This window comes from Meles meles, chromosome 12 (genome assembly GCF_922984935.1).
Source record: "Meles meles chromosome 12, mMelMel3.1 paternal haplotype, whole genome shotgun sequence".
NCBI lineage: Eukaryota > Metazoa > Chordata > Mammalia > Carnivora > Mustelidae > Meles > Meles meles.
In genome coordinates, this window is record NC_060077.1 from 68720281 (window position 1) to 68842176 (window position 121896).

Sequence of the window (121896 nt, forward strand, 5' to 3'; positions counted from 1 at the left end):
TTAAGAAAAATGCTAATTGAGGCGACACTGAGATACCATTTCTCACTCATCTGATGGGGAGACTCGAGTCAGTGGTTCCACGATCCAGGCCGTTAGCGTGGCTGTGGGGCGATGGGCCGCGTCTTACTCAGTGCTGGTGAGGAGGCAACTGGCCACATCCACGGAGAAGATTCTGGCAAGACCTAAGGAACGTAAACCTGTGTACGTTTGCCCTTCACCCCTGTGACCTCCGCGGTGCAGAGAGAGCTCAGTACACGCACGCACCTCAGAGCGGCGGGATTGGTGAGTTTAAGACAGAGGCAGCTGTCTAAGTATCACAGCAGGGAGGCAGGTTGAGTAGAATAGATCAGGGCCCTCCACCGGGCGGGGTGGGGAGGGAACGGGCTGGGGGAGGACGCTGCTCGCAGCAGCTCGGGCGCGAGAGAGGACATGCGCACGCCAGGCAGAAGCCTTTAACCTGAACTTCGTGGTCAGACCTCCTGGAACCCAAAAACCTCCTGCCAGATCATGTAAGACTTGCATCCGTGTGTATTTTTTGTTTTTGTTTTTGTTTTTTTGAGACAGGCACGTGGCTTCCAACTGAGAGATCGTGGCTCTCAGACAGTTAAACATCACTGCCCCAGACGCTTCCAGCACGAAAGGTCTCTCACTGATGTTGTTATGTTGGCTGGAAAGAGCCTTCTGGACTTTAGGGGTGGGGGATAAACACAGAAAAATTAGGGTTTTAGTACCTGAAAAAAAAATTTAATGTTTTGAAAAGTGAAAAAAGCACGTGGACGCGTGCCCGCGCACACACACACACACACACACCTCAAAAATCAAACTCCCCCATAATTATTCCCCCTGATTAGCATTATGGAAGCTTCTTATTTTTAGGTACAGATAATGGTGAGCCCGCTTTTAGACAACGATTCAGTGATGGAAGCTTGACCAAGGCGCAACGGCCCAAAGCCACCCTCCCCCCACCGCTGCAGGCTGAATTCACAGGGGCGTCAGGAGACCCACCTCGAAATAGCCACAGGCCCTAACCGACCAATGGGCTACTTCTAACCAGGCACAGTTACCAAGAAAGGGAAAATTCTATACTTCCCCACACCTCCTCACCTTCTCCCTTTAAATACAGCCCCTACCCTCTGCCTCCTTGCAGCCAGCCTCTCCTCCGTGGCTCCCTTGCGGGCATTCGATGAACTTCTATCTCCCGTGTTCTGCCTCAGCCAAATCTTTTAACCCCCCACCCCCGCCAATGTCTCGGGCTTCCACCCCATCGTCACCGCACATCTGGGGGGCCCCTTCTGATCCCACAGACACCACGGGTAGGATATGAAGTGTTTCTGTCTGACGTTCATTTTCATGGCTGCACAATGTCACACATGTGGATTTCTTTTATTTTTTCTTTTCTTTTCTTTCTTTCTTTCCTTCTTTCTTTCTTTCTTTCTTTCTCTCTTTCTTTCTTTCTTTCTTTCTTTCTTTCTTTTTTTGCTAGAGAAGCAAATCCTTTTAAGGGTGGGTATGATGATGAGGGCACCAGGTTAGTAAGGATCTGACACCATGTGAAGCCCCAGGAGGCCTTGACGGGGATAGTAAACCCATTCACTGGATGAGGAAACCAAGCCCCCCAATGGCGGGGGGCTCTTTTCCAGTAACTGACAGAGGAGACTGGAACCCCAGGGTTTCCAGACTTCACCACGTGTGTGAGGGGTCATCTCTGGGAGGCAGCTTCCCCGGGGTGGGGGGGTTCTTCCATCATAGGGAGGTGGGAACTAGGCTCCCGGTCCTGGCCTCCCAGCCCTGGCCTCCCAGTGGGTGGGGGTGTGGGGGTAGTGGGGTAAGGGTGGAGGGACCGTGGCAGGAGGGGAAGGAGAATCCTGGTGGGGCGGGGGGTGGCCCATGGGCTCTGGGAGGGAATGTCTCCCTGCAGCAAGCCTGAGCTAGAGATTTGCTGCTCACCCAGCAGAAAGGCCCACGGGGAGTCTTGGGCCTAGCCAGCCTCTCCTCCCCCGCCTGGGGCCTCTTCACCATGAGGGGTGGGCGCTGGCCTCCAGGGCACAGCTGCTCTGCCCCCAGATGACAGGTGGCCCACTGGGGCATCCTGGGAGGGGCTGGGAGGACCCCTCCTAGCCTCTAGCCTGGAGTTTTCATGCTCCCCCACCTCTCCTCCATACCCTGAGCAGAAGGGAGCTGGGACTGCTTTCTGAAGAAGGCCGAAAGCCTGGGGGCCGCCTGCACTGTCCGAGCTGGGAGCAGGGTCCTGCAGTTTCTCGAAGCTGGCTCCGCAGCCCAAGTCTGGCCTTGGAGCTCAGCTTCACCCCATTCTGGTTCTGTGGCCTTGGGTGAGGGACGCCTGGGTGCCTCCATGTGCCCGTCTGTAATCTACAGCAGAATAAAAGACCTCAGTCAGAGCCCGAAAGAAGGTGGAGTCAACGGTGTCAGGTTCTCAGAACAATGCTGGCATGTCCTCAGTGCCCAGTAAATGTGAGCGCTAATTAGAGCTTGCCTCTTTCCTGCGCAGTGCCCGAGGCCTCAGCCGCGCGGTCCCCACGGCGACAGTTCCCGCAGGCAACACGGCGGGCATCTGCCCACAGGCAACGAACGCTTCGCCTCTCTTAAGCTTGTCCAGGAGCAGGTAGGTCATGCCCCAGTCAGAAAGGCTTCTGTTCCCATTAGGTCTCCAGCGGGAGGAAGGGTGGCCTGGCGCATTCCTTTTCAACCCCCTTGGTGTCCTGTGACCCCAGAGACACATGAGTGAGTGTGGGGCAGGGAGACCGGTCTGGTCTTCTGCCTCAGTGAGATGGAGTTCAGTGTGTTGCCGAGCATAGGCAGCTGGCTGGGAATTGTGTATCAGCTGAGAGCAGGCCTGGAGTGAGTGTGTGTGTGTGTGTGTGTGTGTGTGTGTGTGTGTGACAGATATAGATGTCCATCTTTGTACTTCTGCTTCCTTGGTCTATAGCTGTCACTAGAAACACCTGTCCACCTATGGGTGATGTCTCCAGACCTCTGCTCTGTCTTCATCTGGGTGGGGCCATGGCCTTGTTCTTGCCAGGAGCACTGAGCAGAGGGATGGCTGTTAAAGAGCAGGTATGCCTTCTCGCCACCCTCCTTTCTAGCTGCCGATGGGACCCTAAATCACCAGGTGGGAAACGCTTGCCACCCAGGAGAGCCCATTGTTGTGACTGAATGTTTGGCCACCCTCCCCCACTGCCCACAAATTCATGTATTGAAGCCCTAATCTGCGACGTGATGGTATTTGGAGGTGGGTCTTTGGGGAGGTAAGTAGGTCATGAGGGTGGGGCTCTCACGAATGGGATTAGTGCCCTTATAAGAGGAGCCCGAGAAAGGCCGTCTCTGCCTGCCCTGAGAGCACACAGCGAGAAGATGGCTATCGGTGAACCAGAAAGCGGGTCCTCACCAGACGCCAAATCTGCCGGCACCTGTAGATCATGGGACTTAACTGCCCCAGGACTGGGAGAAATACGTTCGTTGCTTAAGTTGCCCAGCCTATGGTCTTTTGTTTCAGCAGCCCGACCTGTTAAGACACTCACTATTTGACAAGGAGTGATATAGTCTGAAATGTTCGAGGTTTATTTGTTACAACAGCTAGGATGACTCTAACTAGTGTGTAGGAAGATGGGGGGGTTAGGGAAGGCTTCCCGGAGGCGTCCAAGCCTGAGCAAGCTTTGAAGGATGAGCAGAAATTGCAGTGGTAGAATCGGGATGGGAGGGCAGATTTCAGCTCAGTAGAAGAAAAATTTGTTGGCCAGTGGCAGTCGGCCCTAGAAAATCTCTGTGACGCGGGGAGCGTACCAGCAGAGCCTGTCAGGAATGTTATACTGGGTAGCAGGTGGGACCAGAAGCCCCTTGATGCCCTTCTAGCTTCGTAAGGACGGGGCCAGGTACCCCTCAGGTTGCAGAGAGTATCCCACACGTCACCCAGGGCTCTCCGAGCCTGGAGCAAGGACCCCACTACTAACTGCCCGCAAGGACCATGCTAACTGGGTATGCTGAGAAGCCACCTACAGTTCCCAATGCGGTGAGCAGGCTGTGTTCCAGAAATCTCCGTGTGAGCCAGTCGTTTGAAGCCCAGAATGCGCTTTCCCATAGAAACCAAGTTATAAATGGTGGTTGGTTTTTCAGGCCAGTCCACAAATCTCTACTTAACTCATCATGTTCCTAAAGTTTATCATTAACAGTATAAGGTGCCCCGTTCACCTTTTACAGTATGGTTTGTTTGGGAAAATGCATTTCAGCTTCCATTGGGAGAATGCAGGCATAACGTCTCACTTCTAAGTGATATCCAGGGGCCGGCGGCTCCTCCGGGAGACGGAGGGATGGGGCAAGTATTTCGGGCACCAGGAACTCCTTAGTTCTGCCCCACTGTAGACAGAGGGCTCCATGAACCCGAGGTCCCGAACTGAGGAATAATGGGCCATGTCCCAGCTGTGGGATGGGGCAGCAGCAGGAATTCAGACCCCAGTGGCTGTCCCCACCTTGTTGGAGCAGATCAGTCATATCTGCATATACCCTCCAGCTTTGCTCAGGAAAGGAGCTGAACCCTGACTGGCCCGAGCAGGCCCCCGATTACAGGCCGCCCAAGTGTGGATCCAATCCATGCAGCTGCCTCTGGACTATGGATTAGAGACAGACCAGGTCAGCAGGTAGGCAGGAAGGACTGGAGCAGAGACACACGTTCATCAGTCAGGGTTCCAGGAGGCAAGCCCCAGGCACAGACTCTCACCGATTAAACCGAAAAGAAGTTTCTGAAAACCACACTGGGATACACACTCTAGCAGGCCCTGTCAGTGCCCTATGCAGAGCCCCCCACATTCGTGGCCACGGGGCCAGTCTGCTTATGGTGACAGTGTAGGGATCTCTGACCACAGGGAGTGCGCTGGGCCGGTGGCAGGGTGAACGGGAAGTGCTGGCGAGTTCATGCCCCTTGAAGCAGCTCCGAGCCCATGATGGATGGGGAGGTCAAAAAAGACCCCCTCCTTCAACGGAACCAACTCTAAGGCCTGTGCCACCCTCTCCTCCAGAGCTCCCCCGCAGGACTGAGCTCCAGGTGCCCGGAGCGGTAACCAGCCCGATCTAACAGTTCTCTCTTGCCGTGGAGCAAGCCATCCAAAAACTGTGTGCTGTAAAACAATAGCGATGAATTATTTCTTGGGATTCTGGGGTTGGATGGCGACTCTTACTGCTAGTGTCCTCTTGTGCAGCTGCGTTCCGTAGGAAAGCCTTGTCTGTCTGGCGGTTGGCTGGGTGCCTCAGTTTCCCTCCACGTGACCCCTCATCCTCCACAAGGACTAGACCGGCTTCCTGGTGAGGTGGTCTCAGGGCAGTGTTCGGAAAGGGCCCAGGCAGAAGATTCAGGGCTCCGTTAAGCTCCCGGACTCACTTAGTGCCTCTTCTGCCTCTATTCTATGGGTCGAAACAAAGCCCAAGGCAGGCCAGATCCGCGGGGTGAAGAAATACACTTCCCCCCGATGCGGAGCATGCTGGATACTGAATGGGACGAAGGGGGTGGGGCATGAAACAACCCAGCACATACCCACTAACACGTACTTTATTGACTTCCTTCTCTAGCTCTCTTCCTCTCTTCTACCATTATTTCCGGGGAGAAACCGTTCCTAGCTGCGTGTGAATATCTGAATCACTGTCTGCTCTGGGGGAACCTAACCCAGGATCCATGCAGAATCATCTGGAGAGCTGGCAATCAGGCTTGAGGCTCTGCTCCCAGGAAAGGTGGCCCCTGCCTAGAGGCAGCTAGTGCCACTGTCCCCAAGCTAGATGCCTGTGCCCTCTGGTGCTTCTTTCTTCAGGTGCTCACGTCTGGTCAGAGCCTGGTGTGAGCGATACTAAATGATGGAGTCTATGTCACTTGCCCGAAGACTTACTGGTAAGGAGGTAGCAGAGGCTGGGGTTCGGGGCTTGGCAGTGGGGAGGAGGGCTCGCAAGGATGGAAATGGTCCCAAACCTAACAAGGACATGCACCAATGTCCACTTCCCAGAGAATCAGAGGCACCTGGAGAGAAGAAGGTAGGGGAAGGAATGGCACCAGAGAAGAGCAAGCAGGTGCCCAGAGCTGCCCCTAGGGGTTTCCCCCGTTTGCCCTGCCCTGTTCCATTTCAGTCCTCACACTTTCTGACCACTATATCTTCCTTCCTTTCTTTTTCTTTTTTTTTTTTTTAAAGATTTTATTTATTTATTTGACAGAGAGATCACAAGTAGGCAGAGAGGCAGGCAGAGAGAAGGGGTGGGGAAGCAGGCTCCCTGCTGAGCAGAGAGCCCTATGCAGGGCTCAATCCCAGGACCCTGAGATCATGACCTGAGCCGAAGATAGAGGCTTTAACCCACTGAGCCACCCAGGTGCCCCTATGTCTTCCTTTCTTAAGGTGATGTAGGTGAGTCTTGATTTCTTTCTACCAAAGTAGTCCTACTAACAAAGCCCAAGCTCCTGTGGACACAGGCACCCAGGCCATGGGCTTAGTTGTCCCATGTGGATCTGGGATTGGGATGGCCAGACTCTTATGGAGATTTGGGGTTTCCAGGAAACCTCTCTCACCGAGAGGCCACCTGGTCACATGCAATTGTCTGCCATGATTCCCCAAAGTTTTCTACGTGACATCAGCATCTTATGAGTATGAGTTCTTTTTTAAAAAAAAGATTAATTAATTAATTTATTTGAGAGAAAGAGAGAGGGAGGGCTGCTCATGTGTGCAGGGGAGGAGCAGAGGAGGAGGGAGAGATGGAATCTCTAGCAGAATGCCCGCTGAGTGCGGAGCCCATATGGGGCTCCATGTCACGACCCCAAGGTCACAACCTGAGCCAAAAATCAACAGTCAGACACTCAACCGACTGAGCCACCCAGCCACTCCCATGAGTACGAATTCTTGTGACTATGTTATGCTTTACTTCTGGAGGCTGTCTGGCTTGTTGGTTCCTCTGTGGGTCCTTTTGTTCACCCCACAAATGCTTATTGTAGATCTTAGAAATATTCACCCTCTTGGGAAGAAGCTCAGATGCAAAGCTATTAAGGAAGAACGAATGCATGAGTCTTTGTACAGTGTTTACAGATCAGACATTGGAACGATATCCGAGTCATAGCCTTCCAATATTGCTGTACTTTTATTTGTTTAGTTAATTTTGAAAGCCAATGTGGTGCATACACACACAGTTGGAAAGTCACACAGTGCTGGAAGTCTTATGACGGTGTGGTGGTTCCCTGTTCCACCTTTCCCCACGTTTCCAGTTCTCCTCTTAAAGGCAACCACCAAACTCTGCTACTTGTTGCTTCTGGAGTTTACCCAGTTCTCTATGTCTGAAGAATATGCCTATGCTACTTAATTACAGGCTTTACCTTGATTACTTAATTACAGGCATTATCGATTGATTTCTTCTTATGATAGATGAAGTTTAATCCTCTTGCACTAATGTCCTCTCTCCTTCCCCTCCCCATCCTTCCAGTATGTTTTTTGGGGTTTGCTTTTCGTTTGTTTGTTTTTTAGAAAGGGGGGGGAGGGGAGGAGCCAAAGGAGAGGAGGAGAGAGAATCCTAGGTTGACGCAGGACTGGATCTTACAACTCTGAAATCATGACCTGAGCGGAAATCAAGAGTCAAACGCTTAACTGACTGAGCCACCCAGGCGCCCCTCCTATATGGTTATGTTACAATTTTTGCTGAAGTCAACATGCAGAGTCCACAGTGTCATGCCTTTGTAAAAATAATTCTCAGCTGAACTTTGTAACTCGTGCTATTGTTTCCTTTCTGGGTTTTTTGGGCTTTTGTTTTCCCCAGAGTTAATAATTGCTTTGTTATTTTCATTTGTTTAAATTTTTCTTTCTTTCTTTTTTTTTCAAAAGATTTATTTATTTATTTGAGAGAGAGTGCATGCACAAGTGGGGGGAGGGGCAAAGGGAGGGGCAGAGGAAGAAACTGACTCTCCTCTCTGCCTTGCCGGAAGCATGCTGTGGGACTCAATCCCAGGACTGTGAGCTCATAACCTGAGCTGAAGACAGATGTTTTAACCTACTGAGAGACCCAGGCGTCCCTGCTTAACCTTCTTTACAGCCATTGCATATCCTTTCCACAGTACACTTTTCCGTAGGGTCAATCATAGGAGGTAATCCAGCATTTCCAATTTTCGCCCTGGAGCTGTCCTTCCTGGAGAACTTTGTTTTCCTTCAGCCTGGACTTGATGTTCTCTTGGCCAACCACCCAGTTGTTGTCTCGGAATTTCCTTTTGCTGTCATCCTTAAAATTCCCTTCACCTTTCTCTGGAGTTGGGAGTCTGTGTGTCCTGATCTCATGGCTTTCTCTTCTTTGGTTTTTCCTGCCTTGCTCTGGTAACACATCTTGTCAGCAAACAATGTATAGCAGCAGAGGAATGATGACGACTGCTCCAGTCTGGTCTGTCTGCCCTCCAGAGTATCCCTCCACTGCCCTCCAGAAAATGCCTTTGACTTTTCTTTTGGTTGGATCTCTTGTTTCCTGCATCCATCCTTCTTGGTTTAGTGAACAACTTCTAGTAGCTGAGAAGGGGTTTGCACTAGTGACTTCTGGAGACTTTGCATAGCTGAAAAGTACACTTCCCCTACCTGACTAAAAATTAGTCTGAACATAGAATTCTCGGACAGAAATCATGTTCCTTTAGAATATTGAGGGCCTTGCTTCATAGTCTTCTTTGCCAGTAGGACTGCTGAGAGGCTCTATTCCATTAAAAGCACTGACCCCACTTTTCTCCCTGGAAGTTTACAAGATTTTTCTCCTGTCCTCAGTATTCTGGAAACTGCCAGTGATATGCATTGGGATGGAACTGTTTTCAGCCACTGTGCTGGAAGCTTAGTGGGCTGTTCAGTCTTTATGGTGCAGAATTATAATTTTTTAAAGTTTTTATTTATTTAAATAATCCCTACACCCAACGTGGGGCCTGAACTCAAAACCCTGAGCTCAAGAGTCACATGTTCCTCTGAGTAAGCCAGCCAGATGCCCCCGTGATGCAGAATTATCATTATTACTTTTTAAAGATTTTGTTTATGTATGTATGTATGTATTTAGAGCAGGAGCAGGGGAAGGGACAGACAAAGAGGGAGAGAGAGGATATCAGGCAGACTCCGTGCTGAGTGCCCAGACTTGGGGCTTGATCTCGTGACCCTCAGATCATGACCTGAGCTGAAATCAAGAGTCGGATCCTTAACCCACAGAATAACCCAGGTGTCCCCATGGGGCAGAATTATTAAGAAGATCCTGGCAACCTACTGTGAGTTGCCTAGACCTGAGCCAGGGCCCCCATCTCCTAGTAAGAGGAGCCACACCTGAATTTAGCTTCTTACTGGACCCACAACAGCTTTATCTCCAGTTTGACCCCAGTGGGGGTCTGGGAGTAGACCTACAAATCCCCAGGGACCCAAGGTCTCCAGATGCCAAGTAGCTGGCATTCCCCAGCAACGGCAAACATCAGGTACCCAGAATCCAGGCTGTCTGGCACCCAGTAACCCATGATTACCCCTTGATGAAGCTGCTTTCCCACAGTTGCCTATGAGAGGGAGACTCCCCACGAGGAGGAGGTCCCTCCCCTGGAACCAGACGCACACCGCATCCCAGCTGCGCCCGGCCCCAGCACGCGTCTCTGTGGAGTCATGGGAGAGTCAGGTGCTCCCGCTGAGTTTCCCAGGCTTGCTCACATGTCTAGGAATTCCAATCATTCTTTTTTTGTTGTTCTCTAAATGCTCTTTTTAAAAAACAACCTTCCAGTCTCAGTACGCAATGCCTCTTACTTCTCTGGGGATATTAATGATCTTTTAAAAATCTTTTTTATCTTTCCTGCTGCCTCAGCTCATTTGGTCTCTAGATTCCTTATTAGAGGTCTTTCTAAGAAGTCTGGGAACCCTTGGTTATCTGCTTGTAATTAAGTATAGTGGTGAATGGAGAGGAAACCAAGGGCTCATTGGAAAATGAGTAGTGACTGGGGCACTTTGAGCCTCACTGTAGGGTGATCTTGGTGGATCTTTTGGTGCTGATCCTCTGGGTCAATGTCTTTACTTAGGTTTTCCTTTGGGTGGTCAAATGCCCAGAGAGTTGTCTTCTGATCTCCTGCCTGGAGGGCAAAGCCTGGTGCCAGTGCTGTGGGGGCTGGGTTGGGAGTGAAACTGGAGGGTGGGGGGGCCAAGACGGAATCCCTCCCAAAGTCTGTCTTCTCTGCTTTATCTTCTGCAGAGAATAAAGCTCCAGCGCTTGCCCTGAGGGAGAAGGAAAGGAGCCCAGCGCTGTGGAGTCCGGGAGGGGTGTGGAGGACCCATGGCCTCCCAAGTCTCCCCCTCTCCACCAGCCCCCTTACTTCCTGCTCCTCCCAGGGCTGCAATCAGCACTTGAGCGCACCGAGAACTCTGCCTTGGAATTGGAGCCGGTCTGAGTTTCTCTCCCACTGGTTTAGGATTTCGCTCCCCGGGGGATGCCCATGTCCAGTTACCACTTGTCCATTTCCAGTCACCGCCCCCACCCCCCCACCCCCCGCCTAAATTTATCACTGCAAGCGTCTGCCTTGTCTCCTCTGTCCTTGTACATTTATATCTTAAAGAAAACTATTTTCATTAGTTGTAGGAATTTGGGAAGGGGGCAGGCCTAGGTGCCCATGTTCAGTCAGCCAATTTGCTGCCCCCTTGCGATGCTCCAACTAGTCTACCATGTGATGAGCAGCTTGCGGAGGCTTGGTCCTGCTGATGTCGTCTCTCTGCCACAAGGCAGTTCAACCCGGTCCTCAGGGGCTCAAATGGCTGCAGCTGGGAGGCGGAGACAGGTTCCCTCCGGAAGGACCCCCACAGCCCCAACGTCTCAGGGTCTCTTAAAGTCCCCACACCTATAGTCCCTTCACAGGGAGCTCGGAAGGAGGGAGGCATGGGCAAGCGGCTACTACTTGGGTGAGAAGGAATGATGCCCAGCCAGGCGTGTCCAAGGACAACCCAACCCACTGGCCTTGGGGAGGGGGGCAGTGCCCTCTGCATCCATGTGTCTGGGGGCTGTGGAGAGCAGGGAGGTTGGACCACACACTGGAAAGATGCTGACTTTATTCCTTCTGGGCTTCATTCAAATGCTGCCTCTGAAGCCTGATCATCCTGGGGGCTTAAGGCCCTTCTTTTCAGAACTGGGGCTGATTCTTTGTCAGGTTGACTACTCTCTGGTGATGATGTCCTCCCATATGTTGGTGGATTCTTCTGGTTCCTGGAAAAAAAAAAGGCTGTCTTAGTTTGGTTCTTTGGTAAAACAAAGTGCCACAGACTGGGTGGCTTATCAACAACAGAAATTTATTTCTCTCAGGCCTGAAGGCTGGAAGTCTGAAATCAGGGTGCCAGCATGGTCCAGTTCTGGTGGGGACCCTCTTCTGCGTTGTAGAGAGGCCAGTTTCTTACTGTGTCCCCACAGGACAGAGAGCAGAGGGGAAGCAAGCTCTCTTAGGACTCTTCTTCTTCTTTTCTTAATTTAAATTTTGTTAGTTAACATGTAGAACAATATTGATTTTTGGAGTAGAATTCAGTGATTCAACCCTTTCGTACAACACCCAGTGCTCATCCCAACAAGTCCTCTCCTTAATACCAATCACCCAGCTAGCCCGCTGCCCCACCCACCTCCCTCCATCAACTTTCAGTTTGTTCTCTGTTGTTAAGAATCATTTGTGGCTTGTTTTTCTCTCTCTCTTTTTTCTTTTACCCCTTCCTTACGTTCATCTATTTTCTTTCTTATATTCCACATATGAGTGAGATCATATGGTATTTGTTTTTCTCTGACTGATTTATTTTGCTTAGCATAATACTCTCTAGTTCCGTCCACATCATTCATTGCAAAAGGCAAGATTTCATTATTTTTGATGGCTGAGTAATATTCCATGGTGTATATATACCACATCTTTTTTATCCCTCATCAGTTGATGGACATTTGGGCTCGCTCCATAGTTTGGTTACTGTTGATAAGGCTGCTATAAACATTGGAGTGCATGTACCCTTTCAAATCCGTATTTTTGTATCCTTTGGGTAAATAGCTAGTAGTGTTGGGAATTAATTCTATGTTCCACTTTTTAAGAAACCGCCATGCTGTTTTCCTGCACTGTTTTGTGCACGAAATGCACTAAATGTGCCCTCCACTGTGAGGCTTCTGTCCTCAGCTCTCTGCCCATCTCCTAGTTCAAGATCTCCTCTGTGATCACAGGCACACAGCCCTCGTCAGGTTGTCTTCCAGTCATCTGTTCTAAGTGCCCTGAGGACAGGGACGGGGTCTTCCCCCCAGTCTCACATCCCAGAGCATCGTGTACTCTTGACTCAGGGTGAGCCAAGGACGACATGAATCTAGTTGTTTGACTGACTGGGTGACCAGCTGCTCACCCACCCACTGACCAGCTGTCCGTTGACTGACAAATCAGTGTAGCATTCTCCCTCTTCTCTCTGCCTAATCACATCCTTTTATTTTGGGCTGGAAAAGAAATAGTCGTCACCTCTCTACTGTGAGGTGATTAAGTGTGGGCTCAGAGATCCGAGGCTTACTAGTTACTATGGAAAAAAATTTGAAGCTCTCAAGCCTCAGGTCCTTTGTCTGTGTAATGGGGTAATACCGCTACCTACCACAAGTGGCCGCTGTGCAGCTCGAACACACGTTGCTTAGCACAGCGTGGGGCCCCAGCCTGCCTCCGCTGCCCTGTGGGTCTTGGGGCTACCACGTCCTGGCTGCCACGAAATGCTGCTGTCCCTGTACTCCCATCTCTGCTAGTTTCCACGTGTCTCACGGTCCCCTGTCCTCCTGAGCCATGCAGGAACCTGGGACTCACTCTTGCAGCCTTGGAGGAAGGTACCTAGGGTCAACCTGCTGCAGGCCCCTGGTGACACACTTGAGGCTCTCGTCAGCCGTTACTGCTGTGACCTCAGGCACAAGTCTTCTGGGTCAGATGTCCAAAAGGGTTTAAGGGTCCAAGGGTCAGGGAGCATCAACTCAGTCAGGGACCCTGAAGAGCACCCGGATGAACCCCTTGATGTGCATACATGGAAGGATGGGCCCCAGAAGGACAGACACGTGAGGTAGGAGCCCCTGGTCCCAGGAAGTATTCCTGCTGAGTGACACTCGTCGGTGATCCCCTTCCTGATTTGGGGGATGGACTGGATTTTGTAAACTCTCCCTTCTGGGTCTGAGACTTCCTGAACCGAGGCCTCCCGTGTAGCCCTTGTCCCTGTGGATGGCAGCTCATTTCCTTTTTCATTCAATTTGAACACTCTCCATCTGGCATTGCTTTGGAGCAGTTATTATTTGTAATCAACGTCAATTCAACCCTAATGATGTAACCTGAACACATTGTGGGGTGAAGCCTGGACTGCAGCTGCCTCGTAGGGGGACGTCCCCAGGTCTGGCTGGCCTCTGACCTCTTCCTACCTCCCTCTGGGCTCATTAGAGGGTAGGGGCTGGTCCTCTGCCCTAAGCCCCTCCCCATCTTGAGGACCAGCCTGTCAGATCCACCCTTCTGCTGGGCCCAAACGTGCAACTCTTATCTTTGGAGCCCGACCTGGGGCACCCATGCTATCCAGAGAAGCAGGGACAGGGGACTCAGGAGAAGGGAGAGGGAGACAAAAGGCTCTGTTGGTCGATTCAGAAGTTGTGGTAAATGCGCCCTGGGCAAGCACTTCCTGAGCCGTGGGAAGACTCAGCTACTGGAGGGCTGACAGGTTAGAGAGCAGCTCTTACATGAATTTACTAGAACATTTACAGCTTTTCCCCAAGGTCACATGTTGAAGCCATTTAACCCAAAGGAGTGAGGGGCGGGGTGTTTTAAGGCACTGTGACTGATTTGGGGACAAATGCAGAGGGGATGGGCTTGGAAGTCTGGGTCCCTCAAGTTCCACTGGAAATGCCTCCAAAGGGTGAGGGGCGAGCCTGGCCTCTGGGGGTTGGGATGTAGAGTGACTGATGCCAGCCACGTGCGGTGTCCTGTAGTGGGGTGACCAGGCCTAGGTGGCACACCTGGGTAGAAATTTTGTGCCCTGACTTGGACGAAGTGATCTAATTTCTTGGAGCCTCGCTTTCCCCTCTGTGCTTGTTGCAGGGAGAGATGAGGAGCACCGTGAGGGGAAGGTGTGATGATGCCCCTGGGAGGCTCTGCCCATGGGAGGCTCCAGGCCCCAAAATGCCTCATGGCCACACCCTGTCTCTTCCCTCAGCACCATCCCCAGGCCCCATCTCTCAAAGTATGGATCACGTAATACTAACACAGGGTTCACTGTGGGCCAGTCAGACACGGGCTGCAAAGTCAGGAAGTAGGTTGAGGATCAAAATATTGGCCTGAGAATCTGATATTTGTAAAAAGAAAAGCCTCGGTTCCTGTTGGATTAGAAATTCTTTTGTTCTCCCTCAGCAGGTCTAGAGCAGCAGAGCCAGAAGTGGGAGTGTTTTTAAAGTCACTTTGTGGCTCAAGATGGCCCAGCAGCTCCCCATTGGCAAGAGGTAGACACTGAAGACTGAGCTGCGGTCTGCTGTGGGCTGTGCCAAGCAGACACAGCAGAAGCTGCCCTTGGGGCTGACCGTCTAGCCATCACAGCTGGGCTTTTCCCGGCTGGCCCCTCCCCATCCGCATGAGATTCACCAGGGAAGAGGTAAGGCTTGCTAAAATGCAGACTCCTGGGTCCTGTTCTGGAGGACCTGGTCAGACTCTTGGAGGCTGAGACCTTTTAAGCACGTTCTCCATAGGATTCTTATGCACACCAAAGTGTGAGAACTGGTCCCTCGGGCTGGCCAATCTAGGACTGCCCTTCTGCTTGCAACATGGATTTCCACCCCTCATGCAACCCCACCGATCAAGAAGGAAGAATGAGGGAACTGAGGAATGAGATAAAGTCGTCATGTCCCACTTGCCTGCAAGGGCAGGCTAAGCCATTCATCTTGTCACACCCAGTTTGTTCCAGCGGCCCTTAACATTTGCTGATTACATTTGGGTACATTCCCTCCTGTTCTTCTCTTCCTTGTGGCCTCCTGATGGGCATGAAAGTAGAGTCTCTCTTTAGGAACTCAGAACTTACACATTTTCAGAAGCCTGAACAAAGCCTTGCATGCCACCTCTGTCTACTACCCTCATAGGCAGGAATCAGTGGCAATTTTATACCTACCTGCACGTGGAAGGAAGTGAGAGAAGGCTACAAAGTAACAATGGCTTCAATGAGATAGACATTGAATTCTTTTCTATTTTAAAGAAGTCACTGAGAGGCCATCTGGGGCTTGCAGAGTGGCTTAATGCAATCATCCTGTGTTCAGACTCTTTCAGACTTGCTTCTCTACCAGCTGCATGAGATTCATTATGTACTGTTGGTTTCATGGTCCTAAATAGCTGCTCTAGCTCCAGCCCTTACAGCCATCTTCCAGTTAGTACAAATGATAAAGAGGAGAAGAAAGGCATATCTCTTTGCCTTAAAGAATACTTCCTGGGAGTAGCACACAGACTCTTGCTTTCAGTCCATCAGTCAGAACTTAGTTACACAGCTAAAAAGGAATCTGGGAAATGTAGTCCTTATTCCAGGTGGCCATATGTCCAATGAGAAGTCAGATGTTGTATGATCAAGGAAAAAGGGGAAAACATAAAATGGGGGCTGCTAGCCCTCTGCAACACCATTGTAGTCTTCCTTAGCCTGGGGCGTGTTTGCTATGGTGACCCTTACATTTGAATCGATTTATGAATGCATATAATTGCCTCATGTCTAATAAGAATACAATTGGAGAAAATGTGGAAAAGATAGTAAAAGAATGAGATAATTACAAAGGGAATGAGATTAAAGCATAACTTTTCAGAGACAGGTATATGTAATCGCCTTGGATTTGGGAATAATGGGGCTTGGGAACCACCTTTAGAATCCAACATCCTCATAAGGGGAGGAGTACTCATAAAACAATCTTTCCCTGGTTAAAAATGTCAGGGGTGTCCTCTATTCCTTCTTTACACTCCTGCACTTTGGATCAATGTGCTATTCCTAAGTCTGAGTTTCATCCTCACCTCATTATTTATCCCCTTGATTTCCTAGACCCTAGAATCTGCCCCCACGCCCATTTGTTCTGTGCCTAGATGGATTTCTCTTCCCGATCAGCTCAGCCCTCTGCTCTGAAACCTCTAGGGTTCCCCATAGCTTACCAAATATATTCTTACTTTCTTCACCGGGCACACACACACACACACTCTATTCTCATCAAATGAAACCACTCGCTGTTTCCCTGATTCACCTTGCGTCTTGGCTTCTTTAGGCTTCTGCCTAAGCCAGTCACCACTGGCCTTCCATATGAGGCTTTGCCTGGTTCCACTGGCTTCTGCCAGAGAAAAACGTGTCTGAGCTTGCTAAGGGAGGATGAGAGACATGTGGAGCAGGGCCACCTCGCAACTCAGAGACTGGCTGTTGTGAGAAGCAGAGCCAGCCCGGATGCCTCATAGCAGAGCGCGGCCCGCCTGCCCGCAGATCTGTGAGAATCAGTGCTTACACGCTTCTTGAGTGCCTCTGCGATTTTACGACTGTTTCTTATGTAATATTTTTGCAGCAGTTCCTAACTCATCCACCGGACGGTAGACATTCAGTTTGAATACCCGCAGTATTGTCGGTGCGTCTTTCAGAGTACTGGTCCCTTCTCCAGTTAGGATCAGGTGTGGCTATGAACACAGAGACCCAAAGAAACAGTGGCTTAAATAAGTTCAGAGCTGATTTCTCTCCCATATGAAGACCGAGAAGCAGGGAACCCATGGTGGTGAACCGCCTGGCGAGCCGGAGAAGTCCGTGTTGCCAGGAGCTGGATGGTCTGAGCTCACCCAGATGGTCTGAGGCCATGCCTGGGGACTGACAATTGGCTGAGCTTCTGGCCTAGGCCGTTTCCAGTATGAGGAACAAGCACCATTTCCTAACTTGCCCAGCCCGAAGAAACATCTTTTCGTGTGCCGGCAGAGTATAAGGATGTGTGTTTTATTTTTGTTTTTTATTATTTTTGTTTTTTATTATTGTGTTTCATGTGTGTTTTATTTTTAACTTTTATTTTTGAAAAATTTCAAATATACACTGTATTGGTCAGGGTTCTCTAGAGAAACCGAACCAACAGGATAGATAGAGAGCAGGAGATTTATTATAAGGGTTGAGCTCATGTGGTTATGGAGACTCAGATGTCCCACAGTCTGCCCTCTGGAAGCTGGAGACCCAGGAAAGTCGCTGGTGAAGTTCCGGTCTAAACTGGAAGTCCTGAGAACCAGGGGAGCCAATGACACAGGTTCCAAGAACTAGCAGCCCTGATGTCTGAGGATGGGAGAAGCTGGATGTCCCAGCTCAAGCAGGAGAGCAAATTTGCCCTTCCTCCACCTCTGTCTTCTACTGGGGCCCTCTGGGGATTGGAGGATGCCCAACCACACTGCGGAGAGTATCACCTTTACTCTGTGTACCAGATCAAATACTGACCTCTTCCAGAATCACCCTCACAGCCATGCCCAGAAATAGTGTTTCACCAGCTCATGTTGACACACGAAAGTAGAGAGAATAATATAACGAATCCCCATGTTGTCTGTCATTCAATTTCAACAATTATCATCTAAGTGTCCACTTGATTTCAGGTATGCTCCTCGCCCCAGGAGATGTAAAGAACCTTCCAGACTTTGTAATTTTTAAGTAATCCCATACCCAACGTGGAGCTCGAACTCACAACCCCAAGATCGAGAGTTGCACACTCCACCAGCTAAGCCCCAGTCAAGTGCCCTCCCAAACGTCATTTAATATTTTCTGCAAAACATCTAACTACAAGGATGCTTTGTGTAAATAAAACCACAATACCATTATCCCATCTGAAAAAGCCCCATTCCTTAATATCCTAATATCCAATGCCTGCATCAGCCCAACTACTTTTTTTTTTCCAAAGATTTTATTTATTCATTTGACAGACAGAGATCACAAGTAGGCAGAGAAGCAGGCAGAGACAGAGGAGGAAGCAGGTTCCCTGCTGAGCAGAGAGCCCAATGCGGGGCTCGATCCCAGAACCCCAGGATCATGATCTGAGCCGAAGGCAGAGGCTTTAACCCACTGAGCCACCCAGGCGCCCCTCGGCCCAATTACTTTTATAGCTTATTTGTTTTAATCATGTTGCACAGAAGTCTAAATGCTGCACTGGTTGATGTATCCCCTTTGTTTCTATAGGTCACCCCTCTGTCTCCTTTTTTCTGCCTTGTAATTCATTTTTTGAAGAAAATGGTTGGTTTGTCCTGTAGCATTTCTGTGATTTAGATTCTGCTCATTGCATCCAATGGTATCTTTTATTTTTTATTTTTATTTATTTATTAGAGAGAGAGAGCAAATATGAATGAGGGGCAGGGTAGAGGGAAAGGGAGAAGCAGACTCCCCACTGAGCAGGGAGCCAGGACCCTGAGTTCATGACCTGAGCCGAAGGCAGACACTTAACCCAGCTGAGCCACCTGGTCACCCCCAATGGTATCTTTTAATGTGCTTCTTATTTTCTTGTGCTTCCTATCAATTGGGAATTAAGATCTAGAAGTCTGATTAGGTTCAAGTTCCATTTTCTGGAAAGACAACTTTATAGGGGGTGGACTGTTCTTCTATTAGGAGACATGTCACTTCCCACTGTCTCTCTTTTGGTGACATTAACAGCTGTCAATGGCCATTGCCTAGAACTATTATTTCATTATGATGATATTCTCATTATATCATTTCTTCTTCACTTATTAGCCAAAACTTCTTTAGAGTAACTTCCTCTCATCAAATATTTCATTAACCTGAAATAGAGCCCATAGAGGAAAGGCAGATGCATGCTTGATTCTATTTACCAGTTGTTTATCTGTTTGCCTGTTTTAAATGATTTCCCGGCATCCTTCGAAACTGTTCTATTTTCTAAGAAAGCCATCCCATAAAATTCTTGCTTCCATCTCTTATGTAGTCATAAGATTCCCCTCACTGCCAGGAGTTCTGGGACGTTCAGCCTTTAACCTGGGAAGCCAGAGGGCTCAGATAATTTCCCTATTGCAGTGGAGAAGGGGATCATGGTCCCCAGGTCCTGGTCCGTTTCTTGTTGGCTCATCCAACAAGGGCTGAGGGAAGCTCCTGGCACACCAGTCTGGGCAGCGCATGCTTCTGCAACACATGTGTCCCCAGTCCTGTCCCACCTGCTCGCTCCACCCCATGTCACAGCACAGTGCAGAGCACAGAGCTTTTTCCTGTGGCCTCACTCTTCCTGGGCTGCTGCTATGGCTCCCTTCCTTTCCCTTCCCTCTTCTCCTCCTCCTTCCTCCCTCTATCTCCTCACTTCTCCCCCACTTCCTTCTCTTCCCCCCCATCCCAGCGCCTTCTCCTCCTTCTCCTATGTTTACCTCTGGGTTCATGTTTTGTGTCTCTCATCTTCTCAGCCTGTTGCAAATGGACCCACCCTTTTGGGGCCTCTCCATTCTGCTCTGTCCTGAAGGATTTCTCAAGGACCCAAGCCCACCTTGGCTTCCGCCCAACTCACGGTCATCCCTGGTTATGGTGAGCTTGTCTGGGATCCCTCTTTATTTTCTCACGGGTATGCCCTGACTCCCCAGTGCTCATCAGTGCCCCGCTGTGCCTCTTTCCATGGGAGGGCGCTGCATCTAGAACTCCTGCCCTGTTTAGCCCAGAAGATGTTGTGACTCCCATCACGGAGGGGTATCTACCGAAGTCCAGCTATTTTGCACAGATTTCCAAAGCTGGGTCTACCTGATGCCAGCCCAAGCTGGAGAGGAGCAGAGTTTCTGTTGTCTGCCTTGGACAACTGTTCAGGTCTACGAGGCTGATGTGCTGGGTTTGCTTCCATTTGTCGAGTAAAGGCCAACGGTGGTCATCACCTAGATCTAATGTTGGGCTCCAGAGGAGTAGTTCTCGAAACAGATGCATCTGGGCCCCAGAAACATGAAGGTCTGTAGACCCCCCCTCTGCGGGTGGCCCAGGTGGAGGCAAAAGAGAGTGAGGAATCCCAGTGTGGGTCAAGGTCCAAGGCGACCGTGCTCTCTCTATCTTAGTGGGCCATGTTTCTCTAGTTTGGATCAGGAATTACAGATTGACCTTCACCTTCCAGTTTTTAAATATATTTTCCCACTAAGCCTGCAGACTTGCTCTTGGTCTTGACTTGGCAGGGGCGGAAGCACACATAAAGAAAAAGCCACAATGAATGAAATATTTCTACAAATCTACTTATTCTCAGGAATCTGCGTCATTGTACTTCTGTGGACATTAACTAATGGGAAGGAGAGTGGAAAACAGTCATCCTGGCGTGATGGAGAACCAGTGGGAAGTAGCAGCAATGCCAGGCTATGTGACAGGAAACAGGGATTCCCGTTCTAACTCAGCCAGGAATGGCAGCACCCGTGTTCATGACCCCAATTCTGAGCTTCAGTTTCCTTATCCATAAGATAAGGAGAAGGGCAAAACAATAGTCATATTTCATTCTTGGAGATGCCACTAAATTTATGTTTCTAGAATTTTCCATACTCTTTACAGACTCCACAGCTGTCTTCTCATTGGATCCTCACAATACACCTTTGAGGTAGTCTGACAGGGATCATTATTACTCCCATTACACAGCTGGGTGCATCGAGGCTGAGGAATGGTAAATACCCAAGTTTTCGTTGGTAATGAAACCCCTCCTCCTAATCCAGAATAGTTCCTTCTCAGCAGGAGGCTCATGCTATGTGTGAATACTGGTGAATGTGGGCATTTGTCTGTTATGTTTCTCTGATGTGTAAGAAGGATGCAGTTAGTAGCCGGACTCATGATTTCCCTGGGTTTACAGGGAACTTTATATTTGCTTTTGTCGGATGGATGGTCCATATTATGGTACAATTTACACTAAATGCTTTAACTAGGCAATCATAAATAGTAGGAGGAGGGCGAGTGTTAGTGGGCAAGGAGAGATGGACCAGTAAAGGGGCAAGAACTTAAGAGCGGAATTGCTGGCACTATTGTATGTACCCTGTAAGTACTTACTTCACTTGGTCTTCACATTAATCCTGTGAGGGAGGTTGCTATCATCACACCCATTCTACAGATATTGAAACCAAAGCCTGGTAGTACAGAGAGTAAGTTTAAACGTTTCATGAGCGATATGTAGCAAGATCCATACAGTTTCTCCATATTTGTTAATTTAAGAGTGCCACTCCTAAGGGCTCCTGGGGGGTTCAGTTTGTTAAGCAGCCTATTCTTGATTTCTGTTCAGGTCATGATTTCGGGGTCCTGGGATTGAGCCCCGCCTGCTGGGTTCAACAGAGAGTCTACCTCAAGATTCTCTCTTTTCCTCTCCTTGTGCCCCTTTCTTTGAGAGAGAGAGCGTGATACTCTCTCTCTCTTTCAAATAAATAAATAAATAAATCTTAAAAAAAAAACAAAAACAAAAAAAAACCAGAAAGAGTGCTAACCCTAGAAGTTTGTTCTAAGCTTACAGTTCAACCAAAGCAGCAAGCTATAGGCATGAAGCTTATTGTGTGGTATCTAGTAATGCAGCAAGTGTAATGCCCAAGAATAGAGCATGATTAAGTGATTTCATGGAAACTTCACTAGCTGGAATACTATGAAAACATTTAAAATGAAAATTATGAATATAATTGTGTAGAAGGATGGGGAAATGTCTCTGATAAAATGTTCAGATTAAAACACAGAATAAAAAAAATATGTAGATTTCAATGACAAATCTGGTCTGTATGCATGTTGGCAAAGCCTGAGATAGACCAGGAAAAACTTCTAGTAGTTAGGTGTTTGTTAAGGTCTTCTCATTTTAAAGATTTTTATTAGTGATGACATTATGTTTATTTAACAGATCATGAAAGCAGGAAAGAGATGGTGGCAGAAGCTTGTTGAAATGGCCCTCAAGAACAGGGCTTAGGTCTGGTGGGAGGTTCCCCCCCCCCAACTTCATCTCTGAGTTCTCTGGGGGCAGCCACAGGTGTTTGGGGGCAAGAGGTCTGAGGCTTATGTGTGCTTGGGAGGGAGCGAATGATGGTCTGCCTCATCTCACGTCTGCCGTTCTTCATTCTTTGTCTCAGCTTAGAAGTCACTTTTCCAAAGTCAACCCAATTGTCACCCCCACCCCCAAATGGGCTAGCTGCCCCTCCTAGGTGTCCCCTTTCCCAGTGCCCTATGCTAAGCTCCACGTCTGCACCTAGCAGGCTTTCTGGTGATGGCATTTACAGTGCTGAGGCCCCTCTGTGCTAAAAGGGTTGGGATGTCAGGGGGCCCTGCATGGCTCCCCAATGCCTTGACACAAATACATCACGTATTCAATGAATGATCCTCTTTTGTCTTATCTCTAAAATGGGTGGAGTCTGGGTTGTATTGGGTTCCTTTTAGCTCCACATACTGTGATTTTACCATCTAATTTTTTACCATTTACCGATTTTTACCGTTAAATAAAGGAGCCATTGGGTTTTGGAGACAAGTCCCAACGTTGGAAGTGTCCTCCATCTTTCCCTCTGTGGATGGGCTCCCTAGGTGGACTCTGGCCTGGGTGTGGACTGTGAGCCTGGTCTGGGGTTGTGCTGGGAATTTTCATAGCACGTGGGTTAAGTGTGCATGGACACAGTCTCAGCAGTCCCCCTGACAATGCCGCTGTGAGGGGGAAGCCTCTTCACTTTTTTCGTGCCTGTACCTGGCAGGCCAGCCACAAGACTGTGCCTCCACTGTGAATGCCAGGGAGCCTGCTAGCCCTGATGTCACGCGTGCCCTCGGGCTGAGGAAATGGGCGTGTCAGAGCAGGGCGGAGGGTGACCAAGTGGTCCGGGTTTTCTGGGTGAGTGTGTCTCAGTATGGAATCCACGCACATACTTCTGTGTATGAGTGGATTTCAATTCAGCGAATAATTATTGTGAGCTTTGTGCTCTGCAAAAGCAACAAAGCGTTGCCACGGGCAGGGAGCCTGGGACTGTACATATCTGCATTGTGTGTCCCCTCTGTGTGTCTTTGGGAATGTGTTCTTGGCACGTGTCCTGCCTTAACAAGGCTTTTGGTGTGTGCATGTCTGTGTGACAGTGCCTGGGTCCTGTGTGCGGCTGCTTGCTCGCTTTCCACCTTCACTTGTGCCCGCAGTCAGGCTCTGCACGTGCGCCAGCCCCCATGCGCACGTCCCCGAGTGACCTGTGCGCGGTGTGCAAGGACCTCCGGGTCGTGTGCACTTGGTGCGCTCGTGCCAGTCTCTCTGCACGCACGAACGCACCTCCACATGGCTGGGTGCACGTTCCCCTCGGTGTGTGCACGTTCCGTGCGCATGCCGCCCGGGTGTGTGTGCGGGGCGCTGCACGCGCGCGCTCCGGCCTGCGGGCGGCCAGGGACCCGCGCCAGTATCCACGCGCCCTGCGGGGCTGACCTCCCCCCCACCCCCTCCCCGCGCCCGGCCGCGGGCCTCCGCGATTGGCCGCCCGCGCCCTCGCAGCCGTCACCCCTCCCTCCCCCCCGCCCGCCACCCGCGCGCCCGCGGTCCCCGCTGTCCCCCGCGGTTCCGGCGAGGCCGCGCCGCGCTGCGCTCCGCTCCCATTGGCTGCGCGCGCCTTTGTGTGGCGGCAGCTGCGGCCCCAGCGCCTTTGAATGTCGAGAGGGGCCGGGAAGGGAGCCTTTCCATGGGCCATCTGTCTCCCCGCCAGCCGCCGCCCCACCGCCGCCCGCGCCCCGCGCTCCGCCTCCCGCCCCGGCGGCTCCCGCAGCCCCGCCGCCGCCCGCGCCCGCGCCCCGGAGCCGCGCCACAAAGGGCCCGCGCGCAGCCGCCGCCGCCGCCGCCGCCGCCGCCGCGCGAGGAGCCAGGATGGTCCTGGTCCACGTCGGCTATCTCGTGCTTCCAGTGTTTGGCTCTGTGCGAAACAGAGGTATCGCTTTTTCCTTTCGGGGTCCGCTTCGGAGCGTGGATCGGCGCAGGCACCGGGGCGGGGGCGGGCGCCGCGGGCGGCGGGGCGCTTAGGGCACACCCGCGGGGACGCAGGGCGAGAGGTGGCTTCTCCCCTCTCCCTTTTGGGGGACCCCCAGTGTGGGGATGGCCGCCCTCGTGGGAGCTTTTGTAGTGAAGTTAGGGTTTGGCGAATTTGGGTCCCTCCCAACCCCAGCCCCATTTTTTATTCTTTGCGGTGGACGCGGTTCTCCCAGATCACAGCCCCTTCCCCTAATACCTAGCCCTGTATGATCGAAAGGAGGAGAGAGATACATGACTGTATGCGTGCGCGCGCGCGTGTGTATGTGTGTGCAAGCATACTTGGCTTTCTGTTACTTGGTTTTTTTGAGGCATATGTATGTTTTTGTGGTTTTTTTGTGTGTGTGTGTGTGTTTGTATGCCTTCATCTTTTGGTTATCGCTACCGCTGGCTGGTTAGCTGGGATCTGGTTATCTGCCCTATCCCGTGCCCCAGCCCCCACCCTCCGGTGGGCACTTGCACGATTTCCCGTCCCGTCCCATCCTTTTCTCCCCTTTAACCCTTTCTTTTGTGTCGCCCTTTTGCTACCCCCCCCCCCCCATTGTCTTTGTATGACAGTTGCATTTATGGATTCAAAATGCTTGGGTGTGTGTGTATGTGTGTGTGCGCCTCGGAGTCAGACGTGCAACTGCTGTGCACCCCTGGTCCCGGCCGGAGCGGGGTGCCCGGCCCTCGGGTGTTCCGCTGTGTGCGGATGAAGTGGAAAGCCGCCCCCTACGCCAGGCCTTTGCCCTGGGCAGGCGTTGACAAAGCAGCAGGCCGGCGCCGGCTTTGTTTTTAACTGTGATATATGGGGTGTGTTTGCACGGTCCCCTTCCCCACATCCCCTTTCCCTTACATTCTGCTCCAACAATAGCTTGGTTTCCCCCTCTTCTCCCCATCCCCCTCCACATTTCTTCCATTTTCTTTTAATCAAAAATTCCCACCTCCCAAAGCGAATTCGAGATGCATTTAGATTCTTTTTTTTTTTTTTTTCCTTTTTGTATTCTGCCTCTGGACTCACATTTCTCTTCTTGGAAATGTTTCTGCTACCCTCTCCCACTCCAAGTCTGCTTAAATCCCTGCTGGCTAAGGCCCTCCCCCACTCCCCCCTCCCTCCCGCCCAGAATGATGTCTTCCCTTTGCGACCAGGGCTGCTCCACCGAGTCAGAGCAGGGGGTGGGGTCGCGGGGCCAGCGCTGTAGTGCGCCCCAGGGGCCCGATTGGGCAAGCAAATGAAAGCCCGGCCCTCTTTCTTCCAGCCCAGCTGTCCCCAGCCCCACGCCTCTCCCCAGAACCTAAAAGGCAAGGTTGGCCCCCTTAGGCCTGTTTGAACCGCAGTTTTTTTTGTGTTGATGATAGAATGATGACATTCTGCATTTATCAAATCTTTTTTTTTCTTCATTGTGTAGCTCAGTGAATGGTCAACTCGCTGCTGTGTGCGCTGTGACCCTTCTGCCTCCGCATTTAGCTGTATTGTGACACCCCTCTTAACCATCTCCTGTCTCCATCTGAGGAAAGCATTGCTATTTAAGCGGCAGTATCCCTATCTCAGGCCGGCCTAGCCGTGGAGGGGGTGTGGAGGGGGTGTGTGAGGAGTAGGACAGGGGCGGGGGCCGGGTGAGCGCTCCCTGGAAATGCCAGCCCCCTCCCCCAACACACAATTATTATGTCTTCTTACTTGGCATTTCCTCTCAAAACGGGTGTGGAACATTACACTAGGCAGAAATTCAAAAATGATTAAGAAGGATGTTGAGCCTGAAAGTATAATTATCCTGATTAAATCATTATCATCCTCATTAATACCGCAGATCTCTAAATACCATTGCAGGATGCCGATTTTACGGTTTGAAATTCAAATTGCTCCGCTGCCTTTAAATTTTATTTTTGATATGTTCTCCTCCCCCCAAGCCCCCCTCCCTCGCCACCCCCCAATAAATTCTGCCCCAGTCAGTCAAAGTTTACTTTCATGGCAAACACGCCCACAGGAAATTCAAGGGTGGAGGGTGAGTCGGGCCGTGGGTAAAATTTAGCACAATGAGATAAGAATTCATGACCTTTCGATAGAGGATACTAATGCTTAACCCAACAAGGTCCTACACCACAATCTTCTTGTAAAACTGTTAGATAGCTTGCCAGCTTAAGTCTGTTCTTTTTAGTTTCATTGTAGTAGTATAGGATGTAGGCCATTTCAGAATAGATGTAGAGAAATAACCATTTTTGTATCTTCATCTTGTTTAGCTGAGTACATTGCACTGTAAATCCCTGTTAAGTGGATTCCTTTTGCCTTGGCTTGGAGGCTCCGGCACCCCATTTCCCACTTACCTGGGTGGCCATCAGCTGGTTTCTTGGCAAGCACCCAGACGTAAGTGAAGAGAGTGCATTTAGTCGGAGGCGAAAAATACTAAGTATATATATATATATGAAAATCTCTGATGAAATGACAGTTACCGCTACTCCGTAGCCTCTGAAAATTTGGTGCAACAAGGTCCCTGGCTGAAGGGGGAGCCACGGCCATGGCGTCTTAATTATTTAAGGGTACGATGTCAAGAGCATCTCTGGACATCCGCCCCGGCCCTCAGAACTGCCCCTTTAACAGCTGGCTCCCTTCTGCTGCCTCACCGGCCCGGACCTGCTTGAAAACTGAAACAAAACGACGGCAGTGATGTAAGAATAAGGTCCCTAATTCGAGGGCCCTTCCGAAATAAAGTCCCAAGTGGCTGCCCCAGATTGCCACTTGGCCATCTGAAAAGGAAGAGCCAAAGAGCAAAAAAAAAAAAAAAAAAAAAAAAAAAAGAAGAAAGAAAAAAGAATCCCCAGCAAAATGGTTTTCCATTAAACAGGGATAGCGTGTTCTGCTGTGCTGAATTACTTCCTGTTCTTATTTTGTGGGTAATTTTTTCTGTATCAAATATCCTTTTGGTTGTGTATCTTTTTCACCTTTTCTTGTACTAAAACTAAAGCATGATCTGTATTTTTTGACATCCCCCAGTTGACAATGTACAGCGCTCGGTTAGAGGTGTCACCCTGCTGAAACGTACTGTGGTCGTGTAGCCCGGGCCATCTGCTCATTGTACGCTGCTTTTGTTCTGTTGCTCCCTCCGAAGCATGGTGGGCCCAGCCTTTTTTTTTTTGTATCGTGTGCATGATGACATTGTTACACACAGAATCCACTAATACTAATATACAATCTCTCAATAAAGAACTAGTTTTCCTATATTAACCTAGTGTGCTTTTTCTCTTGCTGTTTTCCCATTTATTGTCGTATCCTGCTGTTTAGATTTTTCCCCCCTTGCTTTTCTATCCCCACCCACCCACCACTCCCACCTCCCATTGTAAGATTCGAGTGAATGCCTTTTTTTTTCCACTTTCCTTTCTTTTTTTCCCCTTTTCCTTTCTTTCCTTGCTTTTCTTTTTCTTGTCTTCTTTTCTTTTCTTTTTCTTTCTTCCTTTCCTTCTTTTTCTTTCTTTCTTTCTTTTCTTTCTTTTTTTTTTTTTTTTTTGGTGGTACAGATATGGTGACTTTAATACCAACTAGTCCGTATCTCTTTACAGTAGACATCTGGGGCCATGGGAAAGGTCAGTTGCCCTGCCACACCGAAACAGCTCAGCTGTGTAGAGACAACCCCTATCTTTGGTCACCTGTGTAGCCTGCACATTTCACCATAGTTTCGAAGTCACAGGGCTCTCAGCTTGTGATGCTGGGGAAGAGGTGGGGATGTAACCCTTAGGTTGAGAAAAGGGATACTGTTCTTAACTAGCAATCTGTAGCATTTCAGACTCGCCTGCAAAACCCATTTTTAGTTGTGTTTTAACTTTTCCTTTTACTGTCTCATTGATTTACTGTCCTTACAAATCATGCCAGGGGTAACATGTTACATGTAGTTGAAACCACGGTCTAGAATTTTAAAGCATCCTCTTCTATGTGCCTCTTTAAGTTCTTGGGACCTGCAGTGTAAGTTTTGCATTGAGATCCTGCATAAGGAAGATGTTGGGAACAGAAACCAACTCAGACCACCCCCACATTTGTCCCAGGGTCAGCAGCCTGACCTGTTACCGTAGAAATAAGAGGGTCTGTGTCCTCTGTAGGCTGTAAGCCAGTCAAAGCTGATTATAGCCTAGTTCCCGGACAGCTGCCTCATCTGTGGTCCTAGTGCCTCACTTGAGAAAGAAAGCCAGATCTCTGCCATTGTGTGTGTGTATGTGTGTGTGTGTGTGTGTGTGTGTGTGTGTGTGTGTAGGAGGTGGGGTGGGGATCAGGAGGGAAGTGGGGACCTGCCCCCAAATTGAATTGGAAGAAGAGCCCTTAACGTGTATCTGTTTTCCATAATTACATTTGAGAAGCCAGTGGAGAGGTATTTTTTCCCCCAGAGTGGAACCCAAATTCAAGCATTTGTCAATTACACCTATTCAGTTTCAGCCCAGATCAAGTCTTGCTAAATGAGGCATTTTAGACACCGAGGGAGCGGGTTGATTAAAGAAATTCATGGTTCCTCCAAAGGGTCATCATTTTGGAGCTGCTCTTCCTTGGGCCCTACCTCCTCCTCCCTCCCCGGGGCTGTGTCCCAGGGTCCCTCTGCCCCTCTGCTGGCATTGCTTCCCCACATAGGTGCACCCTGGCTGACCACAGTGCTGCCTTGCCTTCTTTGTGCCTTGGTAGGACTCTCCTCCCATTACTGCCCTTTCTGCTCTGGCCCTTTGTTCTGGTGCTCTCCCCAGCCTGGGTGGGAGAGCTGAGCTGATTTACTGTGACACATGGACACACATGGACGTTCCCAGAGGAGGCTCCTGCTGTAGTTAGTGCGAGAAGAGCTATGCAGGCCTTCAAGGATTTTTTGTTTTTGTTATTTGCTTCTCCTCCTCCTCCTTCTTCTTTTATTTCGATTGACATGAAACTTTTAATTTTGTTCTATTTGTGAAAGCAAAAGCAACCATTCTCCCTCCCATCCTCAACAGCGGTAAAACTACCCTCCAAATCAGGTGGTGACCCTCGTTTTTGTCCTAGAGAGCAGTGGCTTTTATTACATTGATGTTAAACCGGCTCTAAGATTCTCTTTTTCTCGATTAGTGTGATGTATGTCAGAATTGCAAGGATGGGCTCGTAACCTGGTAATAATATAGAAAGCTAGTGGGGTTAATGGGAAGTCATGTTTCAGCAATTTATCAAATCATGCTCTATTTTCACCCAGATTGTCAGAAGAAACACATTCAGATGAAGAAGCCCTTTCCCCCTTGACTGGATGATCCAATCGTTACAAAGCCATTGTACTTTGTGTCTACTCTCTCAACCATCTGACACATATCTGTTTTAATAACTTTTGACTCCAGGATTTTGGAAAAGCCATCTGTTACTTAGATCCTACACCACAGACCTTGTAGAGAGCACAGCTCTCGTTTGCCAGTCATCTTTTCAAACAAAAGGACTCTTGAAACTAGCAGCAGATAAGGACCACTTAAATGATGAATTTTCTGAAATAATAGTGATCCATAAACCAGCCAAGATTAGGGCAAAAGACCATCAAGGGCCCCATGCTCTAAGATGCAGGTGACACCGAGTGGGTCACCTCTCTTTGTCTTACAGTTTGCTCACCTCCTGTCCCAGCCTCGCCCCATCCCCCTTCCATACTTCCCATCTTTAAATAAACAGCCCCAAGGTGTCTCCCTGAGCAGCTTACTGGTTTCCTTCGCTAGGAAAGCAACAAGTCCATGTGGATCCAGGTGCATTGTGAGGTCCCTTCCCTGGCCAGGAGACTCAGGCCCCTGGACCCCAGGTCAGAGTGTGACTCTGGACCTCAGCCCTACCTGACTACTGTTTGCACAAATGTGCAAGACATTTGTGCTTTAGTTTTTTCCTGTGGGTCTAAATAGCTCTTTAAAAATTCCTGGCTGAATGTAGTATGAATGGGAATCAGTATTTATTAGCTTCCATTATGGCTTAGCCACAGAAGAGCCGATCTATTTCCAGGAGAGTTGGGGGAGGAGGGTGGGGAGGGCTTGCCTTGCAGAGACGCTGAGGATTTTCTGGATGACTTAAGAACTAAAAGCAGACCTCTGTAACCCTGCAGCGGGACCCACTTGCAATGCCTGGGACTTCGTGTGCTCAGTCATTCGTCCATCCGCTCACTCATCGTTTGTTCGTGTGGTTAATGGGTGTTTACTGAGTACCTCCTTGGGGATCAGTTAAGGGGAATATGAAAGCAATGGAGGATCGGGGTGCCTGCCCTCCCAAGGGTGGCTTATGCTGAGGCTGGGAGATAAATGCTTCGGAAACTGGAAGCTAAGATGTTCTGTGCCAAAGCACTGAAACAGACAGCAGAACATCCGGACCGGGTGAGGGGGAAAGAGCCTGGGGCCATCCAGGGGTTAAGTCCCAGCCCCCTCTTGGCCTTGAAGGGTGAACTTAGACCACTGTTCTGAGTATCACCTGAACAGTGACCATCCTGATACCTGATAGGGTGTGTCTAGACTATTCAAAGAAACTTGGTGTGTAGCAGGTGCTTAGGGCCTGCGAAGGGGCTGACCTGTGAGGTGGCTGCCCTCCGTCCTCCATAACTGTAGGAATTGACTCGTGAGGGAAAATAAAGTCTCAGAGACGACCTTGCTGAGGAGGTGGGGTTAAGATGAGCAGCAAAGGGTAGTGTGCTTCAGCAGGGAGGAGGAGGGAGAAGGGCTCTAGGTGAGGATGGGGAAGGAGTGAGACTTTGGCTAAGGCCAAGGGGCTCCGCTGATGTGGTGAGGATAGGAAGTGCCTATGGGGAGGGCTGTGTCTGTGCGATGTGTGTGTGTGTCTGTATGTGTGTGTGTGTGTGTGTGTGCAGGGGTATGTGTGCAGGTCTGCGGCCTTGCATGGTCTCAGGAGGCACCGGGACCATTGTCTGTCTTTGAATGGTTCTGTCCAAAGCATAGCTCTAGGAGTTAAGCAGCACGAGGTCTGGAGAATGTGGGAGAAAGGGCTGGAAGATACTTGGAAGGCAGTTGTGGAAGGCCTCGAGAAGCTCCAGGAGAGTTTGAACTTGTCCCTTTAGCCATCGGGAGCTCTCTGGGGAGAGTGGGATTTCAACAGCTCATGGTGGTGCTGATGACACAGTGGGGAGCCCAGGACTCAGGCCAGGGTGGAGGCCACAACATGCTTCCGGGGGTGATGGAAGCCTACACCCGAGATCTGGGCGATGGCAAGGACCTTTCTCATGCGGGACCTTACCATAAGAAATGAGCAGAACCAAGTCTGGTGGAGAGGCTGAAGGGCAGGGAGGTCTAAGGGTTTGGGGGGAGTGACAAACCGGGAAGATGGGAGCACCAGTCAGTTTCAAGGAGAGATGAGTTCAGTGAGTTTGAGATGCCAAGAGTGACAGAAGGAAGGGGACCATCGCCCTGTCTTGGGATTAAAGACTTCTACTAAGTACCCGGTGGGGTTAGGAAATTCACTTCAGTAAAAATTCTTCATGTTTCCATGACAACTCCTCAAAAACCTCTCTCTCCAGTCTTGGAAACCCCTTATCCGGTTGTACACATGCCATCTTTAGTCAGGAGGCCGTTCTCTCCGTGGCCTCTCTTGTGACGTGGACATCCTGGGTGCTGCGCCCCACTGTGCCCCGATATCTCAGTCTCAATGATTTTCATCCAGTCTCACCCTTCTAGAGAAGACAGACTCCAAGGCACGGCCTTATGGGTTTGCAGAAAAGGTTGGCCCTGTGCATGTGAGGGAGAGGAGCTTGGGCGCTCAACAACTTCCATCTAGCTTCCATCGTGGAAGGACCAGAATGACATTTGGGAAGATTTAGAAAATAGACCAAAGGGGGGAGAATAAATCTCTGAGGTGTCCCCCCGTCTGAGATCGTGCCAGTGAAGTTCCTCCCACATTTCTGCGCGTACATGTGTATATTTTTCGTCAAGCTGCAAACACGGTAATGTCCAACCCTGCATTCTCCTTTTTTTTTTTTTAAATGTAACGTGTCACAACCTTTCCATGCCTCCCTATGTTGTTTTGACAAGCATCCCTGTTACTGGCTGCACCGTATTCCCCGTGAGCTGTGGCTTGGCGCCAGGGCTCGGTGGCATGGGAGGCATTCCCGTGGCCCTAGGTTGCAGGGGTACTGGGGGCCACCAGGGAGGAGAGGTCTGGGGCTGCCCCCCCTCAACCCCTCCCATCAATAGGCCCGAGCAGCTGGAGGGGAGGGCTGGTCAGAGGGAGCTTGGGGAAGGAAGAAGGTTTGCAGAACCTATTGAGAGCTGGGTGCTGGTCTTTGTTCTGCCACAGACCTCTGTGATCTTGGGCAGGTCAATGTCCTCCCCTGGGTCTCAGCTGGCCCACCAGTCAGGTGGGGAGGATAGACCCATGGTGTCTGTCTTATAGGACTTGTCCCATGAAGTGATGGGTAGGAAACAAAGCGAAAAGCCAGCCCAAGGCAGTGGTAGCAATAATGAGAGGCATTTCTCAGAAAAGCCATGTGGCGGGCGTGGTGGGTGCAGTGGGAACAGCTGGGGCTCACAGTCCTGCCCTGCGCCTGTGACCTGCCGGCCAGCCACCGGCTCTGCGCACTCACTTGCTATCTGCCAAGGGAGCTAACAGCCTCGTGGCCCCTTCCTGCGTGAAAACACAGGGGTTTCCCCTAGATGAGAGGCACCTTCCATTGCCTCTTTGACTTTCCACAGGGGCAGCAGCACTCTTTAATGCCCAGGAGCAACTCTGGGCAGCAGGTCATGCTGAGGGAGGGCAGGGAGCCCGGCCCGGCCCGCAGGCCTGAGCTCAGGGGGCACCTGCTCTGCTGCCTGGGTTTGCCCTCCGAGCGACAAGTTCCCCTTGTTCCCTACTGCATCCTTTCCCTGGAACATCCCCCTGGTGCTCCTGGGAAGCCACCCATTGGGTGGCCTGTCCCATCAGGGCTCAGCCACTGCCCTAGGTAGCGGGTGCAGCTAGGAGAGAAAGCCGCGGCTGCTGACTCAGCACCGGCCTGCCACGTGGAGAGGGGGTGGAGGAGCGCTCCGCTGGGAGGAAGTGAGAATTCGGCCAACACCTGTCTCAAGGAAGGGCAGGAAGCTTTGCAACAGCTGCTGCTCCCAGTCTGGGGCTGGGAGTGGGAGGGAAGCGTGTGGGGGTGGGGTGGAGGCAGGGCGGCAGGGGGGGTGGGGGAGGCACTCTTGAGTGTCCCCTCTCCCGACAGCCAGCTTTGCTGGGGCTCTGCTCCCCCAGAAGCCTGGGCCTCCGCGCCTCCCCTCCCTAGTGCACAGGGCCTGACTGTCTCCTGGGACCATCCCCTCTCCTAGAGCAATTCTCCTGCTCCTGAACTCTGTGACGGTAATGGATTAATGCCCTCTCCCGCGCTGCCCCCCACCCCCAGGGCTGGAGATACCAGGAGTCTTCCTTAAGCCAAAGGATGGTCCTCCCCATAAGGCCTCAGCCTCCCCGCACGGCCGGTCACCCTTGGCTCAGCAGCCTGTGTGTCCAGCTTGGTGCTGAGGCAGCCAGACAGAGCCTTGGCCTCAATTTAGTCAGAGCTCACCAGAGCTCCTCCTGAACCCCGGGTTAGGTGGCCTGTGGCCCTGGCCTCCCCTTTGGTGGGCCCACGTCTGTCCCAACGGACATAGGTAGAAGTCAGGCCTAAAGGGGGAGCTCGGTCCGCTGCTCTGGAGGGAAGCTGGGCCTGGGAGGCGGCATCTGCCGGACTTTCTTGGGCTGAGGGGATGGATGCTGACGCTGCCCCCGCCTGGGAGGCAAGGCTGGAGCCAGGCCAAGAGGGGAAGGGCAGCAAGAGGCTGTGGGAGGGAGCTTGGGCCCTGCCAGAGCCAGAGAAGCCGAAAGCCTTCTCCCTGCCAGGAGGAGTGGGCTTGCAAGAGGGGTGAGGGGAAGAGACGTCACAGGTGGTGAAGGGGAAAACAGCCAGGCAGCCCTCCCCTGGCCAGGTGAGCTGGGAGTGTGATGGAGAAGGTGGGTGAAGAGCCCAGACGGGAACCTGGGGGGCATTTTCGCATTCTGTCCCCACCGCATCCTGAAGGGTCCAAGCTTCCCCCAGGAGACAGGCGGAGGAGAGGAGTGTGGAGGATGGGAAGATGGGAGGAAGAAGTTAGAGACATGCCCTGTTGTCACTGTCCCCACTACTCAGCAGGGGCCGCGCATCGTGAGTACACACGAGGTCTGTGTCCGTACCTGCCGAGTCCTTCCCTGGGCTCACCATGGCGGGGTGATCTTGGCCTGCCCTTTGGGAGCATCCAGACTAGAGGGGAATTGGGAGGGGTGCGCAACACAGAGCAGAACCCTTGACTCCTGGCAAAAATGGCCTTGCCTTGCCCCAGCGTAAACATAGCATGGTTTCCAGTTCTACTGCTAGGTCTGGGGGAAAAGGGGGGTTTATATTAAACTAGGCAAAGAAGTCTTAAGTCACCAGTTACAAATGTTACATGAACTTTTGAGTGAAAATGTAGGACTCTGATGACGTATTTCATGCGGGCAGGCCAGACTGTACTCCTGTGGTTGGGCGCTGGTTGTTTCACACCCCTCTGTCATTTGGGTGCTGCCCTGGAAGATACGAAGCGTGCCTGGTGAGGCAAGATCTCTTCACAGAGCTGGAAACCCAAGCCGGTCCAGTGGCTAAAGTTGCAAAGCCAGCTCCCGAGCACCGCAGTCAGGATTAGGACCTGGGCCTCTTGACTCTGAGGGGCCAGTGGTCTTCTTGGGTCTTGACTCAAGGCTAGTTGGAAGCGGCCCGAGCTCTAGCAGCTCCGACAGGGGTGGTCGAGGGATGCTTTGTTGAAGGCACAACTGGGTGAGGCTGAAGACCGTGTGGGGTTTGACTGGGTGGAGAAAGGCCTGGTATTTCAATATGGCTGCCAATCTGCCATATTGTTTCCCTAGTCTGGAGAGCCAGAGCCAGGACTGGGAGCAAGGGTCGGAGTGGGGAGGTGGACATGAGTCCCATGAGGAAGCATGTGAGGGAGGCTTTCCTGTGGCGGATACCCAGCCGGGCTCCCCTCAGGACTCTAAAAGACTCTCACTATTACTGTAGTAAATTGTACACAGCGACTCACCCTTCTCTGAGGTTTCAGTTCAGGGTTTCAGTTACCCACTGTCAGCTGTAGTCCAGTAACAGATGATCCTCCCTCTGGCGTATGGTCAGAAGGTCAGTGACATCTACATCTTTGGGCCCTGCGTCCTTCACCTCACTTCCTGTCCTCACGCAGGCCTGGTGCCAACTCACATCATCACAGGAAGAAGGGTGAGTACAGCACAGTGAGATATTTTGAGACACAGACCACATTCGCGTAACTTTTATTAGAGTGCATTAATACCACTGTTGTAATTTATTATTAGCTATTGTTAATGTCTTACTCTGCTTTATTCATAAATTCAGTTTATTCTAGGTATGTGTGTGTAGGAAAAAAACACAGTATATATAGGGCTCGGTGCTATTCGTGGTTTCAGACATCGACCGGGGGTCTTGGAACATATTTCCTGCAGATAAGGGGGAGCTAGAGTAGAGCATGAAATTTGCTGTTTGAACATCATAAACCGAACAGTTCACGGGCGCTGAGTATATTCACAACACTGTGTCGCTAGCACAACTTTTTCCTTTGAAAACCTTTTCATCGCCCCAAACAGAGGTCTGCCTTGACTTTGAGGCCTGCTCCTGGGCAGGACAAGGCTCCGCTGGCTGGTCCTTGAGGACAACCGGGGACAGTAAGTGGTGGCAAGAAGTGCACAGATGTCGACATCCAGAAATCCTGGGTTCAGTTCTGGCTTAGCTCGGTGACTCTGGGCCTCCCCAAGCCTCATCCCTTCATCATTACAACTGGAGGTGATGGGTGTGGGTGTCAGCGCAGGGGGGGAGTGAGGGGAGACATACAGATGAAGTACGAGGCATCTGGAACCCGGTGCTTAGCCGGTGGTGGTGGTTCCCAGTCCTGCTGTCCCCTCTGAACACACACCCTGTTTGTTCGGGCCTGGAACCCTGGAACAGTCTAGGGGGTCCTAAGGGCCAGGCAAGAGAGGGCCAGGCATGTTTCAGCATCACTACGGAAGCAGTTAATGAGAACTGAGATGGGCACCCAAAGCACAATGAGCTTTGGCTCCTGGCCTCGCTGGGGAGACCCCCGAGCACACCTGAAGTGGGTGGAGAACGCAGACTGGGCTCCACGGAGGGCCAAGCTGATGGTCATGCTGGCTAGAAAGCATGGCCCAGCCTGGAGGCAACGGGTCAGGGCTGGCACACGGGAAGGGGAGAGGTCACGGAGGCCTGAAAAAACCAGAAGGGTCTCCCGGAAGAGGCAGACCTGGAGCTGCTCCCCAGGAGGGAGATCGGACGTCTGCGGCCTGGGGGAGCTATCAGGTCGGCCTGCCTTCCCTCCCCCACGTGCCCCCCGACACAAACCCCGATCTGATCCAAGAGGTGAATGTCCAGAGTCCTGTGGCTGTCATCCTCGTCTGTTGTTGTTGATTTTTTTTTTTTTTTCTTTTCTGGACCATTGGGTTCTCTCATTTCACTGTCATGCCACCCATTCCAGTCCCTTCCTCCCTGCTATCTCCCCTGGCCCTGGCCATTTCCCCGGCGATTCTCTGCCCCCTCTCCCACCTCTGTCTGGCCGGCCTGCCCGAGGGCCTCAGTGGGTGCACATGGCATCCCTCGGGTGCACCTGCCAGAGGTGAGGCCACCCGAAGGGAGCTGGGGGCTTTGTGGCCCCTTCTGAAGTGGGCAGCCCTTTCAGGGCACTAGTTGTGTTCTCTGCAGAATGGCGTGCTCATCCGGCCCGCTGGGCTGAGTGAGAATGGAGTGAGGTGGGGGATGGACGGTGTCCACCCTGACGCCTGGCACCAGAGTATGGGGCCACTCTTGTCATATGTGGCTGTCTACCAGGAAGATGCCACATGCAGAGCCCTCTGCCTGCTTCCAGAAGGCTCTTTGAATTTGGTAAGGGGAACAAAGGGGAGGAGGAAAAACTTCTTTGCGCCAAAGTGTTCTCATCTATAAAATGGGAACAGTCCTGGTCACCCTCCCTGCCCCCGCACTGGCCCCCAACAGGGTTATAATGAGGCTGAGATCTGATGGTGGGTTTGGTCAGCTTGTCTGACAGCTGTGCACGGAGCATGTGCCCTGGGCCCTGGAGACACACACAAAAACAGAGACAACAAAGCATCAGCAAATGCTCCCATAGCACTCTCCTGCGCCAGCCACTTTCCTGAGCTCCCTCCCTACCCAAAACAGACCCAGTATGCAGGAAGGTCCCAGGTGGGTACTGGGCACTCTCTCTGCCTGGGGGAGGTGACCCCGAGCTGAGTCTTAAGGGGTGCCTGCAGTCGCCCAGGAGAAGGGGTGGGGGCAGCGTGTTGGGGGCACAGGGTGGGCTGAGGAGCAGAGAGCCACCTGCCCCACAGGTCTGGGAAGCGGGGGGGGGGGGGGGGAGCTGGGGCTTTGTCACTCCTGGGTGTCAGCATAGCAGTGTTGCCCGTGGATCAGCATGGAGGCTGTCTTGGATGGATTTCGTTGGGAAGGAGGGGTACCCACTCTCCCCAAAGGTATATGTCCTGAGCTTGGGGCTGAGGGCAAGCCCAGGGCCCTGCCCTTGAAGGCCTAGGAAACATGATTGACAGCCCCCTCCCCGGGAAGCCATGAGGGGGCAGAATAGCCTCCCCCACCTTCTGGCCACCTGCTGGGAGGGCAGGAGGAGTTCAGAGGAGGGCAAGGTGAGGGGGATGTGGTGAGTGTGGGGGGCGCTGGAGGACGCAGGGGTGGAGCCCACCCTTGCCGTAGGGCCCCGGGCTAGCGCTTGCCACACTATCCACCCAGACCCTGGGGCCCTCTGAGCTGTTCAGAAGAGTCCATGTTCCACCAATGAGCAAACTACTCGGCGCTTCACCCCTGCGGTGGGGAGCCCCGATGCGTGTGAGCATGCTGAAGGCGCTGTACAGGAGCCCTTTGGTTCTGCCTCCGGAGCATGTCCCGACGCTCCGTGATCGTGGACCTCTGTGTCTGTGCACGTGCGAGTCCTAAAACGGCCCTTGAACTTGGTGCATGGAGACTGTTTGGGAGATGCCGGCCCGGGCACTGGGGTCATGGAGCTCAAGGCTGGCACCAAGCAACTCCTTATACAGAAGGGAAATGGCGGCTAAGAAAGGCGGTGGAAGGTGGCCCATCCATCGGTGACTGCCCATCTCGAAGTCCTCCCCCGCCCCGAGGCTTCCTCATAGGAGGGCTGTCTTAATCTGCCGAAGAGATCTCTGAGATCTCTGAGATCAGGAGGTCAGAGGTGAGCCGGTCACCCCCTCCAGCGACACCCTTGCTGGCCAGCTCCAGGGGCAGCTCTGCCAGCGGCCAGGGAGCGGAGGGGGCCCTGGAGGGACTGGCCTTTTACCAAAGCCTTACTCTGCCTAAGACTTCCCTCCTACCTTTTTGTATTTATGACCTTGTGCCAATGCCACAGGGTGGGCTTTCTCCCTGCCCGGCTGTGAGCCCCCTTGCCCCTTGGCCGTCAGCTGCGTTTGACACACGATCCACGTCACACTTTCTGTTCACATACTAGTGCCTCCAGATGCTCAAGCCCAGCACACTCAGCCCCGCACGGTCCCCGCATAATGCACAATCCCTACAAGACACAGCACACACACTCAGTCACCCTCACTAACGTCCATACTGGATAGGAGCATAAAGCACCCCGCCCCCTCATAGATGCAAATAAATGCACACATAACCACAAGCGCGTCCCCCCCCACGCGCACACACACAGGTACACCCGTGACACCTGCTCGCTCCTCTGACAAAAGGCAAGCTTGAATGTCTCCAGATGGGACCTTTTCTCCTTCTTGTCCCTGACATGCCACCTGGGCCCGAGGAGGCCCCCATCCCACCGTCACCGAGTTCGCACAGTTAATAGTCCAAAAAAGGAGGTGGAGACCTTCAGTTGGGATAAAGCCGCAAGTCCTGTGTGTCTCCATATGCCCTGGTCAGTCTGGCCAAGTTAGGGGACCCAGACCTGCCTCAGAGCTGGGCCTTGCGACCCCTAGTTGTCCCCATCCTCAGGGCTCTGCTTTCTCCACAGGGCCTTGCTGAGGCCCAGGAGAGGCCGTGTCTGTGTGGGCTAATGCGGGAGGCATAGCCGAGTTGACGCGGTGTCCACTATAGCCACTTGGTGATGGATAAAGCAAACCTCAAGAGCCCCTTTTGGCTGTCAAGAGGCCTGGAGGGCTTCCTCGAGGAGGCGGGGCTCGAGCTGGGATGAAGGCTGAGGACCATGCCGTCAGGAAGTGAGAGAGGGGAGGACAGGGAGGTGGGAAGGCCACGTGAAAAGCATGGAGAGGAGTGGGCGTGGCTGGCAGTTCCCTCCAACTTGGAGAACCCCAGTGGCGATTATGGGAACAGTTTGAGCAGAGATGGGAGAAGAAGCAGTGAGGTCAGGAAGTGGCCAGTAGCCCTACTCTGCTGGGGTTACCTCCTGCTGCCCCGGGAAGACCCTTCATTTAGTGCTCAGTTTCCGCATCCCGGTGGCTGGGGGAATTAAAGAGACCGTGCCGTATTAATGTTGCTGCCTTGTTTTATGAAGTGTCCTAACAAGCCGGGAAGCCAGGCGTACTCAGCCTTATTTACAACTGCTGTTATTTCTCTGACATGGAGATTAATTTGATGGTAGCTGTTTATAAGCTCTTCTACCATCAGATGGGCCCATTACCTGGGAGGAGAGGAGGGCTGGATTTAATTTGTGAACAGTGCGCTGGGTTTCCCTGCTCCGGAATGTGTGTGGGAGTCACAGTCATAAATCATGGAAGGCAACAGCAGCGCTGAGACCGGAGGCCCGGGAGCTCCCCGAGCTGGTGACGTGAGGGTGAGGGATGTCCCGGGAGGTGGGCCTGTCTGCAGGTCCAGGGAGCAAGGTGGGGAAGCACGACCACTTGTGCGGGGAGAGAGACACTGGGGGAGGAGGGCTGGGGGTTCACCCAGCCAAGGAGCTTCAAACTCCTCTATGCCAAGTAAGAATCACCTGGGAGCTTATAAAAATGCAGATTCCCCCAGCCAGGGGATAGGGCTTGGGCATGCCAGAGTCTGGAATGGAACTCTTGCCTAGATGAGTATTGGTCTGTGGGTCCACCAAGGTCGTTCCCTCCAGGTTCCCTCTGCTCCAAGCAAAGGCTTTCCTTCCCTGGATTTCTGGAGAGAAAAGGACAGGAGAAAGGCCGGCAAAGAACGAGGTTGGGTCTTGAGCAAAATGGAAAAGTTTGCAAAGACTGTCTCTGCACCCCTGGGACCCCCCCAGGATTGTGAGACCCTCCGGCCGAGTAGGAGAGAGGCATTAGTTCGTGAATGTTGTCCCTCGGAGGGCTGCGTGGGCATTACCTCTCAGGCATCTTACGTGTATCTGTGGGTTATCTTTTATTAAAGCCAATTGAAAGATAAGAAAACCGAGGTGTTGCAAGAAGCGGTTTTAGATTTCATGGCCTAGAAACTGAGGCCTGGATTTAAATGCAGCTTGGACATGGCTGTCCTTTCTATGACCTGAGGCAGTATTCCCAACCTGGAGGCAGGTTGGAGGCACACGGACACTGCAGCCCTCCACAGAGAGTAAGACTACTGCGTATGTTGGGGTAGGGATCTGTAAGAACTCGAGGTGCTCAAGGAGCCCTCATGCTCCATGGACCTAAACAGCATTCCTCCAAGGACTGGCTCTATTTTTCTGGGGCAGGGGGACTCTGGAACAGAATGCAATAGATCTTTCTCCACCGGTAGCCTGGGAGACCCTGTCCCTGCAGGTCAGCGAGGGAGATGGGTTGTAGAGGATGAGGGCCTATCTGACTCACACAAGGAACCCTCATCTTGCTCTGATGGGTGGCAGTGGCCCATGGGCGGTGACCTTGCCCCTTGCCTTCCCCCTTGCATTTCATGGGCCTGTCCCAGGATGGCTGCTTTATGGCCTCTGCCTCCCAGGCCTGGGCCTTCCCTTTTCCACGTCAGCTCTTGGCAGCTTTTGCAGGGCTCTGCTGGGGAGACTTCTGAGCCAAACACCCTCATTTCTTTGGGCCAAACACCCTCATTTCCTTCTCCTCAGGGGCTGTAGGCCCCATCCAGGATACTTGCTTTGATGAACTCATAAAAGCTCACAAAATGGGAAGGAAGCCAGCATGGGCTCCATCAGAAGCCTTCCCCTAGTCGAGAATCCACGCTTGTGTTAATGCAGTCTACGTTTGTATTCGCTGTTCTGAGCACACAACACCCTTTTACGGAGCTTAGTTCAGGTGGACCAGAGCTCTCAAATCTGCCAACACCTGCTATGGAGACATTTCTGTCTTAGCCGAGTGGAGCTGGTTTATTCGCTAGGGTGTAAGTTTGGCTCTGGAGGCAGCGATGCAAAATAAAGGGGGTTTAAAAGAGGTAGCAACTCTCTAGAACAGCCTGGAGTTAGTGGTCCTGGGCAGGCATGGTCCGTGGGTACTCGATGTCAAGCATCAGTTACCTCCTCTCTTGTTGCTCCACCTCTCCCTAGGGTGTGGCCCTTTTCCGCATGGTCCAGGATGCTTCACCCCACGACCACTTTCCAAGCAGTGGGATGGAGGAAGAAAGGAGAGGGCAGGAGGCACAGGAGGCCCCGCTGACTGGCACCCACTCTCAGCCCATTGGCCAGAACAGACCCACATGACCATGTGTGGCTGCAAAGGAGGCTGGGAAATGTAGTCTTCATTCTGGAAGGCCATGTGCCAGCAAACTTGGGGCTTCTGTTACCATAGAAGGAGAGAATAGATATTGGGAGACAAGTCGCCTTTGCCTCAGTTGCTTCTTAGACCTATACATTAGGCCTTGCCGTGATCCTCATGAAAGATTGTCCTGTGTGTGCGCTTCTCCACTGAGTGTGGTGGGTGGGCTAGCACGCCCCCCCCACCCCATGGCTTCACAGAGCCTCGAGGTGGGAAGGGAGAAGCCACCCTCCACGCTGGCATCAAACCCCTGTGCCGTATTGATGGGATGTACTCATTCATTTAATGACAGATTCTTGTGGTCCTGATGACTAGCTCTCATTTTGTGTTGTCCACAAGAATGTAGTGAGGTGTTAGAGCAGAGGCTGAGATGGTGACTAGAAGTGCCCGGCCCAGGGGGTGGCAAACGGTAGACCCTCAGCAAGCGCTGTGCATCCTTGGGCAAGGTACTTAACCTCTCAGTGCTTCAGTTTCCTCATCTGAGAAATGGCAGGGTAATCATGGCCGGCCCCTGGGGTTGTTGGGAGATTCAGTGAGAGCCCGTAGGCAGCACTGAGCCGTGGCAGGGGCAAGGCATGGTGGCTGCCCCAGAGGCAGGATGGCCTGAGGGTCAAGAGCCCCGCCTCCCCGTCAAGCTGCTGGGAGAGAGTAAGGCTCTAACCTCCGGAGAAATTTCATGAGAGACAGAGGATCCCTAGAGCTTTCCGCACAGGTGCCTGGTAAGTAGTGGGTACTTAGTGAATGCCAGCTTGCTCCCCATGCCCCAGCCCACTGCCTCTGGTAAGGGGCTGTCACATACCAATCCCTAAGTCCCTCCCCCTCCCTAGGCAGGTGGTTGATGGGGACATGGGTAAGGACTCTGAGAATCAGAGTGGAGATGATGGGGTCCAGGAGCTGCTTGGGGAGGGTGTAGAGGACAGGTCTGCCTTCCTGCCTCAGACTCTCTGCTGGGGTAAGTGGGGTGTGCCTCAGAAGCGGTAACTAGACACAGACTTCCCACATTGAGGGCTGGGAACATGGTTCCCGGGGCTCCTGGTGGGTGGCTTGTCTGTATCCCAGGTGATTCTGTCTTCCTGTCCGTCAAGAATTAGCTTCCCTGTTTTCACTGGAAGCTTGGAATGACAGGGCTGGAAGGGACCCAGAGATACCTGGCTCATCACCCCACCCCCCATTTTATAGGAAACAGAGCCCAGGGAGAGGCAGGTGCTTGGCCAAGGGCACTCAGCCAGGGTGAAGACCCGGACCCGCCTCTCGGTCTCTGTTCTTGCTCCTGAACCAGGGGGGCAGGAGCCCCAAGCTTCTGGGTTCCCCAGTTCTCTTTCCTCTCCTCTGCCTTCTGTCCCCAGTGATGCATTATTCTGTCTCGTTCCATGCTGCGGTCACCCGTCTGGGGAAGACCCAGGGAGAGGCACACCCATTAGCAGAGACCCCTGCAGAGCGGGGCTTGGGGGACAATCTCTTGGGGGAGCAGCCACAATGGGGAGGGGGCATTGCAAGGTCAGGGATTGGGGATTTGGGCTCGGCTACTAGCTCTGAGGCTCACGGGTGTGTGCTGAAGGACGAGAGGGGGCACCATGGGACCTGCCTCCCAGGGTCCCAACACAGTTTGTGACCAGTGAGGGGCTATTCAGGTTCGAGGGCTTCTATCCATCAAGACAGCAAAGATGAGGTTTCTTGGGCACGAGGCACAGGATGGGAAGAAGAAGAAGTGTGGTCAGAACGCGTTGGCACCGAGATCTAACTGTGCTATTGACAAACAGGAGAAACAGGAGAAATCTTGACAAGAGTCTCCACCATTGATTAGACTCTTCCTGGGGTCTCTGCCCCACACTTTAGGCTGTTCACACAACATACTGTCTTTGCCAGCGTCAGTAGGCTTCGGAGCGGCACGCACACTTGTGCATTTCACACCTCTGACACTGGAGTGCAGCTGACCAATGCCCACATGTGCTAGTTTAATTGCCTTTTAAAAATCTTTTCGTGGTTGATAACGGGATGGTTCACCATGCAGTTGATGGCCTCCTAGAACTGATGAAATTTGGCAGCTTTTTTCACGCAGCTTTGGGGGCCACAGATCAGTCTGTAGGACCCTCAGGGGCAAACATCAGTGTCCAGTTTGTGATTAATAACATCTACGTTCCTTTCTCAACATAGACATCCCCCTTCATTTTCTTTTTAACATTTCACGATCCCTCTCACCCCAGGACTGAGGGGGATGAGCACATTGGGGAGGGCCGAAAGTCAGCAAGTTGGGAGACAAAATTCCTGGGACCCCTTGGATAAGGACCAGCCTTGTTAACAATTCTGGGGCCTGGGGTTCTTTGCTGGTCTGATGGGAGGTGCATTATCTTCTGCTTTACTCTTCAGGGGCTGGTGAGGACCACGGGGCATACTTGTTGTCTAAAAGGCTCTGGAAAGGACAGACCTGCCCAGAGTTTATATTCTAGGGAAAATGTGAACTTCCTTGATATTCCCTCTCTCCCCAAACCAGCTGTCCAAGCCCCCTTCTTGTGCCTATCAGAGGACTGCCAATCTTCTGGATAGTAAGAGGAGCCTTCAAGGATGCTGACGCCTCCCATTCCTCCCCCAGCCACTGTCTCCTGGTGCCTGGGAGGTCCCTTGCCTGGCCTCTGCCATCCCTGAATTCTGTGTCTGCCTGGGCTCCTGACAGCTCCCCTCCTTGTCTCTACCCCTTGTGAACTCACCTGTCCCCTCAGGACCTTCCCTAATCCCAGCTGCACGCATGTGAGCCAAAGCCTTGCATGGTCCCATGATGCTTTTGGGACCCCAGCACCAAAGTACCCAGGATGGCCCCGCCACGTGCGGGATCTGATTGGATGTTGATGATGGTGATGATGATGGTGAAGATGATGATGATGAAGATGATGATGAAGGGCTTCCGTGGTGGGCAGCACCGTGGAGGTACGGCCATGTGATGGGGCTGTCGGGCCAAGGCCATGCGCCATTCCTTGGCAGGGTTCCCACAGCGCTTGGCCCTAGACCAGGATGAGTTTGGCTCAGGGAAGGTTCAAGCTTCTGCCATTCTGCCCTCATTGCCCCCTTGATTTATTACTGAAATATTTATTAAGCCCCTATTCTGTGCCAGGAACTTGTAGAGGCTTGGCCTATCAGAGACCAAAGAGATAGCCTTATCTCCGTTCCTTTCATTCATTCATTCACTCACTCATTCCCACATGTTGACTGGGCAGCTGACCCCATCCCAGGCGTGTTCTAGGCACTGAGGTTGCAGCGGTGAGCCAGAAACCTCCAGCCCGGCTTCACTGAGCTGACGCTCTAGCGGGGGCTGCCCAACGGCGAATAAGTAAGCAGGTCAGCAGCACTCGAAGGTGACACGGCCTAGGGGGGCAGAATAGCTCAGGACATGGGGGTGGGGGTGGTCAGGGGTGCTGGGGCAGCGGTGCCGGGAGAGACGGGGGTGCTTGCTTTAGGTCCACACTGGGGAAAAGCTCTGTGGTCAGTGAGATGCTACCGTGCCTGCACAGAGGGCGGCGAGAGAGCCCCGGAGGCTGTTAGAGGCTGAATCTTGTCTCCCTTGTGAGCACAGCTGAGTCTGGCTGCTTCCTGCCTCCTGGACAGGCTGGGGAGTCCCCCTTACCGGGCACTCTGAGCACGGCCTCTCTCTGTCCTCCTACCATCCCTGGGAGGTAGATTCTGTCATTATCCCTGGTTTACGGATGGGGAAGCTGAGGCACAGAGAGGTCGCCAAAGCTCACACAGCTTGTAGAGGCCGAGCTGGACTCAGACGCAGGCAGGGGACCCCAGAGTCTGAGTTGTCACCACTCTGCTATGCTGCCCTCTATGTCTCGGTCACATCCCTGAGTCCAGGGGGTTCTCAAGCCCTGAGCCAGACGGCTGCCTCTCCTGCCCTCGCCCCTCAGGGCAGGGATGCTGACTGGCCAGGGTGGCACCCAGCATGGCATTCAGGGTCTTTCTCGGTACGGGGCTCACTGTCCTCTTCTACCAGTGAGGAAACTGAGGCCCAGAGAGGCAAACAGACTTGCACAGAACCACATACTAATTAATGACCAAATAAGTTCAGGGAGTCTTCTCTCCCTCCTCCTCTGCCTTCTGTCTGGTATTTTTTTTTGCCCAAGAGCTTCAGGGCTGGTGGCAAGGCTGCGGGAGGGGGAGGCAGGGAGGAGGTCGGGGAACCGTGGGTCTGTGCATCTGCCCAGGCCAGGCCAGGTGTGTGCCTGCACACGTGTGTGCATGTAAGGGAGGACTCACATGCCGCTAAGGACGCCCATGAATCAAGCCCAAGACAGAGGCAGTTGAGAGGAGAAGAGTGGGTGCCCGGAGTCTTGGTGTCCTTCCCGGACCCCGCGTCCCCAGACCACTCCCCGTGGCACTACTGCCCCCGTCATGGCGCCACCTCTTGTCCCCGTAACTCCCGGCCTCCATTCAATATCTTGGTCAAATCTGCTTGTGGGGTGGTGACCTAGGCTTTATACTCAGGAGACCCCGAAGACTAGGGAGGCTGCCTCCGGAGTCGGGTGGAGCCCTGGCTGGGGGTGAGGGCGACGTTCTGTGCCTTTGAGCTGCAGTGGTGGCCTCGGGTAGGGACAACGGGCTCTGTCATTAGGGTTACCTGGGGAGCTGGCCCTAATCCATATTCCCAGGCCCAATTGCACAGATACCTTTCTGAGGTAGGAATCTGTCTTTTTACGGATCTGTGACTTTTACATGCAAATGAGTTGTTTTGTCATTAAAGAAGAGAGACACACTTGCACCTGGGAAAGTGTGAGCGGTAGGAAGACTCGTTGCTGAGAGCGGGCTCCTTTCCTGCCCCACAACCCTCTCCCCAGGGCTGACGGTTGTTAATTCTCCTTCTGGGTTAGGCAGCAAGGGTGGCCCTTGATGGAGCACGCTGTGTTGACCAGAACCCTCTGTTGTACCTTCCGGGAACACAGGGTCTAGTTGAGTGACAGGGAGAAACAGATGACCCACAAATACGCACATCACCGTGAGAAGGGACAAGGGCTGGGATGACCCGACGGGGTGTCGGGAGGGAACACGGCAGGGATGACCTCATTGGGCAGGGCTGAGCTGGAGGACATGGTCGCTGATGAGTGAGGATTTCCTGGTGTTCCGTCCAGGATGCCAGGGGGTTTTCCTGCAACCCTCAGGCTTCACTCACCCCTTTCTCTACGTCTGGTTATAGAGGGGTACAAGACTCCTCCTGATGTTTCAGAGTCACCTTCTGGTTAGGGACACAGGGCATCAGTCTTGATAAGGATTATACTGGCTGCCTTAGGCTTGTCCTAAGGCTAAATGAGTGGCTTAAAACCACAGAGGTCTCTTTTGTCACAGTTCTGGAAGCTAAGAGTCTGGAATGAAGTTGTTGACAGGGCTGTGCTCCTTCTGAAGGCTCTGAAAAGGATCCTTCCGTGCTGCTTCTCTCTTCTGCTGGTGGCCGGCTGTCCTCGGCTTATAGACACATCCCTCTAATCTCTGCCTCTGTCCTCACGTGGCCTTCTCCCTGTGTTTCTCTATGGCTACACATGGCCTTCTTATAAGGACACCAGTCTCTGGGTGAGGGCCGCTCTCTATCAGTGTGACTGTATTTGAGCTTGGTCACGTCTGCAAAGACCCTATATCCAAATAAGGCATAGGCACAGGGCGGGGGCCGGGGGTGGTTTCAACGTCAACATATCTTTTTGGCAGGACACAACTCAACCCACAACAAGGATAAAACATGCAGGCCCCAGAATGACCCAGCCCAAGATGGCGGTGAGGATTACAGGAAGGGGGCCTGGGTCCCTGCAGGCTGGGGTGGGCAGGGCAGGGCAGGTTTCAGGAAGGGGAAGGGCTGGATGTCTGGGGAGGCTCCAGGTATGTGGGGAGGAAGGTGGAGCATGAGCAAGTGGATGAGTGAAAGACAGCCCAGAGGCAGGAGTGCACAGAGCACACACAGCCACAGGAGAGAGGCGCCAAGGACCTCCTCAGAGCCACCTTCTAGAACTGTGAGTCCCGGAAAATGAGGTCGTGGTAGTTACGAAGCATATCCTATGGGTCACCGGTTTGCTCCCCCCTTGAAGGCGGTGAGGGGGGTTCCGGGGGTGTCCTCTGTGACCTTTCCCAGCTGCTGGCTCTGGCCTTGAGATATGGTGTCTGTAGACAGAGGAGAAGTGAGTGTCCCTTGGGCTCCTGGGATGAGCTAGCACGTGTCCCCAAAGCCCAGAGCCTCTGGCCCTCGGTGACAGGCTCCCAACACCCAGGACCATCCCTTCCTCGCCTTTGCCCACACAACCAGCTCCTTTCTCCATCTTTTCCCTTTTCACGCGCTCAGGGAGAAAGCTGCAGGTGAGATGACACCCACCTTGTTCCCTGGTGTCTAGAAAAGGATTCGCTCGGAGGATGTACTCAAGAAATATCCACAGCGAGAAGAGAGACTCCTGACAGTGATATCTCAGATTTTGTCCCTGCAGAGACGCAGACTACCCCCAAGCTCCCACCGCCAAAAGCCCTTCACGCAACCAGTGTGTCAGAAGGACCGCGCTCTCTTCCCACCACTGCTGCTGAGCAGAGGTGAAGCTGGGGCGAGGTTCCTCCCCTGCCCAGGCCTCAGTGGTCCTCTCTGTAAGGCAGAGACCGCAGTGTTCACTTCACAAAGCTAATATGAGAAGGCAGTGTGACCAGCTGTCCCGAAGCTAGAATTGGGCATTTTGATTCAGTCTGACAACCTGAGCCCTCTCCCAGGCCCAGGGGGTTCAGGATGGGCAAGGCAGGCTATGCCCTGTCTGCAGGAGGTATGGACGGTCTGCTGGGATGGATTTCAGCTGGTGCTGGGGTCAGGTAAACCCCTTCCCAGGAGGTGGCACATAAGAGGGGAGTGGACCGATGAGGAGGAGTCAGACAAAGAACGGGAGGAGAATTCTCAGCAAAGGGAATGGCATCTTGGAGACTAGAGCTTAGGGCCTATCCTAGAAGCGGTCTGGTATGGTTGGAGCGTAGAGAGCAAAGGGGATGCCAGAACTGAGGCCAGAGGCCCCATGGACTGCACGTGAAATATCGTTGTATTGGTTGGCATTTTCTTTGGTTTAAAATCCAGATTATTTCTCTCACCTGTGTAGAAGTCTGGAGGTAGCAATCCAAGGCTGGTGTGGTGCTCCAAACTGTCAGGGAATCACGCTCCTTCTACTAATTGCTCTGCCATTCGTGACTTCCATTCCCAAAGTCACTCGTGGCCCAAAATGACTGCTAAAGCTCCAGCCCTTGTGTTTTCATTCCAGCAAATACAAAGGAGGAAGAGGTGAGGATACCTTATCAAAATTAAGGCATTTCCTAGAAATCCCATGTACCATTTCCATATAAATCCTGTTGGGGAGCTTGTAGTCGCTGAATTATATTTAGTTTCAAGGGAGGTTGGGAAACAGTCTTTATTCCAGATAGCCATGGCCAGCTGAAAATGGGGCGTTCTGTTACTGTCGAAAGAGAAAGATGGATACTGGGAGATCAGTCATGGCCTCCACCAAAGTCGGTTGATGAGGACACTCTGGACCCGGAATAAGACGACATGCATCACGAGTCCGGGCACGGGCTTCACTGGGAGGCTTCCACTTTGCTCCCCCAAACAGAGCTAGCCTCATCCCACCAGTGTGGTCCATTCAAGGGCTGTGCTCCCCTCCACCTTGGAGCCCTCACTCTGCTGGGATGCTGAGGATGCTGGAGATCTTTACTCCTGCGGCTAGGCTGGGAGAAGGGATAAAGAATTTGTGGCCGGCCATGGAGGACCACAGGGGGTTCTGTAAGACAGCAGACTCCAATGGATAGTCAGACCCAAGTGGCACAGCCGCCCTACTGCTTCTGTGGGCTAACCTGGGAACCCAGCGTTCCTAGGAAAACGCATTTGACATTCTGTCACCTCGTTTACAAACAAACCTGGAAACCCAGGTTGCCCGCTTTCCAGCCTTGCCCTGCTCTCTTCTCTTTGTGGGCCAAAGTGCCAGGTAGCACCAGGCAAAGGACCCCAAACTGAGGAAGTTATCAGTGCTTCCCTGGGGGCTAGGAGATGGGGGCTACGGGAGAACCCCTCCCAGCCTCTAGGACTGCCCTTGGCAGGCACGTGAATTGGGATGAGGAAATCTGTCTGGGCTGCTGCCAGCATTCAGGCACTGGAGGGTCAGGCTGCTCTCAGGACTCTGTGCTGGGAGGGAGAAGAGGGCCGTGCAGCCTGGGGGGTGTTCAAGTTGCTCTTGGGGACCACGGGGACCGCAGTGCTGTGAAAGGGGGAGGAACCCAGGGGCTGGACTCAGCACCCCAGCCAGAGACTTCCTACTGGCTTTCAAAAGGCACTTTCGGACACTTTCGTGGGACTGGCATTTAAAGGGAGGTTTCTGCAAACAGAAAAATTTGAGGAGTCCAGCCAGCCCCTCAGTGAGCTGCTGACGGGAGATGGGGGATGGGCTGTGCAGGGAATAGCGATTTGCCAGAGAACCACACTGTGGGCTGGCAAAGCCGGGGTGTGAGCACCTCCCCCACACCCATGGTGAGGCGTCACGCTGTTACCACCGCTCTGCCTGCCGTCCTGTTGGATTAGGCGCTTCCTGACCCTCGGAGAGCCCCGGCCCCAGGCGGGAGATATTTTATTTTTTCATTTATCTATGTTTTGTTGAAGAGGCGTTGACAACAATGTTTCAGGTGTTCAGTTCCAAGGCAAAATTTTACCTTAATCCTTGTAAACTTGCTCTTCTAAAAAACAAAAAATAGTAATTATACATTATGATATGGAAATCATTATATAGGTATATATAGATCCCGTACATATATGCATATATGCTTATTAGTATTTGACTGAGCATCACAGGCCCATGACATAATACCCAAAAGGCAGAGGGTGCACACAGTGAAAGGGGGCTCCCTCCCCTGTGTCTAGCCAGCGGCCCTCCAGCTATTCCTCTGGACCCTGTCAAGGTCTGTCATGCCCGTTTTGGTCAGCCCTGTTGATCCCTGTTGACGTTATGTTCAGTGTGGTTATTAAGCAGACACGATTATGGAAGGAGAGGGGCAGTGGGGCCGACTGTCGAGGAAAGGGCCTGCCTCGGTTAGCATGGGGTAGCGGTCTTGGTGTGAAGGCCTGTCCCCCACCCACACATGAGCTAGCAGACCCTGAAGGCCTCTAGCCCCACCTATGCGGGCTCCTGCGAGAACGACCCTCTTGACTATCCTTGGAGTCTCCTGGGCTTACAAGCAGTGGCTGGGGGCAGGGGATGGATCTGCAAGATGCCTTTCAGCTCAGATTTCCCTGAGTCTCTTATCTGCTTCATGCCCCATTTCCCCACTTAAAGACATGAAGAAATAGGGCAGCATTGAAGATAATAGCTCACTTACGTCCCAGAAGGATTTCAGAGCATTTACAGAGCACGAGCAAAATGGAACTCAGATCCAGCTGTGGTTGGCCTGCCAAAGGCATTCCCCTCCTGCCCCATCCCTACTCAAAACTGGTGGGGTTTGGCGGGGGAGGCCCCGGGCCCTGGGTTTGGGAACAGGTCCACGGTGACAAGGGGTTGGAGGCAGTGGCTTTCCTCCGAGGCCAGTCTTTAATGCACCAGGCCATGAAGTGGGCCCCAGGAGGCCCACAGGGTGGATTCTTGAGGACACCATGATTCCTTTCGAGTTGTTTCGAGAAAGTTGGTTTCTACCCCAGATTCCTTAAACCTGGGTTTGTTGTCTTAGAGTCAGGCTGGGAGAGTCCCTCAGGGTGCTCCTAAAAGGGATAACAGACTTTTGACAAGATGCTGGGCTTATAGGTGGGTCCCCTGGGGGGAGGGGCGGGAGGAGGGTGGGGACGCATTGTTGGGAGAGGTCCCACCGGCTGCAGGACTTTGGCCCCCTCATCAGCCATGCCGGCAATTCCATCTTGGGTATCCTCCTGGTGACTCACATCCTCGTCTTGAGTACTCTGAAGAGCACCACAGAAGCCCCCCGCCCCCCCCCCCCAGCAGACGGGGGCACAGCCATACCTCCCTCCCTTGAACCCATGAAGGCCTCGGAGCTCTGTGACTTACAGACTCAGGGGAACTCAGCCTTGGCCAACAGGGCTCTGGGAACTTGTTCTGGTGAACAGACAAGAGGCAGCTCTGCTCACCGTCCCAAGGTTGGGGTGTTTTAAGTGGGGGTGTTTGAAGCGCGTGACAAGGTTTCCTTCCCGGCAGTCCCCCTCTGGCCCTTTCCTTTAAATGACAGAAGCCCAGCGTCCTCGTGCTGAAAGGCTCTCGGAGGTGTCTTTGCTCAGGCTTCCACTTGGCACAGGGGGAGGCCGAGCCTCGGTGGGGCGGGGAATAAGGCGGAGGAGGTGGCCAGGAGCCGGCCAGACCCCAGGGCTCTCCTGTGGAGCGGGCCCAGGCCGCCGGTGTGGAAGCTCACGAGGGCACGGGCTTTGTCCGATTCCTTCCCTGCTGGATCCCCAGGGCCCGGTCCAGGCCTGACACACAGTAAATGCTCAATAAATACGAGCTGAGCCAAGCAAGGGGAAGCATTACTCATGCTAAGTCAGAGGGGTCTGAACAAACGTGGCTTTACAGTGCTGTCAGCCAAGAAAATCCCTCCTTCTCGGGGCTTTGAACCTGGCTCTGAAGCTGAGCACTCTTCATTCGTCCGTGTCCAGCTGGGGCTGAGGCGGCTTGCAAAGCTCAGCTTGCACGGGGGCTGTGCTGGCCCCAAAGTGGAGTCTGTCCCTGCTTCTCAGCACGCATGAGTCGAGACTCACCCTTTGGTCACTGGGTCCCTTCCTCACCCCGGCACATCCCCCCACCCCCACTCCTGTGCTGGTCAATACCTACTCTGAGCACAGCCCTGTCGTGGGTGCAGGGGAGGGGACGTGGGGGAGAGCAGGTGGTCAAGCCACAGTCCAAAGTGGGGGACCTGTAGGCAGATGGAGGACACTCATGGCCCTAGGGAGCTCCTTGAGGACAGGGTACTTGCTTCTCTGTCTTGGGTGCCACCAGTGAGAGCATGACCTCCTGACTCACCTCTCAGAGGCCTGGGCTCTGCTCCCTGGAACCTCTTTCCTAAGGACAAAAGGTCTTCTGGGCTCTTTTCTCCCCACCTCCTACCCATGTGCTTTCTTCCCAACCAGAAGTTTGCTTGGACAAAAACGTCCTCAAGAGTTACCTCAGGTGGGTTTCAGTGCGTTCTAACAAACATCAGAGTAAGAGCTGCGAGGACATGGAGGATGCTTTCTGAGGTGACCAAAGTGCCTCATTTTGTGGGGCCTTCCAGGACCCTTAGCGGTGCCTGCCTCACAGAGAGGTGAGCTGACCTCCTGGGCATGTGGTCTCAGGTCATGCTCACCCCACATCGCAAGCAGCCCTCCTCCATCTGGATTTTAGGAACGGTTTGCAGTTGCGTTTTGTTTTCTTCAGAAGTGCCCAAAACCGGGACTGAAGGCACTGTTGAGTCTTCTTTCACAAGGTTGTCCTTAGGCTCCTTCCGACCACCTGTCCCTGTGTGTTGGTTGGGGTGACCTTTGCTGAGAACCACAGAGCCCTGGGGGTGTAGAAACTGGGGGAACCAGGTCCAGTGGATTCGTCTGAGCTCCTCCCCTCCAGGCTGCTGGCCGGGCCATGTTTGCTGGAACTTCAGGGCCGTTTAGGTGCTGGAAAAGAGCTGTGTCCCAGATTCAGGAATGCTGGGCCCTCTGGTCCCAGCTGTGTCCCTGCCAGGCTCTCAGGTATCTCTTTCTGTCTCTGTCCCAAGAGAAGGGCCAGTGAGTTGGGGGTCTCTGGGACCTCCCTTGCATCCAGCACTCTGTGAGTCTCTGGTTCTCCCAGATAGCCCTATGTTGTCACCTTCCCCTGCTTCTCCTGCCGTGTCCTCTCCAGGAAGCTTCCTGCCTTCTTGTTAGAGGACAGGAAGGAGAGTTGCTCTTTGGAACCAGCCCTGAGGCAGAGGAGAGGGGCTTGGACAGCAGGAGCCTAGATGACAGGTGACCTCAGCCCTGGCCTTGAGGCTCCCAGGTGAGCTCTTCAGAAAGTCTAGTCCCCTTTCTGCATTACCCACCCCATACCCCTGACTCAAGGTCTCATAGGGTCAAGGGTCTAGGGGTTCTGTTCTGCGGGGATCGGTGTCTGTCTCGAGAAGTTTCTGGAGGAGACTTTTCTATGCTATAAGTAAACACATGTAGTTATTTCTTCACAAGAATGCTGGCTTTTGCCTTGAGTGTCCTGGCTTTGAAATCTGGCCAGGTACATTCCCACGTCATCTGGGCATCTCACTTGGGCATCTCACTTCACTTCTGGGCTTCCACATCCTCGTCCAGTGATGGGAGCTCTAACTTCTTGGCTAGATTGTCCCGAGAGTGTAGGGTGTGAGCAAGGGAACAGGAATGACTGCAGGCAAGGGTGAAGCAAGGTGGTCAGCCCAAGGGAGTTTGCAATCATTTGCAAAGGAAATGTCACACTTTGTGAACCAACAATGGGGGAAGAGCCCAAATTGGGGTCTAATTAAGAGATAATGCTTGGGATTCTGGCATTAGTCCTCTGGGAGATTAGGGGAAGGGAGCCGGGAAGGCCTGACAGTGTTCTTTTCTCCCTGCTCTTCCCCAAGCCCAGCCCAGCCCAGCCCAGCCCCAAATCTGTTCTTCCCAAATGTCCTCTTAGATGCTGTAGTTCATTTTATGATAAGCCCCTGAGAACTTGGTGAGGGGTCATGGAGAATTGCTCCCAGCTTTCCCATGCTCTTAGTACATGAGAGTGTCCAGCAATGCCTTCGGGGGGATTCTAGGAGAACTGCTTGGTACCCTAGTGGTCATGAAATGCAGGAGTCAGTAGAGAGGAATAGTAGGATTCCTGAAAAGCTTCTAGACTAGAAGCAAGATGGATCCTTCTGGAATGGCTCAAGTAAAGCTGTGCCTTGAGATTTTTCTCTACTCTTCCTTGTCCTGGAATTAGGTTGAAGCCATTCATTCATTCACTCATGCATTCACTCACTTATCACACACATAGGGATGGGCTACTGTAGTCAGGCGTGGAACTGGAGCCTAGGGAAATGAGGGCAGACAAAACAGTCCTGGAGAGTGAAATGCAAGTCTAGCAAAAAGCCTTCTGTGTCCTGCCGGAGGGAATGGATTTTATGCAACTGGCTTGGGGCCCAGTCCTCCTATTGAGCTTCTGGGATTCACACCAAAAGGGAACTCATCATATACTTAATTTCTAAGAAAAAAGGAAACAAATCACCAGGCAAGACAACACTGGGGACCTTATAAAGCAAACACAACAGGAAGACACCGTGGTTGGGTGGATGAAAGTCTCCTCCCAGGCTGCCCATCTGTGAGGGGCTGTGGGATCTCTTCTTACAGATGCAGGGTTTGGAGGCTTTTCCAAGGACCTTTTGGGATTTAGCCTTGTATTCCACTGGTTCAACCCTCTCCAGATGTTGGGTAGACCAGATGACCCCTGAGGTCTTCATCTGCTTTAAAATCAACAATCGAGGGATTTTCAGGATCTAAGCCCAAACCGGAAGACTAGTATTGATGTTCAACATGCCCGACGGGGAATCATTTGTCCATGGCAATGACCCAGAAAGTGAGCAGGCTCCCACTTGGAAGAAGAGTGGCTCTGTTCCGTGCATTCGTGCTGAAGCCTTGTGCTGATGCTCTTTGAGGCAGGGTTGAATTGATTCTTGAGTGACACATCTGTCTGTTGGACCTCTAGCCTGGTTTCTTCGTAATCAGGCAGTGTCTTTGCAGTGAAAGGGTAGCCCTCCACCTGCGCCTGAAAACCCCCATTGTCTAAAGCTTTCAGCTTGATGGAGCGGGTTATGTTCGAATGACCTCTGGCAAGATACCCCACCAAACCGGCCTTGGCTTTTCCCCACCAGACCCCAGCTCCCCTGCATATCAGGTTAGAGGTAGGCCACTCGAGACTTCCTGAGTCTCAGAATCTCCTGGGTGCTTGAAATGATTCAGATAGTTGGGCTCTACTTCTGTGTCTTTATTCCTGCTGCTTGGCTTCCTTGGATCCCCATAACCCCTGGCGCTCCCACAAAGAAACCCTTCCCGGGTGAGGCTTGTTGGAAGTCCACTAAGGGGGTTCCCCCTAGAGACAGAGATTGGATCTGGCTGATGTTGGCCAAAAGAGGGTTGAGGTCCTGAACAGAGAATAAAATATGTTGGTTACGTCGTTTGCTCTTGCCCCCCATCTGCCCCCTTTCCTATCCTCACTCTTTGCCCTCATCACCACCCTAATGCCCCAGGGCTGTTGTGTGGGAAACCAGGATTTCAGGACAGGGCCAAGTCAAGGGATAGAGGAGCAGGAGGAAGCCCATGAGTGCTCTGGCTTCCTTGTGGTGCAGGGGGACCCAGGTCACCTTGGTCTGAATTTGTCATGGGCTTTGTCCCTGGCCTCATCTGCTGTCTAGCCGGAGGGCAGCCAGACATCCCCCTGCAGTGATTCAGTTCCGCAGTTCTGTTCTCTTCGGGACAGCTCCAGGAGGCGGGTCTTTTCCATTGCTTGGAGGGTCTGGCTGCGAATGAAGACAGGGGGCAGCTGCACAGAGCGTTGGCATGATGCTGGGGTGGAAGTCCGTCTCTGCCGTTCACCAGCTGTGTGACTGTGGGCAAGTCACTTAGCCTCTTTGAACCTCAGTGTCCTCATATTTGTTTATCCATTCAGCCAGTAGCTATTTATGAAGTAAGGGAGACTCGGCCACACGGCATTTCTGAGTGCTGGCTATAGTGTCCCGGACGGACCATGTCAGGAGGCATCCGAGGATGAGGCAGATTTCCTTTAGGGTAGAACAAAGGGACTGTTGCCTACACAGGAGGGTGCCGTGAGGGCTCTGCTGCTGGGCTGCGGTGTGGCTGCAGGTCCTGGAAGGCTGGACTATCTGCCATGTCTCAGCAATGCTAAGGTCAAGGTTGCTTGAGAAACCGGGTCCTCCGTGGGACCCTGCAGAGCGTGCTGATGGGTGCGGTAGCATAACCTGGAGAGAGCCTGGTTGAAGAATGTTGGAGCTTAGAGTGCATCCTGAGGCAGGACCCTTGGCTTCTTCCTTCCTCAGTGCTGGGAACCATAAACATGCCACTGTCCCTCCCAGAGGCCTTTGGGGACTCAGTGAAAGAGCGCACAGGATAGTCTGGTAACAGTGCTCTGGGAGGTCAGGGCGTCACTGTCCCCTTCACCAGCCCTCTGTGGGGCACCCGTGATCTCTCCCAGCTCACCGGACAGTCTAGTTTGCTTGGGTCCTGGCAGAGAGGGCCACCGCCTGTATCCCTGTCTATGTTTCCATGGCAACAGGCAGGCAGGGATCTGTGGAGATCTCAGGGGTCTCGGATTCTCCTGGGCAGGCTTGGTGGAGGGCAGACAGGGCTCCCAAGCCATGCCTGTTCTTGCTCTGACCCCAGGAATTAAAGGTTCTGTTGCCTCTGGCCAGGCTGTTTTATCCACACGTGTTCAATCTTGTGCATTTTGCAAGGGACGAAATCCGTGTTTCCTTTATTCTAACCACACTGCAGTAGTGTTATGTAAGGGCTGCGTGGTGTCCAGGAGGCCTCCTGGGGCAGAGGAAAAATAAGATTCCTCACCTCTGTGGCCTCCACTTTCTCTTCTCTCCCCGAAGCCTTTCGGGGGTGTCACCAACCATGCTCTGAAAACAGGAAGCACACGTGTGCGTGCGTGCGTGTGTGTGTGCACACCGTGTGTGGAGGATGTACTGAGGGGTGGGCTTCCAACTCCAAAGGGAGCGAGTGAACAGAGGGCACGGACTCCTCGGGTGCCTCGGAGCCGTGAACTTGATGCCTTGATGCTGTGGCTCTGGGTCTAGTGTGGCTAATGCTCAGCCTTGGGGAATGGTGATGCCAGCCAAAGGCTCGGGAGAGTAACAACACACATTTCCACGGAGCTTCGTGCGGCCTTGCTAAGGTTGTGTTACTCCTCCATCCTGACGATCACCTTGGAAGCCCCTGGTCTCCCTGAAAAAATGAGGAAAGGGAGCACAGGGGTGCTGAGCTGCTGGGCTGGGGTGGCCGGGGAGGGGTCGGCTCTGTCCATGCCTCCTGACTCCCCAGCGGCCTATGGGGTCCTGGCTGGGAGGACTGGCCTAGTTGGCTGCATCCCAGAGAGCTCGTCAATGTAATGGTGTCTCTTGCCATTGATGACCCAATTCCAAGGGATGTGGCGACAAGACAGCACATGCTGGGGACCCAGGGGGCTTCATAAAACCCTGCTGACTCCTAGCTCCAGTAGGAGCTCCACGGGCTCCAAGGACAGTCTGCCACTAACCACTAGAGTAGACCCGTGGGTGAACAGCCCTGTGTGGCTTCTTCCCAGGATCTGAGCGGGAGGACAGAGCCGTTGTCTGCATTGTGAGTGAGTGCAGGCAGTGGGGCTCGGAGCCACCGTGCCTGGGCTGGCCTCCCGGGCCTCCAACCCAGCCCCGCGCCCCAAGCGCTCCGGCAGCTGCCTGTGGTCCCCAAGCAGATGGGCAGTTGCTCCCACAAAGGGGATGTGTGGCGCACGGGCTGCGGTTCCCATGGCAAACTTAGGCCCCTCGTGTTTGTAATTACCCCTGGTGTTCTTTTCTTCCCTCCGTGTAAGCGAGGCCAGGCGGGGGCATTCTTGTCATCCAGGTCCCCCAGCTCCCCTCCCTACCAACTGTCCCGGCATGGAGCCCTTCCCACAAACAAGAAAACTGGGCCCAGGCAGCTGCTGTCTCAGCCAGGTGGAGTAGCTTTTGTTTTCTTTGAAAATCGTTCTATTTGAGGGCCTCCGGCTGGCTCAGTCTAGGGAGCATGCGACTCTTGATCTCGAGGTCCTGAGTTCAAGCCCCACGTTGGGCATAGAATTTACTTAAAAAAATTGTTCTTTTTTAATTGATTAGTTATTGTTTACGGTGGCAAAATAGACATAACATGAAATTGTAACCATTTTAGCCAATTTAAGTGTAAGGGTCCATGGCATTATGTACATTCGCATTGTTGGGCCAATATCACCCCTGTTCATCTCCGGAACTTTGTCATCTTCCCCAGTTGAAATTTTCTTTCCTACATAAACTCTTGCCTGGAGGCCGCTGAGTAAGGCCCACGAGAGCAGAGGTTCTCTGGCTGAACTGGGGGGAGAACCCACACGCTGAGTGTGGGGGCCCTGGAGACCCTCCCTGGGAGCCTCGGGGGGCCCTGCATATCTTTGACAGGGAGCAAGCTTCCGTCCTGGGTCGCCGAGGGCCCTGGCCTCCCTCAGTCATACCATTCCATTCCTGCCTCCTCGGCTTTCCTTCCAAACACCCTCTCCCCAGCTTTGGACCCTGGCCAGACCCCTCGGAGTCTTCTAACCCAAGCTGGGCTCCAGAAAAGTTAAAAAAATGTGCTCTGCAGGGGCTTGGGGGCTCCTTCTTGCCAATCTCCCCCTGCCTGGGCTTATCAGCATCTGTCTCTACAAGGTTCTTCTGGGACGGGGTGGAAGCTGCCTGCCTCTCCTCCCCACCGGCCTGCTCACCTCTTCTACCTGCTAGCTCTCCTGCCCCTAGAGTCTTCCCACTCCTTCCAGGCTGCCCAGGCCCCATTCTGCTCTGCTCCCTCTGGCCTCATCCATATATTGGCTCTAGATTTTTCCTTCCCCTTTCATCAAAAATTACTTGTCCTGAGCTCCCCTTCCGTAGCACTGGTGAGTATTCATCGTCGGGTTACTTGCTGCGTGAGTTTATGTGCCTCGGGGAGCTCTAGGATCGTCAGAGACTCTCAGTTCCTGGCAGTTTTCAGTTTCAGGGAAGGTCCAGAGCGCACAGGGAATTTCAGACCCCGCAGCAGGTGGCCTCGGTGGGGGCGATCCTTGGGGATGGGAGCAGCACACAGACTGGAGTCCCTTTTGGGTGTCCCGTAAATCCATCGAGGCGGCCCCCGCTTTGCTTACACCACACAGCTATGACCTGCTGGGGAAACCACAAGGCAGGCTGAGACACCCCCAAACCCTACCCCTTTCATGAGACTGAGTCTGGGCACTTTACTTCACCTCCTGCTGCTTCCATTTCCTTCTCTGCAAAATGGGACGTTAAGGTCTGCAGGGTTATCCGGGGACAAAATGAGATAGAGCCTGAGTGCTGGGGCCAGGCCGGCACAATCAGGCCCAGCAAACGCTGGCCACCCTGAGTAGCGCTCTCAGCGGTGGCTGGGGGCCACCAGACACCTCTCCGTACCTGCTGTCTGCTCTGAGCCTCCTTTCTCCAGCCCCAGCTTTTACAGAGCAAAGCTGTCACCTGTCCTTTCTAAAATCAAGGCACGACAGGGAGGGGACTGACATGCATTGGCTACCTTCTCTGTGTCAGGAATCTCTGTGAGGCAAGTGTCGGTATGCCCACTTTACAGACAAGGAAACTGAGGTTCAGGGTGGTGAAGGAGTGTGACCAGGACCATGTGGTTAGGACGTGGTAGAGGACACAGTGTAGCCCTCGCCTGCCCCGCATTCAACTTTGTTCCTGTCCAGTGAAGGCACAGCCATAAAGGAAACAGAAGATGCAGCTAGCTGGAGGGGTATTTTTGTCCGGGGTCCTTTGAAGCCTCCCAGATGGGACCCCAGACCCCACCTGTGCATTGGAACAGTAGTCTAGAACCTGTGCGATGTTGTAAAATCATGGGCCAGTGACTCGGAAAGGAATTTCCTTTTTTTTTTTGGAAAGGAATTTCTTTGTGGGCCTCAATTCAGTCCATTTGAAGTTAGTTCAACAAGCATACGGGGTAAGGATATTTTAGGGGTGGGAGATGAGGGGATGGCAGAGGCTCAAAGAAGCGACACCCAGCCCCTGCCCCAGAGGGGGCCCTGGCCACTGGGAGGAGGCAGCTGCCTTAGGTGTGCAGGCAAAGAGGGTCAAATATGGCTCCTCACCTTGAACTCCAAGTCAGCATGCGGTCTGATAATGGGTTGTTTTCTACTGTGAATACGTGTATAGGAAAGGTCTTAGGAAGATGTAAATTTGATCACATTTTATTATATCTTTAGTAAGTAGCCTTTAGTGAAAAGAATAATGTTTCATAAAAGTGAGACTGGATATTTGAGATGAGATGTCATCCCTCTCCCCTTCTTTCCTCCCTCCTTGCTTCTTTCGCTTTCCCTCCCCGGCACCCCAGTCTTCAACAGCTATTTTCTGGAACCTGCTTCATGCTAGACACATGAGCTCATTCTAGCTACAGGCTGGAGTAAGGAGCTTATAGCGAGATGAGGGAGACAGACAAAAGGCAATAGCAAGACCATAACTGCTCTAAAAAGATCTACTTAAAGAAAAAGGCTGGGACACCAGGGTGGCTCAGCCAGTTGAGTGTTTCTCAGTTTCAGCTCAGGTCATGATCTCAGGGTCATGAGACTGAGCCCCCTGTTGGGCTCTGGACTCAGCACAGTCTGCTTGAAAGATTCTCTCCCTCCACTCATCCCCACCCCTCTCTCAAATCAATCAATCAATCAACCAATCAGTCAATCAGTCTTAAAAAAAAAAAAAAAAAGCAAGATCAGCATTGCTCCAAAATAGCTATGCAGTGACGCAGGTGACATGGAAGAGATGACTAGAAGGACAGCAGTATTTTGTCAGGGGAAGGGGTGGAGGATGAGGTAGGGAGCTGGAGAGAAGGTATCAGGGAGAGAGAAAAGTGTGTATAAAGGCTCTAAGAGCCAAATGTATGAGAAGTCAAGGGAGGGTGTAATTAAATTTGCTGGAGGGCAGAGGCAGGGGAGTTGGACAAAAGTTTCAGGGAGGGGCTGGTGTTTGGGGCATTGTGGGATGAGTAGGAGTTTGATAAGCAAAGGTTGAGAGCACTTTAAGCAGAGGGGGAAGCGTGTGCTAATATATGCATGCTGTATTTAGAGGGTGATGTTCAGACCGTTATGCCTGGGAGAAAGAGCGAAAGGAGGTGGGACTTGGCATGAATGGGCATCTCCAAGAAAGATCTGGGGAGTAGGAAAGCTAGTAGGAGATGGTGCGCTACAAGAGGGAGGTGGTACAGGAGTGGGGAGGCAGGGCCATTTCAAGGGGCACTTGGAAATCAGGTGGCGGGTCTGGGCAGCTGATGAGCCCCAGTTGTTGGGATGAGGCCCGTGGAAGTGGCCGTGGGCTTTGCATCTTTAGCTAACTTCTCTGCCAGATCCTAGTGTGGACTGCGTTAATGCTCCAAGGGACCCCCAGCCATTTATCAATTTGTCTTGAGGGAGCAAGACTGAGGGCAGGGTTTGGAAGCAAGATGAGGCCCCCATACATCATTCTGTGTGGCCCAGCTCTAGTCCGCAGGGTGATACGCTGTAGTTCCTCCTCTTTGCCCACGCCACAGGGGAGAAAACGGGCTGTGGGCTGCGTGGCTGCTGAAGGCACAGAGCCGCCAGCGTCAGTGTCAGGGCTAGAAGCCAGGGACCTGGGGGCATGTCTTCTAGAACATTCTTCCCTCTGAACACAGTCTGGGGGAGGGCCAGAGGGAGAAGGGGTGACCTTTTGTAGCCCTTTCTCTATAACTCACTGCCAAGATTAGGAAATCTTCAGGGAGCTTGAGGGGAAGCTCTGAGGGGTTTTCATGACCTGATGTCAACCCCCAGCATGGCTCAGATGAGGAAGCCGCTGAAAGTAACCACCCATCAAGGGGAGGGGCCCCAGTGTCCTGAATGGGGTTCACCCGCTGCTGGTTAGGGGAGCGCCAAAGGCCAGCAGCTGGCATCTGGTCCCCAGAATGCATGGGTGTGGGCAAGGTGCGGAAGGAAAGGGACAGCTTTAGGGCCTCATTGTCCCTACTGAGAGCCCCCAGGGCCCCTGCCTTGCCCCCCATTCTCCTCTGAGATAAGAAGAGCTGGAAAGACTATGGTCCTGTTGAGTCACTCAGTCAAGGAAAACTCCCCAATCTGTCTTTCGGGGGCATCTAGTCCAGAAGATGTCTCCACTTTGACAAACACAACATCCTCTCCTTAAAGTTAAACTTGAAATTTAAGAGAGCAAATCAATCTCATTGGGCAAAGTGCTGGTTTGTTCTCATCCCTCCAGATTCTTCTCATCCCTCTCTCCTTCCCTCCCACTAGTCTCCTACCCTCTATCCATTTTACAGATGAGGGGAATAAGCCTAGAGAAGTTGAGCAAGCTGCCGAAGGTCATACAGTGCTTTGGCCTGCGCCAGCTGTCCTGGCCCTCATCCTTTTCTCCTGACCACAAAGGAAAGTGAGTCACTGCAAGTGTACGCGCCTTTGGGCAAGGACCCCTGTGGGAGGGGCTGCATCTCAGGTGGCTGGTCTGGCCCTGTCCAGGCTGGGGGCCGGAGGGGGTGCCCTGGAGGAGCGGGTGCCCCGGGCTGCCTTCAGGGTGTGCTGGGAGTGTCCGTCGGCCTGAAGGAGCCCCGAGGAACTTGCTTACATTTTCACTGAGAGGAATAAAGTAAAGTAATAACGATGTCAAGCACAAGGTCAACAGCAGAGGTAGCAGTGATAGTAATACCGGGCTCCTGCGCGCTGCTCCTGTGGGCCAGGTGTGGCTCTCAGTGCTCTGCCTGCACGGACTCTGCCCCCACCCTCCCCGGCCTGTCAGTGCTTAGATCCCCAAGCTTCTGAATCTGCAGCCTTCGGGAGATACTGTGCTCACTGCTGGGTGCTAGAGAAGCTCAGGCGGGTGTGGGCTGGGAGCCGGTGGCTTCTGAGGAAGCCCCACTCCCAGTCTCTGGGGTCTAGGAGCTCTGAATGCAGTCTGCATTCTTTTGCTGTCTCCAGGTGGCCCCCCACTAGCTAGGGGGAAAGAGAGGCTTGAGGGCATGGGGGTGTCCTCCTGGGTCACGTCCCCATCATCACACTCTCCCCAGCCCCACTCCCCCAAGTCTCAGAGCAACCCCAGAGCCAGCCCCATGATGCAGAAGGAAGGAAAAGGATAGAGGGGATTCTTACACAGACTGCAATCCCAGCCTGGGCTGGGTTTTTTTCCCCTCAGAAACAAATCTTTCATAGAGAACATCCTTGATTCTTTTATTTTTTTTAAGGTTTTATTTATTTGAGAGAAAGGGCATGGGGGGGCAGAGGGAGAGGAACAAGCAGACTCCCTGCTAAGCATGGAGCCCAAGGTGGGGTTCGATCCCAGGACCCTGAGATCATGACCTGAGCCAAAAGCAGATGCTTAACCGACTGAGCCACCCAGACTCCCTGAACAACCTTGATTCTTGCCTCTGGCCATGTGTGGGAGTATGGCAAAGCCTTGGACTAGACCCTAAATGGGGTGTCAGTCTCCCCGTCTGTAAAATGGGGACAGGGCTATCCCTCTGACCCACGGAATGAGAGAAGGGAAGCGGAGCTGTTGTGAAGTGAGGAGGGTTTGCCGCTGTTGCCGCCTGGCTTGGAGATGAGGCCGAGCACGTCCTCTACGGTCCGCGGCTGAAGCCAGGGTCTATCCCGACTCTCTGATCCAGCTCTGGGCTCTAATGAACAAGGCTCCCCCAACTCAGGCCACCAGGGCAGGCCTGGCCCCTGGAGATGGTGGCCTGTGCCCAGGCAGTGCTGTGCTTCTCCGCCCCCTCCCTCCCCGCAGTCCTGGGGTGCAGGCTGTCCCTTGCTCCGAGCTCCTGGGATTCTCAACCACGTCGATGTCTGGCTCCTCTCAGCATCCTTCTCTTTCCACAGAGTCCTCCTGGAAGGAAAGAGAACATCTTCTAAGACTCTTAGGAACACACCTTGAGTGGTGAGATTTCAGGGACCACCCTCCCCCCCACCCCCAGGGAGAAGGTATTTTTGGAGAGATGCACTTTTCCCTGGCTCTTGGCTTCAGATTCAGTGCAGAGCTCAGAGCCCCTGGCTGGGCCCCCTCTGCATCTGGGTTTCTGCAAACCTGTGACATTCAGAGATGAGATTTTTTATTTTTACGATGTATATCACTTAACATTTTAATATTAATACCTTCATCTAGTGTCAGTCATTATTTTCCCGTTGCTTATTTTACCTACTGCTAAAGGTAAACTCCCACCCGCTCCAAGACCCCCTCAGGCTCTGGGGACACTCGCCTTGCATGAGTTTCCTGTTCTTCCCGCCATCCCGGTCTCTGGTCCATCTTGCCACAACCCCGGGAGGCGTGGTCTCCTCTGTGTGCAGGGAAAGAAAGAGGCTGGTGCTCTGGGAGCATCAGGGCTGGCCCGAGGCTTCTCTCCTGTGAAGAGGCAGCAGAACTGGGCTGAGATGAGCAGAGCTGAGATAATTGCGTCTCACAGCCCCAGGTCTGGAACTTCACGCACACTCCAGCCTGCCCCACCAGCTTGCCAGATCACAGGATCCGCTCCCCACCCCCGCCCAATCTCCTCTCACATGCAAGGCCAAGGTCAGGCCAAGGGCCTGGAGCAGGGCGGGGGAGGGGCCAGGCTGGGGGACAGGGGAGATGGCTGCCTGAGAGGGGGTCATGGTCAGTCCCCCTCCAGCTGTGAGAAGCCCTTGGTGTTAGGGCTAAAGACAGAGGGTCAGGCCAAGATGGTGTTGGTGTCGTGTGGAAGTCAGCTTTTCAAAATGTTAAAAACATAATTGTCCTACAAATATATGGTGAGCACGAGTCAAAGATTCATTTAAGTTGTTAATGAGGGAATCAGCAGGATGTGTATACAAACCCACACATGTTAATGGAAAAAAAGAACGCTGGAGTAAAATTGCTAAATTGGATAGAAAACTGGTATTTTCCATGGAGCAAAAATCATTTGCGCCTTACCAGGTTCCTGATGATAATGTCTGACTTTACAGAGACTGGGTTCCATCAACAGTAAACAGTAAGTCAGATGAAGTTATCTTGCCTGAGAAAGCCAGATGACTCTTAGGCTGGACTGTTTGTGTTCTAGTATGACTTAAAAGCATGCAGTCTCCTTTTTTTTTTTTTTTTTTTTTGGCTCATTTTAAGGTTTTGAGTGTTTTTTTCTTAATTGCAGGCAGAAACCGCCAGGAGGTAAAACTGAGGGATTCCAGCTAGAGAGAGCCCAAGAGAGAGGGCTTTTTTACCAGTCAGAGCCACTACCCACCTTCTTCTGGCCCTGGCCCTACTTGGTTAACTCCTTCCTTCATCTAGAACATTCCGTTCTGGTTATTAGAACAACCTGGACTGGATGGTTTATGATGGACATGAATCCAAGGCTGGAGACGCCTGAGTGCTCATTTAGGACTCCCTGTAGGTGCCCAGTCTTTCTGTGGCCCTGGTGTGTACATGTGTGTGCACACGTGTGCGTGGGTGTGTGTGTATGTGGGATTCCACTCTCTTCTTATGTAGAGGGACTTTCTCCTTTAGGGCTTTGCCAAGAACTGGGCCTGAGGGCTTCTTCTTTCCTGAAAGAACCCTGGCCCTTATTGTCTACTTTTCCAAATCCATTGCTCTTTCCTTGACTTTTCCCCATGGAATAATGTCCCCTATTCCTGCCCACCACAGAGACCCACACATAGCACCTTCCATGAAAGCCAGCCCCCCACCGTTCAGGGACACTGAAGGAGCATGGCTTCCTGACAAAAAGGGGGTCCATCTCTACTTTCCCCTTCTTCCCACTTGGGACCAAGGCCAGCCCCTTCTGCACCTTTGCATGAATTAGAAAATGGCTTTCCCCCACCACCACACCCCCGGCCAACACCACCAGAGCCAGGGCACAAACACGACTGTCGAGTCCTGCTCACTCCTTTGCAGGATCTCTTTGTGCCTGGCACAGACAGCACACCCACATACAATGGCCTCATTCCCTCCTCTTCAGAGATTTCCAGAGGAGTCTCCAGGGCCCCCTTCAACCTCTTGGTTGGCAAACCTTTCGAAGTCTCGATGGGAGATCGTCCAACCAGCACTGGCATATGTTCTCTGAGATCCTGCCCCACACCCGTGCCAGCTCTTGTCTCTTGAGCTGGAGACCATGGTTGCCCGGGCGATGTGAGGTCAGGGACCAGAAGAAGCCCCTCCGACCCCAGCAAGTATAGGGTTTCCTCTGGGTCCTAAATCAAATGCACAGAAGGGAGAGTTACGTTCTACATTCTTTTGGGAATGAGAGTGGTGCCACATCTTCCCAGTTGGGTGTAAATGACTGAGAACAGATTGTCCTGTCTGGAGGGGCTCTGGGAACTAGGAAGACGTGTGTGTGTGTGTGTGTGTGTGTGTGCGTGTGTGTGCGCGTGCGCGTGCACAGAGGAAGGTGATGTACAGGGTGTGGAGACCTAGACTAGGAGCTTTCCGTGCTGGCTCTGATGACGCTACTGGACAGAGAACCACTCCTGGAACTTCTAAATCTCCCGGGGTTTGCTCCCCTCCGCTGATGGGTGGAAGGAGGAATAAGCCTTGTTTGAAATGCACAGAGAGAAATTCTAAGTCTAAATACAAGCCTCACCGTCCCTCATCTGAACATGTCAGCTCTCACCCTCTGGAGTGTGAACTGCACTCCCCCACCCCCTCCTGGAGCTTCTCTGCCCCTCCTCCACCCCAGTCTCTAGCTCTTCTCCTACGGATTTGGCAGGACCCCCTGGAGGTAATTAATTAATAAATCAGTGTTTGCCTTTGGCTTGGAAACATGATTTTTTTTCCCCCTCTGTAAGTGACAAGTGTTTCAGCTGAGCCCAGCGAGGTGTCTGGGGCTGGAGGAGTTGCTTTTATTAATACGTGCCAAGAAGACTGTAATATCATCACCATTAAAATGAGGGGAGAGGGCTAGATGACGTCATGGTGGTGTCTGTCAGCTCTGACACTCTGGCGACATGGACCCCGTGTCTCCAGGAGGAAGCTTGCAGGCCATCTGGGCCTTCCACTCAGTTGTTTTGCCAAAAGGAGGTACTGGGGTCCACCCACAGCCTCATGGGGCCTTGGCAGCAAATGCCTTGGCCCATCAGTTCAGGGGGGAATGTTCTGACGGGTGAGAAGGGAATGGGTACCCATCGTGCCACAGTTTATTCTCTTCCTCCTGGCTGCCTCGGTGCCCACGCTGGAGAGGCCAGCTCAAGGCTCCTTATCCATGTACAAGGGTCTGTGGATCGGACAACTTGGCTGCTGTCTAATCACGGCCACTGTCACCGTCCTCGCCATCACCTCTGGCATCTGTATAACCTGATGGTTTACCAAATAGCCCCTGTATATGTAGTTGTCCTGTTTGAGGCACAAATTCCTGCTTTGATGGAGTTGGGACAGATTTAGCCATCGTTTGACAGGAAGTTGTGGCTCAGAGGGCTTAATATGAATTTTCTCCTAAGACCAGTAAGTACTGGGGCTGGAACTGGAATCCAGTTCTCTTTCCTGGTATCTTACGAATTGATCCTAGATCCTTCCATCCATCCATCCATCCATCCATCCATCTGTCCATCCATCCGTCCATTCATCCATCCATCCATCCATCCATCCATCCATCCATTCATCCTTCCATCCATCTAATAGGTAATTACTAAGAGCCAAGCATGTGAGTGGGGTTACAACAGTAAACAAAAATAAAGCTGTTCCTTGTCCCTAGCTGCTGTAGGTTAAGCAGAGTTTCTCTTTTCTGTAGATAGAAAGATCCCAGGGTGTAGAGTGAAAGCCTGCGCCTGAAGTTCTCAGAAGAAGATTTTGTTTTCCCTTCCTACCACTTCCTCTTTTCCTTCTGTCCACAGCAGACCAGTTTTAAGTCCTTTTGACTTCTAGAAACTTTGGCATGGTGAGCGGGATTTGGGTAGCAGCAAAACAGCTAAACCCTAGCCAAGGTGAGCAAGGACACCGATGTTTATGAGCCCTGCTGGGTGTTGGTGCTGACCAGGCATTTTGCAAACGCATCTCATCTAATTCATTTCCCACAACATCCCCAAGGGAGAGTGGGTCAGGTTCAGAAGAACAGTGATTTCTGGGGCCTCAGTACAGTGATGTCCTGATGTGCCTTTTTAGCACAGGGCTCTGTTCTGGCCAGCTCAGCAGACAAGTTTCTTGATGACTTACGGTTCTCAACTTCAGCATCCAGCCAAGGCACATGCAAACAAGACATAACCAGAACCCACCTTTGGAGAGTCCCACAGTGGGCGTGGGAGGTTAAAATAAGCTCCTGCAGTAAACCAAGTTGCTCCCTCTGACCCCAACGCTGTGAATTCAGTGCTCTGGGGGCTCCCCTGAAGTTGGGAAAGCAGCTTTCCTTGAGACAGTGAAGGCCTTTGGGAATGAATCCAGTATGAAAACAGTGCTTAGCTCTGGAACAGGGCATTTGTATAGAACTTGGAGGATTCAGTGCTGTTAGGGGAGAAACTTGTCCAAACTTGGGTGCCGAAGTCCCCTGGAGGCTGTGAGAAACCTGGGAAGTCCTGGGCTACCAGCTCTACCTGAGCTCAGGTCTGGAAGGTGAGAAGTGAGGACAGTAGAACTGGAAGAGAAGCTGAGCGGGCAGGTTGACTGAGGGGTGCAAGGGCCCGCCGGATGGGAACAGATACATGCCCCAGGCGGCTTCCATGGCAGAGGCACAGGCTGAAGGGGAGAGGCTTCCCAGGTCTGCCATTGAGGACTTCTGAAATCCCAAGTTCGGGGATGCTCGAAGCATACTCTTGAAGCAGAAGGTGACTTTAGGGGTTACCTAGTTACGGGGACAGCCAATATGGGGCACGCAGGCCGCCAGCCCCGTTCCCAGGGGGCGGAGATGGAGACAGACATCCTCAGTGGCCACAACAGCCTTCCGCCAAGCCTGGAGGCAGCTTCAGAGATCACACAGAACTGCAGGCGGGATGTTCCCAGCTTCGCGCTGGCACGGGGGTCCATGCTTGCCTCTTTGCCATTCCCAGTCGAGATGAACTCCTCCATTTGAGCCATGAGGCACAGGAGGCTGAGAGAGGCTTGCTCAATGGTTATTTGGAATTCCCACCGGGAGGTGAGAGACGGTAGCTGAGTAATAAGATGCCCTCGTCAAGGGGGGCTAGGTCCAGCTAGGAAAGATCGACTCACCAAACCCTAGTCCACAGCTTTCTTGAAGGTGGTTTTAGGATAAATTAAAGAAAATTCCATCTCCCCAGAGTGAGGAGTAAACCTAGAGAACCAAGAGACATGTTTGTGTGGAGAGGTGGGTGTGAGTGGAAATTTAACATGCCACTTAGGGGCGGTCAAAAACAGAGCTAAGAACACAGAGGTGGAAAAAGGAGAAAGAAAAAAAAAAAAGATCTAAAACACTGAAACAGCTATCATGGCGCTCATGTGCTTAACTCTGGGGCATATGTTCTTGGATTTCTTTCCGTTTATTGACTCTTAGTTTACAAAGAGTTCTACCAGTCTCTGTGCTCCGTCCACAACAGATTGAACACAACTAGCTGGAAGGGGAAGGACAGGCTCAGGGACAAAAGCCCTTTAAATGGAGACACCTGGGTATATAATCATCCTGTATCGTAACTCACCATTGGGTAATTCGGACCACGAGGAAATAGGGAGGATACATTATATCTAGTCACTATAAGGAGCTAGGAAACTAAGGGAGCCTTTAGGAAAGATTTCCGTACTAAATGATGGAGGTAAGTGGGTAAGTTTGCATCATGGGGAAAATTCACGTATGTGAATCTTTCTCAGTAAGGCTGAAAAATGAAACATCGCTGTAAATTCTGAATGCTCTAGATACATTTCCCTGGGACAGACGCATACCATGTGTAGGAAGCAGGGCATGGTAGCGCCCTCTGGCTCAAGGCCTTCGTTCTGTGGGCACAGAAGGGGAGGTGGTGTGGACAGGAGCCACCCAGTCAGAGGCCCACAGCTGATGGAGGGAGGAACAGTCTAGCTCTCCCCTTTCTCTGCTAGGATTAAGCCCCACAGTCTTCCCTAACATTGCCAGACCCTGTGACTATCCCCTCATCCTGCCTGCCCATGCCCCCCACCCCAGGTGGAGTTGGCCTGGGAATGGGGCGTTCTGGGAGATTCAGCCACAATGGGGGTCTCTCAGGAAACGGACTCCATCAGCCATCACTGATCTGACAGGAAGTGACAGTGGTTGGAGATGGGTCACTGCCTCTGTGTCCTCAGGTGGCGTGGCTGGTTTCACAAAGCTCTGGCATATAGATTCTATTTTCAGTGGAGCTCGATTTTCAAGCTTGTGGACTTGCGGCTTCCTGTGAAACGGAACACTAAGCCTTCTCCGAGCGATGGAAATAGGCCAGTTTCTTCTATTTTTCTCACTCCAGGACAGTGAACCCATCCCCGCCACCCCCCAGCACTTCCGGTGCAGACTAAGGGGACATGAGGGGAGCGTGGAAGCACGGGCCTCGGAATCCGGGGTGGCCTGGGCTCAGGCTCCCGTTGCAGCTCTGGTGAGCCGGGACACCTTGCTCTGTGTACTCGACTGGCCTCAACTGTAGAATGGGGCTCTGATGCCTCAGAGCGGGGCAAGGCCCAGGCCCGCTGCTGGGTATGAGTCATTTAGGAAGCACTCGGCGGATGGCGGTGATTATTCTGTTAAAGGGGATTCTTACTGACTTGCCATTTAGGAGAGCGGTCACTGGAATTCTTGAAAGCAACGTGCACCATGGAAACACTTCTCATTCCATAATGGTCTGGAAGTGTGACAGGCTGGGTTTGAATCGGGCTCTGCTTTGGCCAGCAGGGAGGCGGCGGGTGAGAGCTGCCCCATCACGGGGCCGAGGGCAAAACGGTGCCAGGCCGCGGCTCCCTCAGTGGGGACCATGGCTTCTCGCTCTGCCATCTCCAGCTCCCCGCTCACTAGCACTTCCGCGTGGGCCATGTTCCACAGGAATTAGAGTGTTTAGTCTTGAGACGGGCGATTGGGATTCTAGACTTCCCAGCGGCATGGAAGTCCTTGACACCGTCTCTCTGTCGGGTGGGAAGGACATGCCCGCTCCATGGCTGTGAGGAGGATCCGAGCCGAGGCTGGGGGAGCCTGGCGTGGTTCCTGGCTCACCGCGTGCTCGTGCGCTCAGAAATGACAACGCGGATGTTCCTGCCAGGGCTCCACCCCCGGGGTCCTCACTCGAGACGTGGGTCGGACCCACTCCGTGCTTCCCCACCTGTGCCCTGGGGAGACCTGGGGCTCCTGGGAGCCTCCCGGGCAGACCTTGGAGGGGGTGGGGGTGGCTGGCACAGCCAGGTTCTCCCACCTCCCCTTCGGCCTAAGCCGCCCTGCTTGGTCTGTTGACATTTAAAACACGTTTGCGCCACACTGACCGGTGGTCACTTGGGCGCTTTCCAGGCTGTGTTGTGTGAAGAGCTTTGGACGTGTCAATCTCCAGACAGTGTCCTCTGCTCACTTCTCTTCCCAAGCCTGGCCCCCACCACACTCACAGCCACCCCGATCCAAACACATAAACTATACTACATGGACCACACCCCACAACACACCCCATACACCACACAGCCCCACATGCGCGGCACAAGGCTTATGCACGGTACATACCACACACCCAACACCACCGCAAACACACACAACATATCCCACGACATATGCAACAAGGTCATCTCACAACACGACGTGCACAATACACACATAGAACACAAGCAACACCCACGTACACACAAACACCACACCCACACGTACACACAAACATCAACCCATACGTACCCTCCTTTCATTCCTGCCTCGTGCCATTCCCCCTCAGCCCCTCCCCTTGCCTGGCCTTCATCTTCAGCCTGCCTCTTCCCCAGAGACTTACTTGGGCTTCCCTTCCTCACTGCTTAGTGGGGCGTTTGACTGGATTCAGCTGGGGACTCCTTGCTGCCTGTAACGGCTCTCTGTGTCCACCCTGTAAGCTCCTCCCAGCTACAGCTCTCGGTGTCCTCCTGCGGTCACCTGTTGGCTACACTTGGTGGGAATGGACAGTGCTTGCCAGGTCTTGAGAGGCACTCCTGGAACCTGCGAAGCTCTCTGTGGCAGTTCCCCTGTCCCGCGGGCCCACCTGAGGGAGCCCGTGCATGAAGTGATGGGTCAGTACACAGGCGAGGACCCCTGGAATGAGGTCAAGGCTGGCAGGGGCTGCAGCAACCTCGAGGCTGATGGAGATGTTGTCCCTGGCCCCTGCCAGATACCCAGCTTGGGACTGGGCCTGTGGGAGCAATAGCCACCCAGCGCCCCCACACCTGCGAGCAGGGGGCAGAGAGGCTCCGTGGAGCTGAGGGGCAGTGAGATGCACAGTCCTGGCCTGTAGGCAGTGTCTCCTGGCCCTGTTCCCCTCTGGATCCAGCCCCAGGAACGTAAGAACCGCCATGTAAGAGCCTGGAGGGAAACCGGAGCCCCTGAGGCAGCCTCCCTGCGTCATTGGCACAGAGACCCGGGGCCCCCACACTCACGCCCCCCCGTACAGCCCCTCGGTGCAGGATGGGCCCTTTCCAACGGGGGAAGCTAATGTCCTGCTCTACGGGCCTCACACATTCAGATTTTTCATGGGTCAAGGTTGCTTCAGTTGCGGTTCTGTATGTAAAAGCAGAAGCATAAAGGGGCATTGTGTTATGAATTCTAGTATTTGTCGAGAGGATACGCCCTCTGGTTTCATTATGACAACATCTAGTTAAGTTTGAGGAGAGCATCGTGGTGTGAGTCTTCCCAACCTGTCTGGGAAGGAATGAGGCCGGCCTGGGGCCCTGGGCCATCCGTAAGGCTGCGTCTGACCAGGCGACCTTTCCTCCTTCCCAACAGCTCTCTGCAGGAGGCAGGCCGCCTAACCAGAGCCTCCCAGGGGGCCGCCCTCAGTGTGCACTGTTCTCCCTCCTCCCCGGGGGTTTTAGAAACACAGTCCTCAGTGCTAGGAGGTTCCCTCCTCCTTCCTCCGTGGCCCTGTGTCCTGCCTGGGCCATGGCCCCCTCCTCTGCCCTCCAGACAGGACCAGAGCCGCCCGGATCCTAGTGACCTCACCAGAGGGCGAATTCTCAGACCGCTTGTCACCCTACTCCAAATACACGTACCTTGTGTGCCCTCCAGGTTCCAAACCCCACACAGTGAAGCTAGTTTGCAGTTCCCAGGAGTGTCATCTACTCTGCTGAGGTCCCCGGGGCGATGGTCCAGCAAGTAGAAAAGAGAGTGGACTCACAGTTTGGAGTCTGGAAGTCAAGAGAGCTCATCTTGGGCTCTGGAGTCTGACAGACCTGGGTTCAAAGCCTCTCTCTGCCACGTAACGGCCGTGGACTTACTTAAGCTTCTGAATCTCAGTAGACTCAAGGCTTAGAAAAGATAAGGTGCCTGCTGCCCGGGGGCGTTGTCGATGGCCCCGGGGCACAGGCTCCCGCCACCATGGGAAGCAGGGACAGTAGCCTTAGGTGCCCCAACCTTTCCCTTTGGCTTTCTGCTGCCCGCGAGCATCCCCAGGGCATGGGGAGGGCACACCGTGCTACCAACCAGACTCACTAATTTCCTTCCTCCAGAACCTTCTTCTCTCTTGGGTGCAAATGACTAGGGATGGTGAGATGATGAGGGTACTCCTACAGACAGACAGACTCGAAACTGGGTGAGGACATGAACCTCAAGAGCATGCCCTGATTTCACCACGGGAGGCCATCTTTCTGGGGCATAAGCGCGAGCCCTGGCCTGGGCATCCCGCATGTGTCCCGGCCCCTGCACCTGCTTGCTGCCCGACATGGAGGCAGCTCCCTTCCTCTAGGCTGCCGGGTGACCCTGACATTCGGTTGGGTCCTGCTGGGAAGGCCTCTTCCCCTCCTTCCCAGTCTGGTGGTCGACACCCAAATGGCTCTTTCAGACTTCTGCTGCTGTGGTTCCTGAGTCCCCAGGCTTCCCTGCCCCCGTCTCCTCACACCCATTTGGCTCCTGTCTCATCTCCTCACCTGGCTGCAGGGGAGGAGGCTTCTGCCCAGAACCAGACTGATCAAATAGAATGCTGTCTCGAGTGAAGTATGTCCATGACTAACTATCCTGGTGGCGTTTTCCTACTTCCGTCTGTCTGGGGTTTCACAGAGCCCGCCACACCCCGCCCCAAATCCAAACAAGCAGGAACAGGGAGACAGAGCTTTCCCTTCACATCCCCGATGCTGTGCAAGGCCCATTGCGGATCCTGATAAATGGTCCCACGATTATTCCTGCAGGGGCCAAAGGCTTTCTCACTTAACAAAGGAAGCTTCCTGTGTATTTCATGATTGGCTAGTTCTTTAAAAACAGATGCCCCAGCAGAGGGCACAGGGTATCTCTGGGGACCTGCAACATCCAGGTAACATGAACTGTTAGGTGGAACTTTGGCTCCGAGTGTGCTCGAAATCCCATGCAAGCCTCACGTAGCTCGCAGAGGTGGCTTCCTTTTGGCCACGGACTGCCAGAAAGTCTGCAACGTCCTCCTGTTGTTGGGACTCCAACTGGACCCTAAAATCCATCCAGACTAGCTGAGGTCCCATTTTACAGATGCGTGGGGTGGATGGACTCAAAGGTGGAAGGTGGGCAGGCTTTTGTCACACGTAAGGCACGACGGCTGCTCTACTAGGGACCTCCCAGGAAGCAGGCAAGGGACCTGGAGCCCCATCTCTCCGGGCGCTGTGTGATTGTCTCCCCTTGCCTTGTGCTAGGGACTGGGGATAAAGACCTCGGGTTTCACTACTGACAATTTGGGTGGCAGAATTCTTTACGGTGGGGGCTCTCCTGTGTCTCGCAGGATGTTCCGCAGCATCCTGGCCCCTCCCCCATGATGCTAGCAGCAGCCCATGTCCCCCCAACTTCGTGGCAATGTCTCCACATATTATCAAGTGCCCCCCGAGGGGCGAGATCGCTGCCACTTGAGAACTGTGGTTTTACACATTGTCACACATACTCCTAGCAGCCCCGTGAGGGACCAGCCTGGACTATCCCCTCCGCTTTCCAGATAAGTCCGCCGAGGCTGAGAGACTGAGGCAGCATCTCTGTACTCAGGCAATGGCAGAGCCAGGACCCAACCTGAGCCTGCTGTCTGCTACCGAAGTCGATGGTTTTAGCCATGATTCTAACCATGATTCCGGCTGCGGGGGTGTCTGCTGGTGCTCACCTGGGAAAAAGCCCCAGCTTGGGTTTGGGAAAAGCGAGTTAGAGGGTCAACGCAAGAGTCCCAACTATGAATTCTCTTCCAGGGCCAGGCAGGGATGGGAAGAACTAGCTGAGTGTTAAAGCTGCTTGCCTTCCGCGGTGGGGCTGGTGGGCTTTGGATCCCGTGTCCATATCTAGAGCCACAGTCATGCTGCGTCCTGAGCCCCCCAACACCCAGTGGCTGAGCACCGTATTGTCTACTGGGGCTCACGATTCCCCAGGAGACCCTGGGAGTGCCCATGGTCTCATGGAGGCTCAGTGGGCACAGTCATGTGCATGTGGTCTGCTGCTCTGGGCTGGGCTCTCTAGAGCATCTGTGCTCCTGCCCAGACCCTGGGGCTGTCCCGACTTGTCCTATGTGGTCTCCTCAGCCAGCAGCTTCGCTTTGGCTTGCTTGCGTGGTGAAGCAGGAAGCAGGAATCCAAGAGAGAGAGATGGAGAGAGGAAATGGGCAAGGCCCTCTGAGGCCGAGGCTCGGAACTGGAACAGGCACGTCTGCCTTATTCTATTGGCCAGAACAAGTCACGGAGACAGCCCAGATTCTCCGGCGCAGAAATAGACTCTGCCTCTAATGGGAGGGGCTGCCGAGTCACAGTGCGAGCGAGTGGATACAGGGAGGGGGCATCTGAGGCCATTTCTGTATTCCTGCTTTCAGGCACTTCATTCTGGAAGGCCACTGGGGGCTCAGGCCCTGTTGGTGAGAGAGGGAAGGGAAATGTCAGCAGGTTCCGGCTTCTGCAGATTAATTCCAGCTGCCTGGATGTGGAGCAGGTCTCCCGTCACCTCCCAGGGTGCTGAGCTCCTTGAGCATATGGCCTTTGGTCACCCCTGAGTTCAAAGAATCTAGCACACGCCCGACACGCAGTAGGTTCTCAGTTATTAAGTTTAAAATTAATTCAGTGAGTTCACCTGAACTTAATTCAATGTAGCCTGATTTCAGTGGTCTTTGTTAAGTACCTACTGTCCAGTGAACTGAGCCCTACTTACTCCAGGAGACTAAGAAGACCGTCCAGTCCTCCTCCTGGCTCTTGGGACCACGAACCAAACGTTGGGCGCGACTGGTGGGGGACGTGATGGAGAAGGCATCCGGACAGCCTTGGAAGCGCGGGCCTTGCAGACCACACCCACACTGTGACCGCCAGGGCCCTCCGAGGAAAGGCATGAAGAGGCCCCGGCCTCTGGAAACTCTTCCCAGGTTCTTGGCACCATGTGGGATGGGTGGATTTTCTGCTGATTTTCCAAGTGGTTCACTTTAGCCAAATCCAGCGGGTGTCTCGGCAGCCTGCTGGCTTCCCTTTTCCTTTGAAAGCCTGAGAGCTTTGGAAGGGAAATCTGAGACCGTGCTTGAGACTCACCACAATGCTGTCTGTGTAAGGGCAGCCGGGATGGGAGAGCCTTTCAAAGCCCCAGATTCTTAGAAACAGGAAGCTGCCTTCTGCCAGGAGTCATCGAGGTTAGCCTGCCCCGGCCAGGCCTGGAGTCCGGGCTTTGTGTTGGCCAAGCGGGCCCGTGCCCCAGGCATCCCCTCTTCCTGCTCTCCAGCGTGAAGAGGAAGGAAGGAGCCTTAATGAGATATCGTTCCTCTCTCTCATTTCCACCTTCAGCCTTTCCCAGAGTTAGGAATGGGGCAGGAGTAAAGTGGGATTCCTTCCAGGTCAGTAAATAATCAGACTGGTGTGCAGGGTTTCTTAGTGGTGATTGACAGTGGAGAGCACTGTGTCAGGCACTAGCTCTGGGTGTGTGGAACGTGTGTGTGCTGGGAGTGGTCATGGGAGATGGCAGGGTGTGTGTGTGTGTGCGTGCACGCATGTGGTCATGGGGAGATGACAGGGCGGGAGGAAGGAGACAGGTAGAAGAGCAATCCTAGGAGACCAGATATTATAGGTTGAGTGTGCATCTGGTGGCCTGCGCTTTTGCCAGAAGCTGTGGATGGTCCAGGAGAAGAAATGTAGCCCCTTGCCTCCACGGTCTGAGGCGAGGACAAGAATCTGGCACAGGTGAGCCCATTAACCAGCAGGGTTGGACAGTGTCCCGTGAAGCATCACATGGTGCAGCCGGGACTTCAGGGCCAGAGGGACAGAGTAGGGAGGTGAGGGAAGCTTGGAGAAGAGAAGAGTGTGAGCCACGGTGACACAGTGGGGTTGGCGGGTCTGGAATGGCCGGGAGCCCAGCGTGGATGCCTGTGGTAGAACTGAGAGCATGCGGTCCAGCCCTGGGGCTCTGTGGAGCCTGATGGCTGCCATCAAGGGGTCTGGTCCCTGGTCCAGAAGAGGCCACATACCCCCAGGGCAGTGACCCCGCCTTCCTCTGCCTGGTGTTCTTGGGCCGGACGGCTGTTTCCTGTGCATTTTCCCTCCTTCCCCCTTGGATCCCCATCTCACATGAGACATGTCGCCAATACGTAGTCACCGCGTCAGGGAGGGCAGTGGCTTGGAAAATGTGGCGTGCTCAAGACTGTGCTGGGAGTGCTTGGTGGGGTGCATGTCTGACATGGCGGTGCAGTGGACCTGCCTAGTGGCATGGGAATCTGGATCTGAACAAAGTCCTCAGGAACACCTGGAAAGTCCTTCCGTGTATCATGATTGTAAAATACCTTCAACTCCAGGCTTTTCCTCAGAACTCCCTCTGCCTGTGATGTGGGCTGAGCAGGGACAGCTGTGCCCATTTCCCAGATGGGGACGGTGAAACCCACGAGGAGAAGCAGGGGCTGGAGGGCAGAACTGGGACGCCCCTGTCCATCACATACTCTGACTAGACTGGGTCAGGCGGTGAAGCCTCCTGGGACTGTGTGCACTTGAACTGGGCACAGGCCTGTGACTCCCCGGAAAGAGCCCGGCTGTATCTGGTTAGCTAATGTGCTGTGGGTGCAGAGAACAGAGTCCTGGGGGCTTGGGACACAGGATGGACAGGTGCTGCCAGGCAGAGAAGGGGAGGCGATGAGAGGAAGGGTCAGCCGGCAATGACAGGGTTTAGTGCCGCCAGCGACCAGTCTTGGTGGCGAGTACGGGCTGCCCTTCCCCTTCCCACCACTAGGAGGATCCCCGGAGCGTCCGGGCATCATGGACTGTTCGAAAACGGAAGGCTTTACAGCCTTCTTCACAGGTGAGGAGACAGAGATGTAGAGACAGGAGACGGTCACACGTGATCAGCCCGCAGACTGGGGCGCATGCATAGACTGTTTCAGCTTCAGTAACCGCCCATCCAGGGTCCGAGCGCCTTCCTCCTTTTTGGTCCAGGACCTGCCCTTGTTCTTCTGTCCCATCTGGGACTGTGTCTGGTTTTCTCTCCAATTCCCTGATACTGAGCCCTCACATTTGACCTTGTGGTTGGCTTTTCCAAAGCACTTTTGTGTACACCATCCTGAAAGGTGGTTGGGGCAAGCGACTCACTTTACAGATGAAGAAACTGAGCCTCAGGGTTAGTGGCTCAGCTATGGGACCAGACCCTGGCCCTTTTCTGATCTCCAGGCCCTTGGTGTTGGGCATTCTGACTCTCAGAGCGGGCACCCCAAGCTCACACTGGGACCCTCACCCTACCTCTTAGCCCTCCCCTTGTTTCATTTCCCAGGGCTTGGATGTCCTGGCATTCCTCTCTAGCTCCAACTCTGACTTCGAGGAGTGGGCTGGGCCTTTCTGACCCTTGCTTACCACCCCACATGTCACCTCCTCTTCTCTGAACCTTTCACCCAGACCACATGGGGGCTGTCTTTGTACTTGGCCAGTTTCTGCATCCAGGGCAGGGGCCTGACTCCTCACTTCTCCATGTTCCCCGAGGAGGGACTGGGCACCCAGCAGGCTCCCAGTGAACAAGTATTTATTAAGGGCTCTGAATGCTTTCTCCCGGCCTGTTAGAACACTGCTCTTATGGCCCCGTCTCCTCTCTGACAGACTCAGATCAAATGGGGAGTCTCCATCTATTGATGGACAGTTTGTAAGATTGTGTGACCTGCGGAAATGGGGAAAAACATCGCCTATATAATGTCATTTCTAGGCAGCCAACGCCCCCCAGTTCTCACAAGTCCCCAGCTGTTCAGAACATTCCCCAATGTGTCAACGTGCCTCTTAGCGTGGTGGGCCGAGTCAGACAGTCTGCCGGGGGTGGCCTGTTGTCTTCCTCGCTCTGAACACAGCCTGAATTGTGCCAGCTTCTCGGCAGCCCTGGCATTGTGCTCCTGAGGTCCAAATCCTGTTTCTCTGTTTGCAATTCTCCCTCTTGGTCTTCTGTTAGACTGAAATGTGCCTGTAAGGGCTCAGGGTCAGTGATCAGGGAAGCATGTACAACCCAGCTCATCTGGGTCTTCTGGGGAATGCAGGCTCTGGACAGGCAGGTGGAAGGGATGGGGATGGGCTTCAAGGAGGCCAAAGGTGCTAGAAGCAGAGATTGCCACCATCAAAGCTAAACCTCGTATGGAAATGCCGGGAGGCCTGACCCTCCCGTAAGGATTGAGAGATTTACTGTGCAGGCTGAGCGCCCCAGCGCCACGTACATGGGAGAGAAGGGCACAGGCAGCCTAGACCCAGGTCCCCAGGGCCCTGCTTGGACCTGCTGGGTGGAAAGGGCAAAGTTTGCTCCTCCAGGCTGTGCGAGGGGGTGGTCCTGGAACAGTGGGTCTGTTACCTAGGAAGCCACTTCACCTGCCACACGAGCCCAGGCAGGGCCCAGGGCCTCCCAGCAGCCAGCTGGCTGGACAGGCCACTCTGAATGCAGCAGGTCAGCAGACCAAATTCCAGCCAAAGTCAGAGGGCGGCATGCAGCATCATACCCCACCTCCAACCAACCCTGCCCCTCAAGGACAGTTATTCCTTATTGTGAAGTTTTTCTGACCTCTCCGTGTCATTCCATTAAGAGGGAAGCCTCTGTGTATTTAAATTCTATAATGGAGCAAGAAGGCACAAAAGGAACTCAGCAAAACCCTTGTCCTCTTTTGGGCAGGCAAAGTGACTTGTCAAAGTCACCCAGTGACTCAGGGCCTTGTTCCTTCTGGACCACACCCGGGTCAGAGGATGAAGCAAAGGCAGGCATGAAGGGCGCTCCCTCTATCCTGCCATCTTCCCACTAGACCACCTATAAGAGATGCCCACCACCTCCAGGACTACCCTCTAAGAGTCTGCGACCATCACAGTAGCCCTGGGGGCTCAAGGCCCTGCTGGGTGTTTTCCAGGTGTCACCGGACTTTGACCAGAGGAGGCCTTGGAAGTGTCTCCTCCTCTACTCCTCAAATAGTGTGGGAAGACCCAGCCTGGTCCAGGAGCCTGGCCGACAACACACACCCCCAGCCAGAGGGGGGCTTTTGCCCTGAGGGAGGGGCCACCGGCTTTCAGCTTTCATCTGCTCTACGTGGGGTGGCGGGGGCGGGGGGGAATCTCACTGACACTTACTTACATAGAGAAGAACTGGAAGGTACAGATCTGATGCAGACTCACAAAATCCCTCCTTAATAGCCAGTGGGAGGCCTTGGACTTGGCTTGCCCTGTGGGAGGTTTCGCACGTTTTTCAGGAGGCAATGCATTCTTTCCTCCCTTGTCACAGAAAGGCTTGTTGAGAACAGGGGATGCTCCACAAAATGCACACATATAAAGTGTAAAGTCTGATGAGTTTGGACACATGTATATGCCTATTCCCTGCTGGTTGACTCTTCTGGACGGATTCATTTATTAGATCAGCTACTTACTGAGAACATCCTACATGCCACGGGCTTTTCCAACCTTATACTGCCTCTAATTCAACTCTCCAATCCCAGTTTCACTAGGTGGCCAGTTAAAATACAGGATGCTCCATTAAATTAGAATCACAGATAAACAATGAATAGGGTTTTTTTGGGGGGGGAGTATAATTGTGTCCCAAATATTGCATATGACATATTTATACTAAAAATCATTTGTTGCCTATCTCAAATTCTTTTTTTAAAAAAGATTTTATTTATTTATTTGAGAGAGAGAGAGAGTACAAGCAGGGGGAGGGACAGAAGCAGGCTGTCCATTGAGCAGGGACCCCGACATGGGGCTGGAGCCCGACGCGGGGCTTGACCCCAGGATCATGATCTGAGCCAAAGGCAGACACCTAGCTGACTGAGCCACTCAGGTGCCTCTGCTTATCTGAAATTCTAACTTAACTGGGCATTCCTGCATTTTTATTTGCTAACTGGTGACCGTAAGCTCTACCCTCCTGTATCATGTAGAATTCACATGTTCCCTCTGCCAAGTAATGGCTCTTCTGGTGTTTGAAGACTGATCTCAGCACTCCTGTGTGTTCTGAACCTTCCTCGTGTTTCAGAATGCTGGACAGCTCCTCCTCTGGTCTCCCCGTCATGCGTTTAATTACCTATGTTAAGATGGTTAGCCTTTCTCAAGTCATGTTGCATGGCCTCTGCTGACCTCCCATTCACTTGAGTGCCATCGGACGGGTCTCCGGAGCCTCCAGCTCTTAGGTGTCTTGAGCTGTCTTGGTTCCTTCGTCTGTGCCAGTGTTACATCATCTTGTTGGTGTGGCCATGCCTCTAGCCCACTGCCATTTGGCAGGTCGTGGAAGCTAGAGTGTGTCACCTAAGCAACAAGTCCCTCCCTCCCAGATCAGAGGAGAGGCAAACCTGATATGGCTGACTGGTAGATCCGAAGTCAAGTAATGGACAAACAGGTGGACCTGGCCAAGGCGAGGCACCAACGCCTTTGGTGTGCCCCTGCAGAGATCCCTCCCGTCCCCCACTTCCTGTGGGTTGACATTAACCAACACTCCCTGGGCCAGCTCACCTAAGTGGAGTATCTATTACCCAGACTACATTTCTCATTTAATCTACAAACATTTCATAACACTCTTCTTCAATTTTCTGATTCATTCATTTCAGGGAGTATTTATAGAATGTTTCCTTCTGCGGTATGCCAGATGCCTGGTGGAAATCAGATCCATTCCGCTCTGGTGTTCTTCATCTCCCAACTGAGGCAACCCCGTCGCCAAGGCCCATTCGTTGGGGAACTCGACGGGCCCCCACTCATTATCAGACTCCTCTTGCTCCCCCTTCCCTTCTTAAAACATTTTGAAATCCATTAAAAATTTGTCAAGGTGTTCTACATTCCAATTTAAAGTTTCTCAATTTCGTCTCTTTTCCTTGCAGGAAGATTGAAACACATTGCCCCTCCCCTCCATTCTCGAGTCCCCCAGATTGCTCAGTAGCTCTGGCCTCATCTGGAAGCCCTTCCCCTGTGCCACACTATAATTTAACAGAGCTGAAAGACGTGTGTCCAGTGAATGTGCCAAACGGCTGTCTGCCTTCCTCTTCTTAACTCCTGATTCTAATGAATTCTAAGTAATTTGATGGATGTAGGTCAAGGGCAGGAGAAAGGGTGACAGAAAGAAGCTAATAGACAGTAAGCCCTTCTTTGGCATCAGATACGTAATGCATTCAGAGTTCACGGTAGCATTCCCTTCCTTCTCGAACTCGAGGTGGCAGGGACTATTTGTCCCACTTTTGAGCTGGGAAAAGTGAGGCTGAGAGGCTCAGAGAAGCGAAGTCAGGCAGCCGGTGTGATTGTAGAATATTTGCAGAATTCACATCCAGCTCGGTTCGGCTTCAAAGTCTGGGTTCTCTGCACTGTACGACTGAGCAGCGCTGAACTTGGAGCAAGTATCCTATGGCAAAACTCCGTTTTTAGAGAGGTGAAGTTCATCATATTTATTATTATTATTATTATCATCATTATTTTTTACAAAGGATCTGCTTCATGAAGTGAGCGGACTGCTTCGCACACATCTGTTGCACAGAGTATGGCAGACTGGGCTGGTGCTCTCTGGGACACAGGGAGGTTGAGTGACTTGTTGAACGTCCCAGCAGAGAATTTCTAGCTATGGGGCCGGCTGAGAAGCCAGGTTTCTTCAGCTCTGAGGGCTCCCCAGGAAGAGCGGTGCCTGAGGGAGATGCCTGTGGCTGGGGTGGGGGCCTGCAGCAGCCGGGCACTATGGAGTCCTGCAGGCCAGGGGCTGCGGTGTGCAGGGTGGGGCGCCCCCAACGGGAGGTGGGGCCATCGAGGGGTCCAGCAGTGGCCCAGGGAAGGGATGACGAGGGTCTTAGACACAGCTGAGGAGGGGGCTGGGGCAGTGGGGGAGGCGGCAGAAATGACACGAGTGGGTGGAGGATTGGACAGAAAGGGGGTATGAGGGAGAGAGAGAGAGGGGACTCAGGAAAGGTTTGTGGGCCCGCGCCCTGGCCATGGGTCCAGATGGGATCTGTAACCGCCAAGGGGTAAGACAGGTGGGGGAGTGGGGGGAGGGGAAAATAACCTTGATTATGGGTGGTGTCAGAATTCCGTGGAGCACTCTGGCTGGAGTCTTAGGGTCTGGGGTTGGCCTCAGAGATTTGGGGTTACTTCCGGGAGGGTAGTGGTTTTCTAGACCTTCCCCCAAAACAAACCTCCCTGAAGAGCCAATATTCCCTTTCTCCCACCCAGTGAGATTCCACTGGGATTTGAGCACATGTGTGCCCTCACACGCTTATCCGCACACATCATACAGTCCCCTCACTCGTCCACACTCATGCGTACATACTCACACACACCCCACACATGTGCACACCCGCACACACTTAACCACACACACTTGTACATATCCACACACCTCCATGTGTACATCTTTACACACTCATCCAACACACACTCCCATTGAGCACACTCATGTGCTAGAAAACATTTACACACACATTGTGTATCCCTTACATGATCACCCACATCCATATCCACAGTCCCGTTACACGTCCACACTCCCTCCATATACACTGACACACCTGCACACATTTGCACACTGACATACACATGTCTGTACCTTCACACATTCATCCACGCACACACTCCCCTCATACACACATTCGCACGCTAGTGCCACTCGCACACGTGGTGTGCACCCTCCTCCCCTCACATACTCATGCAACCCGTTCACACGCTCCCCTCGTCCCCACATGCTCACGCCCACTCCCACACTGGCACACATTCTCACACTCACTCATTAGACATGCAGCCTTACACACACGTGCAGCCTTTCTCATCTGCTTTCCACTCAGAAACGGCTCCTGCTGCGGGCCCTGCCCTTCCCAGCCTCCTCAGGGGAGGAGGGGCTCAGAGGACCTCTGGGGACCGCATGCCCTGGCCAGAGGAACAGCTCCGCTCTAAGGTGGCCCGCACCTGGGGGCGCTCCCTGCTCCCCGTCACATGAGCTGGGGGGCGCTGGCTGGGGCAGGCCAACCGCAGTCCAACCTCTAGAGGATGGGCAGCCCTTCCGTCCCTGGTTCAAGGCCCCCAGGAAACAGGAGACTGGAGTGTCCCTGGAGGGGAACAAGGTGTTGGAACTCTAGGAATTCATAGAGAGCCTCTCATTCTGGCTCATTGTACAGATAAAGACCTGGCCTGCCCGGGATCACCCTGCCAGGTGGTGGTGTGTCGGGGTCTAGAATGCCAGCATCGGGGGCAAGGAGAGCTCTCTGTGCTCGGGTGACACGTCAGATCCACAGAGAGGTCAGAGGTGGGCCTGCCTTGAAGTCTGGGCACAGAGCCTACCCACACTGAGTCTGGATGCTGGGCTATGAGGCCCCTTCTGGCCCTGTCCAGCTGCTGTCGCTGGGGCAGGGTGTGGCGGGCACTGGTGAGGAGGCAGTGAGGGCAGGTGTCGGGCAGCTCCAGGTCCTCGCCTATCTTGCCCCGAATCCTGGTGCTGACGGGGACACCCAGGGACAGGGCAGGCAAAGCGTGCTTGTCTTTCCTGGTATCACCCTCCTTCTGTCCCCAAACAGCCTAGTTTCCCTTTAAAAATCACTATTTATGGAGCCCTTATTTAAGAGTTATCTAAAACCTTCTCAAACCTGACTCTTGCCCCTGCCTTTACCAGCTCTTAGGGGAAAGGAGGACTATAAATTGCATCCTACCGCATACAGTCGGGCTTCCTTTGATCTGCCTTGAATTCCCCTGTGTTTGAGACCTATTTGAAGTACTGGGATCAGTGAACGAAGGCTACTGCTTTCTTTTCCAGGGAGCATGTGGCCTTTACCCCACAGGGTGGGAGACCAGCTCTGGCCTGGCCATCCTCTTCAGGCCGCCCAGGCCTGGGGAGGTAGCAGGTATCCCCTCCAAGCCAGTCTCCTGGCCTTTCTGATTCGTCCCCTCCCCCCCGAGTGTCAGCACTGCCGGCTGCCCTGGGTGACAGTTCTGTCTTGCTTGCTCACATGTGCTTTCTCTCTTTGGTGCATATTACCTTTATTATTAGTCTGTGGCTTTCTTTCTTCCCCCGTTATAAAATCATGTAACAAGAACTTCGGAAAATATCATTTTTAATCCCATCACCCAACAAGACCATGGTAACCTGTTGGTGTCCTTCCTTCTAGAGTTTCTCCCTAGGCCGACGAGGTCTTGTTTAGTTTGGTTTTTGTCTTCTGTTTTTGTTTCGAAGTTGAAGGTTAATCCCCTGTAATGCAGAGGCTGTTTCCAGATCTGTGGCTCCAGCAGCGGCTTGCATGGGAGAAATAAATGAATCACAGCTGCTATTCATAGCTGGATTTTTAAAATTAAGGGCAGGGAAGCACTGGCTGAGAGCTGGCACTGGGCTTGATGCCTTGAGGCATGTCAGGGAACTCCTAGGCGCATGTGCTCCAGGTAGGGTGACAAGATCCACCCCGGTAAAAAAGTTGGGTGACATCACAGGGATTGCATCATCACAAACGTCACAAGGCTGCTTGCAGGGACCTTACCGACTGAGAGACACAGAGATAGATGGCACCTTCAGCAATCCAGGGGGGGAAAGATCTGGCGAGGGGGTCAGAGAAGACTTCCTGGGGGAGGTGGGATGATGGCTGAACATTGAAGTGTTTGAAGAGGGACGCTGGGGAAGGGGGCTGCATTTTGGATTGGGGAAATCTCCTGGGGAGATGGTGGAAGGCAGAAAAGCTCCAGTACATATGGCGGCCTGGAATAGCTTGGTGCGGCTGAGGGGGAGGGGGCTGGAGTCTGATGTGAGGGGTGACATCAGTCTTGGAAGGAGGCAGGATCCATGGAGGTCGCTGAACCAGGCATTGTGGAAGAGGTCGCTGATTCAGTGGAAGGGGAGCAGGAGGAATCTCAGGTCTGCCTCAGGGAGCGCTGAACAGGCCACTGAGGACCTGGAAGGGGGGAATCTGGCAAGGGCTAGCATTTGCCTGACTGTGTCTTGGCCCTACCGTCCACCTACCCAGCCAGAGCTGGTCTCAGGCTGATCTGACTGGCTGCAGCTTGCTTCCCGGCATCTATAATGACAGCTTGGAGGCAGCAGAACATCTAGAGAGGTGAAACACTCAACACACAGAGCCAGACTTCCTAGATTCAAATTCCAGGTCTTTCCCATGACAGCCCAGCAGCCAAGCCCACCAGGAACACACCTGCAGCCAAACTCAGTTAGGGGTACTGGGCCGCTGCAGGAAGGCAGGGCAGGCATCCTGGGAAACTGCCGGGCGCCTCCAAAGTGGGCCTTAAGGAAGGGGCGCTTGTGGAGTTCGGGGGCTGGAATGAATCCCCGCACGGTCTGGATCAGAGTTTGTAAACCAGCGGGTTGCTGGAACAGTCAGAAGTCATATCTTAAGAACACACAAGTCTGTTCGGAATTGCTATCAAATCAGCTTGTCTGTGGTCCTATCTTGGAACATATGGGTGTGAAGGAGCTGGTGTCAAAGCATTGGAGCTTAGCTAGTCTGTGCTGTGCCGTTTATCTGTTTTATGAGTCACTGCACGGGCCTTTTTGCAAGTTGTGGGTTCTGTTTCCAGGCTCAGTTCCCTAGTCACTGCCTACCTGCCTGCAGGGCCATTTCCTCCTTCGTGTGTGCCCTCGGGCGAGTTACTTGCCCTCACCGTGCCTTGGTTTTCTCGTTGGTTAAGAGGGAGTCATAACAGCAGCCATGACAGGGAGACGGGAGCATTGTGTGAGTTAACACGTGTGAAGCACCTCACGGGGCCGGGCACACAGTGGGCGCCGTGTACGTGTCCACCGTCATAACCCCCGCACGCCTTCGAGACTGAGAAAAAGAACGTTGCTATCCTTACTGCCCCCAAAGAAAGGATAGTCTGCCAGTTTATTTTCCACTTACGGTGGGACAAAAGAGACACCGTGCTATGAGAGACCTGGCCCGTGACAGGACAGTGTCCAGGGCGGCCACCGTGATCTAGAACACGCAAGTCCTGTTTGGCTGGTGAAGGAAGGGGATGGAAAGGTGCTGTGACGTTTGAGGCACAGGCGTGTGCAAATGCGGGTGGTGACACACTCTTCCTCAGGGTGCAAGGGCAGTGCAGGAGGAAACACACGAAAAGCCATGATGCTCTGGGGTGTGGATTTGATAGGGAAAGAACTGTCTGACTCTGGATTGTTAAGTCCTGGGATGGGAGTGGGAGGGGCCGTGGGCTGCTGGCCACATCTGCCCAGGGTGGACGTTACGGTGCCCTGGAGAGGACCCTGCAATGGGGGTCAGGTGCCTTTGAGTGGTGCGGCTACGGCTTTCTGCCTCTCATTCTTCTCTCTTGGTCTTAGCCTCCCATTGATAAGACAAAGCATTCGGGGACCTTTCAGACTCCCTGCTTTCTTCTCCCCCAGGCATTCTGGAGATCATGTTCATCCTTTCTCATGGCTGCACAATATTCGCCGAGTACACGTTCTCCACGGACGCTCAGTTGCTCCCAGCCCTGCGCGCTGACAAGCTGCTGAGCACACTTTGTGCATCTGTCTCTACGGACTTGTCCAGGGGGCGCTGCCCGGGACAGGGGTTGTGTGTTTGTGACTTTCGTGGCCATCCCCAGACCCCTCTCTGCAGCGGCTGCTCCAATTGCAATCCCGCTGCCAGGCTGGGGTCCCTGCTATCTTCCTCACGTGACCTGGCTGCTGGGTGGGATTTACTGACCATCACCTGCCTCCTCTGAGGCTCCATGATGCCGGAGTCCTGCTCTGCGGCTGCTCGAGATTCTTCAGGCTGCGAATGCTTAGCTGGGCTTGGCTTCTTGTCCAGCTCCTTTCCTGGTACTTGCTTTCTGCCTCCCACCCCCATTTCAGGAAGAAAAGAGAGGAGAGAGAGAGAGGGAATGAGAGATTCCCAGGTGTTCAGTTTGTCACAGTCATATGCCGGTCATCATTCCCACTCCTGCGAACACACACCTTGCTTCCCACGGCGGCCGGGGTGGAGGAGGAGGAGGCCAGCAGGCTGTGTGTGTGTCCTGGGGCAGGTCAGAGCCCGCGGGCTGTGGGACTGAAGAGCCAAGTCACCGTCCAGGTCTTCGGGGAGGGATTATTGTTCTTAGCTGACCAGGGCTCCCAGAAACTTTAATGGTAATTTCACAGCAGGAAGGAACTGGTGGGGCGGAGATCTTGGTTGTGACCTGGAGCGATGCCCGAAGCACTGCACGCTATCACCAACAACCATCCTGGGGCCTAGCTGAGGGGGAGGGCCTCTCCGACAGACAAATAGAAATCTGTCACAAAGGAAGTGTAAACAACTGGGAGGGGGGCTCTTGTCCCTCCCACTCTGTCGTTGGCACCGTGCATGGTGAGCTCACTTTTATGCATCATTTCCTCGATTGTCCAGACTGATGCAAGTGGTCCACGAGTCATTCTTGCTTCCTGCACGCGTCCCTGTGTAATGTTTACCGGGCCCCTCCCTGTCTCTTTCTCTCTCACACACATACACACACTCACACTTACTCTTTAATCAAACATCTCTGCGGCTCCGGTGTGTGCCAGGTGCTGGCTGTGCACGAGTGACAGATGACCAAGACCCTGCCTCCACCCAGGGAAAGAGTTGCTTAGACAAGGCCTCTTGTGACAAAGGACAGGATGCAAAGTGACAAGTGTCTTAGACAAGACGGGCAAATTGCGTCCTACAGATCCCTCCTCCCTCCCAGTGACAGCTCTCTTAGTTTGCATTCCCTGGGCATCCGGTGATTTCAAGGGAGAGAAGCAGAGTAGAGAGGAGAGGACGGCTCCACGGAGCAGGTGGGGTGAGGCTCGCCGGCGAGAGCTTCGGATCTAGCGTCTGCTGGCTGCCAGGGTCACTGGCAAGCTGCTTCGGGTCAGGCCAGTTTGCAGAAAGATGAGAATGACAGTGGCATTGGCTGGAGGGGGGAAAGAGACAATATTTCCTAGGGGCCTCTACGCTTGGCCTTGGGTGGTGACATAATGCCATCTGGCTATCATAAGAGGCACCGTGCTTCTGGATCGTTAGATCATTCCTCATCCGGGCCTCTGAGAGGGAGTTGCCCGGAGCCATTTGCATTCCTTTGCCAAAAGCCCTTTACTACTGATCCATTCCTCTCAACGCATGTTTGTGAAGTGCCTACTGTGTGCCGGCAGCCAGCCAGACGGCGGAGGTCCTCCTCATGGAGTCGACATTCTCTATGTGTCCTTGACTGTGATGACCCACCATTCCAGGGAGGCTCACTTGGCTCCTCGTGGGGGACTCTTGAAAAAGTCTTCAACTTCCAGAGGGCTGAGGTTATACTGATGGAATCCCAGGCACGGGCAGGTGTTTGGGCTGTTCACCCAACGTGAACAAGAATGGGTGTTTTCAAAAATGAACTCCCGCCCGTTCGGGGCAACACGGATGGGCCTTGGGAGTATTACGTGAAGTGACATAGTCAGAGCAAGACAAGTCATACCGTATTATTTCACTTACAGGTGGAATCTGAAAAGCCAAACAAGTAAACAGGCCACACCAAACAAAAAGAAACAGACTTAGAGAAACAGAGAACAGCTGTGTTTGCAGAGGAACCAGGGGTTGGGGCCGGGGGCGGGGGGGAATGAGCGAAATAGGTGAAGGGGAGTAAGAGGTACAAACTTCCAGGGAAAAGTCAGCGTAGTTTAGGGCATATAGGTAGCAGTGTCTTACTAACTTTGTGTGGTGACAGATGGTAACTACCCTTAACGTGGTGATCGTTTCATCTTGTAAATGTTGTACCCTTGAAACTAATCACAATATTGTATGTGATACATACTTCAATTAAAAAAAGGGGGGGGGGGGATGTTGTTCAGGGAAACCAGATTCAGCAGAGAAGCTCGATGTGCCTGAACTATGGCGGGGGGCTGAGCTGTGTGTGTCCGTGATCTTCACATCCCCTTGGTCCCTTTCTCCCAGGCTTCTGGTTGCCCACTGGGAGGAGGAGGGGCTGGGGGACCATGGCGTCCAGCCCCCTGGAGTGGCATGAAAGATGCCAAGCTCCCTGGGCTAAAAGCCTCTTGTCAGCAGAGTAATTGGATCTGACTTGCAGCAGGCGGGGAGCAGAGGTATTCAAGCCCTCCGTGCTATTTTTAAACACCCTCTCTTCCCCAAGTGCAGATCTCAAGCTCAGCGGGAGAGAATGGCTCATCTCGAGGCTTGGGAATCAAAGCACAACTCCCCACCTCCCCCCACCCCAAGTTTAACCAAAGTTTAAGTCTCCCCACTCTCGTCTCCTATTGGATCCTTCCACGACCACAGTTCCTGGTGTGGGCAGCGGGTGGACTCCAGGGGCCATGGGGTGCCTGGGACGTACCCTGGTTTGGGCTGACTGCCCAGCTGGCCGGAGGCAGGCCAACAACCCTGGTCTCTTGGTTGCCTGGCAGCCCTGGAGGCTCAGCACTAGGCCAGCCGGCAAACATGTCCCTGCCGGTCTGGCGTCTGCCACTGTCTTTGACTCTTGGTAGCAGCTCGCAGCTGCCTGTCAGGCTCTGAAGACGGCGGGAGTCAGAGCAGACAGCAGGCGCCCTCCTGTCAAGTGTCGCTCTGGGAGCTGAGCTCCATACTGCGTGCAGCCCAGGGTGGTGGAGACGGTCCAAGGAGGCCGGCCTCTCCGTCACGGTGCTGCAGACGCCCCCTCCCTTGTCTGATCCTTCCGACTTGCTGCACTTCTGCTCCCCAGCAGCCCCTCCACGACCCCATCCCACCTCTAGCAGCTTCGCCGTGGGTTGCAGTGAAGTGCTCCCCCACCAGGGGATGCCGGGAAGACAGCAAGGGACTCGCTGGTGGTCCCGACAGCCCCCCACTCTTGGTGAAGGAAAAGGCCACCTCAGGGAGGAGCTGTGAGGGATACAGAGCTGCTGCTAGTGGCCTTCAGGGAGTGAATGCTTCTAGAAGTCATGCCCGCAGGGCCGGTACCACTGTGCCCAGTAATAGCTGAGACACAGAGGCCCAAAGGGGAGACCATGGCCAAGGTCCCTGGCAGATCCTTCCTGTCTCCCTGACAAGGAGCCTCCATCCCCGGCCAGAATCCCCGAGGCCTTGAATTTTCCAGAATTAGTGAGTCGTGGGCTTCAGACAGCAGAGTCCTCTCAGAGGCCCGAGGCGTCCCAAGCCTCTTCTTGCCTTAGCTGGGGGTGGGTGGTGGGCTGGGTGGGTGGCCCTCAGTGAAAGTCTGTGCTTTGGGTGACAGGTCTTGAACTCAGTTTTCAAATTGTTTGATGGAAACACTGCAAGCTGGGAAGCCTGCCAAGACCTCTTCTCGGAGGGAGGGATTTGAGTAAGGTGGGCCTTCCACTGGCTTTCTCAGTTCTGAGTTCTGAGTCGTCGGTTCTGACTGGGGTCAGAGGACCCTCCCTGGCTATGGAGTCCCACAGAGCCCCTGGGAATAGACCCCCAATGCTTCTGGTGTTAGCCCTGCCACCTGGGGTGATGGGACAACATGTTGTTTACTTACTTTGTGCCTCAGTCGGCTTATCTTGAAACTGGGGAGACAGCGAAAGCTGGAACTGGGGGAGAGGAGCGGGAGACATTGTGGACCACCCTGGGAACTGGGGTGAGGAAGTGGGGGGACAGAAGGGGGGCAGGACAACACTAAAGCCTGACCAGCTGGCCCATTTTGTTGTACTTCACCGTCATTACTATTTTTTTAAAAACTGCTTTGTGTATTTTGGAAACCACACAACATATACACACAGTATGAAAGGATGTATAGAGACAGAGAAAACCACATCCCCCCCACCCCCAGCCACCCGCGTTCCCTCCGCATGGGAACCTTGGTTTTCAGAGCACATGCCACCTTCTGAAATCGTCCGCTGCACGGACACGATAACCGCAGACTTTACCTAACGTTACTGTAGGACCCTCAGGCTCTTCTTCTGTGAACGTTTGTTCTAACACCCTTCCTTCCAGGCCTCCCTGGTGTGAGCGGTTGTAACCTTTCCAAAGCACTTTCCCCCGGCATATCTCCTCTGAACCCATGACCATCCCGGATGCCCAGATGGTGGCCTCCTTCTGCCCGTCTTGCAGGTTGGGAAGCTGGAATTCAGAGAGGGCAAGCTCCTTGCCCGAGGCCATGCCACAAGTAAGAATGGACTTGAATGCAACTCGCCTGGGTCCCAGGGCAGAGGTACCCCACTGTTTCCTTGCAAGAAAATACTCCACTCCCTCTTCTCGTGTTGGGTATAGAGCAGGTATTTAAACAACAAATGATCAACCCAGCAAAACAGGGCAATGTGTACCCATGGCCAATAGGCAGGCCTAATTCCAGCAAGCGAGGGGGCAGGCTGTGGGTCAAGGCCACGGCTGCCCTCTGTGTGTGCGCACACACACACACACATACCCCTCAGACTCCCGGAGGACAAATGCAGCCTGTAGAAGCCTGTGCTCCTCATGGCTGCCCTTGCCTTAGTGGAGAGGGTGGGGTGTAATGGCAGCCCAGAAGAATTATGTGAGAGGCTACATTAGGTTCGCTGGGGGCCACTTTGTACCCAGTAAACCTCTTCACTCTGTGCCGTGATGGGCATTGCAGATGGGACGCATTCATGACTCATAGACCTACTCCTAGCTTCAGGTGACACCTGGAACCCAGGATGTGGAGGCAGGTGACAGTTTCAGAGCCTGGGAGAACCCTGCATCTCTTAAAAGCATGCCCTTCCCTAGGCCTGGAAGACTGTGGCCAGAGTTTAACTGACATCACTTCATGCCCACGGGAGACCTAAGGCCTTACCAGTGATTTGCTGAGGGAGTCCCCCTTGTCAATCTTCTCAGCCCCATATTTTGGTGGTGTAGACAAGGAAAGAAAGAGAGGCTTGGCATGAGAAAACTAGGCTCCAAATCCCCAGCCCCGGGCCAGGGGTTGTTGGTAAGACTCTCTAACCCTCTGAGCCTCAGTTTCTTCATCTCTAAAATGGGACCGATCTCCACAATTCACTGTGCTGGGTGGTTGTGGGGCTGAATTTGGGAAATGCTTTCTAAGAGGGGACACGAGGCCGATTACTGTCAGCATCACAGAGGCACTGAAATAGGGTTCCGGAGGGACTCTCGAGCACCTGGTGTGGAGGAAAGAGAAGCAGGGAGGCGGGAAATAGTGCCCGAAGCCCTGGAGGTGGGCGCCAACCTCGGATGCAAGAGTCAGGAAGCCAGAGCTGCACCAGCTGGCGACTCAGGGCTGGGGACTGTCCCTCAGCCTTTTTGACTTTGCTGTTGGCATTTTCCCTGCTAATTAACATGTCATGGGGGTGGAGAGCAGGAAAAACACGAAACAATTGATTTGTCTTTTTGCCAGCACATCTGGGAAAAGGCCGGGTGTGGGAGGTCAAAAAACAGGCTAAAAATCAGTGTTTCACATTCTCAAGGAAGCACATGGCTCTGCGGGTTTCAGCTCTCTGCTGCTGTTGCTGAGGAAAGCACGAGGAATTCAAGTTCCACTGCAGACTCTGGAGGCAGAGAGAAGAGGCACTAAAAGCTCTTTTGGCTTTGTCATGGGAAGGGTGATGCGGGGACGGTGCTTAGAGGGTCAAATAGTAAGTCACCCATCCATCCATCCATGCATCTATCCGTCGGTCCTTCTGTCTCTCTATCTACCCAGTACGTGTTCAGTGTGCACCTGGAGGCCGTCCAGCCCTCTCCGAGGTGCTCTGGGTGTCTCGGAGGGATGAGGGTTTGCTCTCTAAGCATTAAGACTCACATTCGAAACAGAGCATCACTCAGAATCGAGTCCCCACATCAATGAATGGCAACATCATCTGTATCAGCTAGATCTTTTCTGTATAACAGCCACTCTAAAGCACGATTTCAGAACAGCCACCATTTATTCAGCTCACAGTTCAGTGGGTTGATAATTTGGGTTGAGCTCAGTTGGGACCTTTGGTCTTACCTGGGCTCAGTCACATATCTCCAGTCAGCTGGATAGACTGGTGTAGGATGGCTTCAGCTAGGAGACTTCTCCCAGCTTCACGTCCTCCTCGAATGGGTTAGCCTGGGCTTGTTTATGTGGGAGAAGCAAGGGTCCAAGAGAGTGCAAACGGGCAAGGTCTCTTAAAGCCCCACCGCAGAACGGGCGTGATGTCACTTTCACTACATTCTATTGGCCAAAGCCAGTCATATGGCCAAGTCCAGAATCAAGGATGGAGAAACAGATTCTCCCTCTGGATGGGAGGAGCCACAAATCAACTTGCAAGGATTGTGTTTACCACAAGAGGAAGAATTGGGGCCACTGCTTTGAGCTGTGAGCCACACAATCTTTGTTGCTCAGGACTGAGGATCTGGAGTTCTCCTTATCTTCTGTCTCACATACCATGTCCAATCCATCAGCGAATCTGGTTACCTCTACCCTTGATATATATTCCCCCATTCCCACTCAGGTCCCATTCCCACTCAGGTCCAAGAAACCGTCATCTCTTTCTTGGTTCCCACTTCTTCTCTTTTATCCCTATAGCTTCTTCTCAACACAGCAGCCACAGCAAGACAAATCTATCACTTCTCTGCTCAGACACCCCCTTTGGCTCCTAACCCCACTTGGAGTTAAAGCCAACATCATATAATGGCCAACAAGGGCCTGTACAAGCTGTTCGCTGAGTTTCCGATATCTATCTCACCTACTCTTACCACTCTCCTCTACCTCATTCTGTTCTAGCCATACCGGCCTCCAGATGGTCCTAGAAATGCCCGGCTTCTGTCACCACAGGGCCTTTGCACTGTGGACCCCCGTCCACATGGAAATCTCTTCGAGGTATCTTCATGCTCAATCCTCAGCCCCCTTCAGCTCTTTATGAAAACATCGCCTTCTCACTGAAGGTCCTCCTGGCCATCCTATCTAAAATCAAAACATTCCCCCCACTCATCCTCCTTCCCTGCTTCAGATCCTATCAGCATCATCACTAAATGAAATATTTTCTTATCTACTTTGTGTCTAGACCAACACTGTCCAACAGAAATAAAATGTAAGCCACATATATAATTTAATTTTTTCCCCAACAGCCACATTAAAAAAGTAAAAAGAAACCGGTGACATTTATTTTAATAATATACATGATCTAATCCAACATATCTAAAATTAATGATTTCAACATCTAATTAACTCAAAAGTTGTTAGTGTTTTGTTTTTGTTTTTACATTATTTTGTTTGTTCTAAGTCTTCGAAGTCTGGTGTGTATTTACCCTGGCAGCCTGTATCAATTTAGACTAGCCACATTTCATATACAGAACCGTCTCATGTAGTGAGCACACGGGATAATACAGAATGAGACCACCGTCCCGTGAAGGCAAGGATTTCCAGCTGTTTTATTCACGGCTGCATCCCTGGCACCTAGAACACTGCCTGACCTGTAAGAGGCATGCAGTCAATACTGGGTGAATGAGTAAGTCAAGTCTGGAATCAAATGCAAGTATGTGGCCAGAGAGTTTCAGACCCAGCAAAGGGCTACCACGCATCTAGCTAGCTTCATCCTCAGGGCTGTTGGGTGGAGCTGTGAAGGGGATAAAGATAGACTTTCTCTCCCAGCGTGGCAGCCTCATTCAGCACCTCCGTGCTTTTCCATTCTCTCCGGACCGATGGAATACTCTGTACGCTCATCCCCGCTGACCACCAGGGACTTAATGTCTTGCAGGAGTGTGAGAGAGCCACGCTTAACCCAAGGCAGTGGCCACCCGCCACCCACCCCGCCCTGGGAATTTTTGGCTTTGGCAGAAATGTTGCTACTGGGCCACGAGTCTCTTCGTCGTTCCTGGGTTCACCCCGGGAGTAGGAGGCCAACTGCGGTGCCTCCCTGGGCAGGGAGCCCTTGCGGGGTGGGGTGGGGGGGCTCGGTGCTGGGTGCCCTGGCACGCTCCCCTGCCCACCATCTCACTCACAAGACCATGCTTGCAGCTTAATGGGGAGCGAGGGGACTTGGGAGGAGTGGGTGTTCCCTGCACCCAGGTCCAGCGGAAGGTGAGTGGCGGCTGTTCTCTGGGAGGCCCTCGCCCCAGCGGGGTCTCAGTGTTCACCCTGCAGGCTGGAAGGCTGCAGCCCAGAGCTGTGATGCTGAGTGCTTGTGTGGGCTCCCCCTGTGGGAGCGGGCATCGTCTGGGCTTGGGGGAGGGCTCTGAGGCCAGCCAGGGTGACATGATAGAAGGGGCACTGGCCTAAAATGAGTACCCAGGATGCCAGGTGGTCAGCTGAGTGCACAGTTGGCCTGGGCCTGCCTGGGGAAGGCCAGTCGGGTGGAGCAAGGCTGGCGCTATCACACGCCAAGCCAGGGGCAGCCAAGGGGCAGACAGAGTCACTGGGGGTGACCTGAGAAGGACATTTGCTGCTGGTGAGGCATCTGGGATCTGCCAGTTGTGAGATCTCTGTAGCTCTGCTTCTCCCAGGCATCTCCTTCCTTCCCTCGTGGTATCCCCCCTCTGTCCTCCCAGCCTTCCCTCTCTCCTGCGTTCCCTTCTCCTCTCTCAGCTGGTTCAACCAAGGTCCTCCGGGCCTCCCTCCTCTGTCTCTGTCTCTCTCACACCCCATGCCCAGGGTGCTGGCCGAGGTGCCCGTGAGCAGTGATGGCTGGGGATTGAATTTAAGTGCGCCTGGCTCCTTCTGAAAGCACGCGGTTGCCCGCCCACCAATGTGATCTGATTTCAGGGGCCTTGGGGAGGCCAAGGACTCCCCCGTTGCCTGGACTCCCTGGCTTCTTTCTGAAACTCCACCCTTAGAACATCGTAATGGGATCCTGCCAAAACGCACCTGCTTTTGAGCGAGGCCCCGGTCTGAACTGCTCTACACGCTTCTGCGGAGGAGCGTGCAGGAGAACTCAGTGTCAGGACAGACAGAAATGTCCTGGTGGGGAACCGTGTCACCCTCAGCACAGTCCTGGGTGCTCCCGGGGCTGGGGCTCACCTCTGCGTGGGTGGAACGTGTGCTCCGTGGACCTCCGGAGAAAGTGTCCATCACGGCACCCTGGGGGACTTGGTCTGCCCACTGGGCACCAGGCCGTGCTAGGAGGACCAGGTCCAGGTCGCAACCTTGCACTTCTTGAAAGTCACTGGGTTTGGTTGCTGTTGGTTTTTTTAATTTACTGGAGTAACAAGAATACGAACGGAATACTTGAACTCAAGACCTGGGAGTCGCTGCACGTGGTCTACGAAAGCTAACCAATGCCATCAACAGTGGGGACCCTCCTTCCCCGGCCAGGGATGCGGGAGGAGGGCTTCTGTTCTGGGTCTGAAGCTGTTGCTTCTCTTGAGTGAGCTGGTTGTGATTCACAGCGACCACCTCCCAGGCTCAGCACCCCCATCCCTGCTGGATTTGCAGCTGGGCCCTGCTATTCAGTGGAAGAAACTGGCAGTCTTTCTGTTTGCGATGTTCCCCAGGTTAGTCTTTCTGCCTTACGGCCTTACGTTTCATTCTTGGGCCGCCATGCAAGCCCACCAGGGCGAACGCGCGGGGGGCAGCCGTTTCACCCACTGCCAAGGCTGTTAGTGAGATGCTACTTCCTACATGTTTGTTCGTTTTCATTCATTCATTCATTCAGCAAGTTCTTACAGTGTATTAGGATCTGTGCCAGGCCCTAGGAATATAGGTGAATGAGACAGACCCAGGTCCTGCCCTCATGTAGTAAGGTCTCCTGACCCTAGATGTCCTTCACAAAGTGCCCTTTTATGAGTGTGCTGGGGATTTTTTTTTTTTTTTTAAGATTTTATTTGAGAGCGAGAGAGAGAGCATGCATGAGTTGGGGGTGGGGGGGTGGTGAGGGGCAGGGGGAGAAGCCGACTCTCCGCTGAGCAGGGACCCTGATGCAGGGCTTGATCCTAGGACAGTGAGATCATGACCTGAGCTGAAGGCAGATGCTTAACCGACTGAGCCCCCCAGGCGCCCACTGGGGATGTTTTTATAGACCTCTTTGACATTGGATGGAGAAAAGGTATCTTCTGGGATGGATGGTGCCTGGAAGATGGTCCCGTTCCCCATAGGCATTTTTGTCTGCAGTTGCAGACGGTCGCTAGCTGGCCACTCCCTCTGGCTCCCTGACCCTACTCCTGTTCCCAGGGCTATTGGAGCTAAACACTGGCCTTTCACAGCTTGCTGGAAGGATGCAGTTTACTGTCTCAGGTCCAGAGCAAGTAGGCTTTCTGGGGATGGGATTTCCCCTCCCAGCAGTGGTTTGAGAGCCCGGAATTGAGTTCCTTGGAAGAAGCTGAGCTTTTCATTAGAGATCAAAGACTGGCCCTGGAGAGAATTCACAGAGCTGTTCTGGGCTGGAAAGGCCCCCTTTGGGCATATCACTTCCTTTCCTGGCTCTGTTAGTCAGGGAACCAAACCATGGAGAGGGAGGAAAGGAGATATTGGGCAGCCCAAGGAGCCACGCTGCTGGGGAACAGGCCTCTCCTGGGGTAGATCAGACAGGAGCAAAAGAGGTTAAAGTGATTTACGTGGAGGAGATAAGAGAGTGGGAGGAGCAGCAGAGGGAGCTGGGTTCTGCGCCCAAGGCTCTCTTGCCCTCTTCATCTCTGATCTGCCTGGTCTGCCATCAAGTGCTCAGCTCATGAGATATACACCGGACTCCTGGTCTCGCGATTCAAGACTCCCCACAGCTTCCCCCCAACCCCCCATCTTTCCTTTGTCACCTCCCCAAGCGTCATGTCCTGCATCTGACTGGATCACAAAGCATGCATTTCTTGTCACACGGAACTCGGATGTGACCCAGGCTGGAGAAGTCAGTGTGGGCCATTGGGAGGCTCAGCGGATGTGAGAAGCTGGAATCAGCAGAGGAAAGAGGAGGCACGTGGGGGGTCCCGTGGAGTAGAACAGGGAGTCTGACTTGTGGCTTACATCTCCTTGCACCTGGGCTCGGGCCTCCAGGCTTGGGCACCGAGGACTCAGGCTTGCCTTCTCCTTGCTGCTGTGCCCTGTCCTCCCTTCCCCCAGCGCCAGAACTGCTTCCCGGGCTGCCGCAGACCAGTCTGGCACGGGGAGATGCGGCAGGGAGTTCACGTCATGTCATGGGGGGCCCCGGGAAGGGGTCTTGCGGGTGCTCTGGACCCTCTCCTGCTCCAGGGTCCACACTCTGAGGCTGGGCCATTTGTGGGCCTTGCATGGGTGTCCCCAGTGATGAGGAACTTTGGGGGACATCGTGACATTCTAAGAGACATCTTTCTTGTGTTGACCCACTTTGGCCAGAAAGAGCTTCATCCCTTTTCGGGCAGCTATTACCTGCCCCGGACTGTCCTCTCCCGGCTCGTGAACAGCTTCATCAGCTCTTCCTCGTGTCAGACTGCCCAAGGGCTGAGACCTCAGGCCCCATCCTCGGGTTCCAGTTTGGCCACATGCATGTTCGTACGAGGCTCCCCGAGTTGGTGCCTGTACCCAGGGGTTTCCTTTATCCTTCATCAGTCAAGCCCCATGAGGCGTAGGGTTTCCCAGGACCTCATAGATTTGCCAGCTATGGAAGCCCCCAGTGGGCTAGAAACATGGGCCAAGACCTTGACCTTTACTCAGTCCAGCGGGGAGGCCTGAGGCTGAAGCCCCAAGGAGATTGGGCTGGGCCTAAGGAATCCCAATCTGCTTGAGTATTCCTCAGCCTATCCTGCACTCCAGGCGCACGGCAGCCGGGCCCTTGTCATATCATGAGTACCTCCTTAGGCAGGAGCACGCTTTCTCCTGGAGGCATTTGGGGAGACGGATGGGGGTAAGGCAGGGGGATTGGGACCACCGCGGCCATGACTCGTCATTTCCACCTAGACAGGCGGGTTCCTCTCTGGGAGACCCTGTGGGGACATGCATGGGCACATGGGGACCCAGGTGCTGGCAGAGCAGGGGGGTGAGCCTTGAGCCCTGGCCCCCAGCTCAGCCGTCACTACCCAGGAGCCCTTGGACAGGCCACCCCACATTTCCCTCTTCGGGGTTCTCCTCTGTTCAATAGAGCTATCCACTCCCCAGGTATCATTTAGCTTGAATATTCGGTGATTCCATGAAGAACTCTATTTCCTTACTAGCTAATAATGGAATCTTTATCTTTTCTGAGATAATGAGTGACTTTCTTCCTTTTCCTTCCTTCCTTCCTTCCTTCCTTCCTTCCTTCCTTCCTTCCTTCCTTCCTTCCCCCTTTCTTCCCTGTCTTCCTTCTCCTTCCCCTATCTTTCTCTTTTCCTCTCCCCTTCATTCTCCCATCCACCCACCCCTTGCCGGAAGATGTCCTTCTAAGAACAAAGGACATCTATTGCATCGTATTTGCCCTAAAAGCCCTCTTGTCATAGCTTATTTTTGGAGATAAAATTTGCCCTCGAATGAAATGCCAAGTATAAGAAATGAGTGCCGCAGTGAAATGGGGAGGGGTGTCCCTGTGGCTGGGAAGGCCGAGGGGCACAGGCATCTGCCCTGGGGAGTCTGGGCTGCACAGGGCATGCCAGTCTGGGTAGAAAGGAGAGCAGCCCTGGGGTAGAGAGTGGCTGTCAAGGGCTGGAGGCAGGCAAGGCGCCTGGGGGTCCGGAAGAGGTGAGAGGGAAGGTCACCTAGGGCAGAGAGGGAGAGAGAGGTCGGGAGAGGAATCCGGGCAGGAATACTGAGAATTGGGCTTCAGGGCAACGTGGTGGTCCCTCAGAAGGTGAGTTTTGATGGTCAGCGCTGGTCTGTTCTGCGTCTCACCGCTTTTAGCCCACTTTGGACGCTGGGCATCACACAGATCTCAACAGAGCCTGGGGCAGGAGACTGGGGCTGGGTTTCTGGGTCTGGGCCCCTGGGGACAGCGCAGCAGTCGGTTCAGAAACACCCTCCAGGGCTTTCTACATGGCTTCCCAGGGAGCAAGATGAGAAGACTGGCAGGAAGATGTTCATGGCCTCAGACAGCTGAGCTTTTTAGCAGGTGTACAGGGTCAGGTGTCATCATTGTGGGTCACAAGTCTAGTAGGAAACTAAGGCCCAGAGAAGTCCCACGTCCTGTCCGGGTCTGACTGCGAGGGGAGGCACCCTGGCCGCTAGGACAGGGCCTGGTGCCAGGTAACTCTGCCTGGCTGAAACCCTCTTTGGTGGCAGAAGCCTTCCTCATTGGCCTCTTGTGGACAGCAATCTGCTTTTCTTTTCTTTTTTAAAGGATTTTTATTTATTTATTTGACAGACAGAGGTCACAAGTAGGCAGAGGCAGACAGAGAGAGAGAGAGGGAGAAGCAGGCTTCCCGCCGAGCAGAGAGCCCGATGCGGGGCTCGATCCCAGGACCCTGAGATCATGACCTGAGCCGAAGGCAGAGGCTTTAACCCACTGAGCCACCCAGGCGCCCGACAGCAATCTGTTTTTCAAAAAGACTGGTTTTCTTTGCTGCTTGAGAGCTGGCTTTTCAGAAAGGAGTGAACTCTGACCCCAGCCCTAGCTCCCGGGAAAGGGCTCAACAGGGACCAGACTTCTAGCCATTTCCTGTGCTCTGTTTCCTCACACTGTCCTGGGGCCCTTGGGAGGGAGTCTGGAGGTGCCCCCTCCCTTCTGACTCTGTGGGCCCTGCCCCACATCTCTCCCCTCCCCACCGCCTGTTCTGCCCCCAACTCTAAAGGAGGGTGCCACAACGAGCAGGAACCCGGAACTCTGAGAACAGACCTGGAGAGGGTGGGACACGCCAAGCCTGTGTCCCTGGAGACCTAGAGGCTTCGGGTCCTGCCCTACTCTCCCAGGGTCCCATAGCCCTGGGAGGAGCCAGAGAGCTTTGGCCCTGGCCCGCTGGTAGGCTCTGCAGCAGGGACATGGGCAGTCCTTGTGCCCGAGCCACTCCCCAGCAGGTGACAGTCCCCAGGGGCCATCTGCATGGGCAGCAGGCCAGGCTGAAGGGATATCAGGTTCTCCTTCCCTCTTTGTCTGAGGGCTTGAAGGTGGTGCCTCTGTGCCCCAGAGTCTTGGGAATGAAAGCCTCCGTACTTCAGGGTGACCATGTTGGTACAGATTAGAATACAGCTAGAATATGCCTCCAGCGCAGGAGGCCATCTGCTCTGAAGGAGACTCTGTTAGGCCTCATGGCTCCACTGTCTTAGTTGCCATCCCGAGCGTGCTGATGTGTTGGCCTGGATCCCCTCTGCTTCCACCTAGCCCCGGCCCTGAGACTCCCTCGGTCCCCTTGACTCTGTCCCCAGGCCAGAAACCTCAGACTGTCCCCGTGTGTCCTCTGGGCATACTGGTCCCCATTTCTGTACCTTCTTCCTCCTCAAGAGGTCCTCTCACTGCCACCCCAGCTTTATCAAGCCTCCTAGTTCCTGGGCCCTGGCCCCACCTTCCATCCACAGTTGGCTTTCAGGAAAAACCTCGGTTCAAACCTCTGCTCTGTCCTTTACCAGAGGCATGTCAGTGAACCTTTCAGAGACTCGGGACCTGGGTCACCGTTATCCCCACCCAGCTCGCCCCCAGCCCTCAGCTGCAGAGTCCTCAGCTTCTCCTTACCTTTCTCTCCCCTGTGGGGCAGGATGGTTTCTGTCCTCGGATCCACCCACTTTCCAGCTGCCAGCCTGTTCCGGCTCCCTGCCCACGAGGCACAAATCAGTCCCTGATCCCCAGGCATTGGGGAGCACCTGCTGAGTCCCATGTGGACCAGGTGGGCATCCGGTGGGCCCCGCACCTTGTGCTTCCCCTCCCCTGCCGTGCAGGGCTAGACCGGGCCTCCCTCTGCAACCCTGCACATGGCTGCCTGCACCCCTCCCCGCCCCCCTACCCGGCGCATGGCCAGGGCCCCTGCTTGAAGGTGCTGCCTCCAGCCCCAGCTCTCTGGGCGGCATTGTGAGCCCTGATTTTCTGAATTCAAAGACACGAAGATGTTTTTGTGTCTTACACTTGATGGGTTCTTTGGTAGGGTGCTTTGTTTCTGGGCGCTCCTTCGTTCTCTTCACTCCCTCAAAACGCTATTTAGCTCCTGATGAAGCTTGCAATCGATGGCATTTCAGCCCCGAGGAGGTATGATAAATGGATAGTGTAATCAGGGACATCTGGAGATTGTTTTTTAACCCAAGGGAGTAACTGTAATGGGAAAAATTGTGGGTTGTCTCTTGATGGGGGCATTTGGGGATGTAAGCGCTGTTCAGACATCGCTGATCGTTGGTTTGTCACGGGCCCAGATAGTCTACACTGAGAACTTCACTGCTCTGGTCTTAGAGACCAGATAGAATACTATTTCTGCTGCTGTCACAGACCCTCCACGCCATAGGATTGAGGCAAGCCTGGGGTCCGTGAATGTCTGTCTCCTGACTTTAGTTCCCTTTCTGAGCAGGGATCCTGAGACAGAATCGTCCAGGGATGGAGATGAAGGGAGAGGGACCCAAAGTCCCAGAATGGGAAGTCAAAGGGCCTTTGCAGGTAAAAACTACCCGAAACAGGGCAGACACTTTGGATCCCCTTTCTCTTGCTGCCCATCCTGGAGAGAGGGTGCCTACTCTCACTTCCCAGTGCACCAACCGGAGGTTCCGGATGGCAGGGGAGCACAGCCTCTCCGGGCTGGGACAGTCCATGGGTCCTCTTCCTAACGGGCCGCCATGGAAACCCAAAGGCTCCCCTTGCAGGGTAGGTGCCCTGGTGGCAGGATGCTGGCCAGCCCAGCCTGAGTGGTCCCTGGCCAAGCTGCGGCTTTCAAACCCAGAGCCCCGCCAGGTCCTTCCTGCCATTCTCGTCCCCTCTGGATTTCAAACCAGTCTGCCCTCCGCCTGTCTCAGTGCATCCAGTGTCCTGAGCCGCTGTTTCTCCCCCAGACCCCCCGGCAGTCAGCAGCTCTCCACTGAACGCCAGCTCCCAGAGAGGTGCGTGGGGATCCAGAAACAGTAAGGCACGAGCTCTGCCAGCTGGGGGTGGTGAGTGTGAAGAAAGAGCCCAAGGTAGCCCCTGCCAGGTGCCAAAGGAGTGGTACAGACAGGGTGTTCTCCGGGAGCTCAGAGGCTGGTGGGCAGGGGAGGCATTTTTGGAAGAGCAGAGAGGTGACCTTTAAAGACGGGAAGGCAGTCGGTGAGCGAAGGGCCCGCCGGGGGAATGAGTGTGGTGTGTCTGGAACGCTGAAGCTTCAGGCAAAGGGATGTGCGTCTCACCTGTGAGACGGGCATGCAGTTGGCGGTCTTTACGGCTGCGCTCTCCCACAGCCAAGGCACTAGCCACCGGCCGCAGCTGAGCTCCTGGCAGGTGGGGCTGGTCGGGACAGAGATGCATTGTAAGTTCAAAAGCTACACTGGATTCTGAAGGCTTCGTCCAGATAGGAAACAATGTAAAATACCTCCGTCATTTTTTTTCTCTCTCGAGGACACGTTGAAATAATAACACATTGGATGTATGGCCCATGTAACATATATTATTAAAATTAGGTCCACCTGTGTCTTTTTACTTCTTTGAAGGGTGGCTGGCAGAAATGTTAAGTTCCACCCAGTGGCTCACCTCATCATCCTTTTGGACAAGGGCGGATTAGAGTCTTTACAACATACTCTTTTTTTAAACGCAGTTCCCTTTCTCTGTAGTCACGACTGTCTTTCACTTCTTTTTAAGATTGATTTTATTTATTTATTTGTTTGTTTGTTTGCAAGAGGGTGAGCAGGGGGAGGAGTAGAGGAAAAGGGACCAGCAGACTCTGTGCTGAGCGGGGAGACCAAAATGCAGGGCTCGATCTCATGACCTGACCCGAAACCAGGAGTCAGACGCTGAACCAACTGCGCCGCCCGGGCGTCCTCACGTCTTCTCATTCTCTCTCAACAGCCGTCCTTCCCTCTTCTTGCCCCTGTCTTCCTGTCACCTTGGCCTTCTTCTCACTTGATGGTCAGGCGTGACGACAGGAGGTCCTGCTCTCCTCTGAAATGGCGGCTGGAGCCCCCGCAAAAGCTTGGGGGAGCCCATCTCTCTCAGGTGCTATCCCCTACTTTTTGCTCCTGTTTCTGGGTTTGTGTCTGAGAAAGGGTGCAGTGAAGGTTGATATTTTTGAGACCCTGCATGCTTGAAAATGTCTTTATTCTATCCCCACACCTGATCAATCAATCCTTCCGCTGGGTGTAGAGTCCTAAATTAAGGTCCGCCCCCTCAGTATCCTGAAGGCAGTTTCTCTCCTGTTTTCATGCTTCCAATGTTGCCCTTGACAAATCCCATGCTATTTTGCCCTCCAGACCCTGTTTGCTTTCTCTCTGGAAGGTGTCAGAATAATCTTGGCTCCTACAATTTGGACATTTCACAGGTGCTTTAATGTGGGGTTCTGTCCCCGTCCATTCTGCAGAGCACTCGAGGAGCCTTCTATCCAGAAGCTCAGACGGTGAGTTCTGGGAAATACAGTATTTTCCATAATCTCCTCCCCGTTGTTTCCTGCAGCTTTTCTCTCTCACTAGTCATGTATGGAACTTCCGACCCATCTTTCTATGTTTGTATCTCTTTTCTCTTACTTACCGTCTCTTGGTTTTCTTGTTCTGCTTTCTGGGAAAGTGCCTCAGCTTTATCTTCTGACCGTCCTCTTTTTTGGCTTCTGAGAGCTCTCTCTCTCTCTTGTTCTCCTTAACTCCTTTTAAAAAATCTTCTTGTTTCATGAATCCAACATTTTATTTCTCAGAGGATATTAACTGTAGTGTTTTTGAAGTTTATTTTTTCCTGGTCCTTCCATTACCTCTGTTCCTCTGAGTTCCTTTTCTTTTCTCCTTTTTAAAATTTGATACACTCTCTGTTTTCACCCTGTAGTCTTTCTCAAAGACTGGTTACCCTTGTATTATCTGTTCATAGTGAAGAGTAGGTCACTAAAAACTTTCCAGAAACTGTACATGAGTGTGTTTGTGTGGAATTTTTAATTTATGGGCTTCATTACAGAGTGGCCAATTGGAGACCCAGAGATTTTACTGGGGACTTCCAAATAGAAGTTTCTGTAAAGCTCTTTCTGCGACCAGTTCCCAGCACCCTGGGTGACAGTGCTTTCAGAACCAAATGGCAGAAGGGGGTGTCCCCTGCTTGCCCCCAACTGCTGCGCACCTGCCCTCCTCTAAGGGAGCTTGTCTGGCCCAGTTTCCCTACAAAATGTCAGGGTGAGGGAGGGGTAGGTTGTCAGTGCCTCCATGGGAAAGGGGAGAAGCCCCAGGCAGACTCGGTCCTCTTACAGACTTGTAATCCGTGCCCTCTCTCCTGCCTTCCCAAGTAGCCAGCACCTCCAATTCCTGATCTTTCCAGCACGGGTGGCAAGATCTGTCCACTTCTCGCTGACCGCCCCTTCGGTAGGCACTGGGTTTCCAGTTTCTCAGTTCTGCTAATTCCTCCATCTGCTTTCCATCTTCCAAAAATCTGTTGACATCTGTTGCCTGCGCGTGTCCCGTCTACTGTTCTCTCTGTCCTTATCTATTCAACTTCTCTTTATTCCTTTGCTCTCATTTCAGTGGGGGTTGGAAGGAGCAGATGTGTGGTGAGCTTACCACATGTAGCAGGTAGACCCTGTGAATGCTTCTGAAGTTTGCCGAGTCCCTTCCCTTAGGAAAGAATGCCCCCCCCCACCCCGGTCATTCCTCATGGAGAACTTGTAAAGGCTTTCCTGTCCTCAAGGTCAATTTTATTTAGAAAAGTGGAAGAGACTAGATTAACCGTACCCTGAACCCAGCTTATAGTTGTTTTTAAATGAATTTTAACATTGTAACAAATTATTTAATTTTTATTTAAATAAAAATGACTTTTTTGCATTAGTCCTTTTCACAGAACTGCATGGAAAACAGTGTCTGGTTGTTTTGTCTCTGGAAATTAGGGTTCCCTATGGGCTGGGTCCTTGGCGAGGCTGGACAGCCTTTTCTCTAGGTGGCATTTATTAAAACAGGAAGTCGGGCCAATGAGATTGCATGGGAGGAGTCTAATTCAGGAAAGCCAAACTGCCTTCAGGGGCCTTAACTCCTTCAACAAGTGCGTTGGTTTTTTTTAAAGGATGCTGGCTTCTCTGTTCACCGCCCGAAACACGCCTTCCCCTTCCAGCACACACAGCCCAGAGCCTCTCCCTGGCAGCGGCCGGACGGCCAGGTGGACCTGAAAGCAATGACCTCGCGGGCTTCTAAGGAAGGCCACCTGTCCCACCAGCCGCAAGGGCGTCGTCCCTTCGGCAGGGGCGGGGCGCAGGGCGGGTCGTCATGGAGTCTTCTCTGTCCTTGCCTCTCCAGGTGCCCCTTTTCAAAGGTCTCAGCATCCTCACGCTACCTCCTGCCGTCACTTCCACCTGGGCCCCCCGCAGCCACAGCAGCTGGCGCCCGACTTCCCCCTGGCCCACCCCGTGCAGTCGCAGCCGGGCCTCAGCGCCCACATGGCCCCGGCCCACCAGCACAGCGGCACCCTGCACCAGTCGCTGACTCCGCTGCCCACCCTGCAGTTCCAGGACGTCACAGGTCCCTCCTTCCTACCTCAGGCCCTGCACCAGCAATACCTCCTGCAGCAGCAGCTCCTGGAAGCCCAGCACCGCAGGCTCGTCTCTCACCCGAGGTGGGCGGGGCGGGGCGGGGCGGGGCCGGGGGCGGGGCCTCGGGCAGGACTCTGGGCGTCCGGCTGCCACCCCGCCAGCTGGGCGGGCAGTCACCGCGTGGGGTTCTGTGCGGGAGGCAGCTTTTACTCCAGTTTCAGGCGGTGAACGCCCCCTGGACCCGACACGGGTTCCCTCGGTAGCCAGTGTGTGTCCTTGTTACATCACTCAGGGGCAGGGGCAGGGGCCGGATAACTGGTGGTTTACAGTGCTCACGGTGGAAGATGGGAGTCCTCATGTCCCCCGGAGCTTCATGATCACCTGATTCTAACACCTAAGGTCCCTAAGGGACACCAAAGGACACAGCCGCTTCCGCCCTGCCCTCAGAGAGCCCATGGTCTGGTTGGGGTGACCAGCTATGAAACAAATGAAGAATAAAATTAGATAATACGGGGCAAGTCAGTTCACCTCTCTGACCCTCAACTGTTAAGAGAAAGAGAGTACATCAGGGGTTCGCAAACATTCGTGCCTTAGGACCCTTCACACTCTTAAAAATTATTGAGGATTACATAACCTTCTGTTTACACGGGTTATGACTATTGATATTTACCATGTTGGGAATTAAAACTGAGCTATTTAAACCATATTTATTAATTCATTTAAAAATACAAGAACAAACCCATAAAAACAAAAAAAGACCAATTGTATCTTTTTTGAAATGAAGGTATACATGTAGTGAGAAGAGGGATTTTTTTTTTTTACATATTTGCAAATCTTTAATGCCTGGCTTAATAGAAGACGGCTGTGTTCTCATGTCTTCTGCAATCTATTCCAGAATCACATGTAGTTTCTAGAAAATTCACCATTCACCTGTGAAAGAATGAGAGTAGAAAAGCAAATAACACCCTAGAACTATTATGAAAATAGATTTGACCACACAAACCCCATGAAGGAGTCTCGGGGACCCCCAGGGGTGCCTGGACCACACTGAGGACTGCTAGACCTAATGATTTCTAAAGCTCTAAGAGTCTGTGGGGTTGGGGTGTGGGGGGCACAGGTGGATGTTGTAGCAGTTCAGAGGGAGAAGAGGTCATCATGCTTGTGGTGTGCAGGGAGGCCTTCCTGTAGGTGGTGTCTTTGACTGGGGCCATGAAAGCTGGGAAGAGTGTGGAGAAGGGTGGAGGAGAGGAGAAGGGTGTCGCAGGAGCAGAGGGGTGCACAGGTGTGGGAAAGCCTACAGGAGACACGTCTGTGTCCCCTGAAAACAGCCCACGAAATTCAGAGGGAGGAAGTAGGAGAAAAAGCAGAGGAGGCTGGGGAGTTTGGGTGGGACAGGTGGCTGGCAGGAGATACACCGAGGGAAAGGACTCAGCATAGTGGGCAGCCCCCAGACAGCAGGAATGTGTGAATTATTGACAGCCACCAGCTGGGAGATATCCTTGGAATTTGGGCAGAGGGACAAAACTCACTGCTCTATAGGCTGTAGGCTCAGGCTGGCCAGGGCTGCTCAGTGCTCCTAGGGGCTGGGCTGGCCCCCGGGCAGCCTTGACGCCATGCACCCTCCCTTTCTTCCCATGCAGGCGGAGTCAGGAGCGTGTGTCTGTCCATCCCCACCGCCTCCACCCCAGCTTCGACTTCGGCCACCAACTCCAGACACCTCAGCCCAGGTATTTGGCTGAGGGCACTGACTGGTGAGTGTTTGGGGGCCCTAAGCAAGGGAGGGGGTGGGGAGGGTCTTGCCTGATCCATGCAGTTCCTGTTTCCTTCACGTTGAATGGCGCAGGAGGCCTGTCTTCAAGCTCTAGGCGTTGCCTGTGCCCCCAGTCACCCTCAAGGCCACATGACCCCCACTGGGCCAGGTTAAGGCAATTAGTTCAGGATGTGCCTGGAGAGCACCATGTGCCCAACTTGGGGCTCTGTGTTCATGGTCCTGCAGGGGAGGAGGGGACAGAGACACAAAACACTTCCCAAGGTCAATGATGCCTGGAAACCAGTGGTTTCTGGGAGACAGGCAGAAAGGAGAGTCTCAGGAGCTAGCTAATCAGGGAAGGCTTCCTAGAGAGGGTGGACCTTGAGGTATCCACAGAGAGGAGCCAGGGCAACCCAGCAAGACCAAACACGGGCTTGTGGAGGCAGAGCAGGGTTGGAGGTAAGGACTGAGGACAGAAGCTGGGGAAAGAGATTGAGGGCTTTGCCGGGATATCTTTGTAGGCGCTGAAATCCTGTGTCTTATAATTTCTTGCACTCAGGACAGAGGGATAGAGGTCTTTGTTGCCCTGTGATGTAGTGTTGCTTGGTTTGGGGTCCTCTATCCCACCTGTCTCTCTGGTTCTAGCTCAGGACTTGGCTGACCTACACTAGGGGGTGATGCAGATGTCCAAACACTTGAAAAAGACGTGTAGTTCCCTGAGGCATTTGGGTTTAGAGGGCATCACACCTGCAACTTATTTTCAAATAGTTCAAGGAAAAACCCCAGAGAAGTGTGTGTTTAGCTGTTGTAAGTATACGTGGAGAGAGAGAGAAGGAACTAGAAATGCGGCAAAATAGTAAAACATTAACGTTGGGGAACCTGGGTGAAGGGGATCCGGGAATTCTTTGGGCTGGTCTTGTAATTTTGGGGTCAGCATGTTGCTGTTTGAAAGAGTATAAATGCAAACAAACAAAAAACTTCTATGGAGAAGCAGGGACTATATTAAAAACAAAAAACAAACAAACAAACAAAAAAACACCAGACGGGCTCTGTGTCATTTTCCAGCTGTCAGTCAGGTGGACAGGGCTTCCAGGAATGGTTCAAAAGCGGGGGAGTACCGGCTGACTGCATGCAAAAGGTGCTTCCAGGCACAGGAAATAGTTGTTCTAAGGCGTTCCCATGTCTCCCGGCCCCCTGCTCATTCTGGGGGACACTCTGTGAAATTGAACACTTCCTCAAAGGAGAGGCTATGCGGAGGCCAACTTCAGCCCAGGCTTTTTCTAATTAGCAGATTCAAATCAGGAAGGTTTAATTGCAGTTTGGATTGAATTCTGTCCCTCAGCAGTCAAGTACATCCAATTTAATTCAATTCAGTACACACTGGGTGATTTGAAGAAACATTAGGGAGCCAGCGCGGCCAGTGGGACCCGGGAGGTGACATGGGTGAGTGGTGAGACTTCTCCTGGGGTGGTGTCGGGAGCCCCACAGGTGTGAGCCTCCCCAGCTCGCTGGCTTTCCGCGCTTCACTCCCTCTGCCCTTCTGACCTCTTTCCGCCTGAGAAACAAAGACTGAGGTCCTGAGAGGCCTCAGCAGGGGACGAGGGGAGGATCCTGCCCTGAGTCACATCTGGGTTCACCCTGGGCTCTTTCTGCTTGGCCTGTCCGCCTTACTTTGGGATATTTAAACCCTACTCTACCCAGGCAGCTTCTCTTAGCTGGGCATCTTGGCCAAGAGTGTGGGGGAGCAGCAGCCCTTGCGGCAGCAATCCCAGATATGCCCCTTTTTTGGTCCATACCAGATAACTCAACCCTGACCTTGAGCTCCAATGTCTCTGTCCTCATCACACTCCTTCTTTGACTCATTCCCGGCTTCATACTTCCAGCTGTGATGCTAAGGTCTGATTGCACCCCGTTCCACCACCCAGCCCTAGCCCTAGCCAGGCAGAGCCCCCCCCCCCCAGATACCTGGGACCTGTGAGACGGTAGGTGGAAGGCAACAGCATCCGACTGTCCTTCCCCTGCCAGCGACTCTGCCTCTGCCAAGCCTCCACGTTCACCTGCGAGACGGTGCCAGCTCTTAAGGTCTCTGGGAAGAATGTCAGGCTCAAGGTAGCAGCCAGACCACAGCACGGCTTCAAAGCCATTGATAGTGAGTGGAAAATAAAGTTTAGCTTGATATTTAGTTGCAACTGACAAGAAACTATGCATTGAGACAATGCCCCCCATATATACACACATATATGCACACAGACACACACTCACATATACACACATCACATCTGGAAGCTGGAATTCCTTAAATATCTCTCATATCTTTTTTCCTTAGTTTGGATGTATTTGTTGAAGAGATGTGGGCTGTTTTTTCTGTGTTTGCCCCCTGCTCGGTTCTTGCTGGTTGCCCTCTGCTGCATCCCTTCAGAGGTCCCTCTGTTTTCCTCAGTTCCCAGTGCACTGACACTTAGATCAAGGGTCGAGCAGATTCACGTTCAAGTCTTACTATTTCTTGGCAAAAATACTGACAAGGGGTGTGTTCTCCCAGCAGAAAGCTGGTTGTCTCTCCCTCTGCGGTGTTAGCCATTGGTGATCTCTGCCCGGAGCCTTTCCTTCTTTCGGGGATGCAGGGAGGTGACGGATAACTCCATCATTCCTTATTCACTTGCTGGCTAGAAAGCTTTTATAAAGAGGAATTTCCCTTCATCAACCATTCGGCTACCCTCGGTCCAGTTAACAGAGGAAAGGCAGGATAAACGTTGGATTCTTTCCCTCTCTTTACTGGTTTCCAAAATGAAGCGCTGGTTCCCTAATGTCCTTTGAAGGGACCGGTTTTCTTTACCATCATTTCCCTCTCATGGATCCGAACCTGTTCGAGAAGTTCCCATCTGCTGGAATGATGCTTGCTGACATGCCCCTCGTCTAAACCCTGGCCAGTGGGAACCTCTTCAGGATGCCGTGATAACTTCCTTGCTTTCAGTTATAACAAGAGGTTTCAAATCATTTCGCACATTTTCTGCTCCAGACCTGAAACTGGCCATTTCCCAAGGAGCCCTGGTTCCTTTTCAGTTGGAATGACTGATTTTTTTTTTTTTTTTTTAAAGAGAGTTTTCCTGTCTTTGTAGGAGTCGGGAGTAGGGATCCAGGATGGCTTTCCCAGCCTCACGGCTGCAGAGGTCCCTCTTCTGTGGTTTTCTCACAGTGGCACAAATGTGGCATCTGCTCCCCCTCTCCCTCCACTTCTACCTGACTTGTCTTCCCTTGGCTCCATATTTTGGATGGAGATCTGTTTGGATCCTTTCAGCATTTCTCTCAAGGATGGTCTTTGTCTTGGGAGGAGCTTCGGTGCACTCATTCTAAGGAGTTTTCTGGGGCATAGACCGTTCCAGCCCCTTCAGACCTGGCAGACCCCCTTTCTCCTCTGAGTCTCTGTTTCCTTCACTTTAAAGAGAGGGGAAGGGGTGGGTGACGCCGAGTCCCTCGCAGCTCTGGTGGTTTGTGACTCTGAGTCTTGTGTCTGGGGTCCCTCCTGTAAGCAGATGACTGAATCCCAGCACCCTCTGGTTCACTGTGGCCTTGTCCCCGCAGGGATCTCAGTGTGGACGCCGGCTTGAGCCCTGCCCAATTCCAGGTGCGGCCCATCCCTCAGCACTATCAGCATTACCTAGCGACTCCTCGAATGCACCACTTTCCCAGAAACTCCTCCTCCACGCAGATGGTGAGTGCACGGGCTCTGCCAGGGAACGGACCCCCTGACTGCCTATGGGTGCCGGTGGCAGACTAAGGCCCACAGCTCCCTTGTGTCCTGCTGTCATGCTGTTCCCACTCTGGCTTGATCTGCCGGACAAAAGGCCTTTGTCCCCGCAGGGCCCTGTGATTGCAGCAGGGGGCAGGGTGGCTCTGAGGGACCTTCCCAGTCCCTGGCGTTGCAAGCTCCATGGAGCGGAGGTGAGGACAGGCCATTAAAGTGGCACCGGACTGTTGGTGAAATATTATCTCCAGACAGCCCGTGCATGTAGCTGCCCTACAACACATTTCCCCCCTTCCGGCCCTTGTCTCCACCATTAACCACCCCGTCCTCAGTCTCCTTGTTTGTACCATGAGAGGTTTGCATGAGTGATCACTGAAGCCCTTGTCCGCTCTGACGTTCTATGACTGATGTCATGAGCACCATCTCCTACGAGAAAAAGCTAACATTTATGGAACACTCAGTGCATGGCAGGCCCTGTTTTAAGCACGTTATGCGAATTGCTCGCAACGTTACGTGAAAGGGTGCTTATCCCTGTTTTACAGCTGGGCAAGCAGGAGCAGAGAGGTTAAGAAACAGAGCTCATGCAATGAGTAGGTAGAGGAGCTGTGATGGAAATCTGGGCCCTCCAACTCATAGTCAGGGCCAGGGGCAGGGGTGAGCGGGGCAGGTCTTGCCAGAGCAGGATCAGATCCTGTCTTTATTTAACATTTTGGTATTTTGTTCATTATGGACTTTTGGCAATAATTTTGATTTTTTAAAATATTGCATTAAAATATTATTTACCTTCATTATTGAATCTTCTGTGCTGAAATACTATTTACCTTGATTACTGAGTCTTTTGCACTGAAATTCATGCTCTCACTGGCCCTGCCTGGCTAGGACATGGCCCATGCCCTTCACCTTCTGAGACACTGTCTGGGGCAGTACTGAGTAGAGGGGAAGGAAGGGGCCGCAGCCACCCAGCTGCCTGGGTTTGAAATCATCCTCTGCCACTTAGGCACTGACTTTATCTATTTGTGTCTTGTTTCCCTACCAGAAAGATGGGGGTAGCAACGGTAGCCACATCCTAGATCAGATGAGATCACTCAAGTCGTTACGTGCAGTGCTTAGACAGTGCCTCTCTGGGAATAAATGTCCAATCAGCTGAGTCATCTTACTAATGATATTAGTATATGGTATATATATTTACTAATTTATACTTACTTTATTGATTTTGTTATTTGGGGGGGGGAGTAATCTGGCATAGGCTTGGTTCTTGATGAGGAGAGGAGGGTACATAAGAGTAGGAAAGAGAGCACTCCCCTGAAGGCTCTCAGGGGTGTGCAGCTTGGCCGGTTATGGGGGGAGCAGCTGGATGCTGGGCTCATGCAGCCTGGAATCCCATCTGAGGTGTTTTCCTCTCCAACAGGTCGTCCATGAAATCCGAAACTACCCTTACCCTCAGCTTCACTTCCTTGCTCTCCAGGGACTAAACCCCAGCAGACACACCTCCGCGGTGCGGGAGAGCTATGAGGTATGCCCACTCCTCTCTCTGGTTCCATCTGGGTTGGAGGAGACATCATTAATGTTCATGGTCCCCTCTCCCTCTCTCCTGCTGGTGGGTAGGGCATGGGAGGTTGTGGGGAGCTTTGGACTTGAGCGTAAGAGAGAGAAAAAGAGAGAGTGAGTAAAGATGTTGGGTCTTTTAGTACCAGCGAAGTTCTTCCCGGTGGTTATTTGAGTGCTTCCTGCTAACATCTTTCAGTGCCCTCCCTCCGTATCGTGTGTGTGCACATGTGTAGTGAGGGAGTACATGCAGAGTGCACATGTCCACACTTTCCTCTTTGCAGGAGCTGCTGCAGCTTGAGGACAGGTTGGGAAATGTGACTCGGGGAGCTGTACAGAACACCATTGAGAGGTTCACCTTCCCCCACAAATACAAGAAGGTGAGTTTGCTAGTGGGTCAGCCTGTGTCATTGAGGGTTTGTGGTTAGATGCTCTGAAGCTGTGATGTTTCCCCAGGATCTTCTCCCGTGTCTCTGCCAGGTGTGACCAGGAGGGGAGATGGGGGTGCCGCTCATCATAAAGGAGGAGGGCTGGATGTGCGTGTGCATATGGACTTGTGAGTGGGTGTGTTAGGTAGGCATACAGGTGTATGAATGCTTGTATCTGAATGAGTAGGCAAAGGGAGAACCTGCAGTGAAGGGGAAGATATGTCTTAGAAAAGAAGTCCAAGTCCAATCCCACATGGGAACAAATGAGTAACTAAGACTTCAGAGCAGGAGTTTGTAATCCTCATTGAGCGGCAAGATCACCCGGGGAGCTTTTAAGGCCACATGTTTCAAAGCTCCACCCTAAGCCTATGGAAGTACACTCTTCACCGATATAGCTCAGGAGTCTGGAGTAGGATTAGAACCCAGCCATATGATTTTTAAATATTTTAAAATTCCAGTAAATAAAAATTTGGAAGCAACCAAGATGTCATTCAATAAGTGAGAGTATAAACAATAGTAGTACATCCATACAATGGAATATTAGTCCATGATTTAAAAAAAATGAGCCATGGAGAGACATTAGGGAACCTTAAATGCCTATTACTAAGTGAAAGAAGCCAACCTGAAAAGGCATACTGTATGATTACAATCATATAGCATTCTGGAAAAGGCAAAACTAGACATTTAATAATCCCTTGTTGCCAGGGGCTTTAGGGGGAGGGATAGACGAGTGAATGGGTGGATCACAGGCTATTTTTAGTGAAACTATTGTATGCTACTGTAATGGTGGACACATGACATGGTGCATTTGTCAAAGCCCATAGAACAGTACAACAGGAAGAATGAACCCTAATGTAAACTCTAATAACAGTGTTTCACTATCAGTCCATCAGTAATAACAAATGTACCACACATACAAGATGCTAAAATAGCTCAGACTGTGTGTGTGTGTGTTGAGTGGGGGTAGGGACAAGGGAATGGGCTGTATTTTCTGCTCAATTTTCATGTAAGCTAAAATTGCTCTACAAAATAAATTCCTCTGTGAAAAAAATATATTTTTTTTAAATTTAAAAACTAAAAGCTTGATAAGTACTGAGAGAGTTGGCATGGGAAAACACTCATTGAAGTCAAGCCAGAGCCCATCTTACTGCCTCATGAGGCACTAGTACTCAGTGGTCATGAGCACTAAGTGTTAGAGTCAGATAGGACCAGTATTTAATTTCAGTGTTACTGCTGTCTTTATTTGGGCTGCTGTAATGAAGTACCATCAGCTGGATGGTTTAAATTGCAGCCATTTATTTCTCATAGTTCTCAAGCCTGGGAAGTCCAAGATCAAGGCACTAGGTTCTCTTCCTGACTTGTAGATGACTCCATTCTTGCTCTATCTTCACATGGCAGAAAGAGGAAGTTCTGATGTCTTTTCCTCTTCTTATGGGGCACTAATCCCATCATAGGGGCTCTGTCTTCATGACCTCAGCTAAACCTAATTAGCTTCCAGAGGCTCCTATCTCCTAATACCATCACATTGAGGGGTTGGGCATCAACATCTGAATTTAGGATTGGGAGGCAAAGACATTCAATCCATAGCCACCACTGAGAGCTGTATAGCTCTGGACAACTTACTTGACTATTCTGGCCCCTTCCCCATTATTTTTAGTGTCAAATAGGAATGATGTGTTAGTAGCAACCATAAGGGGTTCCCCAGTCGGATAATGCATGTAACAGGTTAGTATAGTACCTGGTATCTGGTGAGTGATCAGGGATGGTGAACTGCTCTCACCTTGATAGAGGGCTCACTTGTTCTAGGCTTGCATGGATGCCCATGATATCAGTTCAAAGGCCATGATCTTGGTCTGTGCAGATCCCCACAGAGGCAATGGATTCATCTATATGTGATTTCAACCAACATTCATTATCTACAATGTGTCTTATATGGGTAGTATGTTCACAGAGGAAATGACAGTATTTCAGTAACTAAGGGTAGCATTAGCAAATGGAAGATAATAATTCTCTGCAGGGCGAGCTTTAGGATACTGGAGGAGAATATGGAAGGCAATGAGTGGCATGTTCAAGAGCCCAGAGCAGCTTCCACTCCTCTGACCAGGGTGTTCTCACTCTTGCTAGGGCCACAGGCCATGAGGGGACAGGGAGAGAACACACATGGAAGATGGAAAGGGAACATGGACCAAGCCAATAATATAAAGAGTTGAGGTAAAAATGATGAGAATAAAGGGAGAATTAGGGGAATAAAATACTATAAGAAAGAAAGAAGAAGAATTAAAAATATGAAACGATAAAGTCTAGGACCCAAACGAAATGTGAAAAAAAAACTTTGAAAATTCAAACTGAGAGTCAAATAATACAAAACAAAAAATATTTTACAATAGCGATGATAAAAGAATAAAAAATACAAAGGAAGAATAGTCATGGAGACAAATATAAAAAGTAAGAATTGGGCAAAGATATGAAAACAGCATACAGAATGAAAACCAATCACATTGACATGAAAGGGAATGTGAATGAGGACAAAAATGTATGGGAAGAAGGGGTAAAACTAATATAAAATAAATGCTGAAAAGAGTTCCCATTAAAATAAAAGTTATATAGGTAATGAGAAGACAACCTAGAAGACATAAAAGATTAAAAATACAAAAGAGGAGTGCTCGCTTCGGCAGCACATATACTAAAAATACAAAAGAGGAAATAGGAAGATTTGAAAAGAGACTGATTAAAGAAATATAGATTAGGGACATCTGGGTGGCACAGTTGGGTAAGATCTGATTCTTGGTTTTGGCTCAGGTTGTGATCTCAGGGTTGTGAGATCAAGCCCTGAGTTGGGTTCTGTGCTCTGAGTGGAGTCTGCTTAAGACACTATCTTCCTCTCCCTCTGCCCCTCTCTCTGCTCTCTCTCTCTCTCTCTCTCTCAAATAAATAAATATTTAAAAAAGAAAGAAATATAGATTAGATGTAGTAGAACAAGGTTAGACTATTTGGTTGAAATCATTAACTATAAAAAGGAAATAATGAATAATGGTGGGAAAAAATAGAAAATAGGTAAATAGTGAATCTTATTAGTATCTTTTATAGAACATCCCTTTTCTCAAAGGACCAACTGAAAGAAGGCCACTCCTCCCAGAAACACAGCTGGGCTGTTAGGCAAGCAGACCATCGTGATTCAATTCGTACTCAGAAGCCATGATGATTATATGGGACTATGGATGTAATTCTGATTTTCTGGTTTCTAGACAACAGAACACTTATTGCACTGGCCATCACATGGTTTGCAGTTGGAGTAGATAGGGCCCAGGGAGGCTGAGAGCAAAAAGCATAGATTTTCTTCTATGCTCCAGTGAGGCTATAGCATTCCAGGGACCACATCAGACTAAGGAACTCCAGAGCTTAGGACCAAGGATTGGAGTGGGGAAACCTAGCATCTAAGCCGGCCCCAAGGTCATAGTTATTCTGTGGGCAACTTTTTTTTAAATCTTATGACTCTTCAGATTTTTCTCTTGGCAAAATGACCTTTAAGTCTGCTTCTCTCTGGAGAGGGGACAGAAGGGCTAGTTTTCTTCCCATGGATATTATCAGACTGTTTCACTGCACAGCTTGGAGATGGGGACTAGAAATGTGGACCAGTTTCATTCACTGATTAGATTCCTTCCTCCCCAGAATATTTTTAAAGTACCTATGATGTACCTTCTGCTTGCCCAAGTATGGAACAATACCCAAGGAAGGGTGAACCAAGGTCCACATCACCTAAGAACTTGGAAATTTCTATATAGCAGTTAACGATTTTCAAATAATTAGCGTAGAATTTTTAAAAATTCAACTAAAGTCAACAAGTGTAAACAGCATAACTACATGATGTCCAAACTCATGTTGGAGCTAGTGCCTATCTTAAAGGAATTTTCTGGATAGGGAGAAATCCAACAATATAAAATAACTGTATGGTACAAATGATATGAGTTGAGGAATTTTGCTTTCACCTAGTTATGAATGAATAAATGAGTAGAACTTAGTTGAGTGAAAGAGAGAAAAGAACGAGGGAAGGAGAGAAGGCAGGCAGGCAGGCAGGAAGGAAGGGTAGATGGGTAGATGGATAGAAGGGTAGACAGATGGAAGGTTGGGTGGCTGGAAGCTGAGTGGATAAGTGGATGGGTGGGTGAGTGGATGTATGCATGGATATATGTATGGATATATGTATGGATGGGTGAGAAGGTAGATGAGTGGATGGGTGAGATGTTGGGTGGATGGAGGGTGACCAAGAGAGTGGATGGGTGGATGAGTGGATGAGGATGAGTAAATGGGTGAGTGGATGGACGGAAAAAGCATGTTGGACCTGAATGTGGAGGCAGAAGCCTGGACGCAGGGATCTAAGTAGGAAAGGACATAAGGGAGGAGGGGACAGTGTGAGGGGAATAGGAAGGGGAAGCAGTTTATCTATAAGACATAGTTTTACCATGTACTGATTCATTCATTCCTTTCCAAACTCTATACCTGTCAGCCAGGATAACCACCACTGTATCCCAAGGCAAAGAGAAACTGCTGGGGAGGAGGCCAGGAAAAGGGTCTGGGATAAGCACCCAAGTCTGGGGATTCCTTAAGAACTTGCAAAGACACTGACTCCCGGATAAGGGAGGGGGAGGCTGTGGTTGAAAAATCGGGGTCTCCAGGTGAGCTGCTCCAGGTAACTGATTCTCCTCTTCTGCTTCTCACAGCGAAGACCCCAGGATAGCAAGGGCAAGAAGGAAGAGGGGGAGGAGTCAGACACAGATGAGAAATGCACAATTTGTCTGTCTATGCTGGAAGATGGAGAAGATGTGAGGTAAGAGACCCGCTCCTTCTGTCCCTCCTCCCTTCCCCCCGCAGGTATTAACGATCTGTCGTGTGCTGTATGTCAGGGGTACAGTGCTTGTTTTCTTGTGTATGTGCAGGCTAAGTGTGCCATAGATTGTTATGTGGTTCTTCTAGGGACGTGGTGTGTGGAATGTTCTAGATGTGTGATGCTTGTGATGTGGACTGGTGGACCCAGAGTGTAAGAGAACAGAGTGATATTTGGCTTGGATGGGTGTAAGACAAAGTCATGGCTTTGTTTCAGGCTGGTCTGAAGGGGCTTCATGGAGGAGGAGGGCTGTGGGGTGCTCCTCCCTGTCATGACTTCCCAGCCCTGCCACAGCCTCACTGCAGGGCAGGGCTCCCAAGACCCTCTTTGGGCCATCTCCCAGTGGTGCCAGTGTGGGCCACCCCCCACCCCCATCCTGTGATAACCAGTATCATGCCGCCCCTGGCACCCCCGGGACCCCCTCCCTTTCCACCAGTCCTCTGACCCTCCCTTCTCTTCCAGGCGCCTACCCTGTATGCATCTTTTCCACCAACTGTGTGTGGACCAGTGGCTCGCCATGAGCAAGAAATGTCCCATCTGCCGAGTGGACATTGAGACACAACTGGGAGCCGACAGCTGAGGGAGGAATTAGCCAGTGGACGCCCCATTTTCCTTCACCAGGTCCCCCCACGGCCATAGCCCTTGCAGCCAAACTTTGCCTTCTGAGCCATTTGATGTAGAGGAAAAGCCTGCAAGCACATTTTGTGGAAAGAGGAGTTGGCGGTATCCGTGTCTGAGGGGAAGGAGGGGTGGGGGGAGGACCCCCCCATCCAGAATGGTGACTGCCCCCATCCACCTCGCTGCGCGGGAGGGAGCTGGCCGTGCCCGGAGCAGGGGTGGGAAGGGGGGGCCCACGCTGCTGAGAATCTGGACGGGAACCGGAAGGTCCTAGCTGACAGACAGGCCCCTCAATCCTGTCCTTGGAAGGATTGTATATATACCTCTCGACCACGTAGAAACCATGTAGGGGTCTCTAGCTATTTCTGTGGATGGCAGCCGGAGCATGTTAGCTTAAGAAAAATGTCGTGTGTGGTGCTCTAGTCATCTGTGGTGGACATGTCGCTGTTACGAATTCGCACCAAATATTTCTCATTGAGTTCCTTGTTTTGGTGCCTGACTGAACCAACAAACGACAGCCCAAATCTTCCCGTCTTTCTGAGAAAAAAAGGAGAAAAGAATCAAAAGTGAAAAAAAAAAAGCCAAATCCTGTTTTCTGGTGAAAAAGGATGATTTTTTTTTTTTCACCCAGGTTGGGGGGGGTGCGGGGTGGGGGGGAGACTTTTGGTTTTGGTTTTGGTTTTTTTTTCCTTTGCTTTTGTTTTCCTCATGTTTACAGTGCATGGAGTGGAGAAGGGGAGCATCTGGGGAAGGGGAGGACTGGAAAAGGAGCAGGTGGGGGGCTTCGGTGGCCCCTGAGGGGCTCAGCCAGGGTGAGGAAGGCAGGGTTTGAGGAGAAGGGGACATTCTGTCTTGAGGGAGGGCTCCCCAGGTCCAGGCCCGTCTACTTCCTTCTAGCCATGGCCCTGGTTCCACGTGGGACTAGGGAGGAGCAAGCCTTCAGATAGAGTTGCCCCCGTGTTCCTCAGAGCCAGGGTGTCCCCGCTGATGC

The 121896-nt window shown here is 52.7% G+C and overlaps 1 protein-coding gene across 1 annotated transcript; it reads left to right on the forward strand.

The window, feature by feature from the left end:
* The first annotated feature begins 23775 nt into the window (after positions 1–23775).
* RNF165 (ring finger protein 165) lies at positions 23776–121477 on the forward strand. Its single transcript, XM_046025353.1, has 8 exons — positions 23776–23836; positions 107708–108023; positions 109581–109691; positions 113270–113399; positions 114841–114945; positions 115262–115357; positions 120124–120230; positions 120750–121477. Exons 1-8 carry the CDS (start codon positions 23776–23778, stop codon positions 120865–120867), a joined length of 1044 nt encoding a protein of 347 aa, XP_045881309.1. The 3' UTR covers positions 120868–121477.
* The last annotated feature ends 419 nt before the right edge of the window (positions 121478–121896 follow it).

Bases quoted from the DNA above. Each gene is read 5' to 3' on its own strand.
- RNF165 (XM_046025353.1), top strand. From the start codon at position 23,776: ATGGTCCTGGTCCACGTCGGCTATCTCGTGCTTCCAGTGTTTGGCTCT. The intron at 23,837-107,707 runs GTATCGCTTTTT...TTGCCTCTCCAG, and splicing joins TGGCTCTGTGCGAAACAGAG to GTGCCCCTTTTCAAAGGTCT. The intron at 120,231-120,749 runs GTAAGAGACCCG...CTTCTCTTCCAG, and splicing joins GAAGATGGAGAAGATGTGAG to GCGCCTACCCTGTATGCATC.